Raw genomic sequence first — 144,179 nt, forward strand, 5'->3', positions numbered from 1 at the left:
GGGGTGTCTACAATACTCATGAATAAACTACATAATACTGGTGACTACACAAACCGACGAAAAGATTACAGTTTATATGTAATAGTGTTAAAAAAATAATTGTTCATCGCCAGTTTACCATCATCTCTATTGCAAGTCCATCATTATCTCTATCATCGGTCTACAATTAACCTTCTCTTCTAAATATTCTTCCATGGTAGGATCTTAATGTAAAAATGGTGAAGGAAGATCCTTGATCAATTCCTCACATTGAGGCAAAGAAAACACTAAGAATAATAATTTTGCATATTCTATATACAATGTTTTATATATACCTTAAATGAAATATATCTAATAATGATATTCTCTCTCCTAGATATATGGTATAATATATATATATATATATTATAATAATAAAAGTCTATAAAGGTAAAATAGTCCACATAATAATTCTAATATTGGAAAAATTACCTATTGGAATATAAGTTTAAATATATGGGATTTGATGGAACACTAGAAACTTTTATGGACTTATTAGGCTATAAATCCACTAAATGAGATTTATAAATAAATCTCGTAAAAAAGAAAAACAAATAAGTGAATTTTAAATATATAATTGCAATGTAAAAATTTATAAAGAATCCTTAAATCTCAAATAAACTTGAATCTCCTCTGTTCAAAAAGCTTTGGTGACAACATAACAAGTTTAGTAGCAAACGTAACTCCTAATCACATTTAGTTTACAAACCTTATCACAACAGCTAACATAGGAAAATAAACTATAGTTATGCATCTGTTTCCGAAGCATAAGTGACAACATAAACAAGTTTATTATTAAATATAGCAAATCATATGTACCTTACAAACCTTATCACAATAGCCAACATAGGAAAATAAACAACATCTATGCTATCCCTACAAACCGAAAATAAACTTTTCTCCGTGACTCTTTGATCCATAAAGTGAAGCAAACACCACAAAGTCCCACAAGGAATCCAGAGCCCATGCTAACATAGAACCAAAGCATTTCGTTATCATTCTTAGCACCATTGCCTTCTGAGCCTCCTCCATCAGAAGTAGATGAATTAGATGTATGATCTTCATTGCCCGGGCACTTAGTGGGAAGAAGAAACCCACACAATAAAGGGTTGTCTGCATAAATAGACGAATCATCGAGTGTTTGGAGTTGGTTTCCTAATGGGATTCTTCTTGATAAGTTATTGTGAGTTAGATTCAAGTGACTTAAAAAGGTTAAAGATGAGATGCTCTATGGAATGGGTCCAAAAAGATTTATTTTTTGAAAGGTCGAGTGTTTCCAACCAGCTAATGTTTCCAATCTTCTCAGGGATTCTTCCTGTTAGCCAATTTGACGAAAGATTTAAGGTTCTTACTATAATGAGGCTTGTGATATCTTCAGGCATTTCACCCACTAGATTGTTTTGAGAAAGAACAATGAGATTGACATATACAAGAGTGCAGCCATATTCAAGTTCTCTACCTTTTGCCACCAAAGTTGTTCGCTCCATATAACTGTGTTGTGAATAGTTGGAGCAATAGAGTTTATCTACAGTACTACCATTATCATAAACCAATGCAGTTAAATTGTGTAAACAATTGGGAATAACCCCTGAAATGTTGTTGTTTGCAAGATCTAATACATGAAGATATGGAAGATTGCACCACTGTTGTGGGATGATTCTGCTAAAAGAGTCTGATCGCAATCGTAACACCATAAGTCCAGTTATAGTCTCTCCTATCCATGAGGGTAACTTTCCAAATAGTCTATTTCCTCAGAGATCAATACTCGTAAGTGAACAATTCTACAAAGAAGAAGGAATTTCACCCTCTAAGGCTCAAATCTAACACATGGAGAGAACTGTTGACCCCCATTAAACTTGGAATACTACCGGAGAGATTGTTGTTTGCCATGTCTACGACCCACAAGTTTTGTGACCCATTCCAACACTGTGGGAGCTCCCTGGATAATTGGTTTGTCCTAAGGGAAAGTATTAGCAAGTTATTCGTGGTATAGATGGATGAGGGGCTTGTTCCATTCAGAAGGTTCTCTAAGAGAAACAAAAATTGCAGCTATGGCATTAGTTCGCCAATATTTGATGGTATAGATCTTGAAAACAAGTTGCTCTGCAGATAAAAGTGGGATAGTGGCACTGGACCCTCAAAGCGATTATAGCTCAAGTCAATAAAATTTATTTTTGAAGATTTAACTTCTTTGGAAGTTTCTGTTTGATTTGGTTGTTAGTAAGATCTAAGTAGGTAAGCTGAGCAGAAATCTTGGAAAGCCATTCTTCAAGTAAGTTGTCCTCCATTCCAACATTTTTAAGGGTCACTACAGTGAGTTCACTCTAAACTTGAAGCCATACAGAAAATCTGGGACCAACCAGGCAGTTTTGTAGATCAAGAGATTTGAGCCTAAAAGGGGGAATCCATTCATATGTAACATTGAAAACCAAGCATGTTTCTGTCTCTGGTGCTATGATTATATCCTTTAATCTTGTAAGATTCATCAAATGAACTTCTGTTATGACACCTTTTCATGGATTCCCGTAGAGATCCAACTTATGGAGGATTGAGAGTTTTCCAAAACTTTCAGGAATTGTTCCATTCATATTATTGAATCCGAGGTCCAAATATTGCAATGACAACATATTTCCAATTGAAGTTGGAATTGAACCCCAAAAAGAATTCCAACTGAGGTCAAGTTGTTACAAATTCTCAAGTATTCCTAATGAATCAGGCAATTCCACACCAAGCGAATTAAGAATTAAATTGAGTGACACCAAGCTATTGTTAAGACAGTCCAATAATCCACTAAAAAATTCATTCATGGAATCATTGAAATTGTTTTCCGAAAAGGATAAGAACTTTAAATTGCAAAGATTTTCCAAATATCTCGGTGTCCAACCTTCAAAATTCCCACTACGAGACATATAAAGGTATTCCAGAAAAATCAAATTAACAATTTCACTAGAAATGGTACCTTGGAAAGAGTTCAAGCTGAGATCAAGTGTTCTTAGTCTTGTAAGATTAAATATCCAGTGAGAAATTGAAGAGTTAAATGAATTACCTGAGATATCAAGGACTAAAAGCAAAGTAAAGTTGATGAATGGAAGTGAGATTGGAAGGCTCTAAAGACCACACCATGGCAAATGTAACTCCACAAGAGAATGAAGCATATTAACTTCCTGTAACCAATCTTTTGTAATGTGGATTTTTACTCTTCCCATGTTAAGGTAATGCAAAGAAGAAAGACTGGAAACCCATCACAAGTTTGCAGTGCGTAATCCATGAAATTCAGAAGAGAGATCAAGATAATTCAGGTTTGATAGATTTCCAACCTGAGGTGGAATCTCTACACAGAATGATGCCGATGAGAGATTAAGGTATCTCAAGTTCTTAAGCATACTGATGAATTCAAAAATTGAAGTTCCTATAAAATCATTTGAGCTTAGATCTAAATACTCTAAATATTTCGAATGAAGCAAAAGAGTTTATATCACCACCCAACCATAAGTTTCTCAGATCAAGCTTGATGACATGTCTAGATGTCTTGTTGCATTCAACGCCACTCCATTGGCAGCAACCATTGCATGTCCAAGAAGAAAGCCTATTTGAAGAATTGTTGAGGCCTTGTTTGAAGGCAAAAAGTGTTTCCTTCTCTGTCTCTATGCATTTGATCATATTGGTCACATTGTCAGCGGTGGCCATGTTGAAATTGTTGAGCAAAGACACCATGGAAAGGAAAGTGATGAGAATTGCACGTCTGGAATTGATTAAGGAGAAATTGATATGAATATTGCACATGATATAATTGTCGTGGTTGTTCATCTACAGAAATGATTAATTGTATGAGCATCAGAGAAGATGTACAAGTTGTAACACATCATGAAAATTTAAAATAAAACATTTTGTAACATTTATGGAGTCATTTTTTAGTAATGCTAGGTTTTATAATATATATATATATATATAAAATATTATGAAACGTTTTATGAAGATTAAGAAATAATTTAATTTAGTTGATAACTAGTTTAATGTAAGTATGTTTTAATTTTGAAATCTTATGTTGTCTTATAGTGCTCTATAATTGATAGGTTGTAACTTATTGTATGTGATTGCATAACATACAACAAAACATCACAAACTAATCCAAGAGTGAATAATTTTTGCAAAATTTTTCCTGATATTTCTTTTATAAAGCATACCATTGCTCGTCATTTTTTAATTTTTTTTTTTTTTAGGGTGGTGTTGGGCCCTCGTAGGGTTTATGTCACGCCCCAAGTTTTATTACTCGAAAATATAACCAAAACCTTCCGTACAAGTCAATTTTATTAACTACAATTATAATTACAACTACTCATTACATGGAGTAACAATAATATTATTCCTTCTCGAATAAATACAACAATAATATAAGTCAAGGTTCCCATTGAATTACACAAGAATCTCTCATCACAACAAACATCTTTCATTTATGCTATGGCAAATAAGAGAGAATAAACTCTTCAATCCTCAATCCGGCGTTCCAAACTTCGTTCCTGAAAAATGGTTAAAATAATTGGGATGAACACGAAGTCCAGTAGGAATCTTCCCTGATTCTAAACAATAAGGTCCTTAGATGCATGTGATCATGAAATGCTAAAGAGTGATATAAACATAAATTTGTTGTGTTCTTTTCATACACAAATTACAATACATATAGGTAATACCATTCTCATAAAGAAATTCATGAAAACTTTTCAAAGAAAAACCCTTTCATTTGTTTTTGTATCAGTCAAATATAATTTCCAAAAAAAAAGTCTTTTCAAGAATCCCTTGTTAACTTTACCTAAAAGTATAAACATATCCACGAGTCATCTTCCTACATATCACAACACATCACAACCCATTATAATCCACATAAAAAGAACCCATGCAATTCCATATATTCGACTTTACCCAATCAAGATTATTCACTTTCCATTATCTCAAACACAAGTACAAATCTCGTTATAATCATTCCATACAATCCAAATTGGACACCAGCTCCATTACCAAGCCTTAACATCGTACCACACGCTTTACCGGTCACAAGCCAGAAGGAATGCAGAACCTTTACACATTTCATCAACCCTCACGCTTTATCAGGCGCTACTCCGGAATGAAGACGGAACCTTTATTAAGCGTCATGCTTTGCCAGCTCAAATACAGCAGGAAACAGACCCCAAGGTAACATTACAATCCATCAATTTCTTAAGTCATTGCTCATTATGAATTGTGGGCAAAGCCAACACATTCATTCATCATTTCTATTACTTATTAGCTCAAGAACACGTAATCATTATTTTCCACCATTCTCTAGTATTCATCAAGTCATTCATTGTTACAATCCCAACAAAACCAACAATAACATTCATTATTTTTATCACAAAATTCATCCAATAACACATCCACTAAGAGCATTTGGTGCATTTTTAGAAGCATTCTCAATTCTTATATTTCAATGGTCTTTTAACTTTTCCACAAAATTATCAAATCTTCATACTCAATTTCATAACACAATAATCTTCATAAATTATCTCCAATTAATTGATTTAATTACTCATCTTAATTTCTTCAAAATAACCTTTCTATACAATAGTTATTTTCCAACCTTTATTTATCATTATCTATTCAACTCTACAAAACATAAACTTAATTTCATAAATCAAATTTCAATTGAAGCTTTCTTCATTCCCAATGTAGATTTCATAACTAGGGTTAAACATAAATTAGGGCTTTTTACTATTTGACACAAAACCACATTCTCATAACCCAAACATTTTATATTTCATTTAAATCATCAATTCAACTTCCATAAATTAAAAACCCTAGCTTCCTTCACATGTCTTTTATAAAAATGTCCTCAAAATAAGGGTTTTATGCAATAGAAATTATCACACATCTATGCACAAGATATTATTGAAGAGAAGCAAGGAAAATCCCTACCTTAAGTAAGAAGAGAGAGAAACCTGAAGTTTCGACTTCAACGAAAACACGATCCGCTTGGACGGATTGAAAGCCCTTGGCGCGCTCTACAACCTTCCTCAAGGGACCTAGGTGAGAAGATGCTTCTAGATGAGTAGATCTAGCAATCTAAGTGGGAAAAAGTTGGGTTTAGAGAGAGATGAGAGAGGCTCACGGTTTGAGAGGAAAGGGGAGGAGAAAATCATGAGAGAGAAGAGTGTTGGGTCTATTTATAGTAGTAGAAAAGTAGCCCTAAGTTCAATGCAAAGAATAATTCCAAAACCCCCAAAAGTAGGGCCCATTCGGACCCAAAAATTCTGGAAATAACATGCTGGGGTCGACCCTTCGGGCAGGGGGGTCGACCCTTTAGGTAGAAAAGACAATCTGGCACAAGCAAGGGAGAGTCAGCCCTTAGATAAGAGGGGGTCGACCTTATTTTCCAGCAACCAACACACAAATTTTTCAACATAAGAGGGTCGACCCTTCCCAGACTGGTGTCGACCCTATAGAAAACCAACAAAGGCGCTCAGAATTCAAATAGGTGTAACGCTCTCGTTCGGACTCCGTTTTAGGTCGTTCTTGTGTCCAAATCGAAGTCCCGAAAACAAGCTTTCCAATGGTTCTAGCCTCACATCCAAATTCAAAGTATGAAAAAATAAAAGGGCAAAAGAGTGAAGGCTGGTCAAAAATAAAAACTCAAATTTGGGACTTTTGATCTAATCTTGCCTAAACACTTTGTTAATGCTTCAATCAAGGTTCCCAACATCACCCAAGAATACGCAATTATAAGATTTAAAGTTCACTTGCCAACCCATTAATACCAATCTGATATGAATTAGAATCCGAGTCATTACAGTTTACTATGAATCTCACTCTAACAGTCTAAATCATTCATTTTGCAAGACTTTACATGTAAATCATCTATTAAAAAAAATAAATAAATTGATCTAATATTTATAGTTACAAGATTTCATTAGCATTTTTTTTTTTTAAATGATGGATCGCAAGTATGATTTTAAAAAAATTACCGATAAGTGTTATTTTGCTGTAAAAATTACCATTGAGTCCTCTAAAATTTCAATATAAACAACTAAGTCCTATTTTTTATGAATTGTTCCCAAAAATTTTAATTCCACATAATAATATATTTTTTTCCAATTTACCCATCTCATTTATGAACAACAATTTCATAAATAAGTTTAATTTATTTAAATTTTTATAATAAATATATATTAATTATTGAAATTAAAATGTTTAAACAAAAGTATAAGCATAAGATTCGTCAATTATCTCTTTTCTTTTTTCTCATTGTCAATCAATAGGTAGGGGTGAGCATGGTTCGGATTGGACCGGATTGGGGTAAAACCAGGACCAATTCGTTATCTACGGTTCTTGAAAAATTGGAACCAATCCAATCCGTTTAAATCATGAAACCAATCCGAACCAATCCATTTAAATACGGATTGGATCGGTTTAGGACCACGGATTCACATAATTAAATAACAAAAAAATATATATAACACTTTAATTTCATAAAAATATAAACATAGCGCTATATTAGTTCCACAATAGCAACATCTATTTCTATAATAGTAACATACTGTGCTAGAATTTAAACAACCATAAGAAAACTGATTTCACCATAAGTATTTAAACCATTACAAATTAAAACTAAAAACTAACAAACAAAAGTAATAAAAGAAGATATTATACGGTTTTAGGTTTGAGTTTAGATTTTATATAGAATAAGAGAAGATACTATGGGGGAGGATGTATAATAAAAATATATACTATTTGTATACGGTACGGATCGGTTCCAATCCGGAACCGTGGGATTCAATCCGGAACCAATCCGTGTACTACGGATTTTTAATTTTTCAATCCGGAACCGAACCACGGATTCAAAAAACTAATCCAAACCTATCGGATTGGACTGGACTGGATCGGATTACGGATTTCACGGATTCCTTGCTCAGCTCTATCAATAGGGACTGACCATACCATCATATAAATAATATATATATTATTAAGAATAATGTTTACCCTCATTTTTTTTTTCTCTTCTATGTGATGCATCTTTCTTCACTTCTTCTTCTTTTCCTTTTTTTTCTTTTTTTTTTTTAATATTATGCAACATATGCCTATACCTAATTATTTCTAAAAATCTAATATTTGAAAGACTAATTTGAACTACCCATAAATAAAACTTAATAAAATTATACGTACTAAAAATATTTTACAAATTAGTTTTCTTCTATTTTTCTCACTTTTATTCAAGTACTCAATTTTTATATTAAAATTAAATATATTTCTTATTTTTTCATCTACCAAATTCATATTTTATTGTTAATTTATAATGAATTTTCTACTCAAGATTAAGTTGTTTATTAGGAAAGATTTATATTTAATTTAAACTTTATATACCTATATATATAATTATATACAATATGATATTAAAGAAAAATCAATACTCAACATAATTAATCTATCTATTTTTTTCTTAATCTAAACTCAACATACTCATATTTAATTTTTTTAAATAAAATGTCCATAACTTCCATTTCTACATATTTTTATATCCAAATGAATAAAAAAATAAATAAATAATTAGAAACACTTTTAATTTTATGTTACTAATTTTTCTTTCAATTTAACTATTGTTATTAATGTCAAAATGAGTGTATATTTTATTATGTTATAATTTAATGTCATATAAAATCGTAATATATATTTATTTCAGTTACACTTTTATAGTACAATAGGGTTAAGATTATTAAAATACACATAAATAATTGAAATAAAATTATTATATATTTATTTAAGGAAAACTTTTTAGAGCAATATGGCTAAGATTATCAAAATAAATAATTAAAATCATTCTTTAAATTTAAATGATTTTTTTCTCCAATTTAATCATTATTTTTAATTTTAAATGAATATTTATTTTATTATATTGTAATTTAGTACAAAATTTCGTAATATATTTTTTAAATAGTTTTATACATATGCACAAATAAATATATACATAAATAATTCAACTAAAATTATTATATATAAAATTTTGCAATATATTTGTTAAATAATTTTATACATATGTACACATAAATATATATACATAAATAAAATTATTATACACATTTATTTATGTTACATTTTATATCATGATAAAATTAATATTATTCTTTTAGAATGAACACATCATAACATATTTCTAAAAATAACTTAAGAAAAATTATAAATAAATAAAAAAAAACACTCCAAAATTTGATCGTTTTCACAAATTAAACCTTAATTTTTTAATTTTTCAATTTAAACCCTAAACTTCTAAATTAGATACAATTTTATCCTCCGTTTATTTTTGTTAACTTATGTAACAGAAAATTTTATTTTCGATAACTTATAAATTTTAACCGGACACATGTCACTTTTTTACTTGTATTATCAAAACCTAGCTTTCAACTTGACCACATCAAATCGTACCACCATTTTTATCAAGCATTTATCTGATCATGATTAATCCATTGTACTTGCCCACAGAGGATAAACCCCTCGCTATCATCTTTCGCTTTCACTGCCCTACTCTTCCTGCTCCTCTCCTTCCACCGATTGACTCCCCTTTTTATGTTTTTATTAGATCTTTATCGTCGAATAATCCTTCATTTTCACGTGACTGATCTTGATCAACACCCCTCTCTCTTAGGGATGGAAATTTAAACCCGGCCCGACGGGGACCCGATCCCCCGACCCCGATTAGAACGGATTTTCTCCGAAAATTACTCCCGTAGGGCCGGGGATGGTATTGAAAATTGAATCCCCGATGGTTTTCGGGCCGGGGACGGGGATAGGTTACGCTGGCCCTGGCCCCGCCGCGCCCCGCCCCAAATTACCCCCCGCATAAATCCCGAATATTCCCTGAATATTCTCCATATATATATGTTAGTCTGCCTCTCTTACTCACCTAATTCATTTCATTTTTCTGAGTCTCAACGTCAGCCTCTCTCCCTCTCTCTCTCTCTCTCTACCAGTTGGTCTCACGGCATCGGCAGCGATCTCCCTCCTCTCATCACCGCTAATTGTCGTCGTCCCTCCATCACCGCTGTCTCTCCTCCCCATCGCCGATTTGCCGCTGTCCGCTGTCCCTCCTCCCCATCGCCACTGTCCTTTCTCCCCATCATCGTCGTCCCTCCTCTCCATCATCGTTGTCTCTCCATCGTCACCGATTGCAGTCGTCTCTCTCTGAATGTGTTAATTTTTTTTTTTTTTTGAGCTCAGATCTGTTCGATCTGTTATATATATGTTAAATCTAGTGTTAAATATATATTTGGGCTCAAATCTGTTGAATATAGCTCTGAATTCTGTTGTTTAAGATGATGAAGAGATACGATTGTTGTTGTTGTTGATATATATGTTGAACCTCTATTATTGAATGTGTTTGTTGTTTTTTTATTTTTGGTCGGGGAATTTTCGGGGTCGGGGAAACCCAATCCCCGTTAGGATACGGGAGTGGGGGCGGTGATAGACTCCCCCTCGGGGATCGGGGCCGGGGACGAGAAAATTCCTACATTCGGGGATCGGGGACGGGGAGGGTGATCCCCGGCCCCGGCCCCGACCCGGCCCATTGCCATTCTTACTCTCTCTCGATTTTTGTTACCTTATTTGGGTTTGATTTTTATCCTTATTATCGTGGTGGGTAGTGATCTGAATACGAAATTTTATTTTTTTTTTTTAACAAATCTAAATGAGAATATGACTAAAATAACCTTCACTGTTAGTTTTGTTTGATAAAAGTAGAGGGTTTAAATTGAAAAAATTAAAAACTCAAAATTTGATTTATGAGAAGAGGGACAAATCTTGGATTTTTTTTTTTTTGGTAATTTTTTCAATAATTTATATAGACATATATAAGTAATTTAACTTAATTTTATAAAATATTGTTTAGAAAAATTAATCTGTGTAATGCAGGTCAACTGCTAATTACAATATAAGGAATATTATTTCACAAACAAACTACTAACTCACAATAGGTAGAAAGTCAACAAAGTCTATCTAACAACCAATTACCAAGCCCACAAAATCCAAGCTCAAGCCCAACAACTACTACTAGTTACACATGTTAGATAATGTCTCAATGGGACCACATATTTAAATGTGGTGTTATCATTTATAAGAAGCCTACAATTTAAGTGATTCAATTTAGTTAATAGGCTTAAGGGTATATGTGTTATGGACCTAATGTGTAGATACTAGTTGAGTAATTTCTATTTCTATGAGGGGCAGAAATAGAAATTAAAACATATTGGCTAAGTTGGTTTTCCTTCTTTAAACTGCCACACCGTTTCATTTTGAAAACCAATTTCAAACCTTAAAAGGTTATGGTCCCTATTCCTTCCAATGGAGTAGAACTGCCATTTTTCTTCTAAATCCTCTCAAGGAGAAACATAAGGCACCAAAAGGGAAAGGATTAGAAGGCAATAACAAAATCAATAACAAAGGGTTTATTGATAATCACGCTTCCGTTTAACCGTTCATCGATGGATTCGGGTAAGTTTTTGTCTTGATTTCTAGATGATTCACATGGTAGATGATCCAAAACATAAAGTTTCATGTTCTGAAATTTTGTTTACAATTGGTATCAGAGCATATATATCATGTGTATTATCAGAATTGATATGCTATTATTCATCTTAGTTAGTTTCCTGGAATCAGATTCTGTTTTTCTTATTAATGCAAATTATGTATTTTCTGTTTGTTTTTGGGAAAATGGTGATCTGTTTTCTGAAGAAAAAAAAATGTAAATTGATTCGGATGGGCAGTGGGTAAATAAGTGCATACATGATATATTTATTTCATGTATCTATATTTAAAAAAAAAAAAATTGTTAGATAATGTCTCAATGGGACCACATATTTAAATGTGGTGTTATCATTTATAAGAAGTCTACAATTTAAGTGATTCAATTTAGTTAATAGGCTTAAGGGTATATGTGTTATGGACCTAATGTGTAGATACTAGTTGAGTAATTTCTATTTCTATGAGGGGCAGAAATAGAAATTAAAACATATTGGCTAAGTTGGTTTTCCTTCTTTAAACTGCCACACCGTTTCATTTTGAAAACCAATTTCAAACCTTAAAAGGTTATGGTCCCTATTCCTTCCAATGGAGTAGAGCTTCCATTTTTCTTCTAAATCCTCTTAAGGAGAAAAATAAGGCACCAAAAGGGAAAGGATTAGAAGGCAATAACAAAATCAATAACAAAGGGTTTATTGATAATCACGCTTCCGTTTAACCGTTCATCGATGGATTCGGGTAAGTTTTTGTCTTGATTTCTTGATGATTCACATGGTAGATGATCCAAAACATAAAGTTTCATGTTCTGAAATTTTGTTTACAATTGGTATCAAAGCATATATATCATGTGTATTATCAGATTTGATATGCTATTATTCATCTTAGTTAGTTTCCTGAAATCAGATTCTGTTTTTCTTATTAATGCAAATTATGTATTTTCTGTTTGTTTTTGGGAAAATGGTGATCTGTTTTCTGGAAAAAAAAAATGTAAACTGATTCGGATGGGTAGTGGGTAAATAAGTGCATACATGATATATTTATTTCATGTATCTATATTTAAAAAAAAAAAATTGTTAGATAATGTCTCAATGGGACCACATATTTAAATGTGGTGTTATCATTTATAAGAAGCCTACAATTTAAGTGATTCAATTTAGTTAATAGGCTTAAGGGTATATGTGTTATGGACCTAATGTGTAGATACTATTTGAGTAATTTCTATTTCTATGAGGGGTAGAAATAGAAATTAAAACATATTGGTTAAGTTGGTTTTCCTTCTTTAAACTGCCACACCGTTTCATTTTGAAAACCAATTTCAAACCTTAAAAGGTTATGGTTCCTATTCCTTCCAATGGAGTAGAACTGCCATTTTTCTTCTAAATCCTCTCAAGGAGAAACATAAGGCACCAAAAGGGAAAGGATTAGAAGGCAATAACAAAATCAATAACAAAGGGTTTATTGATAATCACGCTTCCGTTTAACCGTTCATCGACGGATTCGGGTAAGTTTTTGTCTTGATTTCTTGATGATTCACATGGTAGATGATCCAAAACATAAAGTTTCATGTTCTGAAATTTTGTTTACAATTGGTATCAGAGCATATATATCATGTGTATTATCAGAATTGATATGCTATTATTCATCTTAGTTAGTTTCCTGGAATCAGATTCTGTTTTTCTTATTAATGCAAATTATGTATTTTCTGTTTGTTTTTGGGAAAATGGTGATCTGTTTTCTGAAAAAAATTGTAAACTGATTCGGATGGGCAGTGGGTAAATAAGTGCATACATGATATATTTATTTCATGTATCTATATTTAAAAAAAAAAAAACGTGTACCGTTTGGTTTCTGCATTGTTTTTCCTGAATGTATGAAACAGAGACAAAACTGTTTTTTGTGTTCTTTTTCACAATACAGATGTGGCTTGTTTTTTGGAATTTAATAATCATCCATGCATGTGCTTTGTGGTTTGTTTTTTTTTTTTTTTTTTTTTTTTTTTTTGGGCAGCTTCTTCATCTCTTAAATGCATGTGTTAATATATTTATATCATGTATCTATATTTAATTTTCATGCGGTTTGATTGGTTCTTGGGTGCATGTGTAGTTTTCCTGGGTGTGTGAATCAGCATACCATTATGTTATTATTTTCTGGTTAACGAATTGATTTGGAGTTTTCTTTTCCTTGATGCATGTGTTTTGTGTTTTGTGTTTTGTGTTTTTTTTTTTTTTTAAAAAAAAAAATTGGACCCCTCAATTATATATATATATATATATGTATATAATTGGGTTTGCTGAAATGTATATAACATATATGAGGGGCAACACATTCAGAAATCTTTAAATTTAAAGTAAATTTCATACAACATTTACAGTGGAATTTTAATTTTCTAACATTCTAAATATAAGTTAATTAAAACAAGATGTCACCAAAGTGCTCTCTCTTGTCTAGATTGTTTTATATGGACTGTTTTGATGTTCATGTATGTGTATCTCATGCGGGTATTTATCGGTCCAAAGACATGATTCATACTTGGCAAAATTACACACACATTTTGTGGTGATAAACATGTGTCAATTGTCAAGGAAACCTAATGTGAATAATAAATCCATCAAAAGATAGATTTGTTATTTGACATAACTTATTGTCAATGTTTGCTCATTACAACAAGAATACCACTTACAGTTAATATCACTACCCAAAGGCTTGGTATTAATGTTGTACTAGGTATCTTGAGATGTTGTCATTACATTAATTTATTTAGAGATTATCTGTTTGGTTACTTAATGCGAGCATGATTGTTTATTCCTTTTATTTTATTTTCTATTCAGCTTTAATGTCAACTACTTTAATCTCTGCCAACATGAACAATGTTCCAATGTTAAATGGAACAAACTTTAAGGATTGGAAAGAGAACATATTGATTGTTCTCGGCTGCATGGACATAAACTTGGCATTAAGAATGCCAAAACCGAATGCTCTCACTGAACAAAGTACTCCTGAGGAAATTGTGTACTTTGAAAAGTGGGATCGTTCTAACAGGCTAAGTCTTATGATCATGAAGCGTGGGATTCCAGAAGTCTTTCGGGGTGCAATAATAGAGGATGTTACCGTTGCCGGTGAATTTCTTTCAGAAATTCAAAAGCGTTTTGCTAAAAATGATAAGGCTGAAACAAGCACGCTTTTAGCCAGCTTGATTTCAATAAAGTATAAAGGCAAGGGTAATGTTCGCGAGTACATCATGGAAATGTCTCATCTTGCTTCAAAACTTAAGGCACTAAAGCTCTACCTATTTGATGATTTGCTCGTGCATTTAGTTCTTATCTCTCTTCCTACACAATTTAACCAATTTAAGGTCAGTTGTAACTGCCAGAAGGAGAAATGGACTCTCAATGAGCTCATTTCATTTTGTGTGCAAGAGGAAGAGAGATTGAAGCAAGAAAGGACTGAAAGTGCTGATCTGGCAAGCACCTCCAAGCATACGGGCAAATGAAAGCATAAGGGAAAGGAAGCTGCTGATCCTAAGGGTCCGGAACCAAAGAAACAGAAAGTGCAGGATGGTTGTTTCTTTTGTGGCAAGCCCAGACACAGAAAGAAGGATTGTGCCAAATACGTCGCCTGGCATGTAAAGAAAGGTACATTTTATGTTTTGGTCTGTTCTGAAATAAATTTAGCTTTAGTACCAAGAAACACTTGGTGGGTAGATTCTGGTGCTACTACTCACATATGTGTTTCTATGCAGGGTTGCCTGAACTACCGAAAGCCAACTGATGCTGAAAGATACATCTTTGTGGGTGATGGCAAGTCAATAGAAGTGCAAGCAATAGGGCACTTTAGATTATTGCTGAAAACTGGTTATTATTTGGATTTATTAGACACTTTTGTTGTACCGTCCTTTAGACGGAATTTAATTTCTGTTTCTGTATTGGACAAATTGGGATATTGTTGTTCTTTTGGAAATATGAAGTTTAGTATGTCTATTAATTCAAATGTTACTGGTACTGGTTTACTTAATGTGTTTGATAATCTATATTTGCTAACTATTGCATCTTATAATGAAACCTTGCACGTGGAATCACGAGGTACAAAGCGTAAATTAACTAAGGAAAATTCAGCCTCATTATGGCACAAACGCCTAGGTCACATCTCTAAATCTAGAGTTGAGCGCCTTGTGTCTGATGGAATTTTGGACTCTCTTGATTTTTCAGATTTTGATGTCTGTGGTGAGTGTATCAAGGGAAAACAGACCAAAATAAAGAAATATGGTGCCCATAGGACTACAGATGTCTTAGAATTAATTCATACGGACATTTGTGGACCATTCCCTATGGCATCTTGGAATGGTCAACAGTATTTTATCACATTCATAGACGATTATTCCAGATATGGGTATCTATTTCTTATCCATGAGAAATCACAGTCTTTGGACGTATTCAAAAAATTTAAGGCCGAAGTTGAGTTACAACTCAACAAACAGATTAAAAGTGTCAGGTCTGACCGTGGTGGTGAATACTATGGCAGATATGATGGATCAGGTGAACAACGTCTAGGACCGTTTGCAAAATACCTGGAGGAATGTGGAATCGTCCCACAATACACCATGCCAGGATCACCTAGCATGAATGGTGTATCTGAGAGACGAAATCGGACTCTTAAGGATATGGTAAAAAGTATGATTAGTCATTCTACTTTACCAGAGTCCCTCTGGGGTGAGGCTCTAAAGACAGCAACTTATATCTTAAATCGAGTGCCAACTAAAGCAGCTGCCAAAACACCTTACGAGCTTTGGGTTGGGCGAAAGCCTAGTCTAAAACACTTGCATGCATGGGGGTGTCCTGCTGAGGCGAGGCCTTATAAACCTCATGAAAGAAAATTGGACTCTAAAACTGTTAGCAGCTACTTTATTGGCTATGCCGAACGATCACGGGGTTACAAGTTTTATGATCCCACAAATAGGTCAATATTTGAGACAGGAATTGCAACATTTTTTGAGGATGTTGAGTTTGGGGGGAGAAATCCAGTTAGAGACATTGTCTTTGAGGAGGAAGCAGGAGTAATCCCACTTCCTACTACTACTTTTGACCAATTACAGGTTCCTATACCTGTCATTGCTTGAGAAGTAACTTCGGATCCTCAACCAGACAATGTTGTTCAAGATAATATAGTTTAACCCCTCATTCAAGATGAGGTAATTGTTCTTGAGGAACAAACTCTACAACCTCAACCTCAAGAACCTGTGCCAATAAGGCGATCCATAAGAGAAAGGAGATTTGCAATTTCGGATGATTATATTGTATATCTCCAGGAACATGAGGTAGAAAATGGAATGTCGAAAGATGATCCAATCAACTTTCGTCAAGCCATGGAAAGTTCCAACTCTCATAAATGGATAGAAGCCATGAATGAAGAATATAAGTCTATGCAAGACAATAAAGTTTGGGAACTTGTCTCATTACCAGTTAGTGCGAAGCCCGTAAGTTGTAAATGGATATTTAAAACCAAAAGGGATTCAAATGGTAATGTGGAGAGGTATAAGGCACGTCTTGTAGCCAAAGGCTTTACTCAAAATGAAGGAATTGACTTTAAAGAAACTTTCTCTCCAGTTTCTTCGAAAGATTCTTTTAGGACAATTATGGCGCTTGTTGCATATTTTGATCTTAAGTTGCACCAGATGGATGTCAAAACAGCTTTTCTTAATGGTGACATTAAAGAAACAATTTATATGGTGCAGCCAAAAAACTTTGTGTCAGGAGACCCAAAGAATATGGTTTGCAAATTGACTAAATCCATCTATGGACTCAAACAAGCTTCTCGTCGGTGGTACTTCAAATTTCATCAAGTTCTCACTTCGTATGGTTTTGAAACTAATGTTGTTGATGAATGTGTGTATCACAAGTTCGGTGGGAGTAAACACATATTTTTGGTTTTATATGTTGACGATATATTGCTTGCCACAAACGATATAAACTTATTGCATGACACCAAGAGATTTCTATCTAAGAATTTTGAAATGAAAGATCTTGGTGATGCTTCCTTTGTATTAGCAATCGAAATACACCGAGATCGTTCTCGGGGTATTCTAGGATTATCACAAAGGAGCTATATCGAAAAAATACTCAATAGATTTGGCATGCAAAATTGTAAATCAGGTGAAACCCCGGTTGCTAAGGGAGACAAGTTTAGTCTCAGCCAATGACCAAAGAACAGTCTTGAAATTCAAGAAATGCAGAAGATTCCTTATGCCTCGGCTGTAGGAAGTCTAATGTATGCTCAAGTATGTACGCGTCCGGATATTGCGTTCATAGTTGGCATGTTAGGCAGATATTTAAGTAATCCTGGCATGGATCATTGGAAAGCAGTCAAGCGTGTTATGCGATATTTACAGAGAACAAAGGAATATATGCTCACATATAGGAGATCAGATAAATTAGAGGTCATTGGATATTCCGACTCCGATTTTGCTGGATGCCAAGACAGTAGGATATCCACATCAGGCTATATTTATCTGTTAGCTGGCGGAGCAATTTCTTGGAGGTCTGCAAAGCAGACGCTCATAGCTTCATCCACCATGGCCGCAGAGTTTGTAGCATGTTATGAGGCATCAAACCAAGGGATATGGCTACGGAATTTTGTCACTGGGTTGCGTCTTTTGGAAGGCATTGAAAGACCACTTAAGTTATATTGTGACAATAAGTCTGCAGTTTTATATTCCAATAACAACAGGAGCTCGACAAAATCAAAGCATATTGATATCAAGTTCCTAGTTGTAAAAGAAAGAGTGCAGAGTGGACAGATTTCCATAGAGCACATTGGGACAAACTCCATGATAGCAGATCTACTTACGAAGAGACTACCACCCAAGGTCTTTCATGAGCACACTGCTCATATGGGTGTTATTCTATTTGAGAACATTTTAGTTTAGTGGGAGTTTGTTTTTATATTACTGCTTTATGTCAGCCTTGAGTTTTATCTATGTAATTAGATTAATTTCTGCAGAAATGAAGTATTCAGTTTATTACACTCTGTTACGTATTGTGAAGTATTGATCTCAATAAAGTTAAGTAGGACCAGTTGGAAATAGGCATGTATGGATCACATTACATATAATTTCCATGCTACGCATCCATGATTGATCTATGTTGTTTAGCTGTATTGGTATACGTGACCATTGGTGGGTCGAGTTACGATTAATGTAACGAAGACCGCTTTGATCCTATATCAATATAGTTAATGGACAAGATTGTTTGATACCCTCAGGTCATGATAACAAATTTCTGAGCTCACTAAAGTTAAGCACATTTTTCAGGTTACATATGTGGTCCAGTGGGAGATTGTTAGATAATGTCTCAATGGGACCACATATTTAAATGTGGTGTTATCATTTATAAGAAGCCTACAATTTAAGTGATTCAATGTAATTAATAGGCTTAAGGGTATATGTGTTATGGACCTAATGTGTAGATACTAGTTGAGTAATTTCTATTTCTATGAGGGGCAGAAATAGAAATTAAAACATATTGGTTAAGTTGGTTTTCCTTCTTTAAACTGCCACACCGTTTCATTTTGAAAACCAATTTCAAACCTTAAAAGGTTATGGTCCCTATTCCTTCCAACGGAGTAGAACTGCCATTTTTCTTTTAAATCCTCTCAAGGAGAAACATAAGGCACCAAAAGGGAAAAGATTAGAAGGCAATAACAAAATCAATAACAAAGGGTTTATTGATAATCACGCTTCCGTTTAATCGTTCATCGATGGATTCGGGTAAGTTTTTGTCTTGATTTCTTGATGATTCACATGGTAGATGATCCAAAACATAAAGTTTCATGCTCTGAAATTTTGTTTACAACACACAATTAGAGTTACAAATGAGTCAAGCCAAACCGAGTTTTACTGAACTCGAGCTCAGCTCGTTTGCTTATCGAGCTCGTTTATTAAACTCAAACTCGGCTTGATAACTAACTGAGCTCGAACTTGATTCAATTTGTTAATATTAATAAAACTCAAGTTCGACTCAATAACTAACTGGTTCGAGCTTGACTCAACTTGTTAATATTAATGAAACTTGAGTTCAGCTCAGCTCAACTATATAAGATTTTTTTAATATTATTTATATGATTTAATATATAAATAATGTTTTTATACTATTATATATATATATATATTATTTAATATATAAATAACATATTTATACCATTATTTAAATAAAGATAAACTAGCTGAACTTGACAAGCCAAACTTATTCGAGTTTGAGCACGACTTGTTTCATATACTAAACAAGCCGAGTCAAGTCCAACTCTTAACGAGCTGAGCCGAGCCTGTTTGTAAACAGCTTGATTCATTTGCGACCCTATATACAACCCTTATAATAGGACAGAATTAAACCACTGTATAGGATTAGGGCTGCAAATGAACTGAGTTGAGCCGAGTTTTGCTGAGCTCGAGCCCGACTTGACTCGTTAATATTAATGAAACTCGAGTTCGCCTCGGCTCGGCTTGACTCGATAATTTTTTTTTAATATTATTTATATTACTTAAATAAAAATATTTAAATAAAAAATATTATTTATATTATTTAATATATAAATAATATTATTTATATATATTTATATATTAGTTAATATATGAATAATATATTTATTATATAATTTAAATAAAAATAAATGAGCCGAACTTATGCAAGTTTAGCTTAGCTTGTTTACTAAACGAGCCTAATATTCGAACTTGAGTCTGGCTTGTAAACTAAACGAATTGAGCCGAGCACTTAACAAGTCGAGCCGAGCTTGTTCCTGAACAGCTCGGTTCATTTGTAGCCCTACATAGGGTATTAAATTTCTCTAGGAGTTGAACTCATAACATCATACTATAAAGGGTGTTATACAACCACTAAATCAAATATTTGAGTTTCACCATCATCAATTATCTCACGCATTGAAAAATATATGAAATCAAGACGATACTATTTTACATAGCTCTATTGATGGAATTTTAATAAAATTTTGTCTTTGTAAATTGCTCATCATAAAATAAAAAATTAAAAATCAATCATAGTTTCAAATAACAAAAAAATGATGAATTTTATATCATGGTTTCGATTTAATAAAGGAATGAAGCAGCTTACTATTTCCAAATTGAAAGATAGTAAGGCCTAGTTTGGGAAGACTAAATAAGTGTACTTTTTGACTTTTTATAAAATATGGGTTGGGTTTGGATTGGGTTTGAAGTGATGTGTTAGAGAGGTGATGTAACTTAAATAAGATGATGTGACTTAAATAGGATAGTGACTTTTTGACATTTTATCTTTTTTCAATCATATCAAACTTGACCTAAAACTTGAAGAATGGGAACTGGCCTTACTAGTAGTGAGTGAGTTTGTGATTTGACAACCACATCAGCATTTAAAAGGGTAAGCGGTAAGAGCATCTCCAATGGTACTGCTAAAGGAGCTGCCAAAGCTATAATTTGGCAAAAGTGAAAAAAAAGGGTTCTCCAATGGCATGCTATTTCTCTTGCTAAACATAGCATATGCCATTTCTGTTGCCAAATTTGACAACAGAAATGGCATTTGCCAAACATGCCACATCATCAAGAATCAACAGATTTTTGGCTCTAAATTTAGTTGACAAAACAGAATCCATTCACCCCGAAAAATTGAATTCGTTCACCAAATTTTTAAAACTTGGCAATTGCCAATTTCTTTCTTCTTTTTTTTTGAAACAAAATTCTCCATTAACCCCCCCTCCCAAAAAAAAAAAAAAAAAAAAAAAACAGAATCACGTTAAAAACAACAATAATCAAGCAATTTCAAACAAATTTGAAGCAATCTCAATAAATCTCAAACAATCTGAAGCAAATCTCAAGTGATCTGAATAAATTTAAAGCAAATTCTAGGCAATAAATACCTAGATTTCAAGATGCTTGATGGATTTCAGATTATTTCAGCATTCTGAAACTTCAGCTTGATCTTCTTCGTTTTCATCTTCTTCATCTTCATCTTCATCTTCATCTTCTTCATCTTCATCTGCATCTTCATCTTCTTCATCTTCTTCGTTTTCATCTTTCGTGCTTAGGGTTTGACTTGGAGTTTCGGATTTCTACGTCTTTGATTTAGGGTTTTTTTCATATTCGATTTAGGGGATAGAGTAATTAAGAGGAAGAGAGGCAACATGGTGGTAAGAGAGAAAGATTTGGGAGAGAGAGAGAGAGAGAGAGAGAGATATATAGATGGGGTTGGTTGTTGTAGGTTGTTCTACCTTTGAAGCTCAGAAAAGCAGAATGAAAGTGTGGTTTTATTTCCAATGGGTTTTATCTCATGTTGGTGGAGAGTTTGGTATGAAGGTTCTAGAATGGGTTTTATCTCAGCGAGTAATATATATATTTTTTTTTCAAATAAGAGTAATTTATTTTTTCATTTTTTTAAATTTTTTTTATAGAATATAATTATTTAATCTTTTTAGAAATTTTTTTTAAATGGTCACAAAAGATAAAATAAACAAAAAAAATTACTAAAAAACTTATTTTCAAACAACACCTACAAATTTAGAGGAAAAGTTGGTTCGAATTTGCCAAAATAGCATGTGTACCATTGGAGCACCATTGCTATAATTTGGCAAATTATTACTATTCATTGCCAAATTATAGCAATAGCAATGGTATTATAGCAAATACGATTGGAGATGCTCTAAGAAGGAGAAAATTTGCTACTACAAATATGCAATAAAAAAATGTGAACAGTAATACAGAAAGTTTCAAACACAATATTTATAAATATGACATATATGTTTTTATGTATAGATGTAAATATTTTTGTCTCATATTTATATATTATATGCCTGAAACTTTCTGTGTTGATAACTCCAAATCAAAATAAAGCAGATCTTAATTTATTTATGATGTTCATTGTTCAACAATCTTATCATTTTAGGCTTCGTTTGGGAACAGGTTAATTTAATAACTTTTTAGTTATTTTGCTAAAATATGAGCTAAAAAAAACTAGTATGCTTGGGATGATTTTTTGACTTTTTACGAAAAGATGTGTAAAAAATAGAGAGAAAAGAGAATCTTTGACTTTTTTTTGTATGGATTGTTAGCTTTTTGACTAATTTAATAACTTTTTGACTTTTTGACTAAAAATGAGAATTTCCAAACGAGGTCTTAGTGTCGGCAAAGTCATTTTGAGGTTATAGGTTCAAACTTAAAAAAAGACACTTCTGTGTAATTATGCTAAAAGTCAGTCTATATATGATTTACTCCTCCAAAACCTCATAAGGATAAGGATTCTCTATAATGCTTTTTGTTCAAAGATCTTGCTATGTTTTTTTTATCACAACAAAGCACATCAACAAAATATAAAATTTGACGGTTTGAGTTTAAAATTTGAAATAAAATGACATACAAGAATTATATTTTTTTTAAATCATGCACATTAAAATGATGTTGTCTTGCTTTAACTGCAAGTGTAGATCATTGGATTGCTACAGCAAAACCATAGTAAAGAGATCCATGGTAGGATCCTAAGAGGACTAAATTAGAATACTAACTATTCTTTTAGAAAAATATCCTTTTAGTGATATTTAAAAATAAAAAATAAAAAATAGATCTTTCATTAATAGAAAAGCTTATCACTTTATACTTCAATATTTGAAAGTTTATCACTATTAACTAAACTGGTATTTTCCCTATTAACTAAACTGATGATATTCCTTTTAATTAAAAAATAATAATTGTTGTATTTCATATTTTATCATTGTTTCAAAGATGGAATGTAAAATTCATACCTTTAAAGAAGTGTCTTCCTGTCTTGTTCTTCCTCTCTCTCTCCTTCAATTTGGTGGAGCATGAAATGTGAGAGACCTAATTGGTCTCTTTCTAATTTTGTATTGCATAAAAATAAAGTTAACATCTTGGTCTTCTAAAGAGGTCTTGGTCTTCTAACCACCAAGCCCTAATTACTATAATGTTAAAAAATGCATAATTAAAATACTTAATGAATTACAGAAAATATAATAATAGGTAGATGATTTATTTTGAATGTAGAACCCCTCACAATTGGGTTTAATCTTAATCTTTGATTGTATTTTTTATAAATTACTATATAATCTATTTTGTATTATTAACATTACTGTGACCATAATTAGATTTATGCTGTGTTTGGTTGGGGGATTTGGGCAGAGATTTGGAAAGGGAAATGGAAAAGGTAGGTGAAATGTGAATAAAATATTCCTATATTTCACCTAGTTTCACACACCTTTTCCCTTTCCCTTTCCAAATCCCTCCCCAAATCCCCCAACCAAATACAACATTAGTAAACGTTTGGCAAAATCATAGAAAAAGTCAACTTCAGTTAAAAATATCAAAAATTCATCAAGCCGTGTTTCATCAATTAAAAAAATCAAATACCCCTTTTTACTTTTTTTTTTCTCACAAAAAATAAGTTTTTAGTAACTTTCCAAACACATTAAATTTTTTTTGTTTCTAAAAATACTTTAAAAAAAAAAAAAGTCAATCCCAAACATAAACTTTCTTAGTTATTTTTAAAATTTTTTAGAATTTAAGAAATGTATAATGTTTTGAGAATTGTTAAATTTTTACTTTTTATGAGTAAAAGTTGTGCTGTTTTTTCAAAAATTTTAACCAATAGTAAACAATTTTTTAACTTATTAATATATATATATATATATAAAACAAAAAAAAAAAAAAAAAAAAAAAAAAACTGACTTTTTAAAGTTATCCAAACATACTATTACACTTATGGATTGGGGTTATTGTTGGATTATTATAGCTCCTGATCTAAGTTCATCTTAATAATTCAAATCATTCAACGTATATGGTCTATCGAATGTATTATTTTTTTAAATAATTATATTGATTGGATCTCATTTATGGCAATAATTTATTTTTAAAATTACAAATATAACCTGATCAAGTGGATAACTATCACTATTCAATTGGCATAATATTTTGCAAGAATAATGTATTGACTAACCTTACCTTACATATTGAACGATTTAAGTAATCAAAATAAATGCAAAGCAATGCTGAGTCATAATAGGAAACAATACCCTCAAGTTCAATTTTGAAATGAAAAGAAACTCTCCCAACATCTTTATAGGCAATAATGGAGGAGAGTAGCGGTGTAAATTTGGCCCGGACAGGTTTAGCCCATGTAAGGCCTTGCAAGCTCTTGTCAAAATTCGACCGGGCTAGCCCACGAGTCAAAAAATTAGACCCAAACCTATAGAGTAATCAGGCTTTGGACGGGCCGGTGGGTAGGGCCTAAACATTTTTTTTTTCCTACCAAAATTTTATTATTTTCTACTGAAAATGACATTAGGCTTCGGGCGAGTAAGGTCACAGGCCGGACCTTGAGTGGGCCTTAAGCGGGCTCACGAGCCAGACATTAAAATGATAGCCCAAGCCCAAGCCCAAGCCAAGGTCTCGGGCTGGGCTCAGGCCAAGGCCCAAACAGGCCGAGGGCGGATTCCGGGCCGTCCACGAGTCGCTAGTCATTTTTACACTCTAGATGAGAGGAGACCATCACCATCCTACTTGGACTTTGCCTATTTCAGGATAGTAAGAAAAAAATTTAATTTTTTAATTATTTTAAAAAAATTATATGAAAAAATAAAGAGATAATATGATCTAAATAAGTCAATAAATCAATAAACAAACTTCTTTTCTTTTTTTTTAAACTTGTCAAAATAGGCCAAACACGTGATTTAGCGTTGAACTGAATTTATTGTACACGGCTAGAAAAAAATTCCAAAGTATCAACGTTACACCATACCATTTTGTGGTATTAGACCAATTGACTTTCACATCATGCGTGGTTCACGTCCCCCAAAATTGCAATAGTGGGATAAAAAAAAAATAATAATAATAGTAATAAGAAAAATTTAGAGTGAAATTTTTAAAAATTAATTACTTATTGATGATATTAATATGGGTAAATTAAACTAACATCTCTTAAGGTTTTGTCTAATTACATTTTGCCCTTTGATGTTCTAGAAAGTTCATTCTCACTTAGGGGTGTAAATCTGGACCAACCCGCCCTGGCCTATGTTGGGCCTCACGGGCTCCTGCCAATATTCAGGCCAGGCCACGGGCTAAAAAATTAGGCTCAGGCCCAAACCTAGGCCCAAACCCAGGCCCAAACCCAGAGGTATTCAGGTCTTGGACGCGCCGGTGGGTCGGCCCAATGGGTTTGGGCCTAGCCTCAAGCTTGGGTAAGCCTAACCATTTTTTTAGATTTTTTAAAATTTGTTCTACCAAAATTTTATTTTTTCCATTAAAAAATACACTAGGCCTCGGGCAGGCCAAGCTTCGGGCCAGGCCCTAAGTGGGCCAATGGGTTGGGCCACGGGTCAGGCCAAGCGGGCCGGGCTTCAAGACGATGGCCTAGGCCCTAGCTTAAGGGCTCGGGCTTGGGCCCAAGCGGGTCTGAATTGGCAGGGCCCATCCCGGGCTTCGGGCCGCAAGCCATTTTTACACCCCTATTCTCACCTCTCTGGTTAATAGTCTCATTTCATAAACTCTCCTGCTTATATAAACGTAGGGGTGCAACTTGGGTGGGCTCAACTTGAGCAACCCGAGCCCAGCCCAGCCCAAATTTTTTTAGGGCTTGAATAAAATATTTTCAAATTCGGTATGGGTTTGAGCAAAACTTCATAAGCCCGAATTAAATTTGGGCGGGCTTGGGTAAAGACGTCAAACAACCCGAGCAACCCAAAACCCGAATTATATATATATATATAGATATATAAAAATATTAAATATACATATAAATTATTAACCATTACATGATATTAAAGTAATTTATATTATTAAATCATATTGAATATATATTATATTTACAAATAACATAAAATCTTACTTTTTTTTCTTTTTATTTTCACTCATAACTTGTAAGGACTACTATAGTGGCATCTCTCTTACATTATATAAATTATTTATTTTGATGGTATTAATGATTTTCTGTAAATAAAAAAAATTGTAAATAGAGTCAAATTTTAATAATGTAGTTGCAAAAAAAAAAAAAAACTAAAATTGATTTACAACTCGGGCAATTCGGGCAACTCAGATAATTCGGGTTTAACTCGGGTTGGGTTTGGACAGACAACCTCGGGTTACAATTCGGGCTTGGGCGGGCTTGGGCATGGCTCAGCACAACTTGGGCTGGGCTTGGACAACCTCCCAGCCTGACCGAACCCGCCCGAGTTGCACCCCTATATAAAAGGCAACAATTCCTAATAGAAAAATAGAGGAAATTACATTGAAAAAAAAAAGGGGAGGTAAACCAATGGAAAAAGAAAAAAAAAAAAAAACAGAAGAAGCAAAGCAAAATAAGCAAAGAGAAAGTGTATGAGTTCAATATCTTCATTCCCTCTAAATAATTATAATGGTAGGGGACTTAGTATAACTTTTCAAATCTCATGGGTGATATGTATTAAACTCAAACCTCAAGGGTATAAGTGTAATTTATCCTATTAATATTTATAAAATTTATCATTAATTTATAAATATTTTTAGTCATATACTCACATGTAATTTTTCCAAAAAAATAATCAAATGCAACACTAACTATAATTAAAATATCACTAACATATAGTATTGATATAAATTAATTCGGTATGAATTATTGATATAGCATTATCATTTAATAATAAATGTACACCACAATAAATGTAGATGTGAAAATTATGTGATAATTGGATGAGGGATGATGATGGCAATTTGAAACCGGCCCGATGGGGACCCGACCCCCCGATCCCGAATTGTGCGGGTTTTCTCCGAAAAATACCCCCGACGGGACGGGCATGGTATTTAAAAATCAATCCCCGAACAGATTCGGGCTGGGGACGGAAATAAGTGTTCCAGCCCCGTCCCCGTTACCCGGCCCGATTTTTCCCCTAAATGAAATTACTAATTTACCCCTCTATATATATACACACACATATAGTAACCAAACCAAACCCTCATCATCTCCAGTTCTTTCTGTCTTCCGTCTCTCTCTCTCTCTCTCTCTCTCTCTCTCTCTCTCTCTCTCTCTTCACTCTACTCTCTCTCTCACACTCACCACTATCGCGACCCAGTCACAGCCACCCATCGCGACGCCGATCGTCCTCCTTCAGCCACAGCCTCCCTCATCTTTCTCCGATCTCCATCGTTGCGCTGCCTCACGTCGATCTCCCTCCCTCCAATCTCATTGTCTCACATCGATCTCCATCACTGCCTCACGTCAATCTCTCTCCCTCCCTCGGATCTGCCTCACGCCGATCTCTCTGCCTCACGCCGATCTCTCTGCCTCCCTCCGATCACCGTCGACCCTCCATTCCGTCACTTCTGTCACCTCCTCCATTCCGAGCTCAGATCTGATGAAGATGTGTTAGATTTTTTATGTTTTATGTTTTATTTTTTACATTTGATGAATTATATATTTTTTACATTTGATGAATTTTTTACATCTGATAGACATTTGATGAATTATATATACATTTGATGTGTTAGATCTGTTGTTGGATGATGTTTATGTTGTTGGTGTTGTTGTTTTTTAATTTTAGCCGGGGAATTATCGGGGTCAGGGAAACCCGATCCCCGTTGGGGGACAGGGGCGGGGGTGGTGATAGGCTCCCCGTCGGGGATCGGGACCGGGGACGGGGAAATTTCTACCATCGGAGATCGGGGACGGGGAGTATGATCCCCGACCCGTTGCCATTCCTAATGAGGGAGTTTCATTTAAATGTGAAGTATAGATTAATTATTGAATATGGATATTACGTATGTGTCAATAATGATTTGATATCATTGTATTTTATTTCTTTAGAGATGAGGATAAATAGAATTTAACACCATAAATATTACTCCGGTTTTTTTTTTTTTCTCCTCAATATTTATTTACCGAAAATCTCTCCAAAATTAATCATGGTGGAGTCATCTTTCCTAACTACCATTCTTTATTCTTTTAATTTTAACCCAAGAAACGCAAAAAATTTAACCACTTTTTCCTCGTCTTTTAATTTCTATGAAACCATAATAAAGTAGAATCACTACAAAAAAATCATCTTTTTAGGGACAAATTTATTATGTTCCTAAAAGTGTAATATTTGCTAGGAATTACTTTAGTTAACCAATTTTCTCCGTCGCGAAGTTTGTCCCAAATGGCCCGTCTGGAAAAGCCAAAAATTGACTTGTAAAGACAAAATTTTGCATTTGTCACTATAAATAGATTTTTAGAGACAAAAATATATGGTTGCAAAAAATTTTAATTTTGAGACAACCAAAATTTGTCTCTAAAAGTCTAATTACATTCCAGGGCAAAAGAAGTAGTTATGGAGACAAAATAATTTTTGAGACAACATAAATTGGTCTCTAAAAGTTTTAGTTTTTGGGACAAATGAAAGTGGTGGCTAAAAGTTTAGTTTTGGAAGTTTTAGTTTTGAAGACAATTAAAAGTGGTATGTAAATGTTATAATTTTTTTGAGACAACTAAAATTGGTGTCTAAAAGTTTGACTTTTTTTTTTCTTTTTTGTTTTTGTAACAATTACTCTAAAAATACTAGTTTGAACATGAACTTATATTCCTTTCTTGATTTCTCAACGACCAAACAGAAAATATCAAATATATCACAAGACCATCTGTTCATCTCCAATCAACTACAAAAAAAAAAAATGTTCATCTTATTCAAAGAGGCTTAATCAAAAGATATTTATTAATCAAAACATGCTCAACAACCAAACAGAAAATGTCAAACATATCTCCAAACCATTTGTTCATCTCCAAACCATTTGTTCATCTCCAAATTAAAATTCAACAACACCAAAAATTCAACAAAGAATGCTAGCAAGAGTATATTTATTAGGCTGTATCAACAAATCACACATCTGTGAAAACATTACGATGGCCTCACAAAGAATCTCATTCTTAGAATCCCATTCTCAAAATAACCAGCTATCAGAGAATTCCAAGAAATAGAATCTCTACAAATCATCTCACAGTGCACTTGTGTTCCCAGTGCACTTGTATTCCCATTCTTGCCAATCAAAGAAGAAACGAAGTTACATTTAGTTATTTAGGATTAATACTTGGTGAAGCTACACACTCTAGATCTCAATCTGAAGAGCACAAAAACAGACAACAGACTATACATATAAAGAATAAAAGAAAAAACCTATCTTCATGTGAGCGCCATTGAAACTTCATATAAACAAACAAAAATTGAAACTTCCAGCAGAATGTACCACTTACTTGAATGTATGCAATCAATGTTCCTTTATCCTCCTCGCTAAAATTGAAACTTCATACCCTGCTCATCCTCTTCCTCTTGTAGACATACCTGTTTACATGTGAATTTCAAACTCAGTAGAAAATAAACCCAGAAAAAGAAAATGGAAACATACAACATATGATAAAAAAAGCATGTCATTTAAAAGCTCTAACAGAGTATTGAATGTATAAGCTTAATCCCATCAATAGCCCATTGTACTGACCTGTATGTATAATTTACCATGCTTCTCTGATTTTTGTTTTTATCATGTCTATTGATACACCAGGGAAACGCTTAAAACAAGGCCATTGAAAGTTGTCCTGAAGCTTTTCAATGATGGTTGTGGCTGTCAGTGTATCAATATTGCGTTCCCAGTTAATTTTCAAGTGAGAGCCTAAAGCCTTCTGTATTTCTCAATGTTTTCGTTCTTTCTGTCTTAACTGCAAGTTAACACTAAATGATTTAACAATTTTGACAAGAGTGCAAAGATTAACCTCTAAATGCTCTGTCTTATCCTCTTTACTTTACATATGATAAACCAATCGGATTAACAACCATAATCTTGAATTTTCTCAAATGTTTTCAACATTTAAATTTCCTGTGTCATCATGAATCATGATACATATGATCTTTTGAATTAATAAATATCTCAAGTGACACCAACAACATGGGAATCGCTGCTTAACTAATTAGGATTTGCATTGCTCCACTTATCATTTCATTCTTGCAAAATAAATCATTTTCTAGCCTTTTCATGTCTGGCATCGATTTTCAATAGCTATTTCATGAAGGACCAGAAGAAAAGAAAATCTAGGAAGAAAGAAACGGATTATAATTCACTAGTTGCCTTGTTTATGCTTTGTAGGCACCATTGGACAGTTTAAACCACGACAAGAATGTAGTGATTCAGAAGCTTAGCGACGCGGCAATTCAAGATCAATGCTGTGGACAGGTTTTAGTAGTGGAGAGAAAAATTTGCTCACACTCAAAAAAGGAAACTACTGTATATGCCATAGCTACACACCTTATCGGGTATGTTGGTTCTTACCAATATTTTTGGGCTTGGTATCTAAAACCACTCAATATGACCATTCTTACCAATTTTTTTGGGTATGGTATCTAAAACCACTAGTTTTGTACTATAGTTGGACCCATGAAAATAAGGTAGTCAAACTCAGTTGCTACGAGGAAGCATAATCAAATTTCTTGCATATAATTCAAGAACATATAATAAAGCAGTTATGCAAAACTGAGCTAGGGTAAAAAATGATCTTGTGCAGCAGTGCTCACACACTTATCAACTGTTCTTATATCGTACAGAGATGATGATATCAACTTCATACCTGTTTGATGGCCCTTTTACATGAAATACATATCCACCAGACTGAGAGAGTTCCCCCCTGAACGAGCTCCACAAAATCAGGAACCATATCTCAAAGATCATACCAAAAATTCAACAAACGCAAAACACCAGCATTCTTAAATATATTTCATGGAAGCCCAGAGCATTCAACAACAGCCAATCACCAAAACTTGGGCATTGCGAGAATGAGAAACCCTGCACAAAAAATAAAATAAAATTCATTACTATACAAGCACAGAAATAATTTTCTCGTATAATCCTGTTGATCAAGTTTGCACGCCTCCAAACGTCGTCACTTTGCCACCTGAAAACACAAACGTGAGCTAGTCGGCGGTGTGTGTGCCGGAAACCTCTCCAATGCCTAAGTTAGCAAATAGACAATAGACAAAAGCTCTGTGTATTCGAGAGTAGAAATTGTGATACCTGTATATAGGTCCTGCTATGAGCTTTTATAGATTCTGCCTGGCATAATCCTAAAAGGATTCCAATTTTCCTTATAAGAGTCCTCCTAAGAATCACACACCCTATTCACTACCAACCAAGTGAGATGGTTTGTACATTCCTAGTAGGACTCTACTCTCCTTAGCAGAGTCCTCCTAGGAGTCTCAAGCCCAAGGATAATGCTTATCCTTAAAACACCCTCATCACTTCAAGCCAAGTGAGATGGTTGAACCCTTTACCTCGACTAACACTACGGTCAACCAAGTTACTTCGGCTCCATGCTCAACATGGGCGAGCCGTGATGACCCTGCCACGGGTTAACATCCTGCCGAGCTACACCCAGCTCGGCTCATCGCCCTGCTATCATCTCGGTCAGAAGGTAGATAGGTCCCAATTCCAGCAACACATCCAACCGTCCTGGTACCTACCTCGGCCCAAAGCCGAAATACAAAATATCTCCTTGGCCCATTGCGCAGCCCAACTTCCAAAGAAGACTCGTCCTAGCTCGGCCCAATTTGTTTATAAATTACCCTCTCAATTGCCCCTTAATTCCATCTGCGTAGCATGATTGGGATTTTTTTCCTCCAGTCGAGCTAAGAACGCCCCACTCTACCGAGCTAAAAAAGTTATTCGATTTTACAGCTCATTCGACCCCAATAAGCCTTGTCAGTTGCTCATTATGTCCTTCCACTAATCTGGTACTACGTCATTCCCAGGATACGTGGCGTGCCCTCATTATCCTCGTTCTTCTATTACAACCGTCACGTACCTCCAAAAATTTGAACAGCCCCGCATTTTTGCCTTCAACATTTATACCCTTCGAGTTCGCAATCACACGAGAAGGCGTTCTTTCTATGTAACCAGGCTATATGTCCCACTTTTTGTAATCATCGTCCAATTAATGAAAAATTTTGATCTCTTTGTTCGGTTACTGTGTTTCTTTTTCAATGTTTTACATCATTCTGACTGCATGCCTAGCCGAACTAATTAGCTTGGCCTTACCTGATCCTGCCAACCTTCTTTTGCCAAGATACGCATCTCGGCTGAAGAATCCAAAAAACCTGTTGGTCAAACCTGCCAACCTACTTTGGCCGAGATAACTGTCACCCTGGTCAAAGAGTTCAAAAATTTGTTGGTCAAACTTGTTAACCTGCTTTGGCCGAGATACACATCTCGGCTGAAGAATCCAAAAAACTTATTGGTCAAACCTGCCAACCTGCTTTGGCCGAGGTAACTGTCATCCCAGCCAAAGAGTGCAAAAATGTTGTGTTGGTCAAACTTGCCAACTGCCTTTAGCCTAGATCCTGATCTTGGTTGAAGGGTGCAAAAAAGTTTTGTTGGTCAAACCTACCAACCACCTTTAGCCTAGATCCTGATCTCGGCTGAAGGGTGTCAAAAAGTTTTGTTTAGTCAAACCTGCCAATCGCCTTTGCCCCCCAGTTAGGCAAGGAATCTAAAAATTTGTTAGAAAGAGTTGGTCAAACCTACCAACCCACTTTGCCACCAGTTGGGCAAAGATTTTGTGCGGTCGGTCCTTCTCGTCGACCGTGTTATCTTTTACCAAAGGTGTTTTGTCCAACATCTCTGTTTGTATCGGACTCTGCCTTGGTGCGCATCCCATCTTCCTCTACCAAGATGTGTTGGTGCACTCTCTCCATCAGGGCTTCCATAGTAAGAGGCGGTGTCATTGTCATTGAATCCCTCAATTTATTATCACCTGGCAAACCTCGTTTGTACTATGCGATAGCTAGGTTTGTAGGGCAATCTCCAATCTGATTAAAAGTCTTCCAATACCGGTTATTGTAAGACCTCAATGTTTCTTTCTCACCCATGTCTATGGAGAGAAGCTAGTCAATCTCCACTAGCGTCTTGGTATTCGTTCTGAATCTGGTCACAAATGCCTCCGCTAGTTGCGCCCATGAAGCTATGCTACTTTCTGGAAACCTTTCAAACCACGTTAAACCCAGGTCACCAAGGTTGGAATGAAACAAGATACACATTAAAGCCTCGTTTCACCGATGCACTGCCATAACCTGGTGAAAGTGGCTTAGGTGTATGTAGGGGTCTGACTTTCCCTCATAAGTAGTGAATTTGGACTGGTGAAAGCCTGAGGGTAATGGTGCGTTTTCTATTGCCAAAATGAACGGCGAGTTCTGTAACCTTGCTAACGCTTTGTCTGTCGATTCATAGGCAAGGTGTGGCTCTGGCATTCTTACCTCGACACTCCCATGTGTTCTAGGAGCCAACCGTTGTAGTGCGGAGACTTTGCGGGGGTCGCGAGTCTGAGTGTCTTCTCTCATTCGAGCCCTTTCCTCAAGCACTGTCCGCAGGTCCGCCGACCTAGGCAACTCCGTGTGCCTAGATATCGTTTGGTGTGAATGTGAGGGCCGATAACTGCTTCCTTCTATGTAAGACCTTTCAGTCCTCGTTCTCTCAAACCTAGAGTAACGAGTCCTGAAAGTGCTCGATTGCGTGTTGCCTGACCTGAGGCTTCTGCTTTCAGCTGTGATGGTGTGACTTGTCTGTCACGATCTTCTGAGTGGTGAGGGTACGCCCTGCTCTTGCCCACCTCTTCTTCCGCCGCCCCTTTGCCCTTTATCTGGCGCTTCATAGTCTCCATGTCTTCTGCCATCCTCCATATCAATTCGTCTTGCTCCCTTACCCGATCTTCTAGAACTTGAGGATCCAACCTTCACCTTTGCCTTTCAGGGCTTTAGGAGCGACGAGGACTAGAGGCCCGTCTTTCACGGGTATCCCTCCGCAGGTTCCGTCGCTGGGGATCTAACTCTGCCATGGGCGGGATAAAAGGTAAGCCTTCGTCCCTTTCACCCCCTTCCGGGATTTGCCCATAGATAGCAGATTGCGGCAAATCCTCATTGTGCGTCATTGATTTCCATTGGAGAGGAAAACTTGATACAAAAGGTATTGTTCTTTGTTTTTTCCCCATAGACGGTGCCAATTGTACGAGCACAGAAATAATCTTCTCGTATAATCATGTTGATCAAGTTTGCACTCCTTCAAACGTCATCGCTTTGCCACCTGAAAACACAAACGTGAGCTAGCCGGCGGGTGTGTGCCGGAAACCTCTCCGATGCCTAAGTCAGCAAATAGACAATAGACAAAAGCTCTGTGTATAAGAGAGTAGAAATTGTGATACCTGCGTATAGGTCCTGCTATGAGCTTTTATAGATTCTGCCTGGCACAATCTTAGTAGGATTCCAATTCTCCTTATAAGAGTCCTCCTAGGAATCACACACCCTATTCACTATCAACCAAGTGAGATGGTTTGCACAATCCTAGTAAGACTCTACTCTACTTAGCAGAGTCCTCCTAGGAGTCTCAAGCCCAAGGATAATACTTATCCTTAAAACACCCTCATCACTGCAAGCCAAGTGAGATGGCTGAACCCTTTACCTCGGCTGACACTGCGGTCAACCAAGTTACTTCGGCTCCGTGCTCAACATGGGCGAGCCGTGATGACCTTGCCACGGGTTGACATCCTGCCGAGCTACACCCAGCTCGGCCCATCGCCCTGTTATCATCTTGGTCAGAAGGTAGATAGGTCTCAATTCCAGCAACACATCCAACTGTCCTGGTACCTACCTCGGCCCAAAGCCGAAATACAAAATATCTCCTTGGCCCATTGCGTGGCCCAACTTCCAAAGAAGACTGATCCTAACTCGGCCCAATTTATTCACAAATTACCCTCTCAATTACCAATGAGGGTAATGCCATGGAAGAAGGAAGATCAAAATAAATGCACGTCAAGATAGTGATAAAAGACATGGTAGCATGGAAAAATAGGATAATTGACAATGCAGAATCGCAAAACATGATTCACGGAAAAAATTTATTCACTTGAGTCTAATAAGTTTCTCAAATCATTCATAACATAGGAACAATGCCGAAAATTCAAGGCTACAACGGTGCCACATGGAATTCAACGCAAAACAAACAAGGGGAAAACAAGTTTATGTCCACTATCAGATTAAAGTGTAAAGGAACAGATGTTGTGGTTCATCCTGTCTTCTGTTTTCATAGCAATCAAACAGAACATAAATAGATTTGTAGAAACAGACCTGGAAAATTGTCCTGCCTTTCATAATTCAAGTGGCTTTGTTTGCAAGGATGCAGTCCCATCAGATCAGATCGGCATGATCTAAACAACTAGAGTATCCAATGAGCACCACAGGTTAAATTTCAACAAGACATAAGGAAAACAAGAAAATCATATGGGACTCCATGATTCTCCAGCATCTATATCACTTATCAGCTAAACTGACAACTATAACCATTTACCATGATGATAATTGATGACAAATACAAGGATTGATTGCACTCTCATGAAGCACTTTCACTGTTAGTTATCAAAACGAAACTGTTTTTGATTCTTCAAAGTCTCATATCATAAACAAACACATTCTTATTATATACATACACGAGAAATAATATTCACTGAGATTTTTGCCCAATTATGAATTTGAAAGGATGTTGATTTTTTCTTGTCTTCTTTCTGCATTAATATTCATATATTGTACCAAATTAGGCAATTTATTAATTAATTTTGGGGGGTGGTGTTTATTTGAATTCAAAAATAGCAAGTAGTAGCTAAATAAAGTCAAGTGAGGTTCTCCCATGTCTAAATTGGTTTTAGAAGAACATTTAGTTCTCTGTCTCCAGAAAGCAATAACTGCGTTCTTAATTGTGTTGGTTGTCATCACAATCGATCTGACTAAACTGGCTACAAACATGTGAGACCGTCACCAACAAAAAGCAACTAACAAGAAGTATAGGAGAGGGGCACAAATGCAATCAAAATGTCTGACGAAAATTTCTGACGAAGAGTCGGCATGTCACAGTTCTTTTTAAAAAAAAAAAGTGAATCCTTGCTGAAGCCAAGGACGGAGGGATATTTGGATGTGTCACGAGGCAAAACCAAAAGACAAGCCACAGTTGATTTATTGAATGCTAAAAGAGGACTTAAGCTTATATCCAATTGCCCCATGTGTAATATGAGATGGTACATTGCATTATTACCAGTGCAGTCGCAAATTAACAAAATTAGAACAACAATAATTTATCAATACAAAAACACAAATGTCTGTGAAAGTAATGGCAGCCTGCTTTACAAATGTTAATTAATTTTTTGATCTTTTATAAAAAAAATATAAAAAAATATGCAAAAAAATAAAGAGATTGATATGATAACGTGTTCAGCCAAAAAGCCACCATCCCACAGGGGAAGTCACAACCTCTATATTTTTTTGCAAATAATTTAATTTGTTTCAACTGATTTGCAAGTCCGTATTACATATTTAACCAAATACAATTTTTTTTTACCATGATTAAAATGCACAAGTGAACTGTGGGCCTAAACCTTCAGCCTAATAATAAGCCCATTAAATATTAACCAAATACAAACCAGAAACCCAGTTAGGCCCACAAAATATGAAGATTTGGGACTTGAAGATCACAGTAAAATCACAGCATATAATAATAGAATCAGTTCCAATAATCAATAAATTGTATCTTCAGATCACATTTGTGTGATAAAGTATAGAAAAATTTCGAAATAGATGCAACAAGTATTCAAACAGGCTATGATTTTATGTTTTAACTTGTTAGATTTATCTGTCATATTTTTATTGAATCTATCTTCGCTTTTACTTCTAGTTGTAACTATCAGTCATTTAAGGCCACCTTTGAAGTCTCCATTAAGACGTGGACTGCATGCTTTTCGTTTCTTGGATTTTCAAGTTTTCAAGTTTGACAAATGTTTATCTGTTTTGAATAAAAAAAATTGCATATGTTTGAATCATATTCTCAATTTGATGGAAATCACTTAATCATGTAATTTTCTCCTGTATTCTAATTTTGACATGTAGTGATTTACTAAACAATTTTTCTACATATACATAATTGGATTATATCTGGCATAATAAATCTGAACCTGATTTAATTATGACAAATCCAATCATAAAAATTAAACTTTGTTAAAAAAAAAGAACATAAAAATTAAACTTTGAAAATCTGATGTTTGAATATGAAATTCAACAATAATTGGATCAATTTGATCGGATATCTGCTAATAGATTCCAATTTTTTTTCGATTGGGATCAAATTTAGGTTAAATTTGATTCAATGACTGACATAATATATACCCCTATTTTTCTATTTAAAAATTCTGCTGTCGCCTCACACAAGGTGGGGTCCATTAGTGCAATAGAGTTTTTGGTAAAAAAGCTACTTCCCTATCTTTTTGTTTGGTAAACTTCTTCAAGGCATGAAACATTTTTTTGTTTCTTTTCTAATTACAGATCGTGTCTTGTACCAATGATCATTAAGAATTTCAAGCAAAAAATTACGGCTAGCAAAAAATTAAGAGATCAAGATTGCAGTATAAAATTCGATACTTTTGATTTCAAATAGGAAATTAATGATCAACAAACAGTTAATTTGTTTTCTCAACTTTGAAGCCACTGAAGAGAAATTTACGATGTGAAATGTGCAAGTGGATAATTAAAGTTTATACTTCAAATAAATGATATGAAAGGCACAATATAATAACCACAAAATAAGATTAGTGTGTTGACTAAATCTTTGTTTGGTAATAATTTTTTTAGTTGATTTTTTAATTTTTTTGACTTTTTTAATCTATGACTTTGTTGTTCGTTTGGTATTTTTAATTGTATTTTTTAACTTTTTAACTTTGGAATGATAGATTTTTTTTTATCCTTTTATGATTTTTATCCTTTTGTAATTTTTTAATTTTTTTTAATCTTTTTGTAATTATTTAGCCTAAAATGAAAACAAAACAACCCTAAGCCTATGGTTATATATCTGAGTAAATGTGGCTAAATCTTATTCCACCTAGTAAGGTATGTGAGTGATTATATCCCACTGTCCACGTGTTGTCACATCGTTATTACTATTCAAAACCAATAAACACTTGCCACTTAACGGTTTATGTAAATACTCTTTACAAATTGAATTCTTCAACCCCTTTTTAAAGTGGAGATAGCATTGCAATATATTAACCATGAAAAAACGAGTTAGAATAGAGAATAAACGGTGATTATTTTGACAAAGAAAAATAAGTAAATAAGAGTATGTGTGGGGATATATTTTTAGGGTCACATCAAGTAGTTGAGATGTTGGTTGAGGTGTCACGTGGACGAGTCATATTGTCGATGCTGTCGCCATATTGTCGAAATATAATGCGAAAATATCGGGATCCGAGATATTTGAATAAAGGATAAGAGTCTTACATAAGTTACGATCACTACAAGAAAAGGGGGTAAAAAACACGGAAGCATTAGCAACGGTGCTTGTCCCGTCGCAAAAAATGATTTTTTGCGACGGCAGCATAAATCGTCGCAAATGAAGGATTTAGCGACGGCGTTTTCCCCGTCAGTAATAAAAAATGCGCGGATAGGGAGTAAATGCATCAGTATTAGCGACGGATGTTTTTACCGTCGCCAAAAGAAATGTTTTGAGACGGCGTACGTTTGCTGTCGCAAATAGTTTACTTATTGCGACGGCAATTGTCCGTCGCAAAAAAGTCTAATTTAAACGACGCCGTTTTATGAATAAAATACTTGCCATTTGCGACGGTGTAAAACCTACCGTCGCAAAAAGTGAAATTTTTTTTGCCCCCGCTCTTCCCTATTCATCTTGCCGCTCGATCAAAACATAATCCAAATCCCTAAATGTTTGAAACCAATTTCTTTCCCCCAAATCCCTACGAAGCCGAACGCCGAACGGTGGTGCGGTAGTGCGGTGCTGCTGCGGCGAGGACGACAGGTATGCTCTCTCTCTCTCTCTCTCTCTCTCTCTCTCTTTGTATATATATATACAGATCTGTATCATCTATATATATATTGATAAATCTGTATCATCTATATATATATTGATAATATATACATTATTAAATCTGTATATATATATATATATATAAATCTGTATCAATCTATATATATATTGATAAATCTATATCATCTATGTATATATATATTGATATATATATAAAAATATGTAAATTATATATAAATATATATATACATTATAATTCTAATTACATTGATATTATAAAATCTGTATATTTAAATAAATAATAATAACATTTATGGAAATCTGTTTTCATTATTATATATAAATATATATATACATTATAAAACTAAAATCTGTTTTCATTGTTTTCCAATCATTTTATTTTTTTGAAAATAAATAATAACACTTAATTTGTATATTTAAATAAATAATAATAACATTTATGGAAACACTCATTATTTCCAATCATTTTATTTTTTTGAAAAATAATAAACTTTTGAAAATTCACAACCTATTTTTATATATTTAAAAAAAAAAAAATTGTTAACGGGTCTCTTATTTGTGGCCACTTGCTAAAAATGTTGGAAATGAAAATATACATGACTTATAAAAGTGAATGATGTATAATCATTTTTAGCCTGATTAATCAATTGTTTTAGTAGGGGTGTTTACATACTAGTTTAATTTGTTTATGAGATGATCCAAGTACTAAACCTATCCTTAGAGAAATTTTGGAATCATAAATTCTGAAATTTTAGAAATTGAACCAAAACCAAACTGCAAAATTTGTTCAAATCCAGTTTAGTTCCACGATTGAAGAGTTTCAAAACACTTCATTGGTATACTTCAAATTTCATAATATAACCCAACAAATTTCTCATATTATATACACTACTTAATCACTAAAGTAATGCAATTCTCAATAATATAAGAAGTGTCCAATAAAAAATAATATGAAAAATTAGGGAAAAAAAAAAAAAAAACCTCAAAGTTTAAGTCTTATAATAAAATAAATCATGAGTTTAATTTTGCTGATACTGTTATTGATGTACCTGTCATTTGTTCTGTTTTTCTTCCAGGCAACTGTATCGAAAAGTAGTCTTTTTGATCATTTGATAAACTTTTGGGAATTTAGGCCGGGACTTGATCCAGGAACTTGAAGCCTTTATTTTTTGGTGGATTTTAAGTTCCAATCACCACTCTATCGACAGGTAATGGTTCTGTGCTTAATTTGGTTATACTGTACATCTATCTAGTCTGTGAACTTCATAACCATAGCTAATGCAGTTCTGCTATCATTTCATTATATATAGTTTTTGCATTTTCTTTCAAGGAGAGCATATCTTACAATATTCCCAACATGTAGCGTGCAAGGCATTTAAGTATTTACGTTACCTGGTTGATCTTTGCTGGTGTGTTTGTGGAAGTAATTTGTAGTATGGAAAGTAATTGGGCCTCCATATATATAGATAGAAAAGAAACTTGGACTGGGCTTTCTTATTCTACTTTGTTACATAAGATTATGTATGTGATGTTCAAAATTATAATATACAGAATAACGATCCATTTTTATTAAATAATTTTTGAGACAATATACTTGATTAGTGTGTTTTTGTATAACTCATCTATCAAGTTCATAAATAATGCCGCATAGTATTATGGAATACTAATAATTTGGAGAATTCTACCATACACATCCATTTATCATATGCATCATTAGTTATGTCATTTTTTTTTTCTTTAATTATGATGAATTATCTTCGTTAATTATGATATTGTTTTAGTTAAGACTTATAAGATCTTTGGTTGTGCCTCATGTGGTGTTTGGTTATGATTTATTTATTTTTTAAGTTATGACTCAGAAAGTATGAAATTATATCATTTTTTTTTCAATTAATTGATCTCACGTGTTGTTGTATAAGTATTTCATTTTTTATGTTCTCCTATTAAATCGGTAAATAACTAACTAGGATAAGACTACCTACCTATTTGAGAGAAATTGGATGGATAGGTATCATGGTACATGAATACGTAGGTATTATATTTAGAGTTACTTTGATGAGATATTTTTGTGGATGTGTACAGATGATGGATAAGAGTTGGATCGATTTTCCAAATAGGATGTCGAGCGAATACATTAATGGGATTGATGAATTCCTTGTGTTTGCCTACACCAATAGGGCTGAAGGTTCGATGATCAGTTGTCCGTGTAGGAAGTGTGAGAATCGATACTATTTTGTACGAGAGGGTGTACGGGAGCATCTGATTTTGAATGGTTTTTTTAAAAAATACAAACATTGGATTAATCATGGGGAATCTTACGTATCTCTGCATGATAATCGAGAGAATGAAAAATTAGCTAATTCAGACATTGGGGATGATATGATTGGAATGATACAAGGGGCTATGGGAAATCCACATGCCGATACAAGTGTTGAGGGTGATGAACCACAGGGGCCTGATCCCCATGCATTTGAACCCCAGCTCGGTCCAAATGCAGAGACTGCAAAGTATTTCAAACTTCTTCAAGATGCACAAAGTGAATTGTATCCGGGTTGTCAGAAGTTCACATCTTTGTCATTCATTGTTCGACTTTTACATTTGCAGGTGCTTAATCAGTGGACAGACAAGTCTGTTGACATGCTGCTTGAGTTATTGAATGAGGCGTTCCCGTTGGGTGTGAAACTCCCGAACTCATATTATAAAGCTCAAAAGGTCACAACAGATTTGGGCTTCACGTATGAGACGTGGGATGCATGTCCCAACAGTTGCATGTTGTTTCGAAACGAGGACTCCAATCTTGATAAATGTGTCATATGCAACAGTTGTAGATGGAAATCAAATGGTGATGGTGGTTCAAATGGTCCTAACAAAGGTGGCAAACGAATAGCTGCAAAACAGATGAGGTATTTTCCTTCAAAGCCAAGGTTGCAGAGGTTGTTTATGTCATCCAAGACGGCCAAGTTAATGAGATGGCATGCAGAGGAACGAACTGATGATGGTGTCTTCAGGCATCCTGCTGACTCCCTTGCATGGAAAGATTTTGACCGTCGGAATATTGACTTTAGTAATGATTGTCGAAGTGTAAGGCTTGGCTTAGCATCTGATGGTTTTAACCCATTCAGAACAATGAACATAGTTCATAGCACTTGGCCTGTTGTGCTCGTTCCATACAACTTGCCGCCATGGATGTGCATGAAGCAACTATTTCTAATTTTAGCCGTGCTTATTGACGGCCCAAAAGGACCTGGTGACAAGATTGATGTGTACATGCAACCGTTGATTGAGGAGTTGAAAGAACTATGGAATGAGGGTGTGTCAACATTTGATGCATCAACAAATCAAATGTTTCAAATGCATGCAGCTTTACTGTGGACAATTAGTGATTTTCCTGCATACACAAACTTGTCAAGATGGAGCACTAAAGGCGAATATGCATGTCCTTGTTGCAATAAGGAAACTACATCGTGTTGATTGAAGCATAGTAGGAAACAATCATACTTGGGTCATCGCAGATTTTTACCTACTGGCCATAAATTCCGGAAGGATAAAGTATCATTTGATGTTACTCGGGAAGTCCGACTCAAACCCAAATTGTTGTCTGGAACTGAGATGTTGCTACAATTAGAATCTGAGGGTATTTTAACCCAATACAAGAGGGATGACCTTAAGGAGAGGCATATGAGACAGGTAGAGAAGGAGAAAGCTGGACATCGCACCCACAGTTGGAAGAAAAAGAGTATCTTTTATGAATTGCCATATTGGGAGCACAATCTAATAAGACACAACCTCGATGTGATGCATATATAGAAGAATGTTTGTGACAATGTGTTATGGACAATATTAGGGGTTGTAGGAAAATCGAAGGATAGCGTTAATGCTCGGCGTGATTTACAAGATATGAATATTAGAAAACCCCTACATTTGCAGTTAAGAGGGTCGAATAAAGCCTATTTACCAGCAGCACAATTCACGATGACCAAGGATGAGAAAGATTTGTTCTTGAAAGTGTTGAAGGAAGTAAGAGTTCCCGACGGGTATTCATCCAATATATCACGTCGTGTGCGCTCACATGATAGAAGTATTAGGGGTCTTAAGAGCCACGATAGTCATATTCTGATGCAACAACTTATTCCATTGGCTATTCGAAGATCGTTACCGAAGAATGTAATTGAACCCTTGATTGAATTGAGCAATTTCTTTAGAAAATTGTGTTCAAAAGTGAATCGTGCGACGGATTTGCAATATATTCAAGATCGTATCGCTATAACACTTTGTCATCTAGAGAAAATATTTCCTCCGAGTTTTTTTGATATAATGGAGCACTTGCCTATACATCTAGCTGATGAAGCCTTATTGGGTGGAGCGATTCAGTTTCGATGGATGTATCCAATTGAGAGGTATCTTCTTACTTTGAAGCAATACGTGCGTAATAGAGCTCATCCTGAAGGATCAATTGCTAAAGGATATCTTATGGAAGAATGCATGAATTTTTGTGCACAATATCTCAATGATGTGGAAACCAAATCTAGTTGACCCGTGAGGAACTATAGTGGTGCTGATAATTTGGGTCATGCTATTGGTGAAAACACAAGCTTTTATCTTGATAATACTTCTTGGGTACAAGCTCATCGGTACATCTTATTCAATACAAGCGCGGTTCAACCATTCATAAAGTAAGTTAAGTCACTCACTCAATATTTTATTATGTTTTATTGAATTTTCTACAAAATTTTTTGTATTGCTAAAATTTCAATCTACACAGCGAACACCTTGAAGTACTTAAGCTCAAAATGCCTCGTGTTGACAATCATCAGCTTCGGCGTGAACATTTTGAAACTTTTCATATTTGGTTCAAGGAACATGTATGTATTTAACTCTATAGATTCTAGTTACTTAAGTCGAACTACATTTTAAATTTTACATTTTCGTGTAAAATAGGTCCAAACTTTGCGAAGGACTACTGATGTCATATTTTCTGAAGAGATTATTCTATTGGCAAATGGTCCTCATAACTTGGCAAGGAGGTTCAACGGGTATATACTGAATGGGTTTCGGTATCAAGTAAAGGCCATGGATGATCGTCGAGCCACACAAAATTGTGGTGTAGCTTTGAAGGCAGACACCATAAGTTATGCTAGTCGAAAAGACAAGAATCCTCGTGTGGGATCTGTGTACTATTATGGACAATTGACAGATATTGTTGAGATTCGATATTCCAATGAGAAGAAACATGTGTTGTTTAAGTGTGATTGGATTGACAACATTCACGGAAAGAAAGAAGATGTCTTCAATTTCACGTTGGTGAACTTCAATAATTTGTTGTACCGAGATGATCGAATTACCAATGAACCTTTCATCTTGGCGTCCCAAGCAGAGCAAGTTTGGTATGTTGCAGACCCGTTACAACCGGACTGGCAAGTCGTGGTGAAGATGTCTCAAAGAGGTTTATTTGATATGAGTTCGACTGATCCACAAATCGAGCCATACATGAGCCAACAATTGGAAGAAAATATAATGCTTCGTGATGAAGAAGTTGGTTGGGTAAGGGAAGCCACAGAAGGGGAAACAGTTGATGTTCAAATAGGCTGATAGTGGTGGAAACATTAGTAATTCAATTAAGGCCAAGGTTGTAGTTAATCATCAATTTCTTAATTTACTTTGTCTTTGTAATTGTATTAGTTCAATTAATGTCATATTATAGTTGACGACAAACCATTGTCTATGTTTCTAATGTCAATTAATGTTATATTGCTTGCAGATTATTATGGGAAGGAAGAGGAAGCCTGATCATCCCCGGCGCATGATGTCTGATGTGCTACATAACAGGACATCAGTAGCACCACCATCAGAGGAGGCATGACATCGGCCACTATCGGAGGGGCCTTTAGTGGCACCACAGCAGCTACCATGTACTCAGCCTCCACGCTTACCATCGGTGCGTCCACCATCAGTGCCACCACAGCAGCTATCATCATCAGCTTATGAGCCATCCGCAGGTATATAAATTTGCTTTGATTTGTATGAAAATTATTTAAACATACATTTATTTATGCTCATTATATATAACTTATTTATTCTCATTGTATTTTGCAGACCCTTCGACTTCTTCACAGCCCGCCTCAGGTTTATTTGATATGATTTGTATTCACATTATTTAAATTTGCATTTGTTTATTACCATTGCATATTGTTTATTATTATTGTATCTCACAGGTCATGTTAGTTCTTCATCAACCTCGACTAGGCGTGGTAGAGGATGTGCCAAGGGCATTAAAGAGTGGGGTACTGGTAAAAAGCTAGACATACAATTTGATGGAAATTACTGCCCAATAGGGGATAATGTGGCTAAGTTAACTACTCAACTTGGCATTATTGTGCAGAATGGTAACATTGTTCCTCTTACTTTTCTTGACTGGAACAATGTGCCTGATGATATTATTGATGCTATCTGAAAGGATGTGAAGGTAAAAGTATATTTTTGTCCACAAATTCGAATTCCAAAATTGTGTTATTATTATTTAAACTTTGAAATTGTGTTTTATAGGACAATTTGAATATATGTCCAGAGGAGTACAAGCCAATCTGCATGAAAAACTGCAACAGCATATGGAAGGATCACAAGAACAAGCTTAAGGCTAAGTATTTCAAGCCTAGAAGTTCTGATCCTAATCTGAAGGATGATGTTCCTATGCACATTGTGCCAAGCCAGTGGGAAGAACTTGTGGAGTATTGGTGTACTTCCGATGCTGAGGTATACAAATAAGTTATATTTATGATATGTAAACATACAAATCATATTTACATACTCACATTTGTCGAACCTGTTATAGAAAATCACAAGTAGGAACGCTAAAATCAGCGAGCTCACGGCATAACTCATACCACAGGGCGTACTACTTTCTCTCAGATACGGCATGAGGTTTACATTTTATTGTTTTATTTTTGTATATAAATAAACATTGTATATTTACAAATTATTTACATTCTAATTTTCATATTTCTAAAAAAATGCAGATGACCAATAAGGGGGAGTCTACTGATAAAATGAATGTTTGGCTTATGACACGTAGAGTAGATGACCCAGAGGTTATTCAGACCTTGGTAGTTTCCAAACACCTTTGATTGTATTTAAAGTTTATTTTTTGTGTGTCAACCATCTTAATTTGGCATATACTTGTATGTCTTATTCAATACAGGATGAGTTTAATCGTCAACTCTCTATGCTACCTGAGGATGGTCGGACTTTGGAGGCTAGGAATGCCATTTTCCATGAGTTGATAGGTCACGACGGACATGGATATTGTCGCACATACGGGAGAATTGTGCCTCGGAGAGCGGTGTATAAAGATGGTGCTGGGCCATCACAATCAACACCCCAGCCATCGACTATTGATCAGATCACGCAGAAGGTTCGTGCAGAGCTAAGGGAGGAGCTGCGAGCAGAGTTCTCTACACATTTACAGCAGATGAGAGCTGAGATGATGGCCTTAGTGTCACAGGGGGCAAGTGTGGATCCCAACAGACAGGTTCGACATAAATTAAATTGTTTGATAGTCCAATTTTCACACAAGATTATGTATAAAATTCGAATATGATTACCACATTATGTATTGACTATCATAGGTTCCTGATGCATCGAGTGGCCACCGGGCATTTAGGGAATCTGCAGAACACGAGAATCCATATACACCACCACCAGAAGATCAGGTATAAAATGTATCTTTGCATTCTAAGCTAAAATGTATCTTTGCATAATTTTGAGTTAACGCCCCATAATTTTGAGGTATAAAATGTATCTTTGCATTCTAAACTAAAATGTATCTTTGCATGAAACTTGGCACACACGACCGCCTAGGCACGACAGACTTGTGGGAGAAGACGGGGCTCGAATCGGGTTCCCGGTTTGGGAGTTAGAGCCGGATTTCACTTTAGGCAAACTAGTTCCTTAAGAAACTTGAATTCGAGGAGTTAACGCCCCAAAGTCACCAAACGGCGTCGGTTTAGCACGAAACTTGGCACACACGACCGCCTAGGCATGAGAGACTTGTGGGAGAAGACAAGGCTCGAATCGGGTTCCCGGTTTGAGAGTTAGAGCCGGATTTCACTTTATGCAAACTAGTTCCTTAAGAAACTTGAATTCGAGGAGTTAACGCCCCAAAATCACCAAACGGCATCGGTTTAGCACGAAACTTGGCACACACGACCGCCTAGGTATGAGAGACTTGTGGGAGAAGACGGGGCTCGAATCGGGTTCCCGGTTTGGGAGTTAGAGCCGGATTTCACTTTAGGCAAACCAGTTCCTTAAGAAACTTGAATTCGAGGAGTTAACGCCCCAAAATCACCAAACGGCGTCGGTTTAGCATGAAACATGGCATACACGACCGCCTAGGCACGAGAGACTTGTGGGAGAAGACGGGGCTCAAATCGGGTTCCCGGTTTGGGAGTTAGAGCCGGATTTCACTTTAGGCAAACTAGTTCCTTAAGAAACTTGAATTCGAGGAGTTAACGCCCCAAAATCACCAAACGGCGTCGGTTTAGCACGAACATTGGCACACACGACTGCCTAGGCACGAGAGACTTGTGGGAGAAGACGGGGCTCGAATCGCATTCCCGGTTTGAGAGTTAGAGCCAGATTTCACTTTAGGCAAACTAGTTCCTTAAGAAACTTGAATTCGAGGAGTTAACGCCCCAAAATCACCAAACGGCGTCGGTTTAGCACGAAACTTGGCACACAGGACCGCCTAGGCACGAGAGACTTGTGTGAGAAGACGGGGCTCGAATCGGGTTCCCGGTTTGGGAGTTAGAGCCGGATTTCACTTTAGGCAAACTAGTTCCTTAAGAAACTTGAATTCGAGGAGTTAATGCCCCAAAATCACCAAACGGCGTCGGTTTAGCACGAAACTTGGCACACACGACCGCCTAGGCACTAGAGACTTGTGGGAGAAGACGGGGCTCGAATCGGGTTCCCGGTTTAGGAGTTAGAGCCGGATTTCACTTTAGGCAAACTAGTTCCTTAAGAAACTTGAATTCGAGGAGTTAACGCCCCAAAATCACCAAACGGCGTCGGTTTAGTACGAAACTTGGCACACACGACCGCCTAGGCACGAGAGACTTGTGGGAGAAGACGGGGCTCGAATCGGGTTCCCGGTTTGGGAGTTAGAGCCGGATTTCACTTTAGGCAAACTAGTTCCTTAAGAAACTTAAATTCGAGGAGTTAACGCCCCAAAATCACCAAACGGCGTCGGTTTAGTACGAACCTTGGCACACACGACCGCCTTGGCACGAGAGACTTGTGGGAGAAGACGGGGCTCGAATCGCGTGCCCGGTTTGGGAGTTAGAGCCAGATTTCACTTTAGGCAAACTAGTTCCTTAAGAAACTTGAATTCGAGGAGTTAACGCCCCAAAATCACCAAACGGCGTCGATTTAGCACAAAACTTGGCACACAGGACCGCCTAGGCAAGAGAGACTTGTGTGAGAAGACGGGGCTCGAATCGGGTTCCCGGTTTGGGAGTTAGAGCCGGATTTCACTTTAGGCAAACTAGTTCCTTAATAAACTTGAATTCGAGGAGTTAACGCCCCAAAATCACCAAACGGCGTCGGTTTAGGACGAAACTTGGCACACACGACCGCCTAGGCACTAGAGACTTGTGGGAGAAGACGGGACTCGAATCGGGTTCCCGGTTTGGGAGTTAGAGCCAGATTTCACTTTAGGCAAACTAGTTCCTTAAGAAACTTGAATTCGAGGAGTTAACGCCCCAAAATCACCAAACGGTGTCGGTTTAGCACGAAACTTGGCACACACGACCGCCTAGACATGAGAGACTTGTGGGAGAAGACGGGGCTTGAATCGGGTTCCCGGTTTCGGAGTTAGAGCCGGATTTCACTTTAGGCAAACTAGTTCCTTAAGAAACTTGAATTCGAGGAGTTAACGCCCCGAAATCACCAAACGGCGTCGGTTTAGTACGAAACTTGGCACACACGACCGCCTAGGCATGAGAGACTTGTGGGAGAAGACGGGGCTCGAATCGGGTTCCCGGTTTGGGAGTTAAAGCCGGATTTCACTTTAGGCAAACTAGTTCCTTAAGAAACTTGAATTCAAGGAGTTAACGCCCCAAAATCACCAAACGGCGTCGGTTTAGCATGAAACTTGGCACACACGACCGCCTAGGCACGAGAGGCTTGTGGGAAAAGATGGGGCTCGAATCGGGTTCCCGGTTTGGGAGTTTGAGCCGGATTTCACTTTAGGCAAACTAGTTCCTTAAGAAACTTGAATTCGAGGAGTTAACGCCCCAAAATCACTAAACGGCGTCGGTTTAGCACGAAACTTGGTACACAGGACCGCGTAGGCACGAGAGACTTGTGGGAGAAGACGGGGCTCGAATCGGGTTCCCAGTTTGGGAGTTAGAGCCGGATTTCACTTTAGGCAAACTAGTTCCTTAAGAAACTTGAATTCGAGGAGTTAACGCCCCAAAATCACCAAACGGCGGTTTAGTATGAAACTTGGCACACATGACCGCCTAGGCACGAGAGACTTATGGGAGAAGACGGGGCTCGAATCGGGTTCCCGGTTTGGGAGTTTGAGCCGGATTTCACTTTAGGCAAACTAGTTCCTTAAGAAACTTGAATTCGATGAGTTAACGCCCCAAAATCACCAAACGGCGTCGGTTTAGCACGAAACTTGGCACACAGGACCGTCTAGGCACGAGAGACTTGTGGGAGAAGACGGGGCTCGAATCGGGTTCCCGGTTTGGGGGTTTGAGCCGGATTTCACTTTAGGCAAACTAGTTCTTTAAGAAACTTGAATTCGAGGAGTTAACGCCCCAAAATCACCAAACGGCGTCGATTTAGCACGAAACTTGGCACACACGACCGCCTAGGCACGAGAGACTTGTGGGAGAAGACGGGGCTCGAATCGGGTTCCCGGTTTGGGAGTTTGAGCCGGATTTCACTAAACTATCTTTCTAATTATATGGTAGTTAATTTTTTTATATTTTCTGTAATTAAAATATTACCACCATTATATTGTTATTAATTATTTTTATTTTGTTTTTTTCAGATATTTCCTGAGTAGCAGTTTGCTTCGCGTGGAATGTGGGCGCGTAAAGATTATGACCAACTTCTGTTTTTGTAACTCACGAATGAATCAAGACGAAAACTTTTGGTTTTGATTTTGATTTATGTTATTTAAATTTGTGACCAACATTATGTATGTATTATGTGACCAACATTAGGAATTTTTATCATTTGCCAACTTTTGTTTATGTATGGATTTATATTATTATGTCATTTTTTGATTTTTTTTTAAGCTATTTTCATTTTTCATTTGCCAACATTAGTTATTTTATTTATGTATTTATATTATTATATCATTTGCCAACATTACAGGTTATTTTTATATTTTAAATAATTGTAAAACAGGGATTTTTTTTTTTTGTAATTTTTTTTGAGACGGCAGAACACCCATACCGTCGCAAAAGGTGTGGAATTTATTTGAGAAACAAGGCTTTAGCGACGGTGAAATTGCCGTCACCAATAGTCATAAACGCCACATTTTTTGCGGCGGCATTTTTTGCGACGGAATTTTGCCGTCGGCAAAATCTCATTAGCGACGGAAAGCTTGTGCCGTCGCAAAAAAGCCCAGATCTTCATCCACTATCGGCGACAGATATTTGCCGTCACAAAAAAGAAATATTCCCGTCGCAAAAACAATGGCGACGGCAAGTGCCGTCGCTAAAGGTCCTTTGTAACCCCCCTTGTTGCGACCCCCACTTGCCGTCGCAAAAAAAAAATTTACCGTCGCAAATAGCTTTTGAGACGGCGTTTGGATTATTTGCGACGGTATTTTGCCGTCGCAAAAAACAATTTTTTTTGTAGTGGATACTTAGTTCAGATAGACATGAGACTCTTAAGGGGTTCATTCTTATTTAGCTAAGAGTCTGAGATAAGTGTTATTCTTAAGTCTTATGAAATGAGACTTCTAGAGAACAAGGACACCGTTTATTATAAAAGTAAGGCATCTGTGGGTCTAAGGTATGTTTTTTCTTGTGCACTTTTATTTGAGTTGATATCTTTGTGAGATAAGTTGATTGACTTAAGCATCAGAGTGCCCGCAGGTGGACGAGTCATTGTGGTATTTCTTACCATTTTGTGTGTAGGTGTTTGGCTTGATCTATTTTCTCACGTGCTCTCTAACTAAGTTCCCTAGATCTTTGCAGAGGGATCTATTTTGTTGTGAGGTCAGAAATCAACACCCACAGTATGAATGTCATAAGTCATCAATTATTAGGAGAATTGTAAAATGAACTGAGTTATTCGAGCTTGACTTATGTTCAGCTCATTAATTAAAAGCTCATTTGAGATTAGCCGTTATGAAAATAAATCAAAATAATTATACTTTCATGGAGCTGTAAGTTGGTACAAATAAGAGTTGTGTCTCATGTCATAATTTTCACTTACACTGGTCACAGATCGGTTTGCACCTCCAAAAAAAATTATAATATTTTGAATTGTTTCCCCTTAAATATAATTTTTCCAAAATAATATAATATTGATGTAAATCTAGTGACTTCAAAGTGTTGAAAGCTTTTATGTAACTTCAATACTGTTTTTCAAACTATAAAAATATTTTTCTTATTATGAAAAGTTCTTATAAATTGTCAAAAATTTTAAAAATTTAAACCATACATGCGAAACAGTAAATATATGCTTGGTCGTCTAAAGTTGTTGGATTTGCTTCGAAAAACTCATATTCAATTTAAAAAGTTCTAATAGGCAAAACTCATGATCTATTTAACCTAAGCTAGTTTTAGATCAATGTCTTTCATTCGAGTACTCAATTTCGCTTTCTCTATCATTTTAGAAATAAATTATTTCGACAAATACTTTAGAAGATTCCATTTTTAATGCTGCTTTTTATGCTCTTGTTCTGTTTCACACACACCATTCAAGAATTGTTCCTCTCCAACAGTTGCCATACCTTGACTTGGTGGAAGTGGAAATTCAACATGTTGACAGTGTGCAGCAAACTTGGCCTCCTCTCTCCATGCATGGAATGCATGTCTATCCCTCTGGTTCCGTTGATGCTGACTTGGGCTAGAATAATTCATGCACGCCCCCAGTTATAACAAATGTTGCATCCAAACAAGACGGACTGGTGGCTGGTCCTATACAGCCACAACCCCCAAGTTTATAATCAGCTGGAATTGTCAGGGGCTGGAACGACCCCTGACAATCCAGATCCTCCGAGGGTTGTGCAAAACCCATCGTCCCAGTGTGGTTTTCTTAATGGAGACAAAGAATAAACGCTCTGTTTTGGAGCGCCTTCACCGACGTTTGCGTTTCACTAACAGTTCTTATGTTGACCTAGTTGGTATTGCAGGGGGGTTGGCTTTTTGGTGGACGGATGAAATAGTCATTAATGTTCGTTCTCGTAATTAGAACTTGCTCTGTTGTGTCTTATCTCATCATGGTATATCTTGGCTTGCCACCTTCATTCATGCACCGCCCAGGGAGCAACTTCGCAACCTGTTTTGGGATTCTATCTGAACCATAGCCTCTGAAAACCAATTTCCATGGCTTTGCTTGGGTGATTTTAATGAGATAGGGGCCTCTTGGGAAAAGACTGGGGGCGCAGGACCTATAGCTAGGAGAATTTTGGGCTTTCAACAATTGCTCCAGGAGTGTGTTCTAATGGATTTGGAGTTCAAGGGTCATGATTTTACGTGGACAAACAACCAGTCGGGGAGGCATAATGTCCGGGAAAGAATTGACAGAGCAGTGGCAACTGTGGATTGGCGAGAACTTTTCCCCCATGCGTAACTTTTTCATGAGCTTCTTATTGGTTCAGAGCATTGTCCACTTATCCTTAACACTTGTCTCCCCCCTAAAAGAGTGCCTCGTCTGTTCAAGTTTGAATCAATGTGGACAACTTCTCGGGACTGTCTTGAAGTTGTTAGAGCTAAGTGGGAGGAGGTTAATAGGGGCTCTCCCATGTTTAAATTGTGTCAAAAATTGAAAGGCTGCAAACTGGTGCTGAAATCTTGGATTCGAAGTGAATTCGGAGACAATCGAACCAAGTTAGCAGAGCTTAATTCCAAGTTGTCTCATCTCCAAGCTCTTGACTGGTCCGAGTTCAACGTAGCTGCCCAAAAGGAGACTCAAGATGACATTTTGAGAGTGCTCCTCCGTGAGGAGATGTTTCTTCATCAACGATCTCGAGTGAATTGCTTAAAGTCGGGAGACCAGAATTCTGCATTTTTTCATGCCACTTTAATCCAGCGTCGACAACGGAACCAATTGGTTAAATTGCAAAATGAGGATGGACAGTGGTTATCCACTGATGAGGCGATTAACTCACATCTCCATGATTACTTCTCTCATTTGTTTACCAGCATTCCTTCCCGAAACTTTGATCACATTTTGTCACTGTCTAGCAGGTTATTTCCGAAGAGATGAATGCCTCTTTAACCAACCCGGTGTCCAACGCTGAAATTCGATCCGCAGCATTTCAATTGGGACCTCTGAAAGCACCAGGACCTGACGGTTTCTCTGGTATCTTTTTCCAAACTTATTGGGAGGTGGTGGGTAATGATGTCTGCTCGGCGATTCAAAGTTTTTTTACTACTAGCCATCTCTTAAGAGAACTGAATTATACCAACTTGGTCCTCATCCCCAAAGTGCCTAACCCAGAAAAACTCACTCAATTCCGACCCATCAGCTTGTGTAATTTCACCCTCAAAATCATCTCCAAAATTTTGGCCAATAGATTGAAACCAATCCTGAAAAGTGTGATCTCCCCACAACAGTCAGCATTTGTGCCAGGGCGTTTGATCCAAGATAACATCTTGGTAGCTCATGAAGCTTTTCACCATCTAAAACTGAAGAAGACTGGCACTAGTTATGAGATGGCGATCAAGTTAGATTTTAATAAGGCATATGACCACACACAATGGGATTTCTTAGAGGCTCTTCTTCTCCAAATGGGGTTCGGTTCAGTTCAGTTTGGGTTCAGTGGATCATGGCAGTGGTAAGTACGGTGTCCTTCTCAATTTTTGCTAATGGGGAGAAGCGAGCCGCCTTCATTCCTCAAAGAGGTCTCCGTCAGGGCGACCCAATTTCACCTTACTTGTTTACTTTGGTTGATGATGTTCTCTCAAGAATGATTTCCAGGAGCACTTTTGATAATCGGTTTCAGGGCATAAAGTTGAGTCGAGATTGCCCCATCTTGTCCCATTTAATTTTTGCAGATGATGTCCTCCTTTTTTCTACTGCTTCCGTGGCCCAATGTCAACATTTGAAAACTTGTCTGGAGGAGTATTGCCTTGCCTCGAGCCAATTGATCAATTGGGAGAAGTCCAGCATTCGTTTTTCAACCAACATCCCAGTGCCAGTTCAAAAAGAGATCTGCTCGTTTATGGGCTTTGCCCCCATGTTGCACAATTCCAAATATATTAGTCTCCCTTCCTTTTGGGGCCGATCAAAGACGGAAGTTTTTGGGTATTTGATTGAAAGGGCTGTTCAAAAAATGCAAGGTTGGAAGCAGCATTTATTATCTCAAGCGGGTCGTGAAACACTCCTTAAATCGGTGGTACAAGCAATCCCAACCTATGCTATGGCTTGTTTCGCCTTTCCCAAAAAATTTTGCGATCAACTTAATGGTTTTATGAGTAATTTTTGGTGGAGAGGAGATCCGGATGGTCGTCGCATTCATTGGGTTAATTGAAAAAGTCTTTCAGTTGCTAAGTCGCAGGGCGGTTTGGGGTTTCGAGACTTCAAGGCATTTAATTTAGCTCTTCTGGCCCGGCAAGCTTGGCGGATCTTGAAATTTCCTCATTCCTATTGCGCGAGAATTCTGAGAGGGATCTATTTCCCTCACACGGATTTTATGCAGGCACAGAAAGGGAGGAAGGCCTCTTGGGCCTGGGCTAGCCTACTTCAAGGTAGGCAGTTGCTTGAGCACGGTGTTCGCTGGCAAGTGGGCAACGGTAAATCTATCAAGTTTTAGGAGAACAAGTGGATACCAAGTTTACCTGGGTTTCAAATTCCGAACTCTCGGCCACTGGATTGCAGTATCTCACAAGTCTCTGATGTTATTGTCCCTAATAGCACTGAATGAAATATCAATAAATTGGGAAATGTAGTTAGTGCAGAGGTTCTTGCTCATATTTGGTCCATACCCATCTCATGTGAAGACCAAGCTGATGTGGTCATCTGGAATTATACTCCGAAAGGTAACTATGAGGTTCGCAGTGGTTATCATATTGCAATTCAAGATTCTCTCCAGTTTGACTCCAAGCTAGCGGAGTCCCCCGTTTCCCCCCCCCCCCGGCGAGCATGTGGAGTTTGATTTGGTTTCTTAACATCCCTCCGAAAGTTCGCCACTTTTGGTGGCGTATGTGTCAGAATAAGTTAGCTACAAAGGAAAACCTGTTTCGCAGGAAATGTGCTCCATCGAGTCAATGCCCAGCGTGTGCCTGTCCGGTTGAATCCATTGAACACCTTCTGTTCCACTGCCCTTGGACTAGGACTGTCTGTTTCGGTAGCGACCTTGGCATTCGAGTTAATATGCAAGTTTGCAATTATGTTGCTGAGTGGACTTACTCTGTTATGAATATGTGCTCCAACAAATCAGAACAGCTAGAAATCATTGGGAAAGTGGCGATGGTGGGTTGGTGTATTTGGAAATCTCGAAACGACTGGGTCTTTGTAGCACGCGCCCGCGAGGGGGCCCCGCTACTACAGTTCGGACTCGATTTGTGTCACGGTTCTTAATCTTGAACCAAAGAGTCCAAATCTGGCAAATCGTTTTGAGAAAACAGATTTTAGGAAAGAAGTGCCAAACATGGACTGCTTTGCCAGATACAGAGTCGCCACCTAAATATTTTTTATGGGGGAATTTAGGAAACCCTGACTCGGTGCCGAAGGCCACATGTCCGTCATCACCGGAGTTGTCTCGGCTCAGGAGCTTGGGTACGATCGGGGAAGGTCAGCTATGAGCACCCCCTTTCGCCCGGTCCGAAAACCAGCCTCTACTAACCATGATATCCGATTTTGAAACGTTATGTGTTCTTAAACCAATTATTAGCCTAGCGTTACTATGTTATGCACACAGTAAACAAGTATAGACTAGATTGCCTAATTTGGAAATAAGCATTGCATATCCGTTTGTCTTAAAAAAAAGTACTTTGGAATTTGCTACTCGTAAGTAGGCTAAAACACGGATTTCAACGAGTTTTTCCAACTCAGACAATCCAACCTTCACCCACGGGCATTAAAACAATTTATACACATAAGCATCTAACCACATGGTAAGCATGCTGTCATGGCAACACTCGCACGCATGCAGTATGCTAAAGCAGGAAAATACTTACATAGTACTCCGTGCCAAAACAATAAACTAGTTAGCAAACATGCATGATCCTAGTTCATGTTAGAGTGGCTAATGCAACGCATGCAAAATGCAATTAGAGTAGGCTCGGCTAACCTAAGCATGGCATGTGAAATGCAGTCAATTGATGCACGTATTCAATTTGGAATTGAAGTACAAATGCAGTTAGCGTGATGTACCGAGCCCGGTGCATGTAAAACAAATGGATGAATGCACGCATGCATAGCATAAGGTATGCTAATTTTAAATATGCCCTAATACTAACCATCAAAGCAGGTAAATAAAAGGGAAGAAAGAAGTGGGGATTGAAAGACATACACACACTCACCCACACTTATTATAGATTTGCCCTCGCCCGAAGGGACCAAATAAATAATACAAATCAATTAACTACGCAAGCTAATTAAATATTACAAATTTCCTAATCAGCTAATCAAACTAATTAAGCTAGGAAAAGCAGTAAACCGCCTCGGGAGGAGAGCCAGATGCAGCGCGTGCTCGGGTCTTGCTCGGAATTGCACCGCCATGCATAGTCTGCCTCTGTTTTCCCTGCTCTGCCCCTCTGAAGACTACCAAAGTCTCAAGGATGCTTCTCTGGATACTGGGAATCACCACCGGCTGAGTAGAGTCACCACTGGCGGCAAATTGTGGTCATCGGCACAAAATTGATCCATCGGCAGAAGAATAATTGCCGGTCGGCAATGTACACTGCCGGTCGGCAAAGAATGCCTGCAGAACCTGCAATTCACAGCAGCAGAGGACAGAACTTGCATGGCAATACAATTCAAGCAATGTATGCACCAATCATGTCCCCTATCATGTTTGTAACTCAAAAGGACATGTGTCTCGATTCTCGGACCGCCAATCACGCATTTCCATGCATGACGGCCCAAAGAATCAAGTGTGCAACTTTCATGTCAAATGAAATACAAACCAAACAAACAAACCAAGGTCCAATTCCTATCACCAAGTCAAGGAATAAGGCATGCATGCAAGATGCAATGCAACCTAGGCATACAAGCTAAGTATGCAACATGGCATGGCAAGACACTTATGCATGCATACAAGCAAACATGAGGCAATGCAAATTGATGAAAATGTGGACTTATACATAATTTAGGCAACTCTAATTAGGCCTAAAACAATGGCCAAAGTGACCAAAACAAAGGACTAAACACGTACACACATGCACATGTTGGAGGCCTAAATGCTTAAGCATCAAAAGACTACTTCTAAGCACACTTAGAAGGGAATGATCATGGACATATGACATGCATTATAAGCCTTGAAAACATGTAGGAAATGATGTCAAATTAACCTACCAATGCAAGCTATGCATGAGTCCAAACCTAAGGACCTAAAACATGACCATATGACTCATGATGCAAATGACCAAATTGAATCAAAACAGCCCCAAATCATGCAAAAGTAAGCCTCAAGAACCACTTAGATGGCATCCAAATGACCTAATCTTAGAGGCATACACAATGGCATAAACATGAAGCATGAAACATCAATTCTTGAAACATCAAAAGGGTCATGAAATGCAAGCATATGAGCATGATAAGTGGACTGAAATAACATGGTGGATAGTCCCAAACCACTAAATCAATGCAAGAATGTCATGCTATACGTTCATACACTTCGGGCCAACAAGCCGGAATGCAAAGGAGCTATACTAAGCATGCCAAATCCGACCCAAATAACTATGGACAGACCTCTAGCATGGCAAAATAAGCACACAAGCTTCACAAAACTAGACCTAAAACATGCTCGAACAAAGGCTAACAACCTAAAGCATATTAAGGCAATAACATGGCATTACATGGTAGGTATGCTAAGCATGTATGGTGTACCAAAACCAACACACAACAAGGTTATATCATGGCATAATAAGCATGGAAAACAACCAAGACGTGATCAATACACACTCTAACATGATGCTCTCTCAAGAGGCCAAAAAGGGTCCTTTTCAAGGATAACAAGGAGAGGGGGTGGCCCTCCCCTTTTGGAGACTTCAAGGCACCATCTCCACCACTGAAATCCCTCAAGATTTCAGTGGTGAAGAGGCCCAAACACCAAAGTCTCGAAACTTGCACAAAATAGCACAAAATGGGGCCTTTCAAGGCCTAAGAGGGGTCAAACACCTCCAAACCACAAAACACTCTTAATAAACAATCAAGAGGACTAAAAAAAAGAACTTTTTTGTATTATACACTAAGCTCAAAAACGATTTTAAGATAGGTAGAAATACAATGCAAGATTGGGGAATAAAGAGGCAAAATTATTACCCTTGAAGACCCCTTCAACAATGGTGCTCCAACAGCTCCTTCTAGGTTGAAAACAGCTCCAAAACTTCAAAACCAACCTCTTAGAACCTCAGTAGCTACGTGAAGGTGAAACACTATGTGTTTGTGTGCAATAGTAAGACACAAATGCACTCAAACACACACAAGAGAGAGATATAGAGATAGAAAGTGTATGGTTTCTAACCCTAGAACTCAAAACCCTAAAAATGGCTGTCTAAAAATATCTAAGGTCTCTCAAGTGTCTAACCTAAAGCCAAGAGAGAAGGCTCTCTCTTATAGAGCCTTTTGTCTTGTAAAGCTTACAAGACAAGCTTCTCAAGAGAGAGATCCCTCCATACACGTGTATGGAGGGGAGCCAAAGCAAGACAGCTTTGATAAAATATCTGCAAAAGAAGATGCACAGTAGTCGGCCGGCCAAAAATGCCATTTTGGCAAAAAGGAGTGCCGTCTGGCAACAAATAGTGCCGACCGGCAATATACATTGCCGACGGCAGCAAAAACCAGCCGGTGGCCTCTAGCCACTGCCGGTGGTGTGTGGGGATGCCTCACAAGGCATTCCCTGCCCTTCAAAGGCAAAACACAAGTGTTTGGTGCAAAACCAGACACAAAACGGTCAAGTTCGGAGATCCTGAGGCAGGGCGCGTAGCCGAGACCTCCGGGAACTCCAAACGAACACAAACATGGATAATCACCGAGTGTTCAAACGGTGACGTCCAAGTCTTGAGGACGGTCAAAAATGGGGTGTCTACAGTTGCCCCTCTTTGACAGAACTCGAAAGTCATAACAGAAACGGGAGTGAATGTCAAAGCCCAGAGACGACCCATTTTTGACAAGGCCGAAGACTTAGACAAACATGCAAGACAAACAAGATATGCGCCCGAAGGCAGGGGCAAAATGCAAGACAATGCACAGAGCCGGACACAACTTATGATCATGCAATATATACAAAACAATGTATAAACAATATAAATGAAAATGAAAGTGCAATTGAAACAATGCAAACTATATGCAAAGCAATTGAATCACGATCCGATCACGAGTGGTTCGAGACCACACAAATGTCAAATAGATTGATGGAGGTAACAAGTCTGTCTACCATAGAACGGTCTACTGAACTATGAGCATCGTAGACAGACACAAGAACGAGTATTGGGGGGGATTGACACAAGTGGGGAAACGACCCGCTGGAGAAAGGGCAATGATCCTAATGCTGGATGCAAAAATTACACTACAATGTAATATATATATGGATATGCTGGGGAGGTGGCAATGGATATGGCACGCGGGCCAAACCAAATCTTGCCTAGGTGAGGCATGTACACATACAAGCCACGTCCAACATAGAACGGTCTACTGAACTATACTTTGACACGAGAAGTATGGGCACATACCAGACCAAGCTCAACATGGAAAGGCGCAAGCCATAGGTGGAAGTGATGCAATGAATGCATGCGATCTAAAATGCAATGGAAATGGCATTCGGGCCAAACCAAATCTTGCCTAGGAAAGGTATGTACGCGTACAAGCCGCGTCTAACATAGAACGGTCCACTAAACTACGTTTCGACGTGAAAAGTATGGGCACATACCAGACCAAGCTCAATCATGGAAAGGCGCGAGCCGTAGGCGGAGGTAATGCGGTAAATGCATGCAAGCTACAATGCAATGGATATGGATATGATACGATGGATAAGGCACGCAGGCCAAACCAAATTTTGCCTAGGAAAGGCATGTACGCTTACAAGCCGCGACTAACATAGAACGGTCCACTGAACTATGCTTCGACATGAAAAGTATGGGCACATACCAGACCAAGCTCAACATGGAAAGGCGCGAGCCATAAAGCTACAATGCAATGAATGCATGTAATCTAGAATGCAATATGCACTACATTCTAATGATGCATGTTTTGTGTGTTTTTTTTGTTTGTTTTTTGAAATGCAAATGATGTATAAAATGTATGTTGCATGAAATGCGCGACAACACGTGGCTTTAAAATACATATATAGTGCAACTTATAGAAAGTCGTTCGGGCACGACAAACACCGAAGGACTTGCACCTTCAGAGGATTTAGGGTCTCCTAGACCGTGGATATACCTGTGGCTTAAGACATGCCTGGCAATGCAACCGAACTGCACACATCAAAGTGCTGAAGGTTTTGCGCCTCCCAAGGATTTAAGGTCTCCTAGACCGTGTAGATTGCACGAGGAATGCATAACAATGTAGGTAAACTGCACACATCAATGCACCGGAGGTTTCGCACCTCCCAAGCATTTAAGGTCTCCTAGACCGTGTAGACATACCTGTGCGGTTCATCTGGTCGCTCCAGCCTCAAATGAACCGTACATACAATATCGTGCCTGAAAAGAAAACAAACTCAACAGGTACAATGTCGTTAGCAACATGCATGACAATGCAAATGAAAGTAAGACAACGCAGGTTGCAAGGAATGTAAGATAATGCAAATGAGGCACGCATGCTAATGCAAATGACGACACACATGCCGACGAAAATGTGATACGCATGCCAATGGAAATGAGGCACGCATGTCGATGAGAATGAGGCACACGTGCCGATGAAAATGAGGCACGCATGCCGATGAAGATGGGGCACGCATGCTAATGGAAATGGGGCACACATGCCGATGCGAAATGATATAACTGAGACACGCATGCTTCATAGGATGCAAATGATACAAATGAGACACACGTGCCTCATAAGATGCAAAATGATGCAAGTGTGACACGCATGCCACACGGAATGTAAAATGATACAAATGAGACACGCGTGCCTCATAAGATACAAAATGATACAAATGAGACACGCATGCCTCATGGAAATGCAAAATGAAACAAATGAGACACGCATGCCTCATAGGATGTAAAATGAAACAAATGAGACACGCATGCCTCATAAGATGCAAAATGATGCAAGTGTGACACGCATGCCACACGGAATGTAAAATGATACAAATGAGACACGCGTGCCTCATAAGATGCAAAATGATACAAATGAGACACGCATGCCTCGTGGAAATGCAAAATGAAACAAATGAGACACGCATGCCTCATAGGATGCAAAATGAAACAAATGAGACACGCATGCCTCATAAGATGCAACATGATGCAAGTGTGACACGCATGCCACACGGAACGTAAAACGATACAAATGAGACACGCGTGCCTCATAAGATGCAAAATGATGCAAGTGTGACACGCATGCCACACGGAATGTAAAACGATACAAATGAGACACGCGTGCCTCATAAGATGCAAAATGATGCAAGTGTGACACGCATGCCACCCGGAATGTAAAACGATACAAGTGTGACACGCATGCCACACAGAATGTAAAACGATACAAATGTGACACACGTGCCACACGGAATGTAAACTTTGACAATTGGGCTTATATGCCACGCGAAGCCGGTTTATATTCAAAACAATGCAATGTACTAACAAGTACAAGTGAGGTGCGCAAAATAGCGCGATAGGATACATGCGAGATGCAAGTAAGGTGCACAAAACAGTGCAATGCGGTGCGCAAAATAGCGCGATTGAAATGCAATGCACAAAACAGTGCGATGCGCTAAACAGCGCGAGTGAAATGCAATGCACAAAACAGTGCGGTGCGCTAAACAGCGCGAGTGATATGCAATGCACAAAACAGTGCGATGCGCTAAATAGCACGATTGAAATGCAATGCACAAAACAGTGCGATGCGCTAAACAGCGCGAGTGATTTTGAAATGCACGAGACAGTGCGATGCGCTAAACAACGCGATTGAAATGCAATGCACAAAATAGTGCGATGCGCTAAACAGCGCGAGTGAAATGCAATGCACAAAACAGTGCGTATGCAATGCACAAAATAGTGCGATGCGCTAAACAGCACGATTGAAATGCAATGCACAAAACAGTGCGATGCGCTAAACAGCGCGAGTGATTTTGAAATGCACAAGACAGTGCGATGCGCTAAACAACGCGATTGAAATGCACAAGACAGTGCGATGCGCTAAACAACGCGATTGAAATGCAATGCACAAAACAGTGCGATGCGCTAAACAGCGCGAGTGATTTTGAAATGCACAAGATAGTGCGGTGGTTTTTTTTTAAAAGCACAAGACAGTGCGATTGATATGCGATGCACAAGACAGTGCGATTGATATGCGATGCACGTAGGGCAACTTTTGAATTTCGTAAAAGCCAAAAGGATACGAAAAGGATACACCTTGCATGAGTTCGAGCGCTACGCACAGAAGACACGACCCGAGGTCAAAACGGAGGCCGGTTGAGCGTCGGAGGTACACTTTCTTGTACTTTCTTGAGCTATGAAGACCAAAAACTACTCATATGGCCTAAACAAGGCTGTGGGAACACCACCAGCCGGGAGAAGAAGCCACCGACTGTCCATCGGCTGAAAAATAATCCCATCGGCACAATATTCTGCCGGACGGCACAAAATGTTGCCGACCGGCAAAACGTTCCTGAGTCGGGGCAGATTCGACATTTCACCACGGGTGTTTTAAAATAGGGTTTCTAAACCCTATTTTTTCATTTCCTTCTCCGCCGAAAACCCATACTTTCTTTCTCTAGAGTGTTTTCCTCTCCTCTTTCCTCCGTTTCTTCGCGTTCTACGCCCGTTTCGTCGTCGGATTCACGATTTTCTTCGCGTTTCGGACATTTTCAACCGAACAAATTTTTGTTTCGGTGTCTCTTTTGTCGTTCCCACCTTTTTGGGGTTTGTTCCCCTCGCTTTCCTCTTGATTTCCGTGCCCTTTTCCCATCCCGGCCTTTTCGGTCATTTTCGGCCTTCTCGGGAGTTGACTTTTCGGTTGACTTTCCATATTCTAGCCCGATTTTCCTTCCTCCGGCTATTTTCTCATCATTCTTGATATGGCGGATGACATTCCACGCGGTGGGACTCCCCCGGATCACGAGATGGATCCCGAGGTCGAGCTCCTACCCTTGAGCGAGGGCCCATTCGACCCGGCGACCTACCGGCTGGCGATTCATGTTCTGCCCCCGACGGACTGCGCCAGTTTCGGAGCTTCGAGTGGCACGTGCTGCCCGAGCTATTACTGCGTGAGCCTACCTCCCACCTGTCCTTTGACGCTTCCGAGGTAACTCTCTTTTCTCTGCTTTACTTTCTGCAATGTAGGATACAAAACTGTCGTAGCTAGTTGTGCTCTTTAATTGCTTTAGCTCAGATACCCTGTATACTGTAGTTGATTGTAAACATACTTCCAACTGATATCTGCTTGAGACTGACACATGCACACACACTGCACTAGCCCTGAATCACCCAAACACACGGCGCACACTGTATTTCACTGCACACTCTGGTGCCTGGTATCTGCTTGAGTCTGAAAATATGCACACATGCTATACTGTACTGAACTACCCAAACACGCTGACGCATCACACGTTGTAGTTCACTGTAAGCACACCGGCACTCGGTATTTGTTTAAACCTGTCAAACTTGCACACATGCTACATCTATATACTGCTTAGAACTGCATTTTGAATATTGCCTTGCAATTGTTGTTTTCGGTTTACAGGGGGATTCCCATACCATCCGTGGGTATGGGAACACCGGTGCCCGGGACTGGTACGCCGAGCTTCCCAATGCGGTCCGTCGCATCGTGGACCAGGCGGGTTTCGGCGCCTTCTGCAGAGGACTCTCCAGGCTCACTACATGCAGACCTCTCATCGCCGCTTTGGTAGAGAGGTGGTGGGACACCACCGATTCATTCCATTTCTCCGCGGCAAGGGACATGACGATGACCCCTTACGATTTCTCGATGCTCACAGGCATCGGGGTAGGGGGTGATCCGATCCCTTTCGATATTGACATGGACGAGTGGACTGCCGCTCAGATTCACTTGCTCGGTGAGGTGCCACCCCTCACCCGTCCAGGCTATGTCCGATATTCCTGGTTCGAGGTGCAGTTCCGGGTCCAGCCCACCCTTGTTGATGCAGCCCCGATGACTCCGGAGGCCGTGGAGAGGTACGCACGCGGCTTCCTCATGTTCTTGTTTGGGACGACTATTTTCGTCGACCGGGCGAACACCGTGCCTCTCTGCCTACTCAGCGCACTGGTGGACGTCCGAGGCATCTTGCATTACGACTGGGGTGGCGCCGCTCTGGCCACTCTCTACGGATACATGAGCTCAGCTTCCCGCGATAGCGGACAGTTGCTCGGGGGCTATTGGCGTGTTTGGGAGGTACGTTTCTTCTCCGCTTTTCATTTCTGCTTTTCGATCTTTTCTGTACTCTGTACACTGCACACACTGTAGTCTGCTTTATACTTGCTGTATACTGTACACACGGCACACACATACACTCTGCTTTACACTGACTGTACACTGCTCACACTGCACACTCTGCACAATACATTGCACAACACGTGGTTCTGCTATTTCTGCTTTTACTCTATATTCTGCTTTATCTAATAATCATATTGATGTTTTCTCTGCAGTTGTGGGTTTACGCCTACTTTCCTAGGCTTGCACCCGTGCCAGTCACGGAGACTCCTCTGGTCGTCCCCTTTTCGCGCCGCTTTGATGGGAGATGCACCCGGAGGCCGCGAGAGACTTTCGGCTTCTTCCGGCGCTTCTTCGACACCATCACCCCCGCAGAGGTATGTCTTACTTGCAGTTTATTTAAGCTTCGCCTTTCCACTGCACATTTCAATAACAGTAGATAACAAACTGTATTGCATTTTCAGATCACCTGGCAGCCATGGGCTCCTCTGGCAGCCATGACGCGGGATCGGTTTGCCGGTGCCGATGAGACCTCGCGTTTCCGGATCTTGTTGGAGGGCCCGGTCTGTCAGGCTTGGTACCTGGGTGAGCGTTTCCTACGCCAGACCCTAGGGTTACCAGAGCAGATAGTCCCGGTTCACCCTCCCGAGGATATGAGGGAGACCGAGAGGCTCACTATTGAGCAGATGGCCGACTATACCATCGGTTGGGAGGCGACCTGCTTTAGAGGCATCGGCGACTACCGAGAGTATGTACAGACGTATCTTATGCGGCCTCTGAGCGGCGGCCGTCGAGCTGAGGGAGTTAGACCCGTGGCACTAGCAGCGAGGACAGGAGCGGGAGCTGGAGCTGGAGCTTCGAGGAGGGCCCGAGTCCGTGGCAGGGGCGGAGTTCAGGGGGGACGGGGGACCGGTTGGCCTGTTCTGCCTACTTCACTGACTTTCCGAGGGCAGGGCGGGGCAACCTATCAGATCCCCTTCGCCCCTCCGCCGGCTGATCACGAGTTTGTCGGTGTCCCCGACTTGCCTCCGGTATGCATTACTGCATTTTTGTACAGTCATTTCATTTCAGTTTATTTGATATTCCATAGAATATTGATGCATCTGATATTTTTGCAGGCTTCTTCTGAGTATACCCGGCAGTCATTGGAGATGAATGCCTCCATGATGGGGATGCTACAGCGGACCTTTGATCTCCTGGCCCTCTACAGCATTTCGGTATGTTTTTCTGATCACGGCCTCAAATCACTCACAAGCTGATTCACGTAATCTGATACACGACACAACACCTGACACACTGATCTCACAGCGTCTGATACACTGCATACACTGCATTCTGCACTGTACTCTGCACTGATAAACTGCTCACTGCATTCACATACCGTACTCATACACTACATTCTGCCCTGATAAACTGCTCACGGCATTCACACACTGTACTCACACACTGCATTCTGCACTGATACACTGCTCACGGTATACTGATGCATTTGCCTTTTATGTACTTTTTCAACCTCCCTTCCAGATTCCCGGGGTAGGAGGTGCTCCGGCTGGGCCTTCCATCCCCGCCCGAGGGAGAGATGAGGAGGGCCGAGTATTCCCCCGTACCAAGGCGGGGCGCACTTATGCCGGAAGCAGTTCGCGGGCTCCCGTCCCTGACGATGACGATGATGAGGATGACGAGTCAGAGGCGGAGGCAGAGTCAGAGGCGGAGTCATCGAAGGAGGAGACCGGAGGCGGCACTAGCTCGGGCTCTGACGACGATGCTGATGATGCTCCTGGACCTTCGTCCAGGAAGAGGACTAGGACAGACTGATGGCCCTCGGAGTCGCTGGATACGGATACAGATTTTGTTGTTTTTCTTCTTTCTTGTACTTTTCCTTTTTGTTGGTAGTTAGATTACCTTGTACTGCCGCAGGCAGATTTTTGTTTTCCTCAAAACTTTGTACTTGAAAAAGATTATGAAATGAACAAATTTTTTTGCTTAAAAAGTGTTACATTTACATATCTCATGTATTGCATCGCATCACATCATGTTACACTTCAATGTAAATGGAATATGATTTGTTGTACGAATGTTGAACACTTGCACTGTAATAATCAGATAACTAAACAGCCAACAGCAAAATAAACCCAAGCAATCCACTGCCTGATTCTAGACACACAGCCCTTACTCTGTTGGGGATTAATCTGCATACAGCCCAAAACACAGCATTCGGTTCATTCTGCACACAGCAAATTCTGAACGAAATAGCCCAATCTGACAAGACGGCCTACGGGGGGTGAAACCAGCTGGAGTTGAAGCACGCTCAAATATAGAGAATGGCACAGCATTCTGAGCATAAATGATTTTTGAAATTGAATAAGGGTTTTTCAAACCGGGGTATCGAGCCTACAACTGAACGTAGCGGGGAAAGACTCAACAAAGGTACGCGACCTAAACATAACGAGACACGCTCGGAAGAAACCTAAAGCAAAGGATGAAACCGACAAATCAAAAGACACGACACACAGACGCGTTAACGAAGACGGGGGACCTCTGATCACGAGGAGCCAGTTTCTCTGGGTATTGTTTCCCACCCTTTCTGATTTGTGATTCTCACATCACTCGACCCTCAAGCTCGGATTTTCTCTCAAAACCCTTTTCCTCACTTTTCTCTCAACTCACACCTCTCTATTCTTCATTCTCTCATTTTTCGTCCCTCCCCAAGGTGATCAATGAATGAATAGGAAGTTGAGGGTTCGTGCTCAACACCGTTAGCTCACGGCTATTTCTTCTGGTGGGTAGAGTGCCCTTCTGGCAAGTATGTTGACGATCGGCGGGGGGGGGGGGGGAAACAGAACGCCTGGCTCAACTGTGCCCCTAGTTCATCATTTTGACCATTTTTTGTTTTTGCTTTCTACTAAAACAGTTTCGATCAAAATGAGAGTCGGATTAACGTACTTGTTCGATTTTTGATTTGAAAACCATACAAGTCAGGCTGTAAGCACTGAAATTTTCCCTTTTGGGTCCAAGAAAATGGTCCAGTTTTGGAAAATGGAATAGTTTTTGAGAAAATAGTCGACCTCAGTAAAAATTTTCAAAAACTATTTTGCAAACAGTCAATGCTCAACGAGCATGGAACTTACTCTTTGAGATGTGCAACCTCAGATCGGAGGCAGTGGAAAATTGCCCCTGGCTTGAAGGGGGTGGATGGCAATGGAAAGTTGGTTTGAATGGCGTCTCGCGACGACTCATGGCAACGGAAAGTTGCCCCTTGTTTGGATAGTGCCACAGCAGTCCGTAGACAGTCTTCATTGGCGATGGTCGAGCTCTTGGACACAGAGGTGACGAAGACAGTCACAACAAATATATGGACACAGTCACCTTGGAGGGTGTTGGCGACTGGACTTTTGGGATGATGTCGAAACCATTGCATGGACCGAGACGCTATGAAAGCGTTGGGGGCTGGACTTCATGACGAAGTTGCCTACGTATCCCAAACATGGGAATCAAGCCTCACGTAGTTCCGGTTAAGGTACACTCGGGTATTTTAACCTTCACTTTTCAGGCTCTAACTTTTGCCAAGGCACCCGATGCGGGTTTTCAACCTTGCGAGCTTCTTTTTATTCACTTTTTCTTTTGTTCTTTTGTTCATTTTTTACCTTTTCCGCATTTTTCTTTTCTTTTCTTTTCTTTTCTTTTTTTTTTCTTTTTTTTTTTGCATTTTTTTTGCTTCTTTTTTGTATTTTTCTCTTGCTCTAACTTTTGCCTGGGTCGCCCTTCCGGGTTTTCGGCCCAGCGAGCCTCTCAAAGGGGAAAAGTGTAACAAGTCCATGTCAAATGTTTTTTTTGAAGTTGAAGCCTCTCTGTGTCTAGGAGAACGGCTGTTGCAATGATTTGCTGAAGAATCCATCATGGTTGCTCCACGAGCTTCTTTCTGGTGAGATCTGATCTTTTGATTCGACCTTGGTGCCTCTTGTTCTGGAGCTGCTTTTGATCTGGCCATACAGACCTTGCATGACGTTTGACCGTTTGAACTTTCTGAACGGGTTCAAGGTTCGAAACGGGCAGGTTGGATCTTGAGGCTGAGAGCGATCCTAGGCTGCACAATCTCAAGAGCGGTTCCACACTGGTTTTCACAGGGCTGTGTAAAACATTTTTTGAAAGTTTTTAAGAAAGCGATAAATTGCTCGTGCCGAAGATAGTGTGGAACCAATCTAGATCAAGCCAGGGTCCTTCTCAGTACTCACGCCGATAAGCATGATTTCATTCATTAAAAGGCTTAGCACGCCTCTCTTTTTCTCAAAATGATCAAAATTTTACAAAACCCGAGGAATTCCTTCCTCTTCGTTTTTATCACCGCAGTGCTCGAAAGAGGTTTTTGAAAAACTTAGGTTAATGCAATGAGTTTGGTGCGCAGGAGAGCAGGCGAGATGTACTGTCGGCCCAATCAGATTCTCTGGCACTTAAACTGAAAGCAAGCATGAAAGTGAGATAGCAACAACTGTTTCATTCAGATTTGTTGGTGTAACTGGCCTTTCGGCAGAAACAGACTCAAAAACAAAACGGGTAATTACAAGACAACGGTGTTCGAGGCAACAACCCCGGAATCACCTGGTATTCTATACAAAGGGGACTGACTCGTTACAACAAGACAGACCTTTAAGCAAAAAAGACTGACTCAAGACAAAGAGACAGACTCAAAACAAAAGACTGACTCGATACCCAAGCCAGGATTTACAAAGCTAGCGTTCACAGCCACTCAAAAATGCGTGCCAGACGCCACATTCAAAATACATCCAGATACCGCCCGCAGGTGGTTCACCTTCTGATTACATACTTGCAGTATCTATGTCCTCAAAATCCAATAACTGGGTGGTAACGGACTTGACTGAGGTAGGCGGGAGGATAACCTCGTTGTCAATCAAATCTTGCGCCTCATGACGGAGGCGGAAACAATTGTCGGTAGCATGGCCTGTCTGCTGGTGGTACGCACAGTACTGAGCAGCATCATGCGTAGCAGGGAGATTCTTCGGGAGAGGCCGAGGCTCCAAGGGTTTAAGGTGCCCCCTCTCGGCAAGGATCTGAAGTGCCTTAGACAAAGGCAAGTAGAGAGCATGAAAGGTCCTGCGCCCCCGGGGCAGGTACTTTGGGGTTTGAGCGCTCTTACTAGCTGCACAAGCAAAAGGGTCGGCAGGCGCCACCTTAGCTTTCTGATCTTTCCCGGGTGCAGGGGCGGGAACAGGAGGAACTGTTCTGGCATGACGGGGCCTATCCCGATTTTCTGACTGGCTTGAACTACCCTCGGTTGGAGTGGGGAAAGCATCTTCCACAGTTTTTGCCACAACTGCGAATATTTGTTGCTTGTTCATCCCCCCGGCTTTCAAAGCCTCGACTGCCCACAGCAGTTGTTCAATGGGATCGGCATCTGCCTTCATTTTGTCTTTTCCTCTGGCCTCAGCCTGATCGAGGGTTTGAGTTGATGTTGATATGTCATTACCATAGCTGGAGGCCATCTCCGGTTGGCTAAGTTCAATCACAATTCGCCCCAACAGCGGGGGCTCCTGGGGTACAAAACTCCCGGCATATGGTGCAGCTGGAGGTGAAGCTGACATTCCGTAGGCGAGATCCGCCACAGACCTCTGGAGATCACCTATCATCCCCATTAGTTCAAATGTAGTAGGCTCGCGAGCCTGGTATAGCCCGGAGCCCAAACCGAGTGCGCAACAGGCGACCTAGGTAGATGTGGCATATCAATGTTGGTCTCACTTTGTAGAGTGATCCCCTGCTCCAATGCAGCCGTCATAATCACGATCTCTTCCGAATTCTGCGTCATCGTAAGCCCTGCCTCAGCGAGGGGAAGCACTGGCTATTCTGTACCAATTCTCTGGACACTCTGAACTGAAAGGAGAAACAAACAGCATTTCAGCCCAAACAGATCAAACACTGGTGTAGCTGAACAACTGTACTCTACTGCTGATCACTGTTCCCAGAAATCACTGTTCCAAAAACTGAACCTGATACCCGCAGATAACTGATTTCTCAACAACACTGATACTGGTGCCCTCAGGCCCGATACTTATACTTGCAAACTGACATGTACTTTCCTGTAGAGCAACACCCTAAAAGCACATAGCAAATAAAAAGAGCCAAAACACCCCTATGTTGGGTAGGGTTTCCCTGTCCTATTTTGTCAAGAGCTAGGGTTTCACTATGCACGCAGCAGTTTCAAACAACCTAACATCGGGTAAGCAACCTGTCCTAACTTGGAATGGTCACTACAGATCCGAATATGCACTAGGTCGAATGGTCAAAACGGGTGCCCAGGAAAAACCGGGGTTTGTGTTCCCATACTGTCAGAGCCCATAACCGGTCAGCCTTATGGTCATGTCTTGACAAGACAAGCCTCCAGCAAACCGTTCAGGAATGGCAGATGGCAAACACTGTGTTCCTAGGCGCACCAATGCACATGCAATGCAAAGAGACACATAAATGAAATCAAACATGGGATATCACGAGCTCGAGTCAAGCTCTCTAAATCCCTAGCAGAGTCACCAGAAACTGTAGCACGTGCCCGCGAGGGGGCCCCGCTACTACAGTTCAGACTCAATTTGTGTCACGGTTCTTAATCTTGAACCAAAGAGTCCAAATCTGGCAAATCGTTTTGAGAAAACAGATTTTAGGAAAGAAGTGCCAAACATGGACTGCTTTGCCAGATACAGAGTCGCCACCTAAATATTATTTATGGGGGAATTTAGGAACCCTGACTCGGTGCCGAAGGCCACATGTCCGACATCACCGGAGCTGTCTCGGCTCGGGAGCTTGGGTACGATCGGGGAAGGTCAGCTATGAGCACCCTCTTTCGCCCGGTCCGAAAATCGGCCTCTACTAACCATGATATCCGATTTTGAAACGTTATGTGTTCTTAAACCAATTATTAGCCTAGCGTTACTATGTTATGCGCGCAGCAAACAAGTATAGACTAGATTGCCTAATTTGGAAATAAGCATTGCATATCCGTTTGTCTTAAAAAAAAGTACTTTGGAATTTGCTACTCGTAAGTAGGCTAAAACACGAATTTCAACGAGTTTTTCCAACTCAGACAATCCAACCTTCACCCACGGGCATTCAAACAATTTATACGCATAAGCATCTAGCCACATGGTAAGCATGCTGTCATGGCAACACTCGCACGCATGCAGTATGCTAAAGCAGGAAAATACTAACATAGTACTCCGTGCCAAAACAATAAACTAGTTAGCAAACATGCATGATCCTAGTTCATGTTAGAGTGGCTAATGCAACGCATGCAAAATGCAATTAGAGTAGGCTCGGCTAACCTAAGCATGGCATGTGAAATGCAGTCAATTGATGCACGTATTCAATTTGGAATTGAAGTACAAATGCAGTTAGCGTGATGTACCGAGCCCGGTGCATGTAAAACAAATGGATGAATGCACGCATGCATAGCATAAGGTATGCTAATTTTAAATATGCCCTAATACTAACCATCAAAGCAGGTAAATAAAAGGGAAGAAAGAAGTGGGGATTGGAAGACATACACACACTCACCCACACTTATTACAGATTTGCCCTCGCCCGGAGGGACCAAATAAATAATACAAATCAATTAACTACGCAAGCTAATTAAATATTACAAATTTCCTAATCAGCTAATCAAACTAATTAAGCTAGGAAAAGCAGTAAACCGCCTCGGGAGGAGAGCCAGATGCAGCGCATGCTCGGGTCTTGCTCGGAATTGCACCGCCATGCATAGTCTGCCTCTGTTTTCCCTGCTCTGCCCCTCTGAAGACTACCAAAGTCTCAAGGATGCTTCTCTGGATATTGGGACTCACCACCGGCTGAGTAGAGTCACCATCGGCGGCAAATTGTGGTCATCGGCACAAAATTGATCCATCGGCAGAAGAATAATTGCCGGTCGGCAATGTACACTGCCGGTCGGCAAAGAATGCCTGCAAAACCTGCAACTCACAGCAGCAGAGGACAGAACTTGCATGGCAATACAATTCAAGCAATGTATGCACCAATCATGTCCCCTATCATGTTTGTAACTCAAAAGGACATGTGTCTCGATTCTCGGACCGCCAATCACGCATTTCCATGCATGACGGCCCAAAGAATCAAGTGTGCAACTTTCATGTCAAATGAAATGCAAACCAAACAAACAAACCAAGGCCCAATTCCTATCACCAAGTCAAGGAATAAGGCATGCATGCAAGATGCAATGCAACCTAGGCATACAAGCTAAGTATGCAACATGGCATGGCAAGACACTTATGCATGCATACAAGCAAACATGAGGCAATGCAAATTGATGAAAATATGGACTTATACATAATTTAGGCAACTCTAATTAGGCCTAAAACAATGGCCAAAGTGACCAAAACAAAGGACTAAACACGTACACACATGCACATGTTGGAGGCCTAAATGCTTAAGCATCAAAAGACTACTTCTAAGCACACTTAGAAGGGAATGATCATGGACATATGACATGCATTATAAGCCTTGAAAACATGTAGGAAATGATGTCAAATTAACCTACCAATGCAAGCTATGCATGAGTCCAAACCTAAGGACCTAAAACATGACCATATGACTCATGATGCAAATGACCAAATTGAATCAAAACAGCCCCAAATCATGCAAAAGTAAGCCTCAAGAACCACTTAGATGGCATCCAAATGACCTAATCTTAGAGGCATACACAATGGCATAAACATGAAGCATGAAACATCAATTCTTGAAACATCAAAAGGGTCATGAAATGCAAGCATATGAGCATGATAAGTGGACTGAAATAACATGGTGGATAGTCCCAAACCACTAAATCAATGCAAGAATGTCATGCTATACGTTCATACACTTCGGGCCAACAAGCCGGAATGCAAAGGAGCTATACTAAGCATGCCAAATCCGACCCAAACAACTATGGACAGACCTCTAGCATGGCAAAATAAGCACACAAGCTTCACAAAACTAGACCTAAAACATGCTCGAACAAAGGCTAACAACCTAAAGCATATTAAGGCAATAACATGGCATTACATGGTAGGTATGCTAAGCATGTATGGTGTACCAAAACCAACACACAACAAGGTTATATCATGGCATAATAAGCATGGAAAACAACCAAAACGTGATCAATACACACTCTAACATGATGCTCTCTCAAGAGGCCAAAAAGGGTCCTTTTCAAGGATAACAAGGAGAGGGGGTGGCCCTCCCCTTTTGGAGACTTCAAGGCACCATCTCCACCACTGAAATCCCTCAAGATTTCAGTGGTGAAGAGGCCCAAACACCAAAGTCTCGAAACTTGCACAAAATAGCACAAAATGGGGCCTTTCAAGACCTAAGAGGGGTCAAACACCTCCAAACCACAAAACACTCTTAATAAACAATCAAGAGGACTAAAAAACAGAACTTTTTTGTATTATACACTAAGCTCAAAAACGATTTAAAGACAGGTAGAAATACAATGCAAGATTGGGGAATAAAGAGGCAAAATTGTTACCCTTGAAGACCCCTTCAACAATGGTGCTCCAACAGCTCCTTCTAGGTTGAAAACAGCTCCAAAACTTCAAAACCAACCTCTTAGAACCTCAGTAGCTAAGTGAAGGTGAAACACTATGTGTTTGTGTGCAATAGTAAGACACAAATGCACTCAAACACACACAAGAGAGAGATATAGAGATAGAAAGTGTATGGTTTCTAACCCTAGAACTCAAAACCCTAAAAATGGCTGTCTAAAAATATCTAAGGTCTCTCAAGTGTCTAACCTAAAGCCAAGAGAGAAGGCTCTCTCTTATAGAGCCTTTTGTCTTGTAAAGCTTACAAGACAAGCTTCTCAAGAGAGAGATCCCTCCATACACGTGTATGGAGGGGAGCCAAAGCAAGACAGCTTTGATAAAATATCTGCAAAAGCAGATGCACTGTAGTCGGCCGGCCAAAAATGCCATTTTGGCAAAAAGGAGTGCCGTCCGGCAACAAATAGTGCCGACCGGTAATATACATTGCCGACGGCAGCAAAAACCAGCCGGTGGCCTCTAGCCACTGCCGGTGGTGTGTGGGGATGCCTCACAAGGCATTCCCTGCCCTTCCAAGGCAAAACACAAGTGTTTGGTGCAAAACCAGACACAAAACGGTCAAGTTCGGAGATCCTGAGGCAGGGCGCGTAGCCGAGACCTCCGGGAACTCCAAACGAACACAAACATGGATAATCACCGAGTGTTCAAACGGTGACGTCCAAGTCTTGAGGACGGTCAAAAATGGGGTGTCTACAGTCTTTAACCACAATCCCCTAAATCCCACGGTCACTTTGTATCAAGCCACAGCTGCCTGGAGAGAGTTATATGTGCTTAATCACCTTGGTGCTCGACAGCCGAATGCAGCAGTGTCCGAGCCCCCTAGCCACAGATGGAGTCCACCAGGTCCGGGCCACTTTAAGCTTAATTATGATGCCAGCTTCACTAAAGACGGGTCAAAAGCTTCCCTGGCTGCCATTCTTCAGAATCGGGAAGGTCAACTGGTCGATGGTCGCACTTCTATTGTTCATGTATCGTCAACCTTACAAGGAGAAGCCCAAGCGGTTCGAATGGCTTGCGCCTTTTCTCAAACCCTCAACCTCAGCCAAATCAGTGTGGAAGGAGATAGCAAAACAGTCATCGAGTTGAGTGTCTCTGAACTAGTTCCTCCATGGGATTGCATGGCTATTATACATGATATTCGCTCTGCAAAGTCTTGGAACAACATTTCTTTCTGCTGGTCACCTAGAAGCTCCAATCGTGCGGCCCACTAGGTAGCTTCTCGCAACTTGACAGGCATGCTTCCCCTCGACTGGGTTGCCCATCCTCCTCCGGCGCTTAGGGCTATCTTATCTCTAGACTCTTTGTAAGCCGGTTGGCATTTTCTTGTTCAAAAAAAAAAAAGGTATAACAGGATTTTCCGTTGCAACTTTTTACAAATTAAAAACGATTAGTCAGAAATAGAAGTTAAAATATTCATTGTCTTGCTTTTTAATAATTAATTTTTTTTAAATTATTTAAATTATTTTTATCCCATAAGTAGTAAGTAAAAACTATATCAAATATGACCAATGTCATTTTTTTAGAATTTATTCAATAGGAAGTAAAAATTACAATCATTTTGATTTTATTATTTATCTATTTACTCTGTATTTGGTTGAGGGATTTGAGAAAAGATTTAGAAAGAAAAATGAAAAATAAAAGTAAAATGTAAATAAAATATACTTACATTTTATCTAATTTCACATACCTTTTCTTTTTTCTTTTCCAAATCCCCAATCAATAGGACATTAGAAAATCCCTTACTGATGAATATATATATTCAATCTGTTTACCAATATCTCCACAATTACTAGCCTTGAAAACCTGTCATACATTTCTGTTATAGTAGTTACATGTCACTGGATAAACTTTATCAGTTTTTCAACTCTTCACTTAATTCACGTAGCAAAGGGCATTTATAAATATAAGATTTATCATAATTTTCTTCTTCTTCTTCTTAGGGGTTATTTAGAATGATCTAAATAAATATACTTTTTATCTTTTTAAGAAAAAATGTGCAGAAAAATAGAGAGGTGATATGATGAAAAAAAGATAAAAAGATAGATTATTTTGAACTTCCAAAACTTAGCCTTATTCTCCTTCTCCATTTATTTATTTATTTTTATTTTATTTTATTTTTTTTGAGATGGATGATAGTAAATTTACGAATATGGTGGAATTTAGTTTCATTTATAGGATATCATTTTATTTTATTTTGATTCACAAAGATGTCTGAGACTTTGCTACAACTAATTATTAGTTGAAAACGTTTGTGTTTGTAGAGTAGTTTTTGAGATAAAAAGTACGAAAACTTATTTGATTTGCATTTTTGTAGAAATGGTTTTGGAAAATTGTTTTGGAGAGAGAATTTTAAAAAAAAATGATTGATTTGATGTGTATGAAAGAGAAAGTGATTTTGAAAAGTAGGTAACCAAACAAAATTTTGAGATTTTTTTTGAAAAAATTTGTTTAGTTTGATTACTCTTAAAAATTTGTTTGTAGAGAATTTTTTCCAAAATTTTTTCTGAAAAACAAGTCCATAATTCTCCGTTCCACATATACCAAATAAGTATCGCATCAAAATCTTTGGAGTAGAATCAAAAAAGAGAAGTAAGTGAAACATCTAACCATTAATTGACAACTTTATCTACCCTTTATTTTATTTTTTTCATATTTTTTGTAGTATGAACTCCTCTCCCTTTCGTCTTACAAGTTTTTAAGGTTGAATTAGTTTACGTCTCAGCCGGTAATATATATCTATAGATATAATTTTTCATCTGTAGCCAATCAAATTTTGGCCATAGTAGATTTCTTGTGATGATTTATCAATCTTTTTCTGCTAGCACTCTAATCCTTTTTATTAGAGATTATTTCTTGTGAAAATGATCACTGAGACATATCAAGAAAGAAAAAAAGAAAAAAACTACAGCTCATGACCGCCATACCTTGAAAGCGAAACAAAATTAATTAACTAAAAACATAGAATATAGTATTTGAAACTTTGCATTCAAACAATTGTTGTTTACATAAAATTAAGAAATATGTTGGGTAAGACAACAGTATAGTCTCTCTATGGGGTTACGAAGTTTACAACATCAAGTCTTGTTTTTAAAATTGGTGTGTTTTTTTTTGGAGCTATGAGAGAAGATAAATTTTAGGAGGTGACGTGTGGAAGTGAATAAAGAGAATTTCATACTTCAAATAAATGAACATAATGCACATTTTAATATGGATTCGGTAGAAACCTTTGCTCCACCTAACAACATTTGGTGATTGATTCCTTACTTTGAAATTGTTTGTGAAGCTTCTATTTCTACCACACTTTTTAACTCTTTATACGCACAAATTGTGACTTTTTTACTTTATATTATTATAATTATACTGTTAGAAATGGTTTTGAAATTCTAGAAATTCCGAGTAAAAATAGAATTTTTTTCTTAACTTTGATCTATTATTTAGGTGGGACCCGTATGCCAAATTTGGCAGGTCTAAGTGGTAACGCGTTCTATGCCGCGTTGTGATTCACGTGGTATATTTGGTTGTTTAAAACCATTATCGGGTGAATGAAAAATTGAAACCAAAGTGAGCTCCATGGAAATAGAGTTTTGGTAGAAATTCCTTAAGGTTAGTATAATGGCTTGTCCCACATTAATTTGGTGGGAAGTTTTGAGTGGGTTTATGAGGCATGGGATTGGAATTTGGGGTGTGCCCCAAGGGATACCCAAGTTTTATAGAGAGGGAGGTTATGGGCTAGACCCATTGGACTCAAAAATAACCACGTGCCGCCACCGCCGTTTGGACGGGTTGGGCCTGGTCACGGGTGTGAGGTTGGGTTGGGCTTGTCTAGGCCAAAAATATTTGAGTTTATTTTATTTATTTTGAAATAAAATCTATCTGTTTTTATTTCAAAATTCTGGTTGAAATTAAATTTATATTTTTGTAATGCACCTCTCCAGAAATTCTGTCCAAACCGAATCTGTTCCACCCGAACACATTTCAAATCTGTTTAATTTTCAAATTCAAACAGATTCGGTTATCTGTCCAAACAGTGCCAACAGATTTTGTATCTGTTTAATTTAAATTGAACAGGTATTGTACCTGTTTAATTCAAAACTAGCAGCCACCACTTTACCTATATAAATAGGCAGTCAATCATTTGAACGGGTATTGTACCTGTTTAATTCAAAACTAGCAGTCACCAAGCCACCACTTCACCTATATAAATAAGCAGTCCCTCATTTGATTTTTTACTGCAATTTTCGTACTTCTCCTCTGTTATAATTCTTTGCATTTTGCTGCATTTAATTTATGTGAGAAATAGTATAAACACTTAGTGAATTCGTTGGACAAATAATCTGTAGTGCTGTTATTGTTTGTTGTTGATCATTTTATCCTAGGAGATAGACGTCCACATTTTAAAAGCACCATGGAGAGGACAAATTTGTTTTAAGGACACAGTGTCTAACACTAGGCTAGATCAAAATATTGTTCAAGAAATTAATCAAGTAAGTTAATTTATTTTTCTGCTTTGCTTTTATTTATTTAAATTAGATTCTGATTTTATTTTTGTAACAAAATAAAAATCTGTTTTTATTTATTTATTGGTTTGATTTTTGTAATAAAACATTCTCTCTCCTTTCCTATTTTTCTTTTATATTCTGTTTGTCATTTAGTACCCAAACAAAATTAATTTATTTAAGTACAGTAAAAATTGTTCAACATATACTCTTTAGAAAAATTACATTTGAAGGCACAATGTATTTCAATAAAAAAAAAATTTACACACCCACTCTCTCCCATCGCACTCACTCTACCGATCATAGCCACCATCTCTTCCTACTTTTACTCTGTCAACACATCTTCTTTTCATTTTTATTATTATTTTTTTCAAATAACAACACATAACTATCAATAACATGAAGCAAAAGAATTTAGATAACTCAACATATATAATAATTATAAATAAATTGTATATGAAATTTTGGTGTTTAAGAGATGTTTGGATGTAGTTTTACAATATTTTGATATAATTATGTGCTATTAAAAAGAAGTGACATTAGTCTATTATAACAATATAATTCTACTAACCTATTAACCAAAAAAATTGTCATGGAAAAGGCAGAGGAGAATAATGTTTTGCCATGGTTTGCATTGTGTAAACTTTTTTTTTTTTTTTTTTATCAACAAAAGACAGACTTTTATTGATGAAAACACAAAGTAGGAAACATCAATAAAGAAATGTCAATGGTATACAAATAGAATTTTCATACATAAAGTTCATATTGACTAAAGTGATCTTCTGTGTTCTTTCATTTCAAAATAAATGGCCCGTCAGCATAACTCAAAATTACAAATATTGCACTACCACATCATTTTGTATTTATTTCATGTTTTAATTTTTTATTTGTAAATTATTTTACAAACATAAAATTGAAAACCAAGAAACCAATAAATAAATAGGGTAAATTACACTTTGCCCCCTTTATGTTTGGTCACTTTCCCACTTTTGCCCTTAAAGTTTATTTTTTCTCATTTTAGCCCTTCATGTTTCAAGTTTTTCTCAGTTTACTCTTAAAACTAATTTTTGTTCAAAATTAAATAGAAAATGACACATTAATAGTCATGTGGTATAAAAATATTTTATTATATATAACTCATATCTTTAACATAAAGTTAAACTCTAATATAATAATATATTTTTTATGTTATGTGATAGTTATTATGACATTTTCTGTCTAATTTTGAATAGAAATTAACTTTAGGAGTAAAGTGAAAAAAATTTGAAACTTAAAGGGCTAAAGTAAAATAAAAAAAAAATTTAAGAGCCAAAGTAAAAAAGTAATCAAACATAAATGGGACAAAGTGTAATTTATCCAAACAAATAAATAAACAGATTTTTTGTGTCGAGCCTAGATTTTTTTGGGCCAGGATTTGGTTGTTGTTGGGGAAAAATATCAAAAGACTTTCACGAAGCAGACCCAACCCGACAGAACTATTGGGCCAATCCTACCCAATTTTGGCACCTGCCCATAAAGCCTGGTCTGCTCTGCAAGTCAGTCTTCTCTATTTGGGGTTTTTTTTTTTTTTTTTGAATTATTTGTTTTTTAGTGATTTTTTAAAAAATTTGTCAATTTTTTTTATTTTTTCAATTTGTTGTGTATACGAATTTAAAAATTAAAAAAAATTTAAACAAAATAAGTAAAAAAAAAAATCAAGCATTTTAAAACTTATTTTCATCTTTTATGAATTTTTTAAAATTTTAAAATTTTTAGTTTGGCCTCTCCAAGCTGAATCTAAAAGCATATTTTCTGAATTTTTTTTAAAGAAAATACTAAAGATAAAAAAATAAATAAATAAACAAACCCCAAAAACACGCGCTTAACTTCGAAACTGATTGCTTTCAAATATGTCATATATTTACACTACAATCTTATATAGATAATGGGTTGTTTGTTTTGTTGTCTCTGTATATATGCCATTGCTTAATGGAAACAAAGCAATGCGACTGTTTCTCTCTCACTCACTAAAACCCACAACCGTTTGGTTTCTTAGAAGCTTTAACTCATGGTCTTTCGCCATTAAAAATGCTTCTTCACCCAACAAAGCTCTGCAACTTTTCTCTCAAATGCAACGCCACTCTATACCTCTCGACAGTTTCTCTGTACTCTTCACTCTAAAATCTTGTACCCATTTGCACAACCTTCCTCTCGTCAATCATCTCCATGCCCATCTCCTCAAACTCGGCTTCAATTCCCACGTCTACGTCGCCACTTCCCTCCTCCATGCATACGTTGTCGCTTCATTTCGCGATGCTTGTGACTTGTTCGATGAAATGCCTGAGAGAAACACCGTCACGTAGAATACGATGATTACGGGCTATTCAAAGTTGGGAGATGTTGAAAAGGCCTGGGGCGTGTTTGATAGAATGCCTTTGAGGTGTTAATGTACATTGTATAATTTACCATCACCTACCACACACTTACCATCACCTACCACACACTCACCTACTACACTCACCTACTACACTCACCTACCACCACCTACTCCCTACACCTACATCTATATAAGGAACCCCTCATTTGTAATACAGATTATCAACAATACATCAATCAACAATATCAATCATCAATACATATTTCATTATCTCTATTTTTCCATACATCAAGTTTAACATGGTATCAGAGCAAGGTTAACACCCTAGTAATTTCGCTTCACCGGCGGGCGGCAGCCTCGCCTTGGCCGCCCGCCGGACGATGAGAAAACTAAGCACATAACATGTCTGCCATACCTCCCAGTTTCGGTCCTCCGCGGCCGCTTCCGCCGCCGGTGAGTGATGCCATCTGCTAGTAAGGATGCAATCAATATTATTACATCACTTTGTTCCTGGATCCTTGCAAGAGGCCAATCAAATCTGCTCTTTGTACTTCAGTTACCTTGTCGGTTGGTAAAATTCCTACCATGTAGAGTAATCTTCCAAGGATCCAAGCTACCATAGTTTTACCTGTTCCAGGATTGCCAAGGAAGGCCATATGAGGCGGTCTTCTAGGGCCGACTCTTAGCCCAAGAGCCCTTCGTCTCTCATCCAAAAGCATCCCCTTTGCCCATTTCCTAAGTTGTAACTTAAGCTCGTGCAGACCCACAATATTTGATAAAGCATCTTCAAGTTCATCCATCTTCACCATAATCTCATCTACATGTTCGGCCAGGACCACCAGGATCTCCGACGCCGAATCGCCCCCAATTTCAACCCTGGCCGCTGACTGTCCTCATCACGTCGCTCCTCCAGCGATGCTGCCTTCCCTCCGACGAGATCGGCCTCGCTGACACATCACAAACCGGCGTCACCGACGGCGACCTCGCCCATCACTGCGGCTGATTCAATCCGGAACCACCACCACAACCTCTTCAACACTACAATCATCTTTTTCACAAATCAGATCTCACTCGCATATGTCTCCCAGGCCTTTAGTTCCTCACTTTTCTTCTATAGCCTTCGGCCTCCATTCTCTTCTCCTGGTCTCCAGTGAGATGAACCCCAACTCCACCGCCGTCTCCGCCCCTAGCAACCTCCACATTCCGGTACCGCCGCCGCCGCCTAAGGTGGGTCTCCTCTCGGTTGGGGTGAAGATCTTCCAGCCCGAAGGCGTCGCAGCCTTGTACTCCGGCGTCTCCGCCACCATCCTCTGCCAGACTCTCTATTCCACCACCCGAATGGGTCTCTACGAAGTCTTCAAGCAGACATGGACCGACCCCATCTCCGGAACCCTTTGCTTTCTCTCTCTCCTATCTCTCCAGATGATGATTTTCTGTGGGCCTATCTCTCCAGAGCATTTTCTCAAATCCAATCAAAAGCATTTTCTCTCTCTCTCTTTACTTTTTCCACTCCCACCACACATTATCCTCGCCATTCCCTAATCCACATGGCCTTGTTCCCATTTTTTTCATATAACCCATCATGCCTCCCACTCATTGAAATATTAAAACTATATCACACAACCACCGCAATGGTGCTCTTCTGCTCTTTTGGTTTTCACCAACGTAATGGGCCAGCTGTCCACTCCCGTTGCTCCACTTTCTTTATTTATTATTATTATTATTTTTCATCTTTCTTTTTTATTAACCACAAACAAAAAAAAAAAAAAAAAAAATACAGATTTGCACAATCCACTCATTTTATTCATATCGGGCTCCACCCTGATCCACATTTTACACCAAAAAAAAAAAAAAAAAAAAAAACAACAACAACAACAACAAACATACACAAACATCACAACAACAACAGCTTTGTTTTTCTTTTCTGCAGACGGCCACCCACCGACCTACTCTGCCGCCGGTCTCTTCTTCTTGCCTCCGTCTTGGCCGGCCCTTGATGGTGCTGCCTCCGTGTTTCCCACTCCACTGGGCACGATCACTACTCCCTGCTCCTCCACTGCAGCATATGGCGGCCCTCCAAATCGGAACATCACGGTGGCCTTCCGCTTCAGCTCTTTGTTTTCCGCTTTCAGCACGCTTATCTCTGCTCGCGCATCCTTATACATGCGTTGGAGCAGAGCCAGTTGGGCGTTTAAATGCTGCACCTCATTTGTCCTACTCTGCAGCCGGTTCGACAAGTTTGTGACCGCCGTCATGCTTTCCACACAGGCCTTCAAAGTATACTGATTAGCCTCCACATCCGTTTGCACTGCCATTTTTTGCTCCACTGACTGCATCGGAAAGTTCAACGGAGCAAACCCAGTGGTGTTTGGTTGAGGTTCACGGTACACCGCACCAGTTCTCTCTCCTGTGGACTCGTTAAGATCGGGAAAGAGAGTGAGCAGCCCACGGGAAGACGAGGCCATTTTCTGGGCAACAGAGTGTTACAGAATATCTCTCGCAACAGAGTGTTACAGACTATCTCTCTCAGCAAAACGACCTCTCTTTCTCAGCAAAACGAAGAATTTTTCAGAGGTTTCTCTCAGTTTTTCTGTCTCAGCTTCTGCCTCCTCCGCTTCGGTTTATAAAGACCATGACACAGAGGCAGCCACGCGCATCGCGCGCCTCTTGACGCCAGACAAACGGGCACGCCAGCCAAAGCACTCACGTGCCTCGCCATCATATCTGGCACGCCTTTTGATGCATCGGGCACGCCTTTTGATGGCACGCCTTTTGAGGGTGCGGGCACACCTTTTGAGGGCACGACTTTTGAGGGCTCGATATCTACATCCATGTATATTTTTTGGGCAGCCTATATACACACTCATACAGTGTCTTCTACACCGGTCAGCTTTATCAATCCCTTTGTTTCAACCTCAAATAGGTTTCTATCTTTACACCTATTTGAGTTTGAAGGGGGGTTATACACAGTATCATGTATAAGTCGCTCATGGCGCACTCCCTAAGTCGCCCCCTTGGTGCACCACCACAACCTCTGCTACATCGGTCCGACATGACCCCGTAAACTGTCCTGCTACATCGGTCCGACATGACCCCGTAAACTGTCTTCTACAACGGTCCGACATGACCCCGTAAACTGTCTTCTACAACGGTCCGACATGACCCCGTAAACTGTCCTGCTACAACGGTCCGACATGACCCCATAAACTGTCATCTACAACGGTCTGACACGACCACACAGTGTCTGCTACATCGGTCCAACATGACCCCGTAAACTGTCTTCTACAACGGTCCGACATGACCCCGTAAACTGTCCTGCTACAACGGTCCGACATGACCCCGTAAACTGTCTTCTACGTCTGACACGACCACACAGTGTCTGCTACAACGGTCCGACATGACCCCGTAAACTGTCTGCTACAACGGTCCGATATGACCCCATAAACTGTCTGCTACATCGGTCTGACACGACCATACCGTGTCTCCTATCTTGTTTTATTTTATTTATCAGCCTATTTTTCTGTTTTGTTACTCTCTCCAAACTCAAGTTGGCTAGTACCTATTCTCCTTGAGTTTGAGGGGGGCTGTTAATGTACATTGTATAATTTACCATCACCTACCACACACTTACCATCACCTACCACACACTCACCTACTACACTCACCTACTACACTCACCTACCACCACCTACTCCCTACACCTACATCTATATAAGGAACCCCTCATTTGTAATACAGATTATCAACAATACATCAATCAACAATATCAATCATCAATACATATTTCATTCTCTCTATTTTTCCATACATCAAGTTTAACAGAGGGATGTTGCCTCGTGGTCTGCCATGATCGCGTGTTACGTGAATAATGGCCATTGGGGAAATGGGTTAACGCTCTTTCGCGAAATGTTGGTGGTTGAGCAGTTAAAACCTGACCACAACAATGGTAGGGTGTGCCCACATGGGTTCTATAGGATTGCTACTTGGGAAATCAATTCATGGATTTATTGCAAAGAATGGTTGGGTATTGAATGTGGAACTTGGCACAGTTTTGTTGGACATGTATGCCAAGTGTGGAATTTTAAAGATCGCTAGTTGGGTCTTTGATATGTTGCAAGACAGAAATGTGAAGTCTTGGACTATCCTAATTTGTGGGTCTGCACAGCACGACTATGGCAAAGAAGCATTGTTTATGTTTGAGATGATGAAAGAAGTTGGTGTTAGACCAAATGAATTGACATTCACCGGAGTTCTTAGTGCCTGTGCACAAGCAGGGTTGGTTGAGGAAGGCCGCAGATATTTTAGAATGATTGAAGAATGCGGGTTGGAGTCCACAACTCAGCATTATGTTTGCGTGGTTGACATGTTTGGGAAGACGGGGCTTTTGGGGGAAGTGTATGAGGTTATTAAGACGATGAGACTTGAACCCAATGTTTTTGTTTGGTGTTCCTTCTTGTCCGTATGTAAAGTGCATAAGAAACTTGAGATGTTTGAGAGAGTGGTTGATCGGGTTATGGAGATGGTTAAGCCGGAGAATGATGGAGGGGTTTAAACTCTTGTTTCAGACTTGTATGTTTTGGGTGAAAAGTGGGACGATGCCGAAAGAGTGAGGAAATTAATGGTGAACCAAAATGTCAGGAAGGCGCGAGGATCAAGTTTCATTAGAAGTGGAGTAGGATAGACGGATAGTAATAATAGAGGTGCACAAACCAATCAATTGTATCGGTTGTATTCTTGAATTTGGAATGAAAAGAGTAATGCTTCCCAGGACGGGTCACAAAATTAGACCATTTAGATTAGATTAGCATTCACAGAAATTGTTGTTTTATCTTCTTGGGCAACTCATGAACTTTTATGTAGAGATAATCAACAACAATATTAATAATGGTTTGAGCTCCCAAGTTGTTTAATTTGGTGTTGTGTTTTGTCCATCATACAAATGATTCAGTTGAAACAAAATACAACCCTTTGAGATGAAAAGGGAATTTTGCAACATCCCAATTGTTAATGATTATTTATTTCAACAAGAAGAGATTAGAAAGAAAAATCAGATTACAGGCATTTAAAAGTTTTGAATTATCATGTTCTCTACGGTAAATGTATTTTTAATCTTTATTTTTTTTAACAAAAGATCATGATGACTGGCTGTGAAGGCTTCAATTTAGGTGAGCCATAATGATTTTTCTTAATTCAAAAATTATAGGGACCTATGTGCTTAAAACTTCATAGATAATAGACCAAACCAAAAAAAGAGTAAAGTTTTTCCAATTTTTTTTTTCAAAAAATTGATCGAGCCAAAATTCAAAGCAATAATGCAAGGAATCAAACCTTGAATACAAAAAACAAAAACATAAATGAATAAGATTTTATAAGATTTGTTGATGGTGTCCACTTTAAAAAAATAAAATTATTTGTTATTATACAAACAAAAAGTAGTCATCATTATGCATCTCTCGGTAAAAATTAAAAAATAAAAAATAAAAAATCATCATTTCATTTCTTTCTCCATCAAAATAAAAGTGAACATAAACAAACAAAAAGTAGTCATCATTATGCATCTCTCTTGGTAAAATTTAAAAAAAAAAAATTCATCATTTTATTTCTTTCTCTATCAAAATAGAAAGTTTTTTTTTTTGGATAAGTAAGTCATATTATAACCAAAAAAGAAAAATATACAATGAAGTTCAACACACAGCTTTTGATGGGAGCACAAAAATAAACAAAATAACTACTCCATCAAAAAACAGACTGAGCTTATAGAAAACAAGCACAACATTTCCAACAAAACAAGGATTCAGAATTTCTTTCTGGCATTCTTCAAGTCATGAAGTTTCGCTTTAAGTTTTCTTCTGTTATCCTCTTTTGAAGTCTCCCCATAACTAGGATCACTTGGAGATGGACTCCCTCTATTTCTCAACTCTTGACTTGAATCTCCATTTCCTAACTCGCCCATATCACCAAGGACATCAAAGGCATTAGATGTTGAGGAGATAGAAGACTGCGTCTCTCTCTCTTTGTTGATCAAAATAGAAAGTGCACATAAGCAAATGAAATGTAAGAGCATCTCCAATGGTAGTAGGCATTTTACCTATCTAAATATTACTATAAAGTATACATTTTATTTTGCCTATCAATGATTTCATGTTTCTGCCCCAACCATACTCTTTATTTTAGCTATTCATCCAAATACTATTAACTTTATAGAATGCCACGTCAGCAACAAAGATGGAGGGAAATAATCTTAATGATTAAATACATTTTGCCTAGCCTTGAAGGCTAGCTACATGTAGCTAGTGAATGTGAGCTGAGCCAAAATGCCTAACCATATGCCTAGTGCATTGGAGTTGAAAAAAGTGAGTCACATTAGGCATTTTGACTAACAAGCATCATATGCCTAGTGGGTTGGAGATGCTCTAAGAGAAGAATTACTTATGCGACATTGTGCCGTGATTAGTTTTCTGTAGTCTCTTATCGTTGCATAGCATCAATTAATTTTAACAATATAACTTGTCTTTCTCCGCGTGAATGAAATTTAATTACTAATTTTGTTCCTTAAAGAGAGTTTTTTTTTTTTTTGGGTCGTTGTTGGGGGGGGGGTTGTTTGGTGTTAAATAAAACAATACAATGTAAAAATTTATAAAATGTCTCAAATTATTATACAAGTTTAGGAAACAACAATGATTCATCCCACTAAAAATATCACCACTAATAGCACTAAAGCATTAAAAAAGTAAAAAAAAAAAAAAAAAAATACAATTCCAAGACCAAAACATCACATCATTAATGGCGAGACCCACTGTCACCTAATTAGTGGGAGCACTAATTAGTGCTCCCAAGCATTTTTCTTTAGGAAATAAACAACAGCTATGATATATCCTTACAAACTGAAAATATGCTTTTCTCCATGACTCTTTGATCCATAAAGTGAAGCAAACACCACAAAGTCCCAAAAGGAACCCAGATTCCATGCTAATATAGAACCAAAGCATTTCATTATCATTCTCAACACCATTGTCTTTTAAGCTGCCTTCATCAAAAGTAGATGAATCAGATGTATGATCTTCATCGCCCGGGCATTTGGTGGAAAGAAGAAACCTACACAATAAAGGGTTGTCTGAATAAATAGATGAATCATTGAGTTTTTGGAGTTGGTTTCCTGATGGGATTCTTCCTGACAAGTTATTGTGAGATAAATTCAAGTGATTCAAAAAAGTTAAAAATGAGATGCTCTGTGGAATTGGTCCAGAAAGATTGTTGTTTGAAAGATCAAGTGTTTCCAACAATCTTAAGCTTCCAATTTTCTCAGGGATGCTTCTTGTTAGCCGATTCCATGAAAAATTTAAGGTTCCTAACTCAATGAGCCTTGTGATATCTTCGGGGATTTCATCCATTAGATTGTTTGGAGAAAGATCAATGACATTAACATAGTCAAGAATACTGCCATATTCAAGTTCTCTACCTTTTGCCACCAAAGTTACTTGGACTAAGAAGGGGACAAGACTAAAAAACTGCGATTATCATAAACCAATGAAGTTAAATTGTGTAAACAGGTAGGAATAACCCTGAAATATTGTTCTCTACAAGATCTAAGATGTGAAGATTCGGAAAATTGCACCATTGTTGAAGGATGATTCCGTTAAAAGAGTTTGATTGCAATTGTAGCATCCAAAGTTCACTTATAGTCTCCCCTAACCATGAGGGCAACTTTCCAGATAGTTTGTTTCCTCCGAGATCAATGCTCTTTAATGAACAATTTTGTAAGGAACGCAGAATTTCGCCCCCCAGGTCAGGTGCCAAATTGACCATATATGTTAAAAGTACTCAGAACCCCCCCCCCCCCCCAAAAAAAAAAAACTTGAAATATATAAAGATTATGATTATGTCTAGTAAAAGCCATTGTTCCACCCCCTCAAACTTGAAATATATAAAGATTATGATTATGCCTAGTAAAAGCCATTGTTCCACATGAGAAACTTAAAGACTCATTTGATCAAGACATTGTTTTGATAAATTTAATATGAGAACCCATAAAAAATCATAGATCTCACCACTCAAATTGTTTTCCAAAGTTTTCTTGGGTTTCTAGCCAATGCTTGAACAATTTATATGTCACGCAATAAAACATATCATTCGGGACATGGAAGTTGGCCAAATAATCCATTAAGCTATCATCAATCATCATTATATTCTACCCGCGCTTTCTATGTATAAAGTAAAAATTCTAAAAAAAAACCAAAAAAATTAGGTCAATGATTCAATAAGTGTAACTTGTTAAATTTATTGCGTTTGTCACTAAAAAAAAACATGATTTATTTTTAAAAATACAATCGTTGTCTATTTTTTTAGTGAAAAATTGAACTATAGTTATTGGATCGAACCAATTTTTTTTTTTTTTGTGAATGAAATACACGAAATATCGAACAAAATGAACGGTTCAGATCATTAAAATGGGCCCGTGATGGGCCCTACATACCCAAACAGTACCCTCCAGTCCAGACAGGAGGGATCCTCCCCCCAGGAAAAAAAATGAATTCTAAAAATATAAATTGTCTTTCAAATCCTGGCGAATAATATGTTAACAAAAACTTGAATATGAAATTTAATTAATAATTTGGTGTCCTAAAAAGGGCAAAAGAAAAAGAGTAAAAAAGAAAAAGAAAGAAGTGAATTTTAAATATATAATTACAATGCAAAAATTTATAAAGAGTCCTCAAATCTCAAATAAACTTGAATCTCCTCTGTTTAAAAAGCTTAGGTGACAACATAACAAGTTCAGCAGCAAACGTTGCTGCTAATCATATGTAGTTTACGTACCTTATCACAACAGCTAACATAGTAAAATAAACAATAGTTATGTCTCTGTTTCCAAAGCATAAGTGACAACATAAACAAGTTTATTAATAAATATAGCAAGCATATGTAGCTTACAAACCTTATCACAATAGCCAACATAGGAAAATAAACAATAGCTATGCTATCCCTACAAACCGAAAATAAACTTTTCTCCATGACTCTTTGATCCATAAAGTGAAGCAAACACCACAAAGTCCCACAAGGAATCCAGAGCCCATGCTAACATAGAACCAGAGCATTTCATTATCATTTTTAGCACCATTGTCTTCTGAGCCTCCTCCACCAGAAGTAGATGGATTAGATGTATGATCTTCATCGCCTGGGCACTTGGTGGGAAGAAGAAGCCCGTTGGTAGGAAGAAAAAACCCACACAATAAAGGGTTGTCTGCATAAATAGATGAATCATCGAGTGTTTGGAGTTGGCTTCCTGATGGGATTCTTCCTGACAAGTTATTGTGAGATAGATTCAAGTGACTCAAAGATTTCAAAGATGATATGCTTTTTGGAATGGGTCCCGAAAGATTATTGTTTGAAAGATCTAGTGTTTCTAATCTTGTAAGGTTTCCAATCTTCTTTGGGATGCTGCCTGTTAACTGATTCCATGAAAAATTTAAGGTTACTAATTGAATGAGGCTTGTGATGACTTCAGGGATTTCACCAATTAGATTGTTTCGAGAAAGATCAATGATATTGATATATATAAGATTATTGCCATATTCACGTTCTCCACCTTTGTCCATCAGAGTTGTTTGCTCCTCATAACGCTTTTCACCGAACAATGTGGCTGCCATACTACTTTCATCATAAACCAATGAAGTTAAATTGTGTAAACAATTGGGAATAACCCCTGAAATGTTGTTGTTTCCAAGATCTAAGATGTGAAGATATGGAAGATTGCACCATTGTTGTGGGATGAATCCACTAAAAGAGTTTGATCGTAACCGTAGCATCCAAAGAAAAGTTATAGTCTCCCCTATAAATGAGGGTAACTTTCCAAATAGTCTATTTTCTCCGAGATCAAGACTTTCAAGTGAACAATTCTGCAAAGAAGAAGGAATTTCACCCTCTAGGTTGTTATTGCTCAAAATCAACATACTGAGAGAACTGAGGACCCCCATTGAACTTGGAATACTACCGGAGAGATTATTGTTTGCCACGTCGACAACCGCCAAGTATTGTGACACATTCCAACACTGTGGGAGCTCCCCGGATAATTGGTTTGTCCTAAGGGAAAGTTGTCTCAAGCTATTCATGGTACAGATGGATGAGGGGATTGTTCCATTCAGAAGGTTCTCTGAGAGAAACAAATATTGCATTTGCGGCATTAGTTCGCCAATATTTGATGGTATAGATCCTGAAAAATTGTTGCTCTGCAGAAAAAAGTATATATAATTAGTCTCACACTTTTTATATAATTATGTTAATATATATTGTTTTTTGATAAGATTAGAGTGATTGAAATTATTATGTCGATAGTGGGTAGACAGTAAAATAAAGACAAATATGCATTTTAGTAAGAAATAGATGATAATAAGAATTTTTCATTCATACAACTAATAAATTACTAATGAAAAATGATTTAAATGTTATGGTAATTAAAACTTTAATTAAAATCATTGTAATTATTTCAAAATATGGAATTAACTGCATTTTCTCCAAATCTCATGAGAGGTGAATATAATTTATCCTATTGTAAAAAATACCAATTTGAAATTAATTTTCAATACAAGTACATTATTCTTCTAAAATCTTTAGGAAAATTTTCCGCATAAATTTAGAATTGTTAAAGGGGAAGAAACTGACGATAAATTCAGCAGAAACTAATTGAAAACTTAATGAAATTTTTTTGAATTTATTTTTAAGAGATTTATAGCAAATATAAAAAAAAAAACAAAATGTCTTCTAAAAACATTTTAAAATGTTATGGAAGAATGATTGAGAAATATGGGGTTTTTTATTTAAGATTCATAATATTAAGATTTTATAAGATAAAAAACATGCAATATTTTTATAGTAGTGAAAATCTCTTAACATTTTCAGAAAGAAATTCCGGCACAAAAAAATTTTAATATAGAAAAATTTTGGCACATACAAAAACACTTTGCCCCCTATCATTTAAAAATAGCCAAATACCTCCCTTATGATTTTGGCTATTTTATAATTTACCTCCCCACTATTTCTGTTTAAATCAACAGAACTTGTTTCACAAGGCTTTGGAATTGAGATTTGACTTGGAAAAAAAAAAAAATCAATTAAAATCAAATAACAATATCAAATGACAAATATATCCTTTAACTCCATCGTCTAAACAAAAATCCTAATCTCTTCTTCTCAAAAACCAAATCCTAACCTCTTCTTACCACCATCTGTTACCGCCTCCCACCCTTCCTCCACACCTCTCACTCCACCTCCTCTCTCCTCTCTCACCACTATGACCAACCTCCCCTCACTGATTGGCAACACACAGCTTTGATACACAGAGCAAAGCCCTTTGATTCACACCAACACAAGTTTGCAAAATGCCATGCCATTGGGCTAAAAAGCAAATGCACAATTTTCTAATTCAGATTGTTTCTCCATTAATACCATTGGCCATGTTGTTATTATGTCTAAATATATATTTGTTTCTTTTTGTCCAGTTATATATATATATACATATGAATGTATAAATATATTTTTTATTTTTTAGCGAGATTAAATTATGTACAAATTTTATTCATTAAGATTGGTAATGGTGGTTGAATTGAATAAATTGATAGTGGTGATTTTTTATTTTATTTTATTTTATTTTTAAGAGAGCAATTGTTGCAATGAGGAGGATATAAACATCTTTTTGTCTTTTTTGTTAACAGTGTTAATTATACAATTTAGCTCACAATCACATGAGAGTTATTTGCATATTTTTAAAAAATAGGAGGGACCCATTTAAAAAAGATAAAGGGCTGTAGGCCATATCATAAGAGAGTAAAGTGGATTTTATCCTATTTTAAATTAGGGACATCATTGACTTTATTCAGGTTATTTTATTTGTAGCTCCTTATAATTTATTTATTTTTTATTTTTTTGTGAAAGATGAATTATGAAGGATTAAAGTGGAATTTAAGCAAAAATTGAAGGCAAAAAGTGTAATTTTATTTCATAATCACCATGAATCCTCTTAGTACACACCATTTAACCATTGGGTGTATATGACAATAATATCTTCAAGTAAATTGACTATTCCGGTCAATATGTGGTGTATATATATATGTACTCATTCAAGTAATTCATATGTGAAAACACAAATTTCTCTTTACACATCATCACCTATCTTTTGGAACAAATCTCTCATCCGATATTGTTCATCTTCATCATTATAATCTAATACACTACACTCATCATCTTCACCATTATAATCTAATACACTACACTCATAAATTTTGTCATTATAATCGTCACCATTATTTTCCAAACTCAAAACATTAATGCCTGTGAAGATTTAGGATTTTAAGAACATTAAAATTAATTGATTTTGAAGATTTGTACACCATGAATGACACTCATATTGTTGATTTGGAACAATACAACAATGAAAATGTCAGTTTACTTTTTTGTATATATTGTTCGTATAGAAGATGGCTTGATGGATTGTCACATATTCGAACAACCAGAGTTGAACATCTATAAAATTTTCAATTATTTATATTTGAACAAAATTATTTTGTTCACATTATTAAAATTAATCAAATATTAAATATTCATATATAAAAAATTGGACATTTTGATTGTGGTGTGCACAAGTTTATTAGCTTAGTGTTGAAAAGGAAAAGTTATGGTGTGAACTGAGATATTTTTACAATCTAAAATTTATTATGTATGTGTACTAAATAATGGTGTATACTGGAAGGATCGATGATGTGTAAATAGAATTATCCTTCATAATTTTGTTGCTTTAATGTTTTTCAAAAATTCTCACATGTGGGGTGAAAATTTCCTAACCATTTTTTTATGTTGAGTGAAGGGAGGAGTATATTGAAACTAGAGTTAAAGTTGGAAGATTTAATTATTGTAATTAAAAGATGAAAAATAAATTAAGATTTGAATAAAATTAGAGGGTGGAAAATGTAATTTATCATCTGAAAATAAATAATTAAATAAAAACAACCATAGTAGATAGAAAGAGAGGGTATAAATAACAATTAAAACAATGACATATATCACACATAATTTTAAAGATATCCAGAATGAAGCTACTTACCATTTCCAAAGTTGGAAGATAGTAAAACTTGAAGAATTGAAGCAACAACTAAGCCTTACAATTGACTCTGATTTGGTAGCCGCATCAACATTAAAAGGAATTAACCACCGGTAAGCTATAGAAGCAGAAAAATCAACAATACACTATAAACTCACAAAATTTACCTACAAAATTACCCCAAAAAGTAAATTAACGGACTACATTTACTGTAAGTGTGGCCACTAACTTTTAGCACACTTAGGCCCCGTCTGTTTGGGGTTATAGGAAAGGGATTGGGATTGCTTATCCCTTGGTATTACTAATAGAGTGTTTGTTTTGAGAGATGGGGAGGAGACTATTAATCCCTTGGTATTAGTAGTCCCATTGGAATGGGGATTGGTAAGGAGGAGATAGAGATGGTATTAGAAAAATAGTGAGGAGATTAAAAAAAAATTTATTTTTTTTATTTTTTATATATTGGGAATTTTTTTTAAATATTAATGTTTAATTTTTTATTTGTTTTATTATTTTATATAAAAATAATTTAACAATTCCTCACTATTAATCCCCTCACTATGAATCCCCTCCATTCTATCTCTGAAAACAAACGGAGCCTTACTTTTCAAGACAATTTTCAAGGTGCATTTTCATGATTCATAGCATTTTTGGAGAAAATTTGCTACTCAAAGAAGAATTGTGTCAGCTACTGCTAGCTATTCCAAATGTACAAGAAAGTATCTAAATGATCTTAAACATGACTGTAAATCAAAATAAAGAGTACCTTAATCTTACCATTTTAGTAGTGGGACAGTTTGTCTTGAGATCGTGGATTCAAACCTGAAAGAATGTGTAAATTATGTCAAATGTTACATATATATGCAATCTATCCCTTCTAGAGCCCCTCTTAGGAGTGTTCAAAAAAACTAGTCAAACTGTAAACCGATCCGAGCCAATTCAAACTGTATGATTTAGTCCCCTTTTTTGAGGGGATAATTTGGTTCATGGATTAAAACTTTAAAAAATTGAAAAAATCAAACCAAATTAAACTATCACATGCTTTTGTTAATTTTAATTATAGTGTTTTACAAGCTACTTAATCTTCTTTTCATTGACTTTTTCAAACCTCAATTTCATTTTGATGTCGATAAGACTTTCATACATCCTATTTATAAAATAGTCTCTCTCTACGCAAAAATATACATATATATATATATATATATATATATATATATATATATATTTACACTATTTATATCATTTTTACACTTCTTATATTATTGAAAATTTACATTTTTATAGTAATTACCATAGAATATTAAGTATTTGTTTCGTCTTTACTCATTTTGTAAAAAATAGTTTGGACGGCACTTTAAAATTTTGAAGTATGTTAATACATTTTTTGCAATGCTTGTATGGATAGAATTAATTTTTATTAAACTAAATAATTTAGAAATAGTGATGAATTTTCTAGTCTAGAACTGTGAAACTAAATTAGAATTGAACCATTTTTCTTACAATTTGGTTCTAATTCAATTCTAAAGATTTTATAGTTTTGTTTGGTTTCTAAATTTTTAAAACCGTAAAAATTGATTTGGTTCTTAATGTACCATACAACCAAACCAAATCGGTCCATAAACACTCCTACTGCATTCAATAGATACTATTAATTATTTTCTAGATTCATCCAATATTTTATATTTTTTTACAATTGGATTTAAATTTACAGTTTTTAAACATATAAATAATTATATTTTTTTCTATTTTATCATTGTTGACAATAACACCCCTATTTTATTCAATTCTAATTAACAAGAATTAAAAGATGAAATGTGAAATTCATACCGTTAAAGAGGTGTCTTCCTCTATTGTTCTACTTCTTCTCAGACTCAATATCTATATCTATCTCTATCTCCTGCAATTTGGTGGATCATGAAATGTGAAAGCCGATAGGTGTACTCTTCCTTGTATTTTATTGCATATATAAATAATGTTTAGCATGAGTTGGTTGGTAGGACGTAGGATGAGGAGTCTTCTAACGAGGTCTTGGTCTTCCAACAACAAAGACTTTGACAAGTAAATTTAAATTTAAATAACAGTATTATGAATTCAGAAATTCATTTAGAATTTAAATTGATCTTTCTATCATATATTCATTTTCTGGATAAATTTCAGGACAAACTTTCTGGGTTTATATATATATATATTTTAAATATTTCATTAGGAGAGACAAATGTAATAAAAAGAAAAAAAGAAATGAGTTTCACATATCAACAATGATAGGCACATAGAAAATATTGCTAGAAAAATATTCAAAAAGGCCCCTTTCTCACACAGATAGACAAGAATCAGAGCTGGTGTTGCACAATGAAATGGATTTTTTAGTTGTTATTTACATGGCAGAAATGAAAAAAAAGGTTGGTGAAGAAAATCTGAATAAAACCCAAAATGAAGGAAAATTTGAAAGAGGGAAAATGGTTTGCTTGGTTTAGTACGAAACACATCAATATTTGTATGTATTTTTGAAAAAATCACTTCCTGGTTGTAAGAATTGATGTATGTATTATTGATTGATTTGTATTGATTGATATATTTGTTATGTTTACAATGATCATATATATAGAAGAGAAGAAGGTAGTAGGTGAAGTGGTAGGGGGTGAAGTGGAGGTGGTAGTGGTAGGTTAGGTGAGGAGGTGAGTGTGTGTGGTAGTGGAGGTGGTAGGTGGAGTGGGTGATTTACTATTTACAATTTACATTAACAGCCCCCCTCAAACTCAAGGAGGATAAGTACTAGCCAACTTGAGTTTGGAGAGAGTAACAAACAGAAAAATAAGCTGACAAATAAAATTAAAAATGGGATAGGAGACACTGTATGGTCGTGTCGGACCGTTGTAGCAGACAGTTTACGGGGTCATGTCAGACCGTTGTAGCAGACACTGTGTGGTCGTGTCAGACCGTTGTAGAAGACAGTTTATGGGGTCATGTCGGACCGGTGTAGCAGGACAGTTTACGGGGTCATGTCGGACCGGTGTAGCAGGACAGTTTACGGGGTCATGTCGGACCGGTGTAGCAGGACAGTTTACGGGGTCATGTCGGACCGTTGTAAAAGACAGTTTACGGGGTCATGTCGGACCGATGTAGCAACTGACCGGAATCAATGTCGGGACAGTTTATGGGGTCATGTCGGACCGTTGTTGAAGACAGTTTACGAGGTCATGTCGGACCGGTGTAGCAGACAGTTTACGGGGTCATGTCGGACCGGTGTAGCAGGACAGTTTACGGGGTCATGTCGGACCGTTGTAGCAGGACAGTTTACGAGGTCATGTCGGACCGATGTAGCAGACACTGTGTGGTCGTGTCAGACCGATGTAGAAGACAGTTTATGGGGTCGTGTCGGACCGTTGTAGCAGGTTGTGGTGGTGTACCAAGGGGGCGACTTAGGGAGTGCGCCATGAGTGACTTATACATGATACTGTGTATAACCCCCCCTCAAACTCAAATAGGTGTGAAGATAGAAACCTATTTGAGGTTGAAACAAAGGGAATGATAAAGCTGACCGGTGTAGAAGACACTGTATGAGTGTGTATATAGGCTGCCCAAAAAATATACATGTAGATATATATCGAGCCCTCAAAAGTCGTGTCCTCAAAAGGTGTGCCCAATCTTTCAAAAGACGTGCCATCAAAAGGCGTGTCCAAATGCATCAAAAGGCGTGCCATGAAAAGGCGTGCCAGGTTGTCGGCGAGCGCCGAGCGGCGCAGGATGCGCGTGTCTGCCTTGGCTATATAACCAAGATGAAGGCAGAGGCTGAGGCAGAGACTGAGACAAAAAAAAACTGAGAGAAACATCTGAAAAACTCTTCGTGTTCTGAGAGATTCGTGTTCTGAGAGAGAAACTCTGTAATATTCTGTAACACTCTGTTGCCCAAAAAATGGCCTCTTCGTCCCGCCCTCTGCTTACTCTCTTTCCCGACCTCAACGAGTCCACAAGAGAGATAACTGGTGCGGTGTCCCGTGAACCTCAACCGAACACCACTGGGTTTGCTCCGTTGAACTTTCCGATGCAGTCGGTGGAGCAAAAAATGGCAGTGCAAACGGATGTGGAGGCTAATCAGTATACTTTGAAGGCATGTGTGGAGTCCATGATGGCGGTCACAAACTTGTCGCACCGGCTGCAGAGTAGGACAAATGAGGTGGAGCAGTTAAACTCCCAGCTGGCTCTGCTCCAACGCATGTATAAGGATGCGCGAGCAGAGATAAGTGTGCTAAAGGCGGAAAACAAGGAGCTGAAGCGGAAGGCCACCGTGATGTTCCGATTTGGAGGTCCGCCATATGCTGCAGTGGAGGAGTATGGAGGTGTGAACGTGCTTGGCGGCGTGGAAAACACGAAGGCAGCACCGTCAAGGGCCGCTCAGGACGGAGGCAAGAAGAAGAGACCGGCGGCAGAGTAGAGAAGAAAAAATCCCACCTGTGGATGTGGTTGTTTGTTTGTATTTTTTTTTTTTTTTTTTTTTTTTTGTTGTTGTTGTTGTTGTTTTGTATGGGGGAACATGGTGATCGGGGTGAGCCCCGATATGAATAAAATGAGTTTGGTGTGCAGTTCTTCTTCTGCGTCTTTGTTTTTTTTGTTTTTTTTTTTTTTTGTTTTTTTTTTTTTTTTTTTTTGGTTTGTGACTCAGAGCCATGTTCGCCGGATGGAAGGCTAAAAATAGAGAGGTAGAAAATAAAGTATAAAAGAAAAGAAAATTGAAGAGAAAGGTGTGAATGTGAAAGGAATAAAAAAAATAAAAAGAAAATGTGATTCGTTTTCTTTTCAAAAGATGAATTAAAATAAATATAAAAAAAAGGAAAAGAAAGTGGAGTGGGGAACAGGAGGGAAAAAGGAAGTGGAGACCATGATGAAAGGAATGACTGAGTGTAAGTGTGTGTTCATTTCCAACCCAAAACTGTCGAGAGAGTGAGAGAGCCCGAGAGCAGATGCATGGGTGTATGTGTGTATCAGTCGTGGGTGCTGTGTGTGAAGCTCAGTGTCGGTATGTCATGCGCATGTGTGTGTGTTGATGTGTGTATGAGTGGGTGTCAAGAGGGCCGGGGGAGAGAGGTTGGTTCCCCCCTGTATCAATGATGTGGGTGTGTATGTGCTAGCCAAGAGAAAGAGATAGGTGGGTTTCTTTTTAGAGAGAGAGAGATTGAGTTGGTGCCCCCCCTCAAAGAGAGAGAGCAACCCGTGTGTGTTGCAGAGAGAGAGACCCAGTTGGAGAGAGAGAGCTCAACCAGCCTCCTGTGTGTGTGTGCTGCGGTGTTTGTGTATGGAGAACCAACTCGAGAGAGAGAAGTTGGGTGGGTTTCTCTTTTCTAAACCATATGTGTATCTTATTGTCTCCTCCTTACATTTTCAAAGAAAACCCCGAAACTGCCCAGAGAAGGAGGAAGAGAGTTGTGTATGTATGTCGTGTGTTTCCTCCTCAAAACCGTATGTGTCTGTGCATGGTGTGTGGGCTGCTGCTGTGTATGTGTTGTGGCTCTGTGTGAAAGGTATGTGTCTGCTGTGTATCTGGTGTGTGCGTGTATGCTGTGTGTAGCTCTCAATGGTGTATCTGTGTCTCCTTCTCCCTAACCCAAACTGCCGAGAGAGAGAGAGGTTGGTTCAGTCATTCCGAGAGCAAGCTCGAGTGGGTGTTGCTGGGTTGCCTCCGAGAGAGAGAGGATTTGGGCAATGATGGGAAGGTATGTGTAGAAAATAAGCAGAATAGGTTGAGGTCCGGCGGGCGGCCAAGGCGAAGTTGCCGCCCGCCGGTGAAGCGAAAAATACTAAGTTCTTAACCTAGCTCTGATACCATGTAAGAATTGATGTATGTATTATTGATTGATTTGTATTGATTGATATATTTGTTATGTTTACAATGATCATATATATAGAAGAGAAGAAGGTAGTAGGTGAAGTGGTAGGGGGTGAAGTGGAGGTGGTAGTGGTAGGTTAGGTGAGGAGGTGAGTGTGTGTGGTAGTGGAGGTGGTAGGTGGAGTGGGTGATTTACTATTTACAATTTACATTAACAGCCCCCCTCAAACTCAAGGAGGATAAGTACTAGCCAACTTGAGTTTGGAGAGAGTAACAAACAGAAAAATAAGCTGACAAATAAAATTAAAAATGGGATAGGAGACACTGTATGGTCGTGTCGGACCGTTGTAGCAGACAGTTTACGGGGTCATGTCAGACCGTTGTAGCAGACACTGTGTGGTCGTGTCAGACCGTTGTAGAAGACAGTTTATGGGGTCATGTCGGACCGGTGTAGCAGGACAGTTTACGGGGTCATGTCGGACCGGTGTAGCAGGACAGTTTACGGGGTCATGTCGGACCGGTGTAGCAGGACAGTTTACGGGGTCATGTCGGACCGTTGTAAAAGACAGTTTACGGGGTCATGTCGGACCGATGTAGCAACTGACCGGAATCAATGTCGGGACAGTTTATGGGGTCATGTCGGACCGTTGTTGAAGACAGTTTACGAGGTCATGTCGGACCGGTGTAGCAGACAGTTTACGGGGTCATGTCGGACCGGTGTAGCAGGACAGTTTACGGGGTCATGTCGGACCGTTGTAGCAGGACAGTTTACGAGGTCATGTCGGACCGATGTAGCAGACACTGTGTGGTCGTGTCAGACCGATGTAGAAGACAGTTTATGGGGTCGTGTCGGACCGTTGTAGCAGGTTGTGGTGGTGTACCAAGGGGGCGACTTAGGGAGTGCGCCATGAGTGACTTATACATGATACTGTGTATAACCCCCCCTCAAACTCAAATAGGTGTGAAGATAGAAACCTATTTGAGGTTGAAACAAAGGGAATGATAAAGCTGACCGGTGTAGAAGACACTGTATGAGTGTGTATATAGGCTGCCCAAAAAATATACATGTAGATATATATCGAGCCCTCAAAAGTCGTGTCCTCAAAAGGTGTGCCCAATCTTTCAAAAGACGTGCCATCAAAAGGCGTGTCCAAATGCATCAAAAGGCGTGCCATGAAAAGGCGTGCCAGGTTGTCGGCGAGCGCCGAGCGGCGCAGGATGCGCGTGTCTGCCTTGGCTATATAACCAAGATGAAGGCAGAGGCTGAGGCAGAGACTGAGACAAAAAAAAACTGAGAGAAACATCTGAAAAACTCTTCGTGTTCTGAGAGATTCGTGTTCTGAGAGAGAAACTCTGTAATATTCTGTAACACTCTGTTGCCCAAAAAATGGCCTCTTCGTCCCGCCCTCTGCTTACTCTCTTTCCCGACCTCAACGAGTCCACAAGAGAGATAACTGGTGCGGTGTCCCGTGAACCTCAACCGAACACCACTGGGTTTGCTCCGTTGAACTTTCCGATGCAGTCGGTGGAGCAAAAAATGGCAGTGCAAACGGATGTGGAGGCTAATCAGTATACTTTGAAGGCATGTGTGGAGTCCATGATGGCGGTCACAAACTTGTCGCACCGGCTGCAGAGTAGGACAAATGAGGTGGAGCAGTTAAACTCCCAGCTGGCTCTGCTCCAACGCATGTATAAGGATGCGCGAGCAGAGATAAGTGTGCTAAAGGCGGAAAACAAGGAGCTGAAGCGGAAGGCCACCGTGATGTTCCGATTTGGAGGTCCGCCATATGCTGCAGTGGAGGAGTATGGAGGTGTGAACGTGCTTGGCGGCGTGGAAAACACGAAGGCAGCACCGTCAAGGGCCGCTCAGGACGGAGGCAAGAAGAAGAGACCGGCGGCAGAGTAGAGAAGAAAAAATCCCACCTGTGGATGTGGTTGTTTGTTTGTATTTTTTTTTTTTTTTTTTTTTTTTTGTTGTTGTTGTTGTTGTTTTGTATGGGGGAACATGGTGATCGGGGTGAGCCCCGATATGAATAAAATGAGTTTGGTGTGCAGTTCTTCTTCTGCGTCTTTGTTTTTTTTGTTTTTTTTTTTTTTTGTTTTTTTTTTTTTTTTTTTTTGGTTTGTGACTCAGAGCCATGTTCGCCGGATGGAAGGCTAAAAATAGAGAGGTAGAAAATAAAGTATAAAAGAAAAGAAAATTGAAGAGAAAGGTGTGAATGTGAAAGGAATAAAAAAAATAAAAAGAAAATGTGATTCGTTTTCTTTTCAAAAGATGAATTAAAATAAATATAAAAAAAAGGAAAAGAAAGTGGAGTGGGGAACAGGAGGGAAAAAGGAAGTGGAGACCATGATGAAAGGAATGACTGAGTGTAAGTGTGTGTTCATTTCCAACCCAAAACTGTCGAGAGAGTGAGAGAGCCCGAGAGCAGATGCATGGGTGTATGTGTGTATCAGTCGTGGGTGCTGTGTGTGAAGCTCAGTGTCGGTATGTCATGCGCATGTGTGTGTGTTGATGTGTGTATGAGTGGGTGTCAAGAGGGCCGGGGGAGAGAGGTTGGTTCCCCCCTGTATCAATGATGTGGGTGTGTATGTGCTAGCCAAGAGAAAGAGATAGGTGGGTTTCTTTTTAGAGAGAGAGAGATTGAGTTGGTGCCCCCCCTCAAAGAGAGAGAGCAACCCGTGTGTGTTGCAGAGAGAGAGACCCAGTTGGAGAGAGAGAGCTCAACCAGCCTCCTGTGTGTGTGTGCTGCGGTGTTTGTGTATGGAGAACCAACTCGAGAGAGAGAAGTTGGGTGGGTTTCTCTTTTCTAAACCATATGTGTATCTTATTGTCTCCTCCTTACATTTTCAAAGAAAACCCCGAAACTGCCCAGAGAAGGAGGAAGAGAGTTGTGTATGTATGTCGTGTGTTTCCTCCTCAAAACCGTATGTGTCTGTGCATGGTGTGTGGGCTGCTGCTGTGTATGTGTTGTGGCTCTGTGTGAAAGGTATGTGTCTGCTGTGTATCTGGTGTGTGCGTGTATGCTGTGTGTAGCTCTCAATGGTGTATCTGTGTCTCCTTCTCCCTAACCCAAACTGCCGAGAGAGAGAGAGGTTGGTTCAGTCATTCCGAGAGCAAGCTCGAGTGGGTGTTGCTGGGTTGCCTCCGAGAGAGAGAGGATTTGGGCAATGATGGGAAGGTATGTGTAGAAAATAAGCAGAATAGGTTGAGGTCCGGCGGGCGGCCAAGGCGAAGTTGCCGCCCGCCGGTGAAGCGAAAAATACTAAGTTCTTAACCTAGCTCTGATACCATGTAAGAATTGATGTATGTATTATTGATTGATTTGTATTGATTGATATATTTGTTATGTTTACAATGATCATATATATAGAAGAGAAGAAGGTAGTAGGTGAAGTGGTAGGGGGTGAAGTGGAGGTGGTAGTGGTAGGTTAGGTGAGGAGGTGAGTGTGTGTGGTAGTGGAGGTGGTAGGTGGAGTGGGTGATTTACTATTTACAATTTACATTAACACTGGTGAAGCGCACCAGAAAGATCTTCGAGTTCACGACCGAAGCTGAAGCAAGAAAAAAAGTTGTAGGGGAGTTCATCATCATCGTGCAGATCGGTGAAGAAAAAGCTAACAAATCGTGTTTCGCATCCGTACCTTTAAGAATCCTCGACGATCAGCTTGTTGGTGTTCACCATCAGTTCCGCCGGAATGCGTGCGCCGGAGATAGCTACTCGCCTCTGCTGTGAAACCGTCCAGGTAGAGGGTAGAGAGTTTGGTGTGAGATATGAGAGACACGAGACGTGCGTGTGTCTCTTGCCAGATGTAGCAGACGGAGGGCAAAACTGTCTCTTTACCGTACATAATGCGATACAGCTGGACGCTGCCTTCACTCAGCTACAGTGCCCGATTTTTGAAATTTTTTCCGTTGGGGCTAAAATATGCACCAAACCGGGTTGTCAAACACCACTAAGATTACATTTGAAATTATAAAATTGAGAAAGAGAAAGTACATATATAAACAAAATTAATTACTCAAAAAACAACTCAATTATTAGTGGATATTTATTTATTTCTTTATCTTTTTGAGTAGTTGGTTAAAAGATAATTTTTTGACTTTTTTTAAAAAAATGTATAAAAAATATAAGATGTGATATGTTTCAAAATAAATTAAAAATTAACTTTTGCCTTTTACCTGTGTTGCCAAATTGACCTAAAGTCATACATTTAACCTTCTCAATATCACTTTTACTCTTTCAACAGAAAAACATTTGTATAGTTAACATGCAGGGGTGAACCTCATTCCTTCAATTTCAAAAAAAAAAAAATAAAAATAAAAATAAAAATCAATTTACTACTACATTATTAGTCATTAATCATTTCTAAATTATGAGTTACACATTACAATTTTTTTTTTTTAAACTCAAATATTATCTTGTTCGACCCTTTCGATCTTTAGGTCTGTCCGCAACACACTATAATTTATACATTGATTTAATATAATATTATTTGTTAAAAGAAAAAGATTGAAGCTTAGTAACTTCCATTAATAGACTAAAATGAATTGAGAGTAGACTTTGAAGCAGTGTGGTATGGGGTTGTCTTTTAGACTAATAATGAACTGGCAAAATATGACCCATTGGTAAATGGGAAAACACGTTTTCATATCAATTGAAACATGTTTGTCCCACCACTTTCTCACCCACCTCGACATTTCTCTACTCTTCCCTCACCCTTACTACTTGAATTAGGATCCTCCCTTTGCACTCCCTCTTTGCAGGGTTTCTGGGCTCACTTTCGGGCTCAATTTTGATAATTCGAACTGTTCATATTTTAAGATTTATTCAGTATATCATATTTGTAAAAAATCAAGTTGATCGGATATCAAAAAGCATATGTTCGGAAAACTGTTTATTAAACTCTTTAAAAAAATAGTTTTTAGTTCGATTTTTCTGAACACATGCTTTCTGATATCCAATCAACTTGATTTTTTACAAGTATGATATACTGAATAAATCTTAAAATATGAACGGTTCGAATTATCAAAATTGGGCCTAAAAGTGAGCCCGAAGGCCCTGCAAGGAGAGAGTGCAAGGGGAGGATCTTGACTCCTATTACTCTGCCGCCCACCTCTGCCACCCTCAAATCATTCCTACCCAACCCAACATCATAATCAACCCAAATCCTAATCACTAGAACCACACAATCCCATCCACAACCCTTTCTCGTCGCCACCCTGCACCACCTCTCTTCGTTGTTGCAAAGTGCACAATTTGCCTTTTACTCTGCATGGTTTGGACTTGCACCTTGTTGGTTTTAAAAACAATGAAAAGAGGAGTGTGGGGTGACAATTGAAAGGAGTTGAGGGGTTTGGGTGGTTTCCGTGGCTAGGGTGTCGCGAGGGTGGGTGGTGGATTAAAAAATCAAAGTTAATGGTTTCCAAGCGTGAATCCACTATCCTAATGATTAGGTCTCATTAACTTGCCCTTAGCCTTGTTTGGCAAATACCTCATTTAGAATAAACTATCAATGAATCTTAATAGTTGAATTTAATTACCATCAAATCTTATTGAAAATAAGTCGAAGTGAAATTGTCACTAAAAATAATTTTTTGTCACGATTTTTTACATGTGTCCCTAAAAATTGATAATTAGTGACTTTTTTTGTCATAATTTTTGTACATTGTCGCTAGGGGTGCTCGCGGATCGGTTTTTGACTTTTGAACCCGCTCGCATGTCTGTGATTTGAAGAAAATTAAACCCGCAACCATTTGCAATGCAGTTGCGATTTGTGTAAATAAGATTCACAGATATTTTGGCAGTTTGTGAATTAGATTTTTTCCAATAAAAATTCATTCACTATCTAGTACCCAACAACACAATTAGAGTAAAATCATTCAAAATCCTAAACATATCTAAAAGTAATTCTTCATCAACTTTTACATTCATCTAAAATCGAAATGCAATAATAATAACTAGTTAGAAATCAAAGTAAACTGTTGTCAAATTTCATCCATACCCATTAAATAAAATAAAATAAAAACATTTACAAACTCCATAAAAAATAAAAATTATATAATTTATTTAATCTTCAATCTTCATAGAAAATCTCAGTGCTTTTCTAAGAATTTTCTTCATGAGAAAAAGAAGAAAAAAAATCTTATAGCCCTATTTTGTGGTTTAGAAAACAAAAAAAAATAATTTGTGAAATAAACATTAAAGTTCTATCCAAAGACAACATAAAACTCAAATGTCGAGAAGGATTCTGAGATAGAAAAAAAACCTACCACATTTCCCTTCTACAAAACTTGCAAGAAAATCTGACGATCCAAATTTTTTTAAAAAATGTATAAAGATACAGGCGGGTGAGTGCGGGTAAAACCTATGACTCGCCCACAACCCTCAAAATAAGAAAATCCTAACCCACATCTAATCCTAACAATTCTACGAAACTGCCCAAATAGGTGCAGACGATTCGAGTCGGGTAGTTTTCGCAGATCGAATAACCCTATGTCCAGCCTTAATTGTTGCTAAATCTTACACTTAGCAACGTTTTTCTGTGATGAATTTTTTAAACAGTTGCTGAAAGTTGAAAGTTAATGACTTTTTTGTGACAATTTTTTTAAATTGTCGCTAAAACTTCTAATTAGTGACATTTTTTGTTACAATTTTCAATCTGTCACTGAAAATTAACAATTAGTAACTTTTTTAATAGTATTTGATGAAAATAACATTAATTCTCATAGGACGAATTGAACAATAAGTCCACCTATTAGGATATACACGCAAGTCCCCCTACTATTTATACAATATATATATATATATATATATGTATGTATTGATAATTCAGGGTTTTTTCCACCCAACTCAACTCCTTGAGAAACTCGAACTTGAGATTTTATATCTTATTCTCAGATTTTCACTGTTCTGCCAACTCCTTACCTTAACTAGACGGTCCTATAATCCTACTTTTTAGCTTTTTATTTTTTAAAAAAAAAATGTTAACTATTGTGGGTGATCTTAATTTTTATGTCAAAAATGTATTTAAAAAACAGAGTATAGAAATATATAAAAGTATGTAAAATCATTTTTACACGTCGAATGCTCTATCCCTAACCCACACATACGCAACATTACATTTGAAAGCAGTTAGAATTAGAGTAAATTATGTTTTATCTCCTTTATATTTGACTATTATTTTATTTTGAATCTTAAATTTTATTTTTATTTTTTTACTTTTGACCCTTCACATTTAATTTTTTTAAATTTATTTCTAAAACTAACTTTTATTTAAAATTAGACAAATAATATCACATTGATAATCACGTGACATGATATGTATTATTATATTTAACCTATACCCCTGTTACCAATTATAAAATTGACAAAAAATAAATAAACAACAGAGAAAATGGTTGGTTTGGTCTACATCTGGAGAAGTAGTGGAGTAGACTAGACTAAAATATACTCTACTTTAACAAAATATATCAAAATAAATAAACAACATGAAGAGAGAGAAAATGGGTCGACTAATGGTTTACAGCAATAGATGGCTTACTTCAAAGTTGGGGAAATTCTTTAAAAATGAGAAATTTTCGTATTTGCTTGAAACTAAAAAATTTCTTAATTTCAAGTAACACTATGAAATTATTGCGATCTCTTGTAGGACAATCTTCACTGTATTTAAAAAGATTTAATTCTGTTGTGTACAAAACAACAACCAGAATATAAAGAAATAAAGAAAATGAGAGAATATGTTTGATTACAAAAATCAAACTCGAAATAAAAATAAATAAATAAAAAATAAAACAGATTTTATTTTGTTACAAAAACAAAATTAAAATCTGAATAAATAAACAAATAAAAACAACACTGAAAGTAATTAAATAACTTACTTGATTTAATTTCTTCGAATTATTTTTCTGATCAAGTCCAGTGTTTAACACTGTCTCCTTAAGACAGATTCGTCCTCTCCACGGTGCTTTCAGAATTCGGACGTCTATCTCCCAGGATGAAATGATCTTCCACAAACAATAGCAGCACTACTAATTGTTTGCCTTACGAACACACTAAGTGTTTACACTCTTTCTTTTGAAAATAAAATGCAGCAAGATGAAGAATAGAAAACAGAAGTGAAATACGAAATTTCTGAAATCACAAAACATCAAATGAGGGTGGTCCTATTTATAGATGTGAAGGTGGCTCTTGGATTTGAAATAAACAGGTATGTAGCTCTTGGTTTTGAATTGAACAGGTATCATACCTGTTGGGATTTGAATTCAAACAGATTTGAATTAATTCAAACAGATAGTAAAACGGGAAGGGCCCTGTTTGGGTGTGCATTAATTCCAAAACAGTTTATTTCTGTTTGAAACCGGGAAGGGCCCTGTTTGGATGAACAAAAAATCCAAACTAATTTAATTTGAATTCTGGATTTTATTTTAATAAAAAATAAAATTAAATTCAAATGTTTTTGGCCCAAAAAGATTAGAAGCCCAACCCAACCACACACCACGCACTCGCGCCCAAGCCCAGCCCGCCCGCCCGCCCGGACGGACGGCGGCGGCGGCGCGCGCGCGTGTGTGGTGATTTTTGGGTCCAATGGGTCTAGCCCATTTTGCCCATAACCTCTCCCTCTAAAACACTTGGGTAACCCTTGGGGCACACCCCAAGTATCTCACCCTAAGCCTTATAAACCCTTTCAAAACCTCCCACCAAATCAATGTGGGACAAGCCAATTTACAACCTTAAGGAATTTCCACCAAAACTCCATTTCCATGGAGCACACTTTGGCTTCAATTTCCCATTCACTCGGTAATGGTTTTGAGCAACCAAATATACCACGTGAATCACAACGCGGCATAGAACGCGTTACCACTTTGACCCGAGTAAATCGACACTCGGGGCCCACCTAAAAAATAGACCGAACTTAGGAAAAAATTCTGGTTTTATCCAGAATGTTATAACCATTCCAACAATCCCCCACATGAATGGAATTTGATGACAACGGAAATGCAACAAAATGCAGACTTTAACGAAAGAGTATAAGTCGAAAATATCTTGCATCAGGATAGGTAGTTTTCGGCTTTGAACCTTCCCTAGTGATAACCTATCGGACTTACTGGCTATCCAATGGACGCGATGCCTTGAATTGTTCAGCCGTTTGTGTAAGCCAAGACAATAGATTTCACACAAAATATCTTCTAACACATCGTGGTTCTCACTGTTGTGTTCATTTTGGCCTTGAACGCGCCTGGTTTTCATAAGTGTTTCTGGAGAATTTAGCCTTTGCATTCTCATAGAACCGGCCCCAGTTCAACACTCATATAGGTGATTCTTATTGTGAGTATCTCCTTATACTCGTCTTGATTTTATGTCTTAATCAAGATATAAGTAATCATTAAAAGCAAAGCTTATCCTTATACCTCTGCATACAACATATGTTGCAGATATCACTCTCACCATAGGAATGGGTAGGAATTTTAATCCCTTGGTGATTTCTGGCGAGCCATACATAACTTAGTTGTCCCTTTGAACTTAGTTCTTGGGATCTCCAGTCATATAAGTAGGGTTACCATTATGACGACTCTTATGTAATAGGCTTTAATCCCATCCCCTTCGATGAACTATACACTAGCTCTTTTGTCAAACCTTTTGTTAACGGATCCGCAATATTCTCTTTAGATTTTATATAATCTATTGAGATTATTCCGTTTGACAACAATTGCCTTACGGTATTATGTCGACGACGAATATGTCGTGACTTACCATTATACATATGATTCTGTGCCCTGCCTATTGCAGATTGACTATCACAATGAATGCAAATAGCTGGCACAGGTTTTGGCCACATTGGAATATCTTCTAAGAAGTGACGAAGCCATTCTGCTTCTTCACCTGCTTTGTCTAAAGCAATGAACTCGGATTCCATTGTGGATCGTGCGATGCACGTTTGTTTCGTGGACTTCCAAGAAACAGCAGCGCCTCCTAGAGTAAAGACATATCCACTAGTGGATTTTGAATCTTTAGTATCCGATATCCAATTGGCATCACAATAACCTTCGAGTACTGCTGGATATCGAGTAAAGTTCAAACCATGATCACGAGTAAATCTTAGATATCTAAGAACTCGAATGATCGCTTTCCAATGGTCTTCTCCAGGGTTACTAGTGTACCTACTCAATTTACTTATAGCATAAGCTATATCAGGACGAGTACAATTCATTAGGTACATTAGGCTTCCAATGATTTGGGAGTATTTTAACTGAGACACTGCATCACCTTTATTTTTCGATAAATAAAGACTGATGTCTACAGGTGTTCTAGCTAAATTCAAATCATCCTTGATAAATTTATCAAGAATTTTCTCAATATAATGAGATTGAGATAATGCATATCCGTCAGATGTTTTAGTAATTTTCATTCCTAATATAACATCTGCGACCCCCATATCTTTCATATCAAATCTTTTGTTAAGCATCTGCTTAGTTGATTTGATCATGTTTTGACTGCTTCCAATGATAAGCATGTCATCCACATAAAGACAAACTATGACATATCCTTGGTCAGTGTTCTTAACATAGACACATTTGTCACATTCGTTTATCTTAAACCCATTAGTAAGCATTGCATGATCAAATTTTTCATGCCATTGCTTAGGTGCTTGTTTTAATCCATAAAGGGATTTTACAAGTCGACAAACTTTCTTTTCTTGCCCTGATACTACAAACCCTTCGGGTTGTTCCATATAGATCTCTTCATTTAGATCACCGTTTAAGAAAGCTGTCTTAACATCCATTTGATGTATTTCTAAATTAAACAACGCTGCTATAGCAATAAGCATGCGAATGGATGTTATTCTTGTCACAGGGGAATATGTGTCAAAATAGTCCAGACCTTCCTTTTGTCTGTAACCTTTAACAACAAGTCTTGCTTTATACTTGTCAATTGAACCATCTGCTTTCATTTTTCTCTTGAATATCCATTTATATCCAAGAGGTTTAGAACCTGGTGGAAGATCCACCAATTCCCAAGTATGATTTTGCATAATGGATTCAATTTCATTATTAACAGCCTCTTTCCACAAAGGTGCTTCAGGACCTGTCATTGCTGCCTTAAAGCTTTGAGGTTCATTTTCTAACAAGTATGTCAGAAAATCTGGACCAAAGGATTTTGATGTTCTCGCTCTTTTACTTCGTCTTGGTTCATTATTAGTTAAATCCTGTTGGTCGAGACTATTACTAGTCTCTTGTGTTTGATTGTCATTAGTCTCTTGACTTTGTGTACAATCATAAGTTCTTTTCTGTGAACTTAATTCCTGTCCTTTCTTGTAAGAAAAGACATGTTCAAAAAACACAACATTCCTTGACTCTATAATAGTGTTCACATTTATATCAGGTATATCTGATTTATAAGTCAGAAACCGATATGCACTACTATTCTGAGCATAACCAATAAACACACAATCTACTGTTTTTGGTCCAATTTTAGTCTTTTTAGGAACAGGTACTTCAACTTTTGCCAAACACCCCCACACTTTTAAGTATTTGTAGGAAGGTGGTCGACCTTTCCACAATTCATAAGGAATGCTTTTGGTTTTCTTGTGGGGTATTCTATTAAGAACATAATTAGCAGACAATATTGCTTCCCCCCACAAGTTCTGTGGTAAGCCTGAACTTAGTAACATGGCATTCATCATTTCTTTTAGGGTTCTATTCTTCCTTTCAGCAATTCCATTTTGCTGTGGAGAATAAGGGGCTGTAGTTTGGTGAATAATGCCATGTTGTGCACAAAATTCATTTAATGGTGCATCATATTCACCACCCCTATCACTTCTAACCATTTTAATGGTTTTACCAAGTTGATTTTCAACTTCTGTTTTGTAGAGTTTAAACATTTCTAAGGCTTCATCTTTACTTCTAAGTAAATAAACATAACAATATCTTGTGCAATCATCGATAAATGTTATGAAATACTTTTTGCCACCTCTAGTTTGAATAAACTTTAAATCACATACATCAGTGTGAATTAATTCCAGAGGTTCGGTTTTTCTTTCAACCGATTTAAATGGAGCCTTAGTTAGTTTCGCTTCTACACAAATTTCACATTTATGATTAGGATTAATTTCAAACTTTGGTATATAATCTAAACCAATTAATCTACGCAAAGTATCAAAATTCACATGTCCTAATCTACCATGCCATAAATTTGACTCAAGAATATAAACAAAAGATGTGTTATTCTTATTCATAGCAACTTTCGGTACAACTGTCATTACATTTAACTTAAAGAGACCATCACTCATGTATCCCTTACCAACATACATACCACTCTTTGTTAATACAAACTTATCAGACTCAAATACAAGCCTAAAACCATTTTTACTTAACAAAGACCCAGAAACTAAATTCTTCCGGATGTCAGGTACATGTAGTACGTTGTTGAGGGTCAGTTCTTTCCCTGATGTCATCTTCAAGATTACTTTCCCTTGTCCAGCCACAGCAGAAGTAGAAGAATTTCCCATGAAAAGTTGTTCACCATTTGCAGCCTCATTGTAGGTAGTGAACATCTTCTTGTCCGCACATATGTGACGAGTTGCTCCAGTGTCAACCCACCACTCTTTGGGATTTCCAACCAAGTTAGCCTCAGACACCACAGCAGAAAGGTTGATGTCATTCACTCCGTCAGAGATGTAATCCAATTCTGTTACATTGGCCTGATTGGTGGTCTTCTTACTTGTACTTCCATGATTCTTTTTAGGGCGGCGGCAGTCAGAAGCTCGATGTCCAGTTTTGCCACAGTTATAGCATTTTCCTTTGAACTTCTTGCTACTATCGCCTTGTTTAGGACCATCTCCAGTAAACTTCCTCTTTTTGTTATGTGGTTTATGAACTTGTTCAACCACATTTGCCTTGGACTCAATGGGATTTTTCCCATTCCTCTTTTCAGCCTTTCGGTTATCTTCTTCAATTCTTAATCTTACAATCAATTCATCCATAGTCATCTCTTTGCGTTTATGTTTTAAATAATTTTTGAAATCTTTCCAAGCCGGTGGTAACTTTTCCACTAAAGCTGCGACTTGGAATGACTCGCTAAGAGACATACCTTCTGAATGAATATCATGCAAAATTATTTGAAAACTTTGAACTTGAGATATTACCGTTTGGGAGTCTACCATAACAAAGTCTAGAAATTTACCGACGACAAATTTCTTCGTGCCGGCATCTTCTGTCTTGTATTTCTTCTCCAAAGAATCCCACAATTCTTTTGCTGTTTTCAGAGGACTGTATACATTATACAGCATATTGTCAAGGCCATTTAGGATGTAGTTTCTGCACAGGAAATCTGAATGTTTCCAAGCATCTACAGCGGCAACAACTTGCCGATCACTTTCACCCTCTTTAAGTGCTGGAGCCTCTTCATGGAGAAACCGGGCCAAATTAAGAGTTGTAAGATAGAACAGCATCTTCTGCTGCCATCTCTTAAACTCGGTACCATTAAATTTTTCCGGTTTTTCTCCATGATTGATTGGTACATGAACATGGTTCTGGATAGGGACCGATGTAGGTGTAACAATAGGAGTACCACTGCCAGATGCAGTTTCAGTTGTAGTAGCCATAATCTCTGATTACAAAAATCAGAAAATATTAAAACACAAATTAATTTTCTAGTTACTAAAACCAGAAAATAATTATAACAACAAAATAATTTTATTTTCCTTGTTACTAAAACTTGAAAAATAAAATATCACAAGAATTTTCTGTAATACCAAATAATATTCTGAATTGTTAATGACACCAGTATCGTACTACTAGTAGTTGTCAAAGAAAAGAGACAGTATATTACTACTATCTGTCAAATAGCATAAATCACTATTTGTTTTTCCAACCAGAATATTAATTTGAAAACACAGAAAATTAAATACAATGAAGATACCCAAAAAGGATTCTGTCTTAAGATTGTAGGACAATCTTCACTGTATTTAAAAAGATTTAATTCTGTTGTGTACAAAACAACAACCAGAATATAAAGAAATAAAGAAAAGGAGAGAATATGTTTGATTACAAAAATCAAACTCGAAATAAAAATAAATAAATAAAAAATAAAACAGATTTTATTTTGTTACAAAAACAAAATTAAAATCTGAATAAATAAACAAATAAAAACAACACTGAAAGTAATTAAATAACTTACTTGATTTAATTTCTTCGAATTATTTTTCTGATCAAGTCCAGTGTTTAACACTGTCTCCTTAAGACAGATTCGTCCTCTCCACGGTGCTTTCAGAATTCGGACGTCTATCTCCCAGGATGAAATGATCTTCCACAAACAATAGCAGCACTACTAATTGTTTGCCTTACGAACACACTAAGTGTTTACACTCTTTCTTTTGAAAATAAAATGCAGCAAGATGAAGAATAGAAAACAGAAGTGAAATACGAAATTTCTGAAATCACAAAACATCAAATGAGGGTGGTCCTATTTATAGATGTGAAGGTGGCTCTTGGATTTGAAATAAACAGGTATGTAGCTCTTGGTTTTGAATTGAACAGGTATCATACCTGTTGGGATTTGAATTCAAACAGATTTGAATTAATTCAAACAGATAGTAAAACGGGAAGGGCCCTGTTTGGGTGTGCATTAATTCCAAAACAGTTTATTTCTGTTTGAAACCGGGAAGGGCCCTGTTTGGATGAACAAAAAAATGTTTTTGGCCCAAAAAGATTAGAAGCCCAACCCAACCACACACCACACACCACGCACTCGCGCCCAAGCCCAGCCCGCCCGACCGGACGGCGGCGCGCGCGTGTGGTGATTTTTGGGTCCAATGGGTCTAGCCCATTTTGCCCATAACCTCTCCCTCTAAAACACTTGGGTACCCCTTGGGGCACACCCCAAGTATCTCACCCTAAGCCTTATAAACCCTTTCAAAACCTCCCACCAAATCAATGTGGGACAAGCCAATTTACAACCTTAAGGAATTTCCACCAAAACTCCATTTCCATGGAGCACACTTTGGCTTCAATTTCCCATTCACTCGGTAATGGTTTTGAGCAACCAAATATACCACGTGAATCATAACGCGGCATAGAACGCGTTACCACTTTGACCCGAGTAAATCGACACTCGGGGCCCACCTAAAAAATAGACCGAACTTAGGAAAAAATTCTGGTTTTATCCAGAATGTTATAACCATTCCAACATCTCTGTCCATCGCATTTATATCTAATATTTCAACATGCTTAACACACATCAATTGGTATAAAAAAAATTTGAGATTTCGCACTAGCAACAAAATTGGGGAATTTTTTTTTTTATTTTTTATTATTCAAACTGGGAGATTTCTCGATTCTGAGAAATTGAGAAATCTATCAAACAACTACTTGGGAATGAAACTAGTGAGAATTTTAAAACTTGCAAACCATGAAAGTTAATGGGTACAATTGCTAGAAAAAAGAAATTGCTGATTAAGGGGGGAATAAAATAGAGTTTATTTACTGTAGATAAAAAATTTATGATAGAAACAGAGCTACTGCTCTTGCTGGAATTATTTCATAATTAATTGTTTGCCTCCTGGGGACTTAATTTCCTTAATCAAGATGAAGACATTCTAAAAAACATCAATTATCTCAGGCCTTGAATCAAACCATGATTTCCATTTGCTTTTACAAATGAAAGCTTTTCTGAGTCGATTAATTTACTGATCTGGGCTAATACCTCGAACTCAAATCCTTTCGCGCAATCAAAAGTCAGACATCTTCCTATGGAGAAATGCTAAAGATCATGAAAAAAATATTATGAAATGTTTTATAAAATTTTTCATCATTTGATTAGTGTGTGGTGTTTTATTGTATGTGTAATATAAGGATGGAAAATTTTCATGAAGTATTTTATGATCGTTTTTTCATGATCCATAGCATTACTCTTCCTATGTTGTGGTTGCAAACAAGCAAGTGTTGAAGTTTATCTAGTTTGATTATTGCTTTGGGAAGATATGTAACAAAAGTTTTGCTTAAGATCCAAGGTTTCGCGGTGACAAAGATTGCCTAGAGATTTTGGAATAAACTCAATTTTTGTATTACTCAAACACAAGATTTCCATTCTTGTTTAGTTTTCTTTATACTTGACGGAAAATTATACTTGACAAAAATCGACCAATTTCAATGAAATCCCAAGGGGCTATTTTTAAAATATAGGAAGTAAAGTGTTATTAAACTATAGTGTAAATTGATTTTTGCTTTATTTCCAATTTTGAAAGATTTGAAGAAAAAAAATGTCTAAGTTGAAAATTTCCTTTCAGGCGCAAAATTGACCATGTATGTTATGCTACTTAGAAGCAAGCAGTAATTATTGCCTCTCTTCTTCTTCTTCTTCTTCTTTTGAGTAAATTATTTATATGTCCTATTTGAAAGACTTATACAAGATATGGTCTTACGAAAAAATTTATAACTCAATAAGTCCTGTAATTTTCTTGTGAACACATCTACCCCCAATCTTGATTAATTAATAACCTGATTAATGATAATAACATATATGGGAAATGCAATGTGACCATAGATTATGATCATATCTATATGGTTAGAAATTAGAAATTCAAAATAACCTAATTAATGGCAATACCATATATGGAAAATCCAATATTACCATAGATTGTGATCATATCTATATGATTGGAAATTTGAAATTCAAAATATAAATGTAACATATAACATCCCAAACCCAATGTGATATTCCCAAACCCAACATGACATTCCCATCTGGTTTTGAAATTCAAAATAACTTGATTAATGACAATACCATATATGAGAAATCCAATGTTACCATAGATAGTGATTATATCTATTGGTTTGAAATTTGAAATTCAAAACATAAATGTAACATGTAACATCTCAAACCAAATGTGACATTCCCAAACCCAACGTGACATTCTTATATGTTTCTCATCTCAAACCCAACGTAAATGTAATATGTAACATCCTAAACCCATCGTGACATTGCCATATGCTTCTTATCCCAAACTCAACACGACATTCCAATACTCCACCATTGAATTATGAATAATGTAACCTCCCAAATGTAACATGTAACATCTCAACCCAACCTATGTTGTGATGACCGGTACATAATTCGCCTCGTTCTCTTGAGTTATGTTGGATTTACTTTCATTAAAGTGTCGAGTTTTAAAGTGTGGTCTTGCTAATAGTTGGGTTTGTTATTTTTGGAAACTTTTCCTCAAAATTTTCGTTCTTATTTGTTTCAATTCCGAATTTTTTCTTGTTTCGGAAGGTGCGAGTCTTGTTCGGAGTGTTTAGAGTTGAGTTGAGAATTTTCCGGGCTAGAGGACCAGGGCTGCACGTGCGAGGCCTAGGGCCGCACGTGCGGAAGGGGGCCCGCATATGTGGGAGGAGAGGTCGCACGTGCGGAAAACAGAATGTGACCTCGGTGCATACTGAAATAAATACACGTGGGGCAGCAGGTGCGGGAAAGAGAGTGCCGTACGTGTAGGGATGCACGCTCCAAACGTGCGGGCATGGGTGCCGCACTTGCAGTGGTAGGTGAGTCCGAAAATTTGGCCTTTTCTTCTCTTTGGACTGAGTGTATCTCACTTTTATTATGTCTCTCTCTCTCTCTAAAAAAACTCTTTTCTCTCCTTTCTCTCTACATTTCCTATATCATACAAGATCAAATCCTTGATCTCTTTAGATCCATTGGAGTTTTGAACCAACCTTCTTCATCAAAGTTGGAGAGCTAACTGAGGGCTTCATCTTGTGCGGTGGAGATTGGATTTCCATACAGTCAAATTTGGGGGTTTCTCATCTCTTCTTCTCCAAAACTTGAGGTAGGAAATTTCTTAAAGTTATACATATATATATATTTGCAAGATTATGTTGATTTGGAACTCTTTTGGGTAGTATAGGAACCTTGGTTTTGGTTTATGTGTTGTGATGATTTCAAAAATGGGTTTACACCTTGTTTTTCTTTAAATACTAGAGAACTTGACTACATTATGGGAAAGGGGAAAAGTTTTCTTTGGAAAGATGGAAAAATGTTGAGTTTTGGCAAAAACCTAGAAATTTGAGATTTTGCGAAAGATGTTGGAAATTTGTGGGTGTTTATCTATCACCATGTTAAGATGAAAGAATGATTGAAAAATCTCTTGTTTTACTTAGCAAATGATAAATTTTCTTGGAATATGAGAATTATTGATTTTGGGAGGTTGTTGCTCAAAATGTAATGTAACTATGAAATGGATAAATTGTTAAGGAAGTAAGAAGTATGAGATTTTGGGGTATTTATTGAAAAATTTAGATGAGTATATGGCTATTTTGGGGAATGGCGTTGAAAAGAGAAATAAGTGTTGTGATATTATGGGAACATTGCATGGAATAATTGCAGATGGAAATTATGATCACAAATAGAACATTTCTGTGGAAGTTTTGTAAATGGAACGATGTTGCATCGCATTGATAACTATTACATTGCATGGATAATTGTTGCATTAGCCTTTCAATACTTTGCTTGTTATAAATATTGAATTGGGATTTGAAACTTTGCATTGAGAAAGAAATATTGTGAAATGAGATTATTGAAATGTTTTGGGGTAAATATGTTGGTAAGTCCGGATAGAAGGTGTAGATGAAATTGTTTAAGTTGGCCTGAGTGTCCGGGATGAAAGATCGACAACACGAGCAAAGGAGGTACCATGTGCCTTCCTGTAAGCTACCGGTAAAGTGGGGTTTTGGTAGTGCTAGTTATGCCTACTTGCAGACACCAATCTAGAGATTACCTGAGTCGTATTTACCGCCTCCCCCCCTCCCCTTGAATTAAACTGATAAATTTTGAATTGTTGAGATTTCAAGTTATCATGGAGCATGATAGTTTTCAAAAGATGTAAAAATGAGATTTTCTTTCAAAGGCATAGCACGGCATGTGCATTTCAATTTGTGAAACTTGTATAAAATATATATACTTGTTAGCAATATATTTTGTAAAAGCCAATTACAATCCGACACGTGGCAGAATAAGGGTATTATTGGAAAATAATTTAAGTCTCCAATCCTGATCGTACACGTGGTGATGATAATTGGTTCTCACATGGTCTGAGAAACATCAGATCAGTAAAGAAACGCAAGGTGACGTGGCTTCAACGGTTACTCATATTTCAATTCAAATACAGGAGGGAAGCCTAACTGCAAATGGTGGCATAATGGAGCTATTTCTAAGGCAACATAATCAGCGATCATGGAGGAGCAGTTCGACGGTTCGAAGAGCAGTTCGAAGGTCATCTTTGACAAGTATAAATAGCAGAGAGACCCTCAGGAAAAAGGACGGACTCAGATCATACAAATCAGTCATTTATTTCATATATTTTCTTCTCCAGTTTTTTACATTTCCAGTCTTTAAATACCCGCACTGCACTTCGATTCATAGGAGTAGTTTCAAGTAGATTCAAGTGGATTGCTGTTGTAAACCTCTCCGAGGCTGAGTTTGGACCATTGTAAGTGTTCATTTTAATGAAATACTTCAATTGTTCTTCATATTACTGTTATTCCTTTTAATTTCTCCTAAGTCAAGCCACCAGTAAAAGTCCTCTTCATTGAGGCTGAAAGAACTAAAACACAATCGTCTGGTAATTGGTTGGCAATCACAATTTCTGTAAGGACTGATTGATCCTTGCTGGCACGCTCACATTTACAAAAATACCCTTCGAAAAGCCAAAAGGCCAACATATATTTTTGGCACGCCCAGTGGGACATAATTAAAAATGGCTAGAAGAAGACGACAAGGAGAAAATGAACGCTTGGAAGAAGGCGTGGAAGGAGAGGTAGAAATACCAAATCCAGAGGATAATGTGGTAACACATCCTGTGGAAACTCCTATATTGTCAGAACCTATGGTCGAACAGACCAGTACTTCTGGACAAGAACCATATGTTCATATTATTGGACGAAACCAAGGAATTGGACCATCCACTGTGCCATTTACTCAACCAACAAATCCATGGGATGGTTTAGTAGATGCCATGGGACAACAATTAATGAACACAATGGAAAGGTGGGCAACATCCTTTTTTGATCGAATGAATAACCACCAACCAACAAACACAAGACACACGGAGGAAGTTGTAAATGTCCCCCAACAAAGATTGGCTAGAGAAAAACAGCCTATGCAAGTTAATAGACATTCTAATGGCCAAACTAGTACCCAAAACTTTGAAAGACCATCACCTCGGTCTTGGTATGAACCCATTTCAAGGCCTATAGCAGGCCAAAATGCCTCAGTACTTAATAATGAAGCCACACAGGTTGGTGGATCTGGCCAAGTACAAGAAACTGGCATAAGAATGGTTACAAATCCCATGTTCGAAGCCATACCTGGCACAAGGGGGTACACTAATCCTTTATTCGAATTTACACCCAGGGGGTTGGAGGGTTTTCCTACAAATGGCAGAGACCCAACACCCGTTCCAGCACCTTTTGCAGGTCCTTTCGCAGGTCATGCTCAAAGAGGTTACCCATACCCTCAACAGCAACCTGCACCGCAAGGACAACCAGCCCCAAATTTACCACCTTATGGACCAAGAGGACCACAAGCACAAGTTTGTCCACCAAATCCTGTGTTTCCCCTCCAGTAGTGGTTCAGCAGGCACAAAATATGGTCCCTAGAGACCAGATTGCTAATATTGTTAGGGAGATATGTGGACCAATGGCTCGGGGGGTCCAGACTCCTATATACAGAAAACCATACCCAGAATGGGTGGATAGGGTACATGAATACCCAAGGGGATTCAGGATACCAGATTTTACCCTTTTTTATGGGACTGGAAATCAATCAACGATAGAACATATTGCTAGGTTTGCTGCTCAATGCGGTGAATTTACTAACCATGACTATATGAAACTGAGATTATTTCCAAATTCCCTAACGGGGGGAGTATTTGTATGGTACATCAACCTTACACCTGGCTCCATTCAAAATTGGCAACAAATGGAAGAGGCATTTCATGCCCAATTCTTCCAATCAGAGCCAGAAGTATCTATGGCAGATTTGGCTAGATTGAGTCAAAGGCCTGAAGAAAAGGCTGCTCAGTTTATTGCCAGATTTAAAAGGGCTCGAAATAAATGTAGAGTCATCCTGCCAGAGCCAGAATTCGTCAGATTGGCTCAAAATGGTTTAGAATTCAGGCTTCGAAAGAAGTTTGATTCAACTGAATTCAGAGATTTGGTCGAACTGACCTATAAGGTGTCTCGATATGAAGCATTATTAGAAGAGGAACAAGATCGAAATAATGCATCATATAAGACATATTATAGAGATCCTAATTATGAAATAGATGCAACAGAGATTGTAGGCAAAGAAACTGTAATCTGTGAAGCATTAATTCATAAGGATACAACTATAGACCAGCAGTTTAAAAAGAAAGACTTTCACAGAAAATACTCTTTCGATTTAACAAAAGCAGATGACAACTTTGATCATTTGCTCGCGGCTAATTTCCTTAAGTTACCTAAAGGAGTAAAACTACCATCTCCAGATGAACTAAAAGGAAAAGTATACTGTAAATGGCATAATTCTTGGTCTCACTCGACTAAAAACTGCATTGTTTTTCGAGATAGGATCCAAGAACAAATTCGAAAAGGAAGTTTGAAGTTCTCAGCTAAAACAGAAAAAGCCATGGGAATTGACAGTGATCCCTTTCCAGAAGTTGGAGAGGCAGTAGCCAATGTCATTACATCAGACTTCCAGAACTTGTCCTTGACAGAATTGGAGGAAGTCAATGTGCAGATGCATGTTGCTAATCATACCAACATCAAGAAGAATACTAGAAGCCCACCAGTTATTGAACAAGGTTTCTCGCACCAGAAGGAACACTCTGATGAAGAATCACTGGATGATGATTCTTTAGAAGCAGCGGTGATGCAGAGAATGTGCCCCAGGTGCAGACTCAGTTACAAGTGGTTGAAGGGGCTTCCAACTGATGGGAAGCAATACTACAGGGATGTTCAGAGACGTCCTAAGTCAACCAATGCTTACAACAAAAGGCCGTATCCGGCTAGTGATAGGCAGAGACCACCAGTGGTTGAGCCTGTGGTGAACAGAATGCATGACAAAGGCAAGAAGCTCTTGCATGAATCCAGGCCACATAACTATTATAGAATGGAGAGTAGCCATTCTGAAAGAAAACTGGAGAGAGGTTCAGTTCATGGAATCAAAGCCAGAGATTGGCCCCCTAGACCAGTTTCACGCAGGACAGAAAATGGTCACCCTTATCGAAGGTCTGAATCAGATTCAAAACATGAGGACAAAACCAAGCACTTACCTTCACGGCCAGTTTCGAAGATGGCTTCGAAGGTGGAAAAGGGCAGATCAGCGTCTGAATCAGCAAGTTCATGGGTACCTGGAGTCCCAGACTGGTTTGTAATGCAAAACAAACCTAGAGAATTGCCTGTTCGAGGAGATGTTGTAAACCAAGGCAGGATGATCAGGCCTCCTATGGTGGCTCCGAATAACTGGGTGCTGCTTAAACACCCAAAGACAAGGGAACCAGACATGGTCCCAGTCATCTCAAGATCACAGAGAAGAAAAATTCAGCGCAGGTACACCCAGTATCAGAAAGATCTGAAGGAAAGTGGAGAAAATTCTTCACCAGTCAAAACGGAAGGAAGGAAGAACCCAAAGTCAGACTATGCTCCAAAGCCAGTTCCACAGAGCAAAGTGGTCTGCAGCCGAGAACAGTTGGCCAAGGTCCATTCTGAACTGAAAACCAGAGAGAAGGCTAGTTTGGTAGGGTTGGAGAAAGCTGTGATGGAGACAGATAGCGAGACCGAAGAAGAGATTAGCATAAGCCAGAAGAAAGAGGTCGTGGAGGAAGAGATGTTCGAAGCCTTCATGGCTGAGCAAACGTTTCTGACTGAAGAGCCAGTTGAGAAAGATCCTTCGAAGGGATCAGTTAGCAATGAAATACCAGAATGCATCATGCAGGATGTTTCTGAGGGAGTCGACCAAAGTAACCAAGAGGGGGAACAAGTACAGCCAGCCAGCCAGTTTGGCTCGTTTCCCTCAGTATCAGTAAACATGGTACACATACTACCACAGGAATTCCAAGCTGGAGATGAAAATCAAGAGGGGCAGGAAGCTGATCCAGTTCAGATCTCTAGTGAAGACTCGCAAGCAAGTATGGTGCAAGATAATTTCGAAATGGTTACCCCGATGGAAGATGAATGTGAAAGTGAGGAAGTGGTAAGCATCAATCTATCGTATCCATTTGAGTACCCCTCGGATTCGATGACGCAGCACGTCAGGCCTTTGTACATCAAGGCTTTCTTTGATGGGATACAGCTGAACCGAGTCCTGATAGACAATGGGGCAGCGGTAAACCTACTCCCGAAATCTTCTTTGAAGAAATTAGGAAAAAAGAATCCCAGGTTGATACCAACCAGCACAACCATTGCTGGTTTTGCTGGAGATAAGCAAATGGCTCAGGGGATTCTACCCATTAATTTAAGTGTGGGAACCAGGGATTGCATGACAGCATTCTTCGTAATCGACAGTAATGCTAAATATAATGCTTTGCTTGGAAGGGATTGGATCCACACTAACAAATGCATGCCTTCTTCTTTACATCAGAAAATCATGATGGCTTTAGGCAATGGAGAGACAGAGGAAATCGATGCAGATCCTCAACCCTTCATAGCCTGTGCAGACTTTGCGGAGGCTAAATTGTATATTGAGGAAGTGACACCGCTCAGTATACTGATGAAAGATGACAGTTCAGCCGAAGTGACGGCTGATGAGGAGGTGACACACCTGAAGCACTTAGTCCAAGAAAGTGCTGATGAAGAGGTTGTCCTTAGAGATGACAATGATGCCTGGTTATAGGCAAAGAGAGGAACCACAAGAAGCCAAGTCCTTGGCTTTGATTAAATTTTCAGCATTGGATATAAAAGCAATAGTCCAGAAAGTTCAGGAGCAAGAGAGAGAGGCCATGATAATTGGCTGCAAACAGCAGCAGCAACAGGCTAGAGTCTTGACTCTTGGTAAGTACTGTGCCTTGGACATTGAAACAAAAGTCCAGGAGATACAGGAAGAGGAAGCCTTGTGGACAGATTTTGTCTATGAGGAGGAGGGCAGAGATATTGAATTGGAGAACTTAGGGGCAGAACCAAGCTTGAAGATCACTTCAAAGGTAGAAGAAACCAGAGGGAGTTCTCATGCACAAGACCCTTTAGAAGAAGTAAATCTAGGGGAAGGTTCTGTACAACAGCCCACTTATATAAGTGCTTGTTTGAATGCTCTGGACAGAAACCAGCTATTGGCTGTTCTGAAGAAATACAAAGATTGCTTTGCATGGTGTTATAATGAACTACCAGGATTGGATAGGTCATTAGTGGAACATAGGCTCCCCATGAAGCCTAATTTCAAGCCTTACAAGCAGAAACCAAGGAGGATGAGTCCAGAAGTAATTCAGAAGGTTAAGGAAGAGATCCTTAGATTCCTCAAGGCAGGTTTTATTAGAACAGCCAGGTATGTCGAGTGGCTATCTAATATTGTGCCTGTAGTCAAGAAGAATGGCAAAATGAGGGTATGTATCGATTTCAGAAACTTAAATCTGGCGACTCCCAAAGATGAGTACCCTATGCCTATAGTGGACTTGCTGGTAGACAGTTCAGCAGGTCACCAAGTCTTGTCAATGATGGATGGGCATTCCGGCTATAACCAAATCTGCATTGCAGAGGAAGATATCCACAAGACAGCATTCAGATGTCCTGGGAATATTGGCACCTTTGAATGGGTTAAAATGCCATTTGGTCTAAAGAATGCTGGAGCTACATATCAAAGAGCCATGAACACTATCTTTGATGACCTCATTGGAGGGTATTTAGAATGTTATATTGATGACATTGTGGTTAAATCCCAATCCATGGAAGAGCACCTATTTCACTTAGAAGCAGCCTTTGAAAGAATGAGAAGGTTCAAATTAAAGCTCAACCCTCTTAAATGTGCCTTTGGCGTATCATCTGGAAACTTCTTGGGTTATGTGGTACACAAGAAAGGAATACAGATTGACCAGAGCAAAGCCAAAGCCATCATTGCAGCCAGGCCTCCATCAAGTAAGAAAGAATTGCAGAAGTTCCTTGGACAGGTTAACTTTCTTCGAAGGTTTATTTCTAACACTGCAGGGAAAACTAAAGTATTTTCTTCCTTGTTAAGGCTGAAAGCTGAAGAAGAATTCGTGTGGTCAGCAGAGCATCAAATTGCTTTTGAAGGTATCAAAGCCTACTTGGCTAACCCTCCAGTGCTGATGCCACCAAAGGGGAACAAGCCCTTGAAGTTGTACATAGCTGCAGCAGAGGATTCATTGGGAGCCTTCTTGGCCCAAGACAACGAAAAAGGCAAGGAGCAAGCTATTTATTACCTTAGTAGGTTTTTAAATTCTTGTGAATGTAAATATTCAGCTGTTGAAAAGCTATGTCTTGCTTTATATTTTGCTGCAATAAAATTGAGATATTATCTTTTGCCTACAACTGTCTTGGTAATTGCAACCACAGATTTGGTTAAATATATGTTATCTAGACCAATGTTGAGGGGAAGAATTGGCAAGTGGATACTTGCCTTGTCAGAATTCCATCTAGAATATGTCCCTCAAAGGGCAGTAAAAGGGCAGGTTTTAGCCAATTTTTTGGCAGATCATCCATCTCACACAGAGAGCCAAGAGATAATGGAGCTTGGTATGGCTAATGTTGAGCCATGGCAGATGTGGTTTGATGGGTCGAAAGCCAATGGTTTAATTGGAATTGGTGTTGTAATAAGATCTCCACAAGGGGTAGAAACCACACATGGTTTCAGAGTAGATGAAACTACCTGTTCCAATAACCAGGCTGAATATGAAGCCTTAATTGTGGGACTAGAGATTCTTACTGGATTACAAGTACATGCAGTTGACATATTCGGAGATTCTCAATTGGTGGTTAACCAAGTGAAAGGAATTTTCAAATGTCAAAGCATAAGTATCTTGCCATATTATGTTGTTGCATTACATTTGCTTTCTCAGTTTCAAATAGCAAATGTAACCCATGTTCCAAGATTCTTGAACAATAGAGCCAATGATGTGGCTCAGAAAGCTTCGAACTTCAAGAGAAGGGATAATACCCAAAGGGACATAAGCCAAACAACATATCAGAGATTAATACAGCCTTTGAATAAAAGGAATGTGATCTTGGAAGTCAATCATAATGACTTACAAGAACAAGATTGGAGGCATCCAATAATGCAGTACTTGGCTGGTCCATCTTCGAAGGCCAGTAGAAAAGTCAAATTGCAGTCTCTGCAATATATGATATATGGTAATGCTCTCTACAAAAGGGGGGGGGGAGATGGCTTATTGTTAGAATGCCTAGGCCCGAAAGAAGCATTAACAGCCATGGCTGAGGTTCATGATGGCATCTGTGGTGCTCATCAACCTGGTGTAAAAATGAGGTGGTTGCTTCGAAGGCATTCCTATTATTGGCCAACCATCCTTAAAGACTGCATAGAATATGCAAAGGGGTGTCAGGCATGTCAAAAGCATGGCACAATAAGGCACGTGCCCATAACTGACCTACATGCAGTAGTGAAGCCTTGGCCATTCAGAGGGTGGGCCATGGATATGATGGGAAAAATACACCCACCTTCTTCGAAACATCATTGTTTCATTCTAGTGGCCACTGATTACTTCACTAAATGGGTCGAAGCTAAGCCGTACAAGGCTGTAGACCAAACAGAGGTTATTGGTTTTATTAAAGATTTGATCCATAGATTTGGCATCCCGCAAACCATAACAGTTGATAATGGAACTGTGTTTGATGGGAAGATGGTGAAGTCTTTTGTGGCAGAATTTGGAATTAGTCTTATTAATTCCACACCCTATTATGCACAAGCTAATGGTCAAGCTGAGTCATCCAATAAGTCTTTGAAAAAAGGAATACAAAAGGTTGTGGATGACAATCCCAGGGATTGGCATAACCTATTGTTGGATGTTCTGTGGGCATATAGAACCTCACCGAGGTCAAGCACAGGAGTCACTCCCTATGCCTTGGTATATGGACATGATGCAGTCTTACCAATAGAGATTAATGTTAAATCTTTGAGAGTAAGATGTCAAGATCAATTGAATCCTGAACAATACCATCAAAGTATGTGCTTAGAATTAGAAGGCATAGATGAAGCCAGAATTTTGGCATTAAATAGCATTCTTTTTCAAAAGAAGAAAGCAGCCAAGAATTATAATAAGAAAGTCAAACACATTGGCTTTGATGAAGGTGATTTGGTATGGAAAACAATACTCCCAATTGGGATTAAAAGCCATAAGTTTGGCAAATGGTCACCTAACTGGGAAGGACCATATCAAATTCATAGGGTTCTGCCTTTTGGAGCATATCATTTAAGAAATTTGAATGGTTATGTACATCCCAAAAAGATTAATGGCAAATATTTAAAACCTTATTTTCCAACCATTTGGGAAACACAAGGGATAGAGTGAACACCATATGCAAAAACACAAGCTTGCTCAAATGATATACAAAATATTGTGCTTTCATAAAGAATCAAGTACATTGTGCCACAAATTGGCCCAAAAATTATTACAATGCTTTAATTGTTTTTGTACAATAGCTTTCCTATTGCTAAGGGAAGGAAATAATTGAATAGCTACAGCCATGTCTTCTTTTCAATCAGCCAGCCCTTGATTGGTGATGTGCAGTTTCTTATCAGTTCGAACCAAGGCTTGGTTTACTGCGGCTAACTCCTCTTCAAGCTGAGCTTTCTTCTCCAGAAGTTGGACTCGAAAGTGGGAGGCGAAGGAGTGTTGTTCTTTCAGAGTTGATACTTCAATATGCACTTGAGAAACAAAACTCTGGTCCTTAGCTAGCTTCTCATCCGCAGTCTTAGCAGCATGGCAAATGTTGAGATAAAAATCAATAGTAGCTGCAGCCTGAGATAGATGACTTGAGACACTCATGGCAGACTGCTCAGCAATGTTACAGCATTGAAGGAACCCATTCCTGATGATAGGCCTTTGTAAAGCCTCGAAGGGGATCCTTGAAAAAGAAGTCAACAGTTGCAAACATGTGTCCAAATCTACTGAAGGTGCAAAAGGCTTGTTGCTGGAGGAAGGAGAACTCTTGAAGATTTCCAGTAGGGAGTCAGCCAAGACTAATGGTTCAGCTTCAGCAGTAGAGGTGGGAGAGGTAGAAGGTATGTCAAAGAGACTAGCTAGTCTTCCTTCAAAAATGTCTACCTCGTCCCTTGACATGAAGGGCATAGAGAGTGTTGTGGTGGAAGACACAAAGGGCTGCATAGGGATGGGAGAAACGGATGGAGCATCTTTGGCAGCCTCTATGGTCTTGGCCACCAGCAAATCAAGTGAAGAGGGGCTGGAAGTGGGTAAAGATGATGAACCAAGAGTTGGGGAACTATCAGCACCCTCTGAAGGAGAATCAATTGCCATGTGAGATGAAGTAGCAGTAGGAGGAAGAGCGAGGATCGAGGAAGCAAACTGAGGCAGATCAAGAGTCAAGAAAGGGAGGTATGGCTCTAAGCCAAGGAAAAGAGATACAGGGATACTTGGACTTGGAAAAGATGTATTGAATATAGGCTTAGGAAGTGGGAGCATGATTTGAATGGTTTTCACGCGTTGCATCTGGTCAACTTCAACTGAAATTGGGGAAGGTCTCGCTGGAAAGATGAATGCAGTAGTCGTTGCTGCAAAAAGAAGAAAATGTGAGGTAATGTCAAGTCTCAGTCTTGAAGATTCGACAAGAAAAGAATAAAGGCATGAAGAAAATTACTTGTTCCAGTGTATGGTTCAATAATCTGTTGTTCTATTGCCATTTTCTTTGGTAATGCATCAACGGCAACGACCTTCTCTCTTAGGAATTGTTGCTGCTGCCTCCCCTCAACCCTTTCAAGGATAACTATGGCTTTGGAATATTCTTGTTCTACAGCCTTATGGATGGGGTCTTCAAACGAGCCAGTAGCTAAAGCAGTAACCTTCCTCCTCTTTTCTATTACTTGAGCAATTGTCTCGGAATCTGAATCTTCAGTAAAATCGGAAGGAGAAACAGTAATTTTTCTTCTCATTTTCCTTTGAATTGGTGTCATTCGCTCCTCCATTGTCTTCTCAACCTCTTTAGGTTGGGGTCCAGACTCTTCAAAAATGAGTTCCTCCTCTACCTTCTTAGCGGCCGTCTCCTCTTGAGCCGATTGAGGTACTCTTTTGCTTCTTTTCAAGGGAGACTCCTGTTCTTGATCTTCTTCTTCTTCTTCTGTCTCTGGAAGCTCAGTTTTTTCCTTTTCTAGCTCAAGGAGTCTCTTCTTCTTTTGTTGTTGACCACCTTCATAGAAGAAAGATTAGAGATAAGGTAGTAAGCATTATGTGGGGAGGTTAGAGGAAAGAAAAAAAAAAGGGGGTACATACTTCGGGTGACTCTGGGAGGAATCGAAGCAGCAGAAGTAAACTGAGTTGTAGCAAGTATTGTAATTGAAACAGTGGAAGAAATGACAGTCTCAGCTCCCTTGGGCTTGGGCACATCCAGCACCTCCAATAGGTTCTGAGGGGGGATAGCCAAATAAACCTCCATGTTGCTCACCCACCAATTTTGATATCTCTTCAATTCAGTACATTGAGGAGAGAAAGGGGTGAACTCAAAACTGGCCAAATCATCCATAAACTTGAAGGTTGCCTCTTCTAACCTTGATTTTCGAACCTTCAAATCCCTCTTAGTAAGGCTCAGATTGGTGTTGCTACAGAGAGGGATTGGGACCCCTTGTGTGAGACCAAATTGTCTAGCAAATTGGGCAGGACAATAGGGCTCAGCTATACATTTATAAGCTCTAGGATTGGTAGTCCCGATGAATATCTCTCGAGGAATTAGAAGAGAAGCCCATATCTCCTTATGAACAGGTAAGGTGCAGAGCCTGTCACTTAGGAAATTATTCAACCAAGTTGGGCCAATATTGGATTCGAAGGGACGGAAGTAACGAGGAGGAGGGGTGGCTGGTAGCTGATGAAAGAAAGAAAAATAAAAGGAAAAAGTAGAGGGATAGAGTGAAGCATTGGCCAATCTTATGCCATGGGTAAGAGAAGACGGCCCAGAAAATTTGAGGCATTTGGATTGCAAGTCGGTGAAGTAGGCGAAAAGCCAAAGCTGAAGGATCCAGAATGGCCCTCCTTGGTTAGCATCTAAGGGTTTTTCACAAAAGAGAGAGCAAGCTCTATATGTATGGCCTAAGATATATGGGGCCAAGGCTACTCGTTTCCGCAAGACGAAGGCTTTGGCAAGAGGAGCAAATTCTGACATTATTCTTTGGGAAGAAGTACAGAAGAGAAATTTGCAAAGCCAGTATAACAAGAAGGAAAAGAATTCCCTATCAGTTACCGGGCCCTCTTTTTTATTCTCAGCTCTAACAAAATCACTATAAGAGGAAGTAAAAGAAGGGAGAAGGAAAGGGACCGTTAAATCAGGGAAATCTGGGGTAATGGGAGTACCAATAGGGGATACTCCTAAAAGACGACAAATGTCAAGGACAGTGGGAGCCATCATCCCACACCTAAACTGAAAGAAATTGAAAATAGGGTTCCAAAAACATAAAGCAGCAGGAATTAGAAAAGGGTCTTCTGAGATAGTTACCCTAGATAGTCGAAGAGCATCGAGAAGACAGAGTTCTTGAAGGTCCAGTGTCCTAGCAGGGACAACCCGGTCGTACCATTCTTGCCACTCTGGTCTCATTGTGGGCCAGCATCGGTGAGGACGATTGATTTTCCAACCTTTCCAGTCGAGACCACCCTCATACAGAAGACATTGATTCTCCAAACGAGGATAAAGGGCGGGAAGCTCAGAAGGGATCTCTTTGAAAATGGGCCCAAGCACGTACTCTCGCTGCACATGACGACGAGGGATAAAGATACGCCCATCGATGGCACTTTTCTCATTACCCTTGTATTTCTCGCATTCAGCATCAATAAGCCGTTTCAAAGCCACAGATGAGCTTACGCGCTCTATGGTCGGAACTTTTGATGAGGAAGAAGCCATTGATAGTGAGTTTTTTCGGAAAATATAGAAGGGAGTAGAGAGAAATGGAAATCTAAAGGGGGTTTGAATGCGTAAGCAATTCCAGAGCACAGAGTAAAAAGGTTTTAAATAACTTTTGTGTTCAGGAATATATCTCGTAAGTCGTTAAGTACTAAAACGTGCGAATACAAGGAATCTCTTTCAACATCGATAATTTCTGGAGGGAAAAGTACATTGATGCCAGCTTCGAAGCCAAATTTTGGCGCTAAAATTTCAAACAACAACGGCTTCGAAATGCAGAAGCCGACTTCGAAGCATACTACATGCTTAAAAATGCTTGAATGCTCAAAGTATTGGTCTACTTCAAAAAGTCCAAAGACCTGTTTGAAGGTTATCAGTCAAAGTGACAACATTCGAAGCAAACCCTAGGACTCTTTAAAGGAGAGGGGCACTGTTCGAAACATCTGAAACCAATCATTGGTTTCTATATGTGCAAGAAGGAATTGCCATAGGTTGCCCTTCGAAGCCAAAGAGATCATGACCATATATTGGTTACAGTTAGTGTTGAAGAGTAAAGTTGTTGAAATCGAAGCACTAAGATAATATCTGCCAGAATCGTCAATTTTACTCCATGGATTGGAAAAAGACATGGTTGGCTCCTTCTAGTGTTTCATTATTATCATTAAAAGAAAATGATTAAATATATAATTCGAAGGATGAGGTTGTCCAATTCGAAGCTCTAAATTAGTTTTAAAATATAAAAGGAAGCAGAGTCGAACAATGGCGAGTACAAAAGAACTTTGTTTGTATTAAAGATAAAGAGATTACATTGAATAACCCCATTTGGGTACAAACTCAAGTTCATAAAAATAAGGAATAGAATAGATAACAAGATCATGAAATTTAGTCCAACAATGGTCAATGAATTTCTGTTCTTTCTTTATTATATCTTCTATTTCTTCAAGAGTTGGCTGCATGAGCTGATGTGCTCTCACTTCATAATAGAGCTCTTCAGCCTTTATTTCAAAAGCCTCCTCCCTTAATCTTTGTTCCCATTCATCTACGACCAAATCATCCCAATATGCAGAATCTTTATTCTTAAAGTCGTCGAATTCGTCGATGAAGTTTTCTGCTTCATACTGGGCCCGAATTCGCAGAGACGAAAGTTGGTCTAAAGATTGCATGGTGACCATGGAATTCCGATGCCAATAAAGGAGCACTGGAAGTTGGTCCAGAAACAAATGAAGCTCTGCTTGGGCAAGAGGGTTGAGGACATAACCCCTAGTCAGGACATCACAAGCCCATCGAAAGTTCTCAAGAGGAGTGTCATCCTCAAGAACATTGAACGGCAGGTGGGAGAAAGCCGCGAGCAAAAGTTGAGCTTGCTTTCGCTCGGCTGGAGAAGGGGGTGACGGAGGTTGGTAAGGTGGAAAAACTTTGTCCATTGGAAGGGCAAGCCTTAGTTTCTCCGTCCAGGACAAAGTAGGAGGAGGAGACGGAGTGGATGGTTCTGCTTCAAACAGTGAAGAAGAAGATGTAGATGCTTCAGCTTCAAAGGATGGAGAAGAAGGTGTGGATGCTTCCATTATGGGAGATGGCGCGGGAGCAGAAGGAACAAAGGCATTAATATAAGCAAGCCAGTCAGAAGAGCAGATCTTCGCCTTCTTGGCTAAGAATGGCGGGTTGTACCCTTGTGCTTCCTCTGAGTGCCGGATAGCAGGCATTATCTTCGTAGGCATAGAAGATGTATACCAAGCCACAAGCAAGTTCTCCTCCAAGCTACGTCGTTGGTCAATGGGTACATAAGGATAGACCACTGAACTTCGAGCGTAGGAAGGAAATTCCAAAGGGTCAGTGAACTCAACGAAATGGTGATTGATTCGCTCCCTCAAATCATAAGTCTCAGGTGTCGACCAGTTGGTCCAGCCAGAGGCCCCATGAGATGAAGAAGTTGTAACATCATTCCATGCAGAATTTTTTCCTAAGTCCATGGCTGCAAATTGCTGAATCGAGGGATCGAAAGCAGTTTGTTCGAAATACAAGGAAGAATCAGGGGAAGAGCTTCTTGTATCTATGGCTGTAGTTTGTCGAATCGAAGTCTTAAGGGCAATATATTCGTGGTCCAAAGGATGATGATTTGCAAAGGCATCCATAACCTGAATATAGGAAGGTGGATATAGGTGGCTAATGAATGCGTGGAGGTTCTTTCGAGGGGGATCAGCATTACCCAATGACTCTTCGTATGCTTGATCAGTAGAAAGGGGAGTTGGTTTAGCCATGGTCTGTTCGAATACTAAGGTGTTGGGATATTCAACAGAATCAAAAGGAAATTAATGCAAATAATCATCAAATAGGTGACGGTTATGTTTCCTGGAGATGAATTCCATACACGATCCAAAAGCATGGGAAAAGCTTCTTGGTCCACTAATATCACCAAGTATTGGGTATATTAGTGCGGGGGGTAATGTTAGCTATATATTTTGTAAAAGCCAGTTACAATCCGACACGTGGCAGAATAAGGGTATTATTGGAAAATAATTTAAGTCTCCAATCCTGATCGTACACGTGGTGATGATAATTGGTTCTCACATGGTCTGAGAAACATCAGATCAGTAAAGAAACGCAAGGTGACGTGGCTTCAACGGTTACTCATATTTCAATTCAAATACAGGAGGGAAGCCTAACTGCAAATGGTGGCATAATGCAGCTATTTCTAAGGCAACATGATCAGCGATCATGGAGGAGCAGTTCGACGGTTCGAAGAGCAGTTCGAAGGTCATCTTTGACAAGTATAAATAGCAGAGTGACCCTTAGGAAAAAGGACGGACTCAGATCATACAAATCAGTCATTTATTTCATATATTTTCTTCTCCAGTTTTTTACATTTCCAGTCTTTAAATACCCGCACTGCACTTCGATTCATAGGAGTAGTTTCAAGTAGATTCAAGTGGATTGCTATTGTAAACCTCTCCGAGGCTGAGTTTGGACCATTGTAAGTGTTCATTTTAATGAAATACTTCAATTGTTCTTCATATTACTGTTATTCCTTTTAATTTCTCCTAAGTCAAGCCACCAGTAAAAGTCCTCTTCATTGAGGCTGAAAGAACTAAAACACAATCGTCTGGTAATTGGTTGGCAATCACAATTTCTGTAAGGACTGATTGATCCTTGCTGGCACGCTCACATTTACAAAAATACCCTTCGAAAAGCCAAAAGGCCAACAATACTTTGTTAAGAATTTCTTACTAGGCTTTATACTCACCCGTATGGGATTTTGGTGCAGGAAAAGACGTGGTGATTCCGCCAAGTTAGGGCGTGGATGTATGTGTTGGGAGCATAAGGCTTTTATTTTTGTTGTGGCGTATTTTTGCGAGCCAAAGGCTATAACTGTACGAGTTCGAGAGACCATTTTTGTGTAACCGGGCTTAAGCCTTGGAATTTGTAAACCTTTAGAGGGTATTTATTTATTTTTGGATATGATGTTCTACATGCTATAGATTTATGTACTTAATATCATTGAATGTATAATTCGTATGTGGATCTATTTTGTTCAACCTTAATGATGAAGTAATGTAAAGGTTGGGAGATTACTTCTTTTCTTATTACGAGCGTTAGTTGATATTTTTAATTGATGTTTTAAAATTCGGGGCATTACAACTTGGTATCAGAGCTACCGGGTTTGAATACTTGGAGCTCGTGAGAAGTGGTTGTTTTACAACAATGGGTTCGTTTCGCATGATTAGGAGATGCCTTGTGTTTTGTGACTATGTGATAACATGTTTATATGACTAGATGGGTATGAGATTGAACTTTTGGGATGTTGTTTGTGCTTATTAAATTTCTTGAAGTCTTATTAGAAGGGTACTTGATCAATACTCGTTCTACTAAGAATTCTTAGTTTTTCGTGGGACAAATTTCTTCATAAAAGAATAATCCGTATGTGCTTACGTGACTAAATGCTTATATGGAGTGAAATCGAATTGTTTGTATGGTAAAGAAATATATATAATTGTTATAGTCAAACGTGTGAGGCATGTTGCGAGCACATGTAGGTTCGTGTGCTAAATTTATTTTTCTTGTCCCTTATTAGGATGTCAGGAAGAGGCCATGGTCGTGGTGGTAGAGGCAGGAGGCGTGGTAGGACTTGCTGGGGTATGCATGAAGTTCCGGTCCATGAGGTTCCGGTGCAAGAGTAGGGGTTCGGCCAAGCTAATGCGGCCGAGTAAGCAGGCTAAGCTAATGTGGCCGAGCAAGTGGGGCAAGTGGGGCAAACGGGTCAAGCCGCAATAGAAGCCCTAGCTCGAGAAATGGCGGAAGCTTTGAAGGAATCGATGAACATATTGAGGGCGGAGAACCAAGCTGTCACACCCCAAAATTTAGACAATTAAATATTAAATTAGGACTAAACCCCAGTCAATATTCCATCATCCAAATCCTAGGGGTGAAACAAAAAAACTAAACGCAACTAAACAATTGACAATAATTTCATAGCTATCCAATACCTCCAACATTAAAGTAACAATAACTAGTCAAAACAACTTAAATAATGTAAAGTTACAAACCATACCGAATTATCAAAATACTAAGGTCACAAAAAAAAAATATTAAACACATAAACTAACATCAATCCTAAGCTCAAAAAAAAAAAAAAAGAAATCCAAACGATATGTCCAGCAACTATAGTTATTCCACGTCACCACCGTAGCCCCAACTAATCCTGCAAAGGAAGCTCGGCTGCGCTCAAACAGAATGCACCCGAGTTGCCAAGAGACAAAACGAGTCAATATACAGATATACTGGTATGAGTACAAGATTTAACACCCACATGTCCACCAGACACAAACAAAAATATATTTAATTCTTGTTACGAGACAAGACAAGTAATTTCATCCACATCGAGATGAAAGGATAGCTTCCCGAGATACGGTGGCATTTAGTTTCTTGCTCGTACATAATGAAATATAAATTGAGTATAAAATAAACAAAATAAAAATAAAAATGTGGTGAGTCAGCCTTGTATAAAAAGTTAGTAAGACCCATTATCCTGGAAAAAAAAATAAAGTTAGTATAATTTAATCATAAGTAACTTGCTGAAGAAGTATGAAAATACACCGTTTCATGCTTAAATAATTCGAATTGACAAAAAATCAAAGAACAAAAGTTGTACATAATTAAATTTCCTAAAAGACGACGTGAGCGAATTTAGTAGAAACTAAATAGGTTGAGAGAAAATTTTGATAGAAGAACCTAGACGGAATTCAACCAAAAAATCTGAAGCTGAAAACGAATAGAAACTGTCCTAAGATGATTTGTTTCGGAAAAGTTCAAAACACGAAAAGTTTGCAAAATAATTTTTTACTTCAGTTTATGTCAAACCAAGAAAAATGAGCTCATTTCGTGGGTTAAAACAGTATCTAAAGTATGCCCTGCTAAAATGAATAAAAACTATTGTAACTAAGATTATCCGATTACAAGTTCTAATTGATCTTTTTAATAAAAAGCTAAAACATAAAAGCTGTCTAAAATTACCTATATATGCCTCTGCTCAAATTTCATAATTTATTGAGGTCGTTTACTATTTTTCAAGATGTACTAATCAATACAATTCACACTATACCAATAAACTTATAATTAAATTCTTTGTACCTTAACTCCACCACTTCGGCCCTTCACTTCCGGCCTACACATATATCCTATGTGCCTCCCGTATACATAACACCGCGCCGAAGCCAAACTTGCACGGGGATATCATCTTGAGTTTGATTCACACTCCCCGGATGGTTAGCATATATGTACGCGCGTAAATCAAAGCACTCCTCTGCTCATGAGAACGAGGCAACAATATATATATATATACAAAACATCTCACTCATGAGAACAAACATAACAATGCCAAGCTTAAGGCATTCAAATAAATCTCATAATCCTCACTTTTTTTTATACACTCTTTCTCACCAACACTCAAATAAAACAACAATCCATGGTGTCATGGTAGATTACAAGGAATTTATCTATGGGTTCTAAGTTTATTTTAATTTCATATATCCATAAGTGTGATTACAACCATAAAATAAATCCATATACAAACCCTACACCTTACATACACAACTAATCAAAATAATTAAAATCAATCAATCATCTAAAAACACTAAACCTTACATATACAACTAATCAAAATAATTAAAATCAATCAATCATCTAAAAATCCTAAACCTTACATACACAATTAATCAAATAATTAAAATCAATCAATTATGTACATGCAAATATGAAATCAATTCAATATCAAATAAATAAAAATAAATAAATAAAAACAAAAAATTAAATATAAATCAATGGAAGTGGGTTTTGTACTCACAATATTTTTTTGAAGATCAAAGAATTATTTGAAGAACTAATGGAGCCACCCAAACAAAACCCTAATTTTTTTTTTCTTTTCTCTCCTCTCTCCCGGTGTTCCTCTTTCTCTCGGCTTTCTTGGTTTTCTTTTCTTGATCACTTTCTCTCTCCCTCTCTCCCTCCTACGGCTGTTGTTGATGAAAATACTCCCACAAAAAGTAATTAAACCTAGGTCTAGTATAGTATATATAATTGACTATTATATTTATATCTTACACATATAACATAAATACAATATACATAAATATGAATATACAAACACCTTTTTTTTTAAAACAATATAAATATATCAATATTCAGATTAATTACCTATAATTAAATAACATATTAAATTAATTAAATACCGCATTAAATTCTCATGATTGTGAGAGAGCTTTCCAGAAGTTAAAGCAGCGTTTGACTATGGCACTGGTATTAACTATACCAGTACAAGGGGAAAAGTTCGTAGTGTTTACTGATGCGAGTGGAACTGGGTTGGGATGTGTGTTGATGCAGCATTAGAAGGTTGTATCTTATACTTCTCGACAGTTAAAACCTCATGAGAGACGATACCCTACTCATGACTTAGAGTTGGCAGCAATTATTTTGTGTTGAAAGTGTGGCGACACTACTTGTTTGGGGAGCGCTTTGAGTTGTACACAGATCACAAAAGCCTCAAATATCTTTTTTTCTCAAAAAGAGTTGAACATGAGGCAACAGAGGTGGGTTGAATTCGTCAGTAGTTATGATTTCGAGATCTTTTACCACCCGGGGAAAGGAAATGTGGTCGCAAATGCACTTAGTCGACAACATAGGGTTATAGCGTCTTTGATGATTCAGGAATGGAAGTCCTTGGAGTTAATTTCGATGTATGATGTTTAACCAATAGAGAGTGTTGAGAGGGCATACATTGGTAGTTTGACCGTGCAGTTGATGTTACTGGGTTAAAGTTCATCAAATGTAGGATTTAGATGGGTTTCTCATCAGCAAGCTCGATGACCTTGTAGAGGATTTGATCGATGATTGTCCTACTGACTAGTTTGTGGACTCAGATGGGGGATTGCGATTCAGGGACAGGTTATGTGTACCTAACATTGTTGAATTGAGGAAAGAGATTATGGATGATGCTCATAGGTCCCAATATACCATTCACCCTGGTGGGACTAAGATGTATCATGACCTGAAGAGGACGTTTTGGTGGGAAGGTATAAAGAAAGACGTAGGAGAGTATGTTTCTCGATGTTATGTGTGCAAACAGGTTGAGGCAGAATACCAACGACCGTTTGGACTTTTGCAGCCTCTCGAGATCCCTACTTGGAAATGAGAGTACATTTCTATGGATTTCGTGGATGGATTGCCGCGGTCTAAGCGAAGCAATGAATCTATTTGGGTAATAATGGATCGACTCACCAAGTCTGCTCATTTTATTTCTATTAGTGTTCACCGAACTACGGATAAACTAGCTAGGCTGTATATTTGGGAGGTGGTGCGACTTCATGGCGTACCAGTTTCTATAGTTTCGGATCGTGATCCTTTGTTTGTAGCAGAGTTTTAGGAGAGCTTTCAGCATGCTTTGGGTGCTAGATTAGACCTGAGCACGGCTTATCATCCTTAGACGGATGGGCAAACTGAGCAGGTAAATCAAATCTTTGAGGATATGTTGAGAGCTTGTGTCCTCGATCTTGGTGGTAGTAGAACACTTGCCATTGGTCGAATTTGCTTGTAATAATAGTTATCACTCCAATATCGGGATGGCACCTTTTGAGGCTTTGTATGGAAGGCTATGTCGATCACCTGCTTGTTAAATGGGGATAGGAGATGCGCCATTGTTAGGGCCAAAGTTGGTGAGAGAGACCACGGAGAAAGTGAATATTATTCAGGAACATATTAAGACTGCACAGAGTCGCCAGAAGAGTTACGCTGATAGAAAACGTAAGGGGGTTGAGTTGACTGTTGGAGATTTTGTGTTTTTGAAGGTCTCACCGATGAAGGGTATCATGCGGTTCGAAAAAAAGGGAAAGTTGGCACCTAGATTTGTGGGACCATATGAGATCACTGAGAGGATTGGTAATGTGGCTTACAAATTAGCTCTACCACCTGCCTTAGCTATGATTCACAACGTATTCCATGTATCTTTATTGCGGAAGTGTGTGTAAGACCTTTCCCAGGTATTATCACCCAAGGTATTGGAAATTAGTGACGATCTAACGTATGTGGTGCGATCAATTACTATTCTAGACCGAGATGTAAAGCAGTTGCGCAACAAAGTGAACTTGGTGAAAGTGTAATGGATCGAGGATGAGAATGATATCACTTGGGAGTTAGAAGAGAAAGTTCGGCGTATGCACTCGGAACTTTTTGTTTAGTACTCTTTCCTATCGAATCTCAGGATGAGATTCTTTTGAGGTGTGTATATTGTAACAACCCTAATTTTCTTAAGTCATTATTTATTATTGTTATTACTACTTTATTTTATTTTTGACTTTATTAATTATGTGGTTACATGAGAATTTAATGTGGTATTTAATTAATTTAATGTGTTATTTAATTAATTTAAATGTGTTATTTAATTATAGGTAATTAATCTGAATATTGATATATTTATATTGTTTATAAAAAAAAAAGTGTTTATATATTGATAAAATATATATCATATTTATGTATATTGTATTTATGTTATATGTGTAAGATATAAATATAATAGTCAATTATATATACTATACTAGACCTAGGTTTAATTACTTTTTGTGGGAGTGTTTTCATCAACAACAGCCATAGGAGGGAGAGAAAGGGAGAGAGAGAGAGAAAGAGAGAAGAAAACCAAGAAAGCCGAGAGAAAGAGGAACACTGGGAGAGAGGAGAGAAAAGAAAAAAACAAGATTAGGATTTTGTTTGGGTGGCTCGATTAGTTCTTCAAATAATTCTTTGATCTTCAAAAAAATATTGAATATAAAACCCACTTTCCTTGATTTATATTTAATTCGTTGTTTTTATTTATTTATTTATATTTATTTGATGTTGAATTGATTTCATATTTGCATGTAGATGATTGATCGATTTTAATTATTTTGATTAGTTGTGTATGTAAAGTTTAGGGTTTTTAGATGATTGATTAATTTTAATTATTTTGATTAGTTGTATATGTAAGGTTTAGGGTTTTTAGATGATTGATTAATTTTAATTATTTTGATTAGTTGTGTATGTAAGATGTAGGGTTTTTATATGGATTTATTTTATGGTTGTAATCACACTCACGGATATATGAAATTAAAATAAACTTAGAACTCATAGATAAATTCCTTATACTCCACCATGACTCCATGGATTGTTGTTTTATTTGAGTGTTGGTGAGAAAGAGTATATCAAAAAAAGTGAGGATTATGAGATTTATTTGAATGCCTTAGGCTTGGCATTGTTATGTTTGTTCTCATGAGTGAAATGTTTTGTATATATTGATTGTTGCCTCGTTCTCATGAGTAGACGATTTCTTTGATTTACGCGCGTACGTATATGCTAACCATCCGGAGAGTGTGAGTCAAACTCGGGACGATATCCCTATGCAAGTTTGGCTTCGGAGCGGTGTTAGGTATACGGGAAGCACATGGGATATATGTGTAAGCTGGAAGTGAAGGGCCGAAGTGGTGGAGTTAAGGTACAATGAATTTAATTATGAATTTATTGGTATAGTGTGAATTGTGTTAGGGTTTGTAATTATATTGGGTATGGATTGGCTGCAAAAACACTTTGCGACTCTAGATTGTGCTGGAAGGACTATAAATATAGATATTCCCGGTATACCACAGCTTACCCACAGTTCTAGTGATGGAGAAGAGTCGATGATGATGAGTTTTCTATGCTCGGTAGAAATCCCTAAGCAGGATATTAGTGAGGTAGATGTGGTGTGTGAGTTTAAGGATGTATTTCAGGAGATACCTGAACCTCCACCTCGACGGGTAGTAGAATTTCACATTGACCTAGTGCCGAGAACTGCACCGATTTCTAAAAGGGCATACAGAATGGCGCCTAAAGAGCGGAACTACTTGTCTTGTCCTGTAACAAGAATTAAATGTATTTTTGTTTGTGTCTGGTGGATACGTGGGTGTTAAATCTTGTACTCATGCCAGTCTACCTGTATACTGACCCGTTTTGTGTCTTGGCAACTCAAGTGTGTTCTATTTGAGTGCAGCCGAGATTTTTTTGCAGGATTAGTTGGGGTTACGGTAGTGACGTAGTATAACTATAGTTGTTGGACATGTCGTTTGGACTTCTTTTGTATCTTGAGCTTAAGATTGATATTAGTTTATGTATTTAATATTTTTTTTTTATGACCTTAGTATTTTGATAATTTGGCATGGTATGTAACTTTACATTATTTAAGTTGTTTTGACTAGTTATTGTTACTTTAATGTTTGAGGTATTAGATAGTTATGAAATTATGGTGGATGGTTTGGTTGGCGTTTAGCTTTTTTTGGTTTCACCCATAGGATTTGGATGATGGAATATTGATTGAGGTTTAGTCCTAATTTAATATTTAATTGTCTAAATTTTGGGGTGTGACACAAGCTCAAAAGAACGCCATAGAGACAAGGGCGAGTTTTCTCACTAGGGAATTTTTGCGGGCCAAGCTAGATGAGTTTCTTGGTGGCCCCGAACCCAAGAAAGCGGATGAGTGGCTTAAGCAAACAGTGAAGACATTTGAGATGCTTCACATTGAGGATAGCGAGCTAAGGGTGACTCTAGTGAGTTACTATCTCAAGGGGGATACGGGCCAATGGTGGAAGTACGCCAAGGGTAGGGTAGAGCCGACGTGGAAAGCTTTTGTGGTTGTTTTCCAAGATAAGTATCTATCTCCCACTGCTAGGGAGAGGTTGAGGCAAGAATTTCAAGACCTCAAGTAACTCTATATGTCCGTGGCCGAGTTTGAGGCGACCTTTTCTAGTTTGTCCCGGTTTGCACCGGAGTTGGTGGCAACGGAAGAGCGTTGTTACATTGAGTTTGAGAAGAAGTTAAGAACCAAGATTTTGTTCAAGGTTGCCGGGAACATGATCCGGAACTATGACCGTCTTGTGGAGGCGGTAGCACATGTGTAGATTACAGTACAAGTCGTGGAGGAAAGAATTTGGGGTTCAAGGTCTAGAGGCCACGAGTCACAAGGAGATTTTAGACCTAGTAAGAAGAATAGGGGAACCTTTCCATCCTAATCCCAGTCTCAACAGTCTAGATCTACCTTTCCCTTGCCTAGTGCGGGCCCCTGAAAGAGTGCACCAAGTTATTTCTCATGCTTCAAGTGTGGCCAACCGGGTCACAAGGTCTTTTCATGTCCATAAAAAGGGGAAGGACAATAGATGTTGGCGCCACCACCACCACCACCTAACCGATCCCAGAGTCAGTCTCAGAATAGAAGACAAGGACTTACTTGCTTTCAGTGTGGTTAGTCGGGGTATATGAAGAGAGCTTGCTCGCAGTTAGAAGGAACATCTGGCGTATCAGGGTCGATACAGACTCAGAGCCACCAGCAGACTCACTCAGTTCAGATTTCCCAAGCTAATCAAGGAGCCACTTTGGCTCAGTTAGTGCAACAGGCCTATGCTCTAAGAGATGAGTAAGTTGATCAGAGGCCACAGGGGCGCGTGTATATTGTTACCGTGCCAGAGCAACTACCAGGATCCTCAGCTGTGAGAGGTATTTTTGTTGTGTGTAATTCTTTGGCTAATGTGTTAATAGATACGGGTGTGTCTCATTCATTCATGTCTGCCGCATTTGCTTCTGTATTGGGGTTAGAGGTGGCATGGTTAGCGTCTCCGCTCAAAGTAGAGTCACCAGTTGGGGGTACGGTTGACATAGACCGGGGGTGTTGTGGTTGTGAGATAGAGGTTGCCAGGCGTAGACTTTCGTTTGCTTTTGTATTGCTAGACATGTTGAGTTTTGATGTTATTCTAGGCATAGATTGGCTATCTTCGTACCGAGCTGTGATTGATTGTTACCGTCAGAGAGTTACAGTGTGCACCTCGAGT

General features: G+C 38.2%; 1 protein-coding gene, 1 non-coding gene and 1 pseudogene across 4 annotated transcripts; 1 reads left to right on the forward strand and 2 right to left on the reverse strand.

Annotated features, from left to right (window-relative positions):
* Positions 1-883: 883 nt before the first annotated feature.
* Positions 884-1,712, reverse strand: LOC145799228 (receptor-like protein EIX2). Its single transcript, XM_082888763.1, has 2 exons — positions 1,300-1,712; positions 884-1,220 (listed from the first exon to the last, which is right to left on the reverse strand). Exons 1-2 carry the CDS (start codon positions 1,710-1,712, stop codon positions 884-886), a joined length of 750 nt encoding a protein of 249 aa, XP_082744889.1.
* Positions 1,713-3,625: 1,913 nt separating this feature from the next.
* On the reverse strand, positions 3,626-104,575 carry LOC114285001 (uncharacterized). Of its 2 annotated transcripts, none has more exons than XR_014339357.1 (5): positions 104,397-104,573; positions 96,758-96,827; positions 95,708-95,752; positions 94,937-95,051; positions 3,626-3,825 (listed from the first exon to the last, which is right to left on the reverse strand). It is a non-coding gene; the product is annotated as an uncharacterized LOC114285001 (transcript). The 2 variants fall into 2 exon arrangements; XR_014339358.1 differs by having other exon boundaries at positions 3,631-3,760; positions 104,397-104,575.
* Positions 81,335-86,818, forward strand: LOC114284995 (pentatricopeptide repeat-containing protein At5g66520-like; annotated as a pseudogene). The gene is made up of 2 exons (XR_014339356.1): positions 81,335-81,909; positions 85,671-86,818. The product of XR_014339356.1 is annotated as a pentatricopeptide repeat-containing protein At5g66520-like (transcript).
* Positions 104,576-144,179: the final 39,604 nt, after the last annotated feature.

Source organism: Camellia sinensis, chromosome 9 (assembly GCF_055761805.1).
Source record: "Camellia sinensis isolate YWXY chromosome 9, ASM5576180v1, whole genome shotgun sequence".
Classification (NCBI taxonomy): domain Eukaryota; kingdom Viridiplantae; phylum Streptophyta; class Magnoliopsida; order Ericales; family Theaceae; genus Camellia; species Camellia sinensis.

Excerpts from the sequence above, each read along its gene's own strand:
- LOC145799228 (XM_082888763.1), bottom strand. The coding sequence starts at position 1,712 with ATGGTGTTACGATTGCGATCAGACTCTTTTAGCAGAATCATCCCACAA. Across the intron at positions 1,221-1,299 it reads AAGATTGGAAACATTAGCTG|TCACTTGAATCTAACTCACA; the intron begins GTTGGAAACACT and ends AACCTTTTTAAG.